General features: G+C 44.4%; 2 protein-coding genes across 9 annotated transcripts in view; one reads left to right on the top strand and one right to left on the bottom strand.

Moving 5' to 3' along the window:
• LOC139232481 (zinc finger protein 618-like) overlaps positions 1-5,706 on the top strand; it is a 121,115-nt gene extending 115,409 nt beyond the window's left edge. For all 3 annotated transcript variants that reach the window (XM_070862751.1, XM_070862750.1, XM_070862749.1), the window contains one exon: positions 1,648-5,706. In XM_070862751.1, coding sequence (XP_070718852.1) covers positions 1,648-3,164 — 1,517 coding nt within the window. In that variant the 3' untranslated portion in view covers positions 3,165-5,706. The remainder of the gene's footprint in view (positions 1-1,647) is intronic.
• A 22,807-nt stretch (positions 5,707-28,513) lies between these two features.
• LOC139232480 (zinc finger protein 436-like) lies at positions 28,514-139,804 on the bottom strand. Of its 6 annotated transcripts, none has more exons than XM_070862742.1 (25): positions 139,658-139,804; positions 131,339-131,673; positions 112,785-112,856; positions 101,783-101,872; positions 100,986-101,069; positions 100,791-100,874; positions 90,912-90,965; positions 84,875-84,931; positions 84,604-84,696; positions 82,119-82,208; positions 80,018-80,104; positions 77,673-77,759; positions 77,094-77,168; positions 75,205-75,294; positions 67,909-67,986; positions 63,553-63,726; positions 62,930-63,013; positions 62,741-62,812; positions 55,879-55,962; positions 55,049-55,141; positions 48,515-48,592; positions 46,006-46,179; positions 43,945-44,034; positions 38,853-38,945; positions 28,516-28,806 (listed from the first exon to the last, which is right to left on the bottom strand). In XM_070862742.1, exons 2-24 carry the CDS (start codon positions 131,535-131,537, stop codon positions 38,872-38,874), a joined length of 2,163 nt encoding a protein of 720 aa, XP_070718843.1. In that variant the 5' UTR covers positions 131,538-131,673; positions 139,658-139,804; the 3' UTR covers positions 28,516-28,806; positions 38,853-38,871. The 6 variants fall into 6 exon arrangements, with proteins under 6 accessions (XP_070718849.1, XP_070718843.1, XP_070718846.1 ...); XM_070862745.1 differs by having other exon boundaries at positions 82,131-82,208; XM_070862744.1 differs by lacking the exon at positions 139,658-139,804 and adding an exon at positions 139,354-139,401.
• Between the last annotated feature and the right edge of the window lie 4,375 nt (positions 139,805-144,179).

Genomic DNA, 144,179 nt, shown 5'->3' with positions numbered 1-144,179 from the left:
CGAGGCATTGTAGTGCCATGTATATTCATACAGGAGCTGTCCTACGTATAAGATGTGACCCTGGTCTGTACCATGTCCTCCACCTTCTATCAAAAAACCTAGGAAAAAAATCTATAGTCCATGTACAAGAGGTTTAACATCATGTGGCACTGAAACTTAAAATTCCATTCATGTCAAATTTTTCTGAGGCCGTTTTTCATCAACATGCTATGCAATGCAGCAGTTAAGTTGGTAAATCTAACGTTCAAGAGAATGTGTGTGGGCTGCACAAGTTATTGGATGCCTAGTACGGAGTGATCTGGCAAAGTGTTAGTCTAGTTTGCATGTTAATTTTTTTTAAATGCAGACCATCAATTAATTGTCAGTCTCTAACTTACTTCCCTGAATAAACAAGAATATGCAATAATAAAGCACGAAAGTTCATTCAGCTTTGCGAAAACTTCCGGAATCTAGATATTTCCAGCAGCAAACGTGATATTAAATGACTGGAAGGGAGACTGCCTGAAGTCAGCTTTGGGTTGGACTCCAAGGCTTGGGAATGTCCCCAGTGGCCATTGATTGTAGATATAAGTAAGGTGATGACACCCTGCTGGGGAGTGGTGAAATGGACTCTGCAGACTGACAGCGCCACCATGTTGCTCATTACTCCTGCTTCCAGTGAAAACTTCACATTTCTGTTCTCTAAGGTGAACAGCTTCCTAAGCTTTGTTGGCCAGTAAAATCTCCATGTCTTTAAAAAAAAATCTATTTGGATGCTTCAAACAGCCAGAATTCAAATTTCCGGTGGTTTGAGGGGCCACCTTGCTGATCTCAGTTGCTCTCTAGATCCCAGTAAGTTGAAACCTTTAATTTTAACGTGTGCATATGTACTGTGCTGCTAATATCTACTTAGTTTTAATAGAGTTCCACTCTCCACAAAGCCCTCTACCCCCCATTTAAATCTTTGAACAGGGACAGACATTTCTCAGCCTATTTGCAAGTATACATGATAACATTTCTATCAACCTGATGAAACATAGAAGGTAAATGATTAAACAGAGACACTGTCACATGTTAAAACTATAGGAGGCTCATGTAGCTATCAGGTCAATTTGAGTTGAAAAGGCATCTCGGTCAGCCGTGAGGTAGGGAGAACAAGACTGATCTGATCTGAAGCAAGGGTTATGCGTTATTTTCAAAACTATGAAAAGCTGAGAACTCAAAATAAATGACCGTTTACACGTACAACACTAACTATTACCCTTTATATTACATCAGTGTTGGGGCTATTTGGTATCCACTTCCTACTATTGTAACAGTCCTAATTATTGTTTCACCACTGTATAATTCTATGTATTGTTATATTGTCCTCTAATTAAATTGATTTTAAAAGTCTAAAATCTTGTAATTGTTAGAGACAGCCCTTTGGGCATACAGTAAAATACTCATGGAAAGTTCTGCCATGTCATCATTGTCTATTCAGTAGTGCATTCTTCAAAGAGCCTATTATCATTTAATAATGGAAACCTAGCTGGTTTCACCACATGAATTATTCATCATAGTGTTACTGCAGTAATTTCCAGATTGTAAAGTTGCCAATTTGTTGGGAAGAATCTTTATAACTATGAATTGCAGTTGTTTGCATAATGACTTGTTTTCACTTTCCAGTGACTAGCTCAGTCCTTGAAAAAGAACGGCAACATGTTGCTGAAAAGTTGCTCAGAGTGATGTGTGCTGATCTGAAAGCACTGACTGTGATAAATGGGAAAGACTTCATCAAACTTGCTCAGACGCTTGTTGATATTGGTGCACGTTATGGATCCTTTCCTGTAGGTGACGTCCTTGGGGATATGAATACACTTGCTCTGAAACATCTGCCCAGAATGTACAACCAGGTGAAGGTGAAAGTCACGTGTGCACTTGGAAGCAATGCGTGCTGGGGGATAGGTGTCACCTGTCATTGTCAAAATGTTGGCTCTGAGTCCTACTACATTCTAACAGCACATCAAGTAGAGGGATTGCAAATGAAGAGATATGTCCTAGGCATTAAAGAAGTAGATGGCAAAGAAACTGGTGAGCAGGTTCACCAGTGGGTATTGAATGTCCTTTCAGAATTTGTTATGTCAGAGATGCGAACAATTTACGTCACGGATAGCAAAGTCAGTTCAGCCGCTCTGTTGAAAGCTGGAATGTGTCTACGATGTTCAGCTTGTGCATTGAACTCAATGGTAAGGAGCGTACTTAACGAAAGGACATTGCAGGCACAAAACATGCCAGAAGTTACTGAACTTGTGAGTAACTGCATACAGTTAATGAGTTCTTTGGAACAAGGTACCGTCACTCCAGAGTTATCCAGCCTTCTTGAAGGGCAGCAGGTCCCCTGTTGCTGGAATTCTGTTGCAGACTCTCTCCTCCTTGTACACGAGAAGTATGAGCAGATACGAGAATTAATCAGTGGAAGAAAGGAACTCAAGCACCTTCAAAATTGCAATAAAACTTTGTTGAGCAACCTTACAGCCATTTTGGCTCCCGTAAAGCAGGCTGTAATGGAACTGAGTTGTGAAAATAAGCCAACGTTACAGCTTGTGCTCCCAACCTATGTAAAACTAGAGAAACTTTTCACTTCCAAAGCAAATGATGCTGGCACTGTAAGTAAACTCTGCCACCTTTTCCTGGAGTCTTTAAAGGAGAACTTCAAAGTGGAGGCTGCTCACAAAGTAGCAATGGTCCTTGACCCACACCTGAAGCATTTGCGGTCAGTGCCACACTACCATCAAGAGGAAGTGATCAATAGAGTTTGTGAAATGATTTCGGATATTGGGCAGTCTTGTGAAGATGTCGTCGAATTTGAACCTGCAAGAAAGAAAGTGTGTGGGATTAGTGAAAATCCGAAAACCTCATCAAACAAAGAGGTGAATCAGGATACGCGAAAAGATGAAGTATTTCAATATTTAAAGGAACCTGTGCCCAATAAAACCATAGATCTGTTCAGTTACTGGTCGAATGCCACTCAAAAGCATCCTAAGTTAGCCAAACTTGCCTTTTGGCTTTTGGCTGTGCCAGCTGTTGGTGCAAGAAGTGACTGTATGAATAATTTTGGTGAGACATTTTCAGGAAAGCAAAAAAGGCAGCTGACACCTGAGGTGGTGAACAAACTAATGTTTTTGAGATCAAACTTGCAGTAGCTGCTTCTCTGTCTGACACATTGGTGCTTTAAAGCAGAACTAAACCCAGGTGGTGAAGTCAGTTTTATTACATAACTTTTTCTTACTGTGATAATTTTCGTGTCTTATTTCTGTGGTCCGACCACGCTGTATTTGTTAAGACAATATGGATGAGCTGCCCCCAATGGCTTACTGAGTTTATCCAGTGAGTGGCTAGGCCAAACAGACCAGGAGTGCCCCAGATTTGATCCCTGGTCTGTGCTGAGGCAATAACAGGATGGACTGCAACTGCTTTTTGGGCCACGATGTTATTAACTAAATAAATAGTTAGAGAAAGTGTTTTCCTGGACTAATGACTTGAACACTTGGTTGCACAATTTGCAACAAATTGGCTAATTTTACATATTAATTGCAGTCATCATGTCAAGATTGGAGCATGCATTAGACTATGGGAAATATGTGGCTTGTCCATTTTGTGCTTCCAGCAACCAGCAGGGTCAAATCTGTGTGACCTCTGTCCTTGTTACTGTTGTCTCTGGCTATACCCTGTTTATATGTACCAAATGTGCAAAGAAGAAAATTGTTCCAATCTTAATTGTTAAAATGACGACTGTTAATAAGAGACGAGAAAATTGATTCCCAGCCAAAGTTTGAGCCCTTCACGGTTCTACACTCAGCCTGTGCTCTCCTGGCTTTATATTGATGGCCATCTTTAACATAGGCAGTTGTCTAAAATTGCAATGTATGCAGATGGTGCTGTTGTATATTACTTGTCAAAATCAATGGAGCTATTATCTTCTATATGAGATATGTCTACTATTTCAAAAGTGGTTATCTGACGGTCATTTATATAATTAAAATGTCATGTTCTCTGAATAGCGAGTTCCCAGACTATGAAATTTGATGTCCAAATTAGTGGATCTTTATTAGAATTTAATATTAAATATTTATCAGTTCAACTAGATGATCTAAATGTATTGAACAAAAAGATTGCACAAAAGTAGTTCCTTTTGAGACATATGAGGGACATTGGAAAATTTTGAACTCTTTGATTTTAACTGGTTTTATTGTAAACTAACAAAGCCATATACTAAAAAAAACCAAATACTAACATACAACAATCCAACAGTACATAATGAGACAGTACTGTAACAAAAGTGACTTAAAACCTTGAATACAAAACACAACCGACCAAAAGAATAAACCAGCAAAGGAGCAAATCCTCTCCCACTCGCCATGTTTGTGCAATGTACCTGACTCGTGAATCCACAAAGCTGCCAGTATCAAAACCAATAAAAACTAATGGATGACCAGCATGCATCCACCATATAAGATTATGAGGGTGCTTGACAAGGTGGATGCAGAGAGGATGTTTCCACTGATGGGGGAGACTAGAACTAGAGGGCATAATCTTAGAATAAGGGGCCGCCCATTTAAAACAGAGATGAGGAGAAATCTCTTCTGAGGGTTGTGGATCTGTAGAATTTGCTACCTCAGAGAGCTGGGACATTGAATAAATTTAAGACAGAAATAGACAGTTTCTTTAATGATAAGGGAATAAGGAGTTAGAGAGCGGGCAGGGAAGTGGACCTGAGTCCATGATCGGATCAGCCATGATCGTATTAAATGGTGGAGCAGGCTCGAGGGGCCATATGGCCTACTCCTGTTCCTATTTCTTATGTTCTTATATATTGGTTTATCTTCACTAAAGTTAGTAAAAAAAAAAATGACAACGGAGTTTCATAATTTACAGAATGGTTCTCTACCCCAGGAGCTACCTTTTGCAGGTCAGTGTTAGATAACAAGGCTATCTATTTTCTCACTGACACTGGGTTCTTCTCCCTTTAGTGCTGCATTACTATCCTTGCAAAGGTTTGTCCAGGCTGATGTTATCCTCCTTCAATAATATCAATGTTACCCAGCAGGACAGTGTCAGTGTACCTAGAAGTCTCCACTTGACAATGTCTGTATTATTCAATCGTACTTTCTAATAACTCTTTGAACCTCAGATATCAAAATATGGGAGAGTGCACCCATAGACTAATGACATCCACGACACAAATCTTTGGTCACCAACCCAGTTGTTCAAAGCCTGATTGGGGGCCAATAGATTCTATGGGTAAGTTTGAACTTGATTCATAATATTTGGATCTATCTAACACAAGAACATACTGTCCACCATTTATTGTATTCCTCAACTGAAATTTGTACCACAAAATCCTTTTTCAACATTGTCATATATGACCTCTTGCTGTTACACAGATTGGGTCAGACTTTTTCAAATAGCGATAAAGCACAGAGACACAATTATTTTATTATTTGACAAAAAGATTTCAAGCTAGAGGGTATGTAAAATTCTGTTAAATGCAAGAGCAATGTGGAGTCGCATTAGAACTCTATGAATAGGAAGTGATATTTAAGCTGGATTTGTTCAAAAGAGCACCAATTTCTTTGAATAAATTGTTAATAACCCTGTGCAACCCAATCTTTAAAACAGCCAGGCTTCTTGTTGACCTGTATATATGAATTAAACTAAAATGGTGACTTATTGGACTGAAGTGAATTGTCTTGTTTAAGCATTTTCACAAAATGAAATATTTCTCACATGGAACCAATTGAATCCAAAAATGTACTTGGGATTAAATACAGGATGCGGTTTCAAAGGGCTCAATTTTGGCCAGGAGTTGCTTTTTTTTTGGAGTAACCTGGTTTTTCTGGTGTAACTTAAAAATCCCCATTTTCTCCATTCAATTTGCACCAGCGTAACTCACTTAGTTGCAATTTTTTTAGGTTAGTTTTTTTTTCTCAAAAGGAGGCGTTACCAGCCACCTACACCAGTTCTGCCCATTTAGGCAACTTTGGCCAGCTAATAGTTACTCCATTTCTACTTAAGCCAGCGTATGTGGCCACTTCAGAAAACCCTTGCAGAGAGTTAAAGAAATCGGTGCAGGTAGGTACATTGGAGGCCATTCGGCCTGGGATAGGGGAAGGAAGCAGAGAGGATCTGGACCTAAACCAACCAAGCCTTCCCCTTAGCAATGTTTGCAAACAAAAACTGCTAACAACTCAAAGAAATTAAAAAATTGAAGTCCTACCTTCATCTTCAAACTTGGCCCGGGAAGGCGGGGGGGGGCCGGTGCAGGGGGCCACTCGGCCTGGGCTAGGGGCAGGACAACGCACCGGGAGGCCACTCGGCCTGGGCTAGGGGCAGGAGGGGCAGGACAACGCACCGGGAGGCCACTCGGCCTGGGCTAGGGGCAGGACAACGCACCGGGAGGCCACTCGGCCTGGGCTAGGGGCAGGACAACGCACCGGGAGGCCACTCGGCCTGGGCTAGGGGCAGGACAACGCACCGGGAGGCCACTCGGCCTGGGCTAGGGGCAGGACAACACACCAGGAGGCCACTCGGTCTGGGCTAGGGGCAGGACAACGCACCAGGAGGCCACTCGGCCTGGGCTAGGGGCAGGACAACGCACCAGGAGGCCACTCGGCCTGGGCTAGGGGAAGGACAACGCACCAGGAGGCCACTCGGCCTGGGCTAGAGGCAGGACAACGCACCAGGAGGCCACTCGGCCTGGGCTAGGGGCAGGACAACGCACCAGGAGGCCACTCGGCCTGGGCTAGGGGCAGGACAACGCACCAGGAGGCCACTCGGTCTGGGCTAGGGGCAGGACAACGCACCGGGAGGCCACTCGGCCTGGGCTAGGGGCAGGACAACGCACCAGGAGGCCACTCGGCCTGGGCTAGAGGCAGGACAACGCACCAGGAGGCCACTCGGCCTGGGCTAAGGGTGGGCATGGGAACTGATAGTGCTCCTGCCTGCCGGTGATTTCTATCAGTTCCCCTGCCCGCCCCTAGCCCAACAAAGGAGGCAGAATAAATGCAGAGAATTTTACCTAAAGGAGCCCGACAACATCGGGAGGAAGAATATCGCCACGCTCTGAAACTGACAGAGAGACCTACATCAATTGAGACTGTTGTTGCAGACTCGCAGCTCTACTGCGCATGCGCGGACATCACGAATTACCCCACTGCGCATGTGCAGACGTCCCGGCACATTTTCCAGCACAGAACGACTGGCCACATTGCGCGACTGCAGTGAAGCGGCCAGACAGCGGCCAAAGTTCCAACATTCTTTTTCTGCGCACCTGGTAACCTACATAAGCGGCACAATTCCTATAAGTGCGCCGAAAACCGGGCTCGGCCAAAATTGAGCCCAAAGTCTCCAGCTCGAACTCACATTAATTATGATTTTCTAGGGAAGTAATCAAAATGATAGTGGCTACTCCATTTGCGGGGAATAATATATTCGAAAGACCCAGCAACCTCCAATTACAAAGTCCTTTGGCAACACTGGTTTCATTATTGAGCAAGGTTGCACCTGCCTGCATATCAGTAGATTTTAAAAGGTTAGAAAGTGTGTAGTTAATGGTGTGAATCGACAAAGTGGATCAACTTTTGTAGCCTAAGTAGTTTGAATGCAGCCAATCCCACCTCTAACATACCAAAATTAATAAGCACGATGCACCTAAGATCCAGAGTAAATCTCCCAAATACAAGAAACCCTCGTTTTCTCAATCAATTGGTGTTTCTCTATTGTCTTTTTATGGTGCTGTTCAGAATCCAGGAAGAACCATTCCAACTGGGCTAATGTTTTTTATGTTATGAGAAGACCAATTTAAAAAAAAAAATGAAAATCTATTAATACAGTGATTTGCAGAGATATACCATTATAATTTGAGTTGAATAATTAACTCACATATATCATGAACATTACATAATCTTGCATTAATAAATGCCCTCTGACCATAAGTAGGGAATGGTCACAGAGCTTGGTCATGCAAGTGGTCATTTTTATTGTGGTGTGTGAATAATGTGCAAGCTGAAAGCTTTGGTTGACATTTTCTTATCTTGCCTTGGGTTGGTCTGGTTGGCCCTGTATCAGTGATGGATGGACCAACATGTGTTTGAGGTGTTGGATTGCTAGGATGGTGGCCCCACACAGCTTGGTCTTTTTTCAGCTCCAGCCCTAGACTGTGCAATAACTGCTTGAATGACCAAATGGCTTCGTTATTTCTCATTATTGCTGAGAAATTTCAAACATAAATACACATAGAAAAAAATCACTAGCCTCATTGCATGTTAGATGAGCTATCTGTGCTGCAAAATTATCCATATTTTATTGCCTCCGTCTGTTAGTGAAAAAGGTAGAATAATTCACTAGTTGCTCAACTAAAAACTGCCTCTTTTGTGGATAATAATTTTTTACAATTATAGCTCCAGGGCTTTTAATTCTCCAAAAGACCTCTTGAGAGCCAACAGTTCCAGTAAGTATACCACTGTATCCTATGTGAAGTTCTGCAGCTTGCAAGCAATTGTTTCTTGGGAATCATCACAGATTTTCAGCTGACATTGAGGTTGTGATGTTTACTTTCCAATTAGTCTCTCAGTACACCTTTCCTTCCAGGACTCCAGCATTTTCTATGTTCACAGCCTCTCTGCTCAATTACTTTCAACTCAAAGTCTATCAATTCCAATCTCAGCACTAAAATGTTATATTTAAGATGAACAGTAAATCAAGAGTGAGCTGGTTTCAGTTCATAGCACTCTCAGGTCAGAAGGTTATCAGCTCAGACTTCACATATTCCAGGCTGACACTTCAGTGTGGGGCTGAGATAATGCTGCATTATCAGAGGCGGCATCTTTCTGATGAGACATTAAAACTATGGCCCATCTGCCTTTTTTGGTGGATGTAAAAGACCCACTGGTAAGTCGGTGACAAGTGATCAGTTTCAAATGGTTGCTAAGGTAGTGAAGAGACAGTTTAGGAAACATGTCTGCACTTGGGAATTGTTTGAATTTAGATGGCTTTGCCACAGGGCAGTGGGATTCGTGGGACTAGCAAAAACATAATGGGCCAAATGGCCACCTGTGTTGTAAACCTTTATGGTTCTATTTTATAAACACAGCTCCAGCAGCAGCATCTATAGTTTTGAACTATTAGATTGCCAGGGACATACTATATCCAAAGTAGTCTGAGCCATTTCGAAATTAAATGTCTATATGGCATTTTCAGTATATTAAAAAAACACTAACCACTTAACCAGTACTATTGAGATTAAAAGCAATCATTGGAATAAATTATTTAACATAATACTGGGGATTTGGAGCTCACTGTTGAACAAGCATTTTGCACCACATTTTACACTCCATCTCGCTTCAAGAATGCTATGCTGCACCTGAGATGTTAGTATCAAGGAAGCCTATTCTGTGGTATATCTGCTTTTATTTTCACTGGCCCCCATTTCATCATTGTTCTGTTGTACAAAGCTTTGCACGCCTGTCATTTGGCAATATGATGCATGTTCTTAACTTATTTATGTTCTATATAAATGTACTTGTAACTTCACACCTAAATATTTTTCTAGCAACATTCTGAAACTAAGTAGTGAAATTGGTACTTCCAGTGGAGACTGATGCAGTTTAACCTGTTGTCAGACCTATAGCATTCACAGCTAGATTGCGACTTCTGCTCAGTTCAGCCAGTGTGTGCAATAAATGTAATATGAAATGAGTAGAATTATTCGGGCTCTTGAACATACATTGGACAAACTGTTTATAAAAATAATTGTTTTTTTTTCATTATTCGTATATGCATAAATGTCTGTTCTCCATTCATTTGTATATCGTTGTCTAAATTCCTAACTCTTCATAATCTTGCTGCAACCATTCCAAAATTAGTTCAGAACTAAGCTGCATGTCTGTGTGTATCCCTCTAAAATTATGTTGTGAATATCCCTGCTAAAAAAATTGAAGAAGACATTACAACATGTCAAAGATTCTATTTTAAAACAGATTAACTTTGCTACTTGGACATCTGTTCCATTTATCAAAAACCTTAGCTTAAATCTGTGTCTGATTCTACAAATAGGGGATGCCACAAATATTTTCAGTTAAATGAGTTATTTTGAGCAAATTAATATATTTTTGTGCTTTTAAAATGGTAGATTATCCACTAAAATTATAGTCATTCTTATTCTCTGAATCAGTCAACCTGTTTCATGTTGCAGCCAACACTCCAAATGGGAGAAGTAATGCACCTGCCCCAAAAGACAAGCACATGAAACAACTTCAGCATGGTGAGCTATGCTCGCTCCTTTACTTAAATATGAAGAGTTTGTATGCACTATCACTGGATAGAAATGATTTGTGCATTTTTGATATTTTTGGTCAATACAGAAATCAATGAATTATTCTCGTATTGGCATGATCAAGTATATTAATAGAAAGCTTTATGTAATAGTGGTCTACAAAACCAATTTAAATTCCTGCCCTTCCAACAACGGCTGAGAAATAACTATCCATTATGTGGAGAAGTTTATTAAATTTAGGATTTCCAACTCTCTGGTGAGTAACCTAACTTTCCTCTTCATTTTTGCTCCTTTGGATTATGGTGGCACAGTACTTGCTAAGAAATAGAAGAAAATTAGTGTCTGAACTCTCTGATTTGAGTACTGTTATTAAAGAAAAACTGTTCAGCCAAATCACAGATTTCCAGAGGAGAATTAGTCTAGTTAATACTTAGTAAATATATGAATAATCCTAGATATTTGGAACTAAGGATGATTGACCAACCATGATGTTTTCTTTTAAGACCAACACTACAAGTCTTGTCATATTTTGGTCATAGCTTGAATTAGGGATGCATGTTTTGAAGAATTAAATCAGGCACCCATTGAAGGGCAAATGTCTTGGGAGATCTCGTCTTCAATCTTTATTCATAAACCATGATCATATGGGGTGAACTTTCAGTTATTGTGCACTGAATACTGAAATAGCTATTTAACGGGCATTCAGAATCATTCAATCTAAAATTCCAGAGACTCCATGCATCATGCGATTATCTCCACAATTCTGTACGCTTCCCCCTTCCAACTTTTATAGACCAATCACGTTGAAGGTTTTATGCAGTCTAGAATAAGCTTTTAATCTTTCCTATCTATAGCCAGTCCCTGAATGCAGTTTAGGTACTGAACATTTTTTCCTCTGACAAAGGTTATGCCAGTTGAACCTGTTCCTTCACAGAAATTTTCTTCTTTCTCTTCTCAACATGAAGCAAGATGGCGGTGTCTTATCTTCAGTTACAGCGTGAATCTTCATTCGCATTCCCACATCTGCGAGAGTGTTTTTCTGAATTCCTGGTAGAGGCTTCATGTGTGTGGTTATACTATATATCTGTTTAATGACTTCATTACTGCATCCAACAGAATGTATCTCTGAATTCTTGGTAGAGACTATTGATGTATTATCCATCTGCTTAGATGACCTAATTCCATCTTGTCTGCCTTGTATTAGCATCAGTGCTACAACTGGCTAGTATTTTTGCACAATATTGGGATGTAAATCGACCTTTTTCATACAAGCACAACTGTCATGCCTTTGTGTGACATCTTGCTCTGAATGAATCATTCTGTTACTGCTTCATGTTCTGTCTAGATCAATCATAGCTCTTTTGTAGGATCGTAGAAATTTCAACACCGGTAGAGGTTATTTGGTCCATCGGGTGATGCAAGTTCCAGTAATATTTCCCTGCTCTATTCCTCATAACCTTTAATACTTTTTTTCTTCAGATTTATATAATTCCCACTTCAAAGTTATGATTGACTCATTTTTTGTGATGCGTACTATATGATCAGAATCAATTGCAGGAAAACATTCAATAACCTTCCCCTATAGAAGCTTGTATGTTAAACTGTCCGATGTAAAGTGTCTTGGGACATTTGTTATGTTAAAGAATCATAGGATTGTATGTTGTTGATGAGTCTTCAACCCATGTTTCCTAAATAAATCATTTAACACTTCAGTTCAAAATATTTCCCCAGTAAAAAGAAATGTAGCCGTGAAATCATCCATGCGAATAGAGCCACTATTATGATCCTATTTCTTAAGGTATTCGAAGTTCTGCTACCTGCGATTCGTTGTAGGGTGAAAGTCTCGTGATATTTTCGGGCTGATGGGAGTACCTGGAGCAACAATCCTGTTGATCTTTTTGGGGAGACTGGTTAGATGGCTGTTGGTTTTATAAACCATAGTTTAGTTGGTACCCTACTCTATGCAGGAACATTGCCCAGCCATGTTGAATATCACCCAGGGTTCAGGCAGGGTGTCCAAGTTTCCTGTAATGGCTAATGTCCAAGGATTGTGGGGTCCGAACGGCTCTCAACAAAGGACTGAAATTACATCCTTTGTGACTGTGACAAAGGCAAACTATCCCTCCTCGTCTTTCTTGACCTGTCTGCAGCCTTTGACACGGCTGACCACTCCATCCTCCTCCAACGCCTCTCCACCATCGTCCAGCTGGGTGGGACTGCACTCGCCTGGTTCCATTCTTATCTATCTAATCGTAGTCTGAGAATCACCTGCAACGACTTCTCTTCCCAGTCCCGCATCATTACCTCTGGTGTCCCCCAAGAATCTATCCTTGGCCCCCTCCTATTTCTCATCTACATGTTGCCCCTTGGTGATATCATCCGGAAACACAGCGTCAGTTTCCACATGTACGCTGATGACACCCAGCTCTACCTCACCCCCATTTCTCTCCACCCCTCCACGGTCTCTAAATTGTCAGACTGCTTGTCTGACATCCAGTTCTGGATGAGCAGAAATTTTCTCCAATTTAATATTGGGAAGACCAAAGCCATTGTTTGCGGTTCCGTTATCTAACCACTGACTGCATCCCTCTCCCCAATTTTGTCTGGGGCTGAACTACTCTGTTCGCAACCTTGGTGTTATTTTTGACCCTGAAATGAGCTTTTGACTACATATCTGTAGTATAACTAAGACTGCCTTTTTCCACCTCTGTAACATCGCACATCTTTGCCCCTTCCTCAGCTCATCTGCTGCTGAAACCCTCATCCATGCCTTTGTTACCTCTAAAGTTGACTATTCTAATGCACACCTGGCTGGCCTCCCACATTCTACCCTATGTAAGCTTGAGGTGATCCAAATCTTGGCCTCCCTTTTCCTAACTCGCACCAAGTCACGCTCACCCATCACTCCTGTTTAAACAACGCCTTGTTTTCAAAATTCTCATCCTTGCTTTCAAATCACTCCATGGCCTCACCCCTTCCTATCTCTGTAATCTCCTTTAGCCCCCCCTCGCCCCAAATATCTGCGCTCCTCCAATTCTGCCCTCGAGCATCCCTGATTATAATCACTCAACCATTGGTGGCTGTGCCTTCTGTTGCCTAGACCCTAAGCTGTGGAACTCCCTCCCTAAACCTCTCTGCCTCCCTTAAAACAATCCTTAAAACCTACTTCTTTGACCAAGCTTTTAGTCACCTGCCCTAATTTCTCCTTGTGTGTGGCTCTGTGTCAAATTTTGTGTCTCATGATACTCCTGTGTGGAGCACCTTGGGACGTTTTACTACATTAAAGGTGCTAAACAAGTTGTTGTCCACTTGGGGAAAGCTATGTAATCTGTCATGCTGTTGAGATTTGAGGTCACAGTTTCTTGCATTTGCAAAGTAGGATTGAAACGCGCCTATTTTCTCAAGGAATGATGGAAGGACCCTCAATATGATCTGGATGTATTTGCAAATATGAGTTGACTCTTGTGCCCATGCTTCTCTTAGAGGCCATGTGTATGGTTTTCCGCACAGCCTTGACATCGGTCGAAACAATGAGGCCCAACTGTGTTTTGCCCCTCATTGCAATACTTGAAAGTTTTGAAATGCGTCACAAAATAATACAGTTCAAAGTCATGCCTTTTAGCCAAGAAAGGCTTTGCTACAGCAGGCACAATTCTGAAATAGTTCGCAGACATTGAAGATTGACTTTTGGGAAACTTGGAACTGTGTGGTTTGTGAAAACTATTCATAAACGTCAATGTGCTGCTTTTGGAAGGTTACTCAGCATTTGCTTTGCAATTTAAAATGGACTGAGGCAAGGTGGTCGAATAAACCCTCAGTTTTGGAAATGCATCAAAGTAACAGTGGGAGAACAGAACTGAGCAGGTATGATGCTGATATCTATCTATATATATATATATATCTTGTATATCTATATATAATATATATCTATATCTTGTCTAAAAATCTATATCATCTATATATCTGTATCTTATCTATATATCTCTATCTATATCTCTATAAATATATATATATATATTATATCTCTTTATATCTATCTATCTATCTATCTATCTATCTATCTATCTATCTATCTATCTATCTATCTATCTATCTATCTATCTATCTATCTATCTATCTATCTATCTATTTATCTATTCACTGGAAGAGAAAATGATCAATTGGAAAAATATTTTGCAGTCATTCTAATTTAAATTCTTGAAGGCAGGCATGCAACTTGTCCCATTTTAGAGCTGAGCGAGTTATATTGGCAGAGACCTGAAATGGCAGTTGCATTATCACCAAAAGGCTTCCTGGTAATCAAATACACAAAAGCCTGCTGAGTTTTTTTAATGCACCAATGTACCGAGGATAGTAATCTTCAGTCCATACTTTCTGGATTTGCATATTTACTGTACCTGTTTCTTAAATTGTTTCCTCCATGTCCCTCTAACCTCAGCTCCCTTCACAGAAGCACTCTTGTTCTTTCCCCCGCGTCACCTTCAATTCTATTATTTAAAAACTGGTATCGCTGTACTATCTTTCCCATACCGACCGTTAACCACTTTTCATGTATTGTGTTAAATTTCACATTTGTAGACTGAACTCAAGACCTGACTCCTTTTATGTTTGTATCATTCAGTTAAAGATGCCATGTTTCCTGCACTTTCACAATGTTTATGAACATAGTATGTAATGCAATTTTAATGTAAAAATATATATTTAAACAATTGTTGCATGAGATATTATTTAAAACCTAGGCAAAAATTAAGTACACCTACGTGTAGCCATGGGACCTATTCTATAGATATAGTATGGTTATGGGGTCCTGATTTTGCTTTTTTTAACCAATACATTTCGTATAATCATCATCAAACATAAACACAAAACAGGGATGCGCTTCAAAGATAATACATTTTTTTAAATACTGGTCTTGAGCGTTAGTCATTAAATTGCACCGGTAAGAACTGGATTTGTAATGAAAAAGAACATATGGAAAAATCCATCAAACATTCAGTATCAAATATGAAAATCTAAAACAATACAAAGCACGGTTACTCCAGCAAAAATGGCATTTAATTTCTCTGTTAAAAATGGGAGCACTTTGTAGGGCTTAATGATCTTTCATCGGGCCTCGAGGTGTACATGTTTGCTTTTTCAAAGCCAGTAACAATCCTTTATTTTTTTTGCAACATGGTTATTTTATACACTGTTATCTAAACATTGTGTTCAAATGTTTAAAACACTAGTACACAGTACCTGTTGGGAGATTAAAGGGCAGCACGAGAGGTTTTCAAATATGTCATTTCCAGTATGTGGTGTTAAGTATTTTTTTGACCAAGCAGATTTTTGTTACTTTCCCAAATCTGTTTGTGCAATAAGACATCAACAGTTTTACAGGATTCTCTATCTTTGTTCGTTTCTGAAATGTCAGGTTTTATGCAATTATAAAAACGCTACCACATCTATAAACTGTTATCCATTTGACTGCTGTTTTCATTTATTGGTTTCCTTCATATTTTCTTAAATTAATGTTGTGCACTTAATAAAATTTCAGGTTTACCTTTTATTGAAGAACATTTTACTACTTGACTAGATTTAGATCTGGGTTTGAATACATGTTGGTTTATGGTGAAGTGACTAATTGTTGGACGTAACGTGTTTTCTCTATTAAAGGCATATACAGGTTTTTCAAATGAATTCAAAGATTGCTTTTTAAAAGCATTTGAAAGACTGAAAAATGAGTGTAATTTGTTGGTCAAAATTAGAAATGGGTACTGTTTTATATACATGCACAAAATATTGTCTTTCTGAATCCAGCCTTATAATGTATAGATTTTCATAGAATCATAAAAGTTTATGGCCGAGAAGGAGGCCTTTCAGCTCATCGTGTGTATGCCAGAAGAGTGGTTAATGATCAAATTGCTTGTCAGTATTTAATAATTGAACAGGCTGTATAATTAACTGCTGTATAATTTGGAAATTTCACCAAATGAATATGTATTGATTAACCTGCTTGATGCAGCTTGTCGGTGTACCAACACTGCCATTAAGTGGTAGAACATGAGATTCTCAACATGGTGAATTCCTGAGGTTGCATTCTGTCACAGCAAAGCACTAAATAGAGACTTGGCATTCCCTACAGATGTGGGTGGGGGGGGGGGGGGTGGGAGGCGGGGGCTGTGGCTGTTGCCAACAACAAGTTGTATTTATATAGCACCTTTAATGTAGTGATACGTCGCAAGGCGCTTCACAGGAGTATTATGAGACACAATATTTGACACCAAGCCACATGAGAAATTAAGGCAGATAACCAAAAGGTTGGTCAAAGAGGTAAGTTTTAAGGAGCGTCTTGAAGGAGGAAAGAGGTGGAGAGGTTTAGGGAGGGAATTCCAGAGCTTAGGGCCTAGGCAACAGAAGGCACGGCCACCAATAGTTGAGCGATTATAATCAGGGGTGCTCAAGAGGGCAGAATTAGAGGAGCGCAGATATCTTGGGTGGGGCTAAAGGAGATTCCAGAGATGTGCAAGGGGAGGGGGGGGCGGGGAAGGCCATGGAGGGATTTGAAAACAAGGATGAGAATTTTGAAATCAAGCCGTTGCTTAACCAGGAGCCAATGCAGGTCAGCGAGCACAGGGGGTGATGGATGAACGGGACTAGGTGCGAGTTGGGACACGGGCTGCCGAATTTTGGATGAGCTCTAGTTTTAATAGGTAGAATGAGGGACGCCAGCCAGGACTGCGTTAGAATAGTCCAGTCTAGAGGTAACCAGCATGGATGAGGGCTTCAGCAGCGAATGAGCTGAGGCAAGGGCAGAGATGGGTGATGTTATAGAGGTGGCTCTGTAAGACAAAGGTCCTCCACCAGTCTGTCCTCGCCGCACAGCACTGTCCCCCAGTCATCAAGATCCACGGCGCGGCCCTGGACAACGTGGACCATTTCCCATATCTCCGGAACCTCTTATCAACAAAAGCAGACATTGATGAGATTCAACACCACCTCCGCTGCGCCAGCTCAGCCTGAGGAAAAGTGTTTGAAGACCAGGCCCTCAAATCTACCACCAAGCTCATGGTCTATAGGGCTGTAGTAATATCCGCCCTCCTGTATGGCTCAGAGGCATGGACCATGTACAGTAGTCACCTTCAAGTTGCTGGAGAAATACCATCACCTACAAATCCTCTGGGAGGACAGACGCACTAACATTAGCGTCCTCGACCAGGCCAACATCCCCAGCGTTGAAGCACTGCCCACTCTTGATCAGCTCCACTGCGCAGGCCACATTGTCCGCATGCCAGACACGAGACTCCAAAAGCAAGCGTTCTACTCTGAACTCCTTCATGGCAAACGAGCCAAGGGTGCACAGAGGAAACGTTACAAGGGCACCTTCACAGTCTCCCTGATAAAGTGCGGCATCCCCACCGACACTTGGAAGTCCCTGGCCAAAGACCGCCCTGAGTGGAGGAAGTGCATCCGGGAGGAACTGAGCACCTCGAATCTTATCGCCAAGACCATGCAGAAAACAAGCACAGGCAGCGGAAGGAACGCGCGGCAAACCTGTCCCACCCTCCCCTATCGGGAAGTCATAACGGGGAACAAAGAAATGGCAGACCAATTGAACAAGTACTTTGGTTCGGTATTCACTAAGGAGGACACAAACAACCTTCCGGATATAAAAGGGGTCAGAGGGTCTAGTAAGAAAGAGGAACTGAGGGAAATCCTTATTAGTCGGGAAATTGTGTTAGGGAAATTGATGGGATTGAAGGCCGATAAATCCCCAGGGCCTGATGGACTGCATCCCAGAGTACTTAAATAGCGGATGCATTGACGGTCATTTCCCAACATTCCATAGACTCTGGATCAGTTCCTATGGAGTGGAGAGTAGCCAATGTAACCCCATTTTTTAAAAAAGGAGGGAGAGAGAAAACAGGGAATTATAGATCGGTCAGCCTGACCTCAGTAGTGGGTAAAATGATGGAATCAATTATTAAGGATGTCATAGCAGCGCATTTGGAAAGAGGTGACATGATAGGTCCAAGTCAGCATGGATTTGTGAAAGGGAAATCATGCTTGACAAATCTTCTGGAATTTTTTGGGGATGTTTCCAGTAGAGTGGACAAGGGAGAACCAGTTGATGTGGTGTATTTGGACTTTCAGAAGGCTTTCGACATGGTCCCACACGAGATTAATGTGCAAAGTTAAATCACATGGGATTGGGGCTAGTGTGCTGACGTGGATTGAGAACTGGTTGGCAGACAGGAAGCAAAGAGTAGGAGTAAATGGGTACTTTTCAGAATGGCAGGCAGTGACTAGTGGGGTACTGCAAGGTTCTGTGCTGGGGCCCCAGCTGTTTACATTGTACATTAATGATTTAGACGAGGGGATTAAATGTAGTATCTCCACATTTGCGGATGACATGAAGTTGGGTGGCGGTGTGAGCTGCGAGGAGGATGCTATGAGGCTGCAGAGTGACTTGGATAGGTTAGGTGAGTGGGCAAATGCATGGCAGATGAAGTATAATGTGGATAAATGTGAGGTTATCCACTTTGGTGGTAAAAACAGAGAGACAGACTATTATCTGAATGGTGACAGATTAGGAAAAGGGAAGGTGCAACGAGACCTGGGTGTCATGGTACATCAGTCATTGAAGGTTGGCATGCAGGTACAGCAGGTGGTTAAGAAAACAAATGGCATGTTGGCCTTCATAGCGAGGGGATTTGAGGGCAGGGAGGTGTTAGTACAGTTGTACAGGGCCTTGGTGAGGCCACACCTGGAGTATTGTGTACAGTTTTGGTCTCCTAACTTGAAGGACATTCTTGCTATTGAGGGAGTGCAGCGAAGGTTCACCAGACTGATTCCCGGGATGGTGGGACTGACATATCAAGGAAGACTGGATCAACTGGGCTTGTATTCACTGGAGTTCAGAAGAATGAGAGGGGACCTCATAGAAACGATTAAAATTCTGACGGGTTTAGACAGGTTAGATGCAGGAAGAATGTTCCCAATGTTGGGGAAGTCCAGAACCAGGGGTCACAATCTAAGGATAAGGGGTAAGCCATTTAGGATCGAGACGAGGAGAAACTACTTCACCCAGAGAGTGGTGAACCTGTGGAATTCTCTACCACAGGAAGTTGTTGAGGCCAATTCACTAAATATATTCAAAAAGGAGTTGGATGTAGTCCTTACTACTAGGGGGATCAAAGGGGTATGGCGAGAAAGCAGGAATGGGGTACTGAAGTTGCATGTCCAGCCATGAACTCATTGAATGGCGGTGCAGGCTAGAAGGGCTGAATGGCCTACTCCTGCACCTATTTTGTATGTTTCTATGTTTCTTACCCTCAACGACTGTCTGTCCCACCTGTGGCAGCGACTGTGGCTCTCGTCTTGGACTGTTCAGCCACCTAAGGACTAATTCTAAGAGTGGAAGCAAGTCTTTCTCGATTCCGAGGGACTGCCTATGATGATGATGATGATATATGTGGTCGAAAACTCATTTCAGGGACAAATATGACACCAAGGTTGTGAACTGTGTGGTTCAGCCTCAGACAGAAGTTGGGAGGGATGGAGTCAATGGCTAGGGAAGGGAGTTTGTGTCGGGGACTGAAAACAATGGCTTCCTTCGGTCTTTCCAATATTCAATTGGAGAAATTTCTGCTCATCCAGAACTGGATGTCGGACAAGCAGTTTGACAATTTAGAGACCGTGGAGGGGTTGAGAGAAGTGGTGGTGAGGTAGAGCTGGGTGTCGTCAGCGAACATGTGGAAACTGACGCTGTGTTTCCGGATGATGTCGTCAAGGGGCAACATGTAGATGAGAAAAAGGAGGGGGCCAAGGATAGATCTTTGGGGGACACCAGAGGTAACGATGCGGGGTTGGGAAGAGAAGCCATTCCAGGTGATTCTCTGGCTACGATTAGATAGATAAGAATGGAACCAGGCAAGTGCAGTCCCACCCAGCTGGACCATGGTGGAGAGGCGTTGGAGAAGGTTAGAGTGGTCAACCGTGTCAAAGGCTGCAGACAGGATGAGGAAGGGATAGTTTGCCTTTGTCACAGTCACAAAGGATGTCATTTGTGAGTTTGATGAGCCATTTCAGTACTGTGGCAGGTGCGGAAAGCGGATTGGAGGGATTCAAATATGGAGTTTGCGGGAAAGTTGGGCACTGATTTGGGAGGCAACAAACAGGTTCAAGGACTTTGGAGAGGAAAGGGAGGTTGGAGATGGGGCCGCAGTTTGCAAGGATGAAGGGGTCGAGGATTGATATTTTGAGGAGAGGGGTGATGACGGTAGATTTGAGGGAGAGGGGACAGTACCTGAGTGTGAACGGTTAACAATGTCAGCTAACCTGGGAGCCAAAAAAGGAAGTTGGGTGGTCAGTAATTTGGTGGTAATTGGGTCAAGGGAGCAGGAAGTGAGTCTAATGGACAGGATGAGCTCAAAGATCATGAAGGAAGCTCGGAGAGAGACTGGAGAAAGATGTGAGGTCAGGGCTAGGGCAGGGGGGATCCTTGGAGGCAGTTTGACCCAGTGGGCTAGGGGAAGGAAGAGAAAAGGCAGATGCGGCAGAACAGATTGTCTCTGTCTTGGAGACAAAGAAGTCCATGAGCTCCTCGCACTTATTGTCGGAGGTGAGGGTGGAGACTGGGGAGAGGGGTTTAAAAAGACAGTTAGCATGGAGAATAGAAGCCGGGGTTTATCTTTACATTCCAGAATGATTCTGGGATAGTGAGCAATTTCGGCAGGCCCCGTTAATGCTTTATGTGATCCAACCATATTTGCTGGTGAATGGCAAAACCAGTTGTCCGCCATATCTGTTGAAGTCTGTGTCCCTTGGACTTAAGGGAGTGAAGATCAGGGCCATACCAGGGGGAACGGCCAGGGTGAGAGAGAGTAATGGTTTTAACAGGGACTAGGGCATTAAAGGTGGTGATGAGGGTGTGATTGACAGATCAGTAGCTGCAGAAATGTCACAGAGAATGGATGGCCAAAGGCTGGACAGTTGGGTATTCCAGATTGCAGTTGGTATTTTTTCCAGGGGCGGACACAGAAGTGGGGGAGGGGGGCGGGAAACGGAGGAGCTGGAGAACGATACAAGGAATTGGTCAGATGGCATATCCACGATGCTAGCAAAGATCCAGGAGCAGGCTGTCTGCCACTTCACCAGCAAAGTCTGAGAACAGTGCTCAACCCAGGGAGACCCAAGAAGGAGATGGGTACGTTAATGTGCGTTTTCACGAGTGCATGTTTCGGGAAAACCTATCCAGGTGTTGCATTAAAGGGTAACTGAATAACCTACCTTTCAAAAGGCTGTTGTGCAGTATTTACTTGAGCAGTTTTTCAATACTCGTTAACCAACTGACTTCCAGTCATAACAATAAGAATACACAACTCTGTTTTCTACTTTATTAAAATGAGTGGTATACTGAACCAGGAAAATAACCCAATAGCAATGTATAAATTATTGTCACGTTACGATTCTGGTATTGTCATTTTATCTTTTACCAAACTAGGTGAAACTTCTATCTGTGGTAAATTTATGACTATCTTGTGTGAACTGTATCATACAAAAGTAATATATTATTTGTTACATGCACATTTGTGATTGAGAAAAAATTGTCCTTGCTGGAGGGCACTGCAACACAAAGACCTCAGTTTTAGTTTGCATTATGGACGATAACTCTGGCTCAACAGGCAGAAAACATTTTGCTTAGTACGGCTACACACTGTCTTAATGAAATGACAAGAGTTATTGCTGGTATTCCACAAAAATCCTGAGGTCTGCCTTGGGTTTACATACTTCCTGTGTCTCAACTTGACAAGTTGCAAGTCTGCAACATACAGGCTTCCTTCAATGTGCCCTGCAGCTATTATATAGTGCAGCTGTCATGACCTTGCATCTTTTACATCTGGAGATATGCAGCTTTATATTCGATGTGTGGCTCAGCATGTAACTAGTATAGTTTTTGTAATTTACTTTTAGGTTTGAAATGTATAAATGTAAATGGCAACATATTATGATTGTGCAGAAGTCACAAATATTTGTCATCTCCATGAAGCTGATTATTATCAAAACCAGTACACAGCTTCCAGGTGGGTTAAGTATACAGAATAAATGGCGCCCATTTAAAACGTAGATGAGAAATTTCTTCCGAGGGTCGTACATCTTTGGAATTCTCTACCCAGAGAGCTGTGGAGGCTGGGTCATTGAATATATTCAAGGTGGAGATAGACATTTTTGAACTACAGGGGAGTCGAAGGTTGTGGGGAACAGGCAGGTAAGTGGAGATAAGGCCATGATCTTATTGAATGGTGGTGCAGGCTCGAGGGGCCAAATGGCCGCCTCCTATGTCTTGCGTTCTTACAGTAGTGACACGGCTGGATAAGTGGAGGTGCTTTGGAGGGTGGCATGATTCTAGTTGTTTTGATTATACTCCATGTGTTACATTTAAAGGAGACCTAGACCCAGGAAAGTCAGCAATATCTGTCCATTTAAGAGGTTTTCATAAAGTTAGAATGTCACATTATCTAACGGGCCATTCTTCCCATGAAGTCTGCTCATGCTCTTCTCATAAACCACCTCGGCTCACTCCTGCTCAACTCCCATTCCTTTTTATTATTTCTTTTTTCAAGCAACAATCTAAAACTCTTCGAAAAGAATGAATAAACTCTGCTTCAACAACGGTTTTACATACAATCTACAGCATAGAAACAGATCATTCAGCCCAACTGGTCTATGCCAGTGTTTATACTTCTCACGTACCACCTCCCACTATAATTACCCCTCCCACTTTGCCCCCATATCTCTACTCCCTTTTCACTCTTGTATACATCAATGCTCTCTACTTCAGCAAGATCCACTTTCTATGTAAAGAAATTCCTCCTAAATTCTTTATTTGACATGTTAGTGGCTATTTTATATTTATGCTCCTCCCTCTGTCCTGGACTCACCCACAAGTGGAAACCGTTTCTCCACATCCACCATATCAAACCCCTTCATAATTTAAAAAACTTGTGTTTGTTTTCTCTTCCAGAGAAATGAGCAGCATCCTGTTTAATCTTCCACGATAGTGCTTCTGTAGCCTGGAATTTGCGGTCCTGATGATGGTAACCTGGCAATGTTTGCTGTCATTTTGCCTTTGAAACTGATCTCAACTCACATCTACATGATGTAGCGCATGCATGGCCAAACGTGGAAATCCTGAGATTGTGGTGTCATTCACTGCTGCTCCACAGGCCGTGCTGTGCACGCCTCCACCCCAAGTCGGCAATCGTGATCCAACAAAAACTTCCCCTTTTCCGAAGAAATATTGCCGTTGGAAACGCCATAAGAAGCTAGATCCATTCAAATAGGTGTAACGGGGCTTTTAACAGCAATCTGAGTAATAACTATAGATAAACAACCATTCTGGCCTGGAAAAACTCCTTTTATATTGGTGGAATGTCAAATTTCTCCATTAATTAGAAATAATTCGATTTTAAAAGGTTCATGATCTTTCAGCTTCTACCTTGACACAATGTGTATGTCCCAATCTTTATTTCGTGCTCTCTAATATTTTTTAAAGGTGTTTATTAGTGCTTTTTATTTCCTGGTCCCGTCTGTAAGAATTCTGCATTGCGATTGGCTGCGTAGACGGCTCGTTGACATCACAGCAGCTCGCCCTATAGGATTCCCACTAGACTATATTGATTGCAACTGCACGTTACAGAACCGACACCTGGGAGTCCCTGGCCAAAGACCACCCTAAGTGGAGGAAGTGCATCCGGGAGGGCGCTGAGCTCCTTGAGTCTCATCGTCGAGAGCGTGCAGAAACCAAGCGCAGACAGCGGAAGGAGCGTGCGGCAAACCAGACTCCCCATTCACCCTTTCCTTCAACCACTGTCTGTCCCACCTGTGACAGAGACTGTAATTCCCGTATTGGACTGCAGTCACCTGAGAACTCACTTTTAGAGTGGAAGCAAGTCTTCCTCGATTTCGAGGGACTGCCTATGGAGATGATGATGTTGTTGGAAAAGCTGAACTTCTCACCACAAAGATCACGATATTCTTTTTTGTAGTATGCAGACCAGAACTTCTCTCAGTACTCCCAAATGTGGTGTAATCAAGGTTCCAATATAAATTTAACAGTATCTTCCTGCTTTTTATTCTATTCATCTAGAAATGATCCCCAATATTTTATTTGCACTCTTTATAGCCTTACCTACTTGTGTGGCTTTTAGTGATTTATGTATCTGTATTCCTACATCTCTTTGCTCCTCTAACCTGTTTCGATCCAGGGAATAGGTTGCATTCTTAATCGTCCTACCAAAATGAACCACCTCTCGTTACGCTATATTGAATTTAATTTGCCATTATCCACTCACTCTGCAAGCCTGTATTTTTGTGCAGCACTCCTCCACATTGTTAGCTATCCCGCACAGTTTAGTTTTTCATCTGCAAATTGTGACATCATACCTCCGATTTCTGAGTTCAAATAATGTATGTATATGGTAAACAACAACAATCCCAGCACACATCCCTGCTGGAAAACACTTCTATTTTCCGCCAGTCCAAGAAACTTCTCTTAACTCCTACCCTCTGTTTTCTGTTGTAGTCATGCTTCGATCCATTCTGCTACCTGGCTTCTGACTCCACAAGGCATGAAGCTTGTCATGAGTCCCTTGTGTGGCATCTTATCAAAGTCCGTGAATACTACATCCATTGCATGGCCCATGTCTACCCTTTCTGTTGTTCAAAGAATTCAGCAAGGTTGGTTAAACATGGACATTCCTTTTAGGACTATTTTAATTATATTCTCTGTCCCAAGATGTTATATAATCTTTCAGCAAAGAATTCCATAATCTGACCACCCTCTCAAGATTTTTATAACCTAACCCCTTTAATTCTTTCGATGGTTGTCTTATATTTGTGCCCATCTTGTCACCATCTCGCCAAACAGTGGGAACAGTCTTCTCATTATTTACCCTATCAAACTGCTTCATAATTTAGATCACTCCTTAATCTTCTCCACTCTAGTGCAAGAAGCCCCAACAGCTGAAGTCTGTCTTCATAACTGCGATCTCTCATAATCTTTTAATGGTACCCGCATCATGCCTCAAAGTGTCAGCTATTTTGCGTTCAATATTATTTACAATAAACTGTTACAAATTTGGGATTTTAGTTTGCTATTGAGCTTTTTCGTAGTTTACCATTTTCTATTTACCCTTTTATATAAAAACAAACTACTTTTGTGTGGTTAGAACATTACTGTTTAATTCTGTTGATCTAAGGGATGTGCTTTTTCTTTCATTTTCCTGTGATTTTCCTCTGCTTTGCACCTGGGCACTAAGTGTTCAGAGGAACATTATCTCTAGATTTCTTGTTGAATTGCAGAGCGTTGGAAGTATTCTGTTCAGTTGACTTTAAATGGGATACAGCAAGCGGTTTATAAATTAATGAAGCCTGGTATTGTAATTTGTCAGCAGATATGTATGGCGATTAAGCGCAGTCACAAAGCAGCGATCACTTCAGTTACAGCAACACAGGTACTAGTCCATCTTGCTGAATATATGTGCATTTATGATTAGTGTATTACAGCACATACATCTTAATGCTCCAACATTGCGTTTAATCTCCAGCCATGTGTACAACCACGTAGAACATGGGAGATTGTTCCATCCAACACTCTGCACTTCACCTCTGCATCATTGATAAGATGGCAGTTTGTGTTTCAGTAACTATTTGTCATTGTGGTTCATTAACAGAGTGATATGGATTAACCCTTGTTTTGCTCCACCATCCCTTTCCCACCCCCCCCCTCCCGCCCAACAACCACTATGTATCTGTAAACTGTATTGCTAATTTCAATTCATATGGTCTTTTGTTGTCACTCGCACCTTATTTGCTGATGAATTAGAGGGAAAAAGTATGCAGACTTGTTCATTTCCAAAAATGCATGCTCTATTTATCTCGCTAGCCTTGCACCACATTATTCTGCTGCACAGCAGCAATGGGCTTTGGTATCGGGATCCTGTTGTATTGTTCGAATGTAATTGGACTATGTTTTGTGGTATAATTAATCATGAGGACTAAGTGAAGTTTCCTTTGATGTCGATTTTTCTTTAACAAAACACAAAGAAATAAAGATGTGCAGAGTCTAAAACCGTTCTATGTGCCAAAGCACTTGATGCCCTTGAAACATTAGTGGCTCTACAGAAGCTACAAACTTGCCATTACATTAATGTTGGTAGCATTCTGTGTTGTATCTCATTTACTGTGCATAAGGCATACTCCATTTTGCAACAAATTAAATGTAATCTTCCTCTATTCCCCAATTGTTCATAGGCTGTAAAATGTAAACCTACTGTTCAAACATATTGCACACCGCGAGTTGGTATTTTCTTTGAGGTTATTTTAGGAATTTCTGCACATCTAAATCTGATCTAAAAGTCGCATTAAGCTTTCTTGGCTACTGCAATAAACTGGAGATTTAAAACTTTAAAAAAATGTTTTGACCAAGTTAATGGGAGAAAAATGAGCTAGTCCTATTCCAGGATATATGATCAAATGCAAATCAGGGCTATTTCAGCTCCACACAAGAGCATTTTATATGAAAGTGTCTGCATATTCATTCGTTACTTTACAAGCCACGAGTCACTAAATCCAGCTGTGTTCATGTTACTTTATTTAGCTAGCATGTTTTTTTATTTACATGCCTGCTACTGTATATCCAAACTTGGATCAACAAAATTCTACTTTTAATGAAGCTAGATTTTCACTTAGTTTGATTTGAAATTGGCACTGGAAAATGTTTAATCTACAAATGAAAATTCACTTCACAACTATAAAGCCCGCAAGACTTTGTCTGGGTTGGTTGGCCAATCTAGTTTTCCGCTGTCAGTTTTTGTTTGTTCTGAGTGTTTGGTATCCAGTTGATGATTAAGTTGGGGCTGCGCCAATGCATTGGAAGATTGCACAAGCTGCAACACAAGTGGATAATCATACACAACTGTACACATTGAATCTGCTTGTCTTTGGCTCCCTCCTTAGTTTTGCTTAATTTTAAGGAACAGTTTTATGACATGAATGCAAAGAGATTTGTCGGAATAGTGTTTAACTGGTTTATTGGGAACTACGTTCCAGTTTGGTGAATGACATTTGAGTTTTGAACAACATGCAGTTTTTCAACTTAGCACTTTATAAAGTGGTTCCGAGTTTCTCAAATCCATTACAAATCCTTTGTTTCGTACAGAAATAGTTTTTTAAAAATTGTAACCTGTTAACAAGATGTTAGCACACTGTTCAAAGAAAACCAAATTGTTATACAACCCAAGGAGATAAAAGGTGCAGGGGACGATGCACACTGTGCACTGATTGTTGAACTGAATGAAGCCTGCCACAGTAATAATGAATTTAACACTAAACTTGTCACTGGTTACACTTGGCTTCAGATAAGTAAACAACTGTGTGACTGGATTCTGCCCTGCATTGTAAGCATGCAAGAAACCAAGCACAGGCAGCGGAAAGAGCGTGCGGCAAACTAGTCCCACCCACCCTTTCCCTCAACGACTATCTGTCCCACCTGTGACAGAGATGTGGCTCTCGTATTGGACTGTTCAGCCACCAAGAACTCGTGTTAAGAGTGGAAGCAAGGCTTCCTCGATTCCGAGGGACTGCCTATGATGATGATGATGCATTGTAACAGGGGCTACACTTCAAAAGTAATTCATGAAACACTTTGGGATGTCCTGAGGGCATGCAAGGTAAAATACAAGTTCTTTTAGTTTTTACTGAAGTAAAGCCTGAAACTAACGGACTACCTGTACAAACATTAAAATGTCATTTTTCATATATATATTTTTTTTAACTTGCAATTGCTGGAAATTTTAAATAGAAAATGGCAGAAATACACAACAGGTCCATCAGCTTCTGTAAAACAAAAGAATAGGTTAACATTTCAGGTGTAGATGTGTGCCAAAACACGGAAATGGAAAGTTTAAAAAAGAGCTTGAATTGATGTGAACAAAATAAAGGTGGCTGGACACAGACCCACGCGCAGTGCAATACCAGGAGTGCTGACCTCCTGTCACAGGTCGCAGTCAACAGGCAGGTTTTCCGTTTTTCCGTCTCATTTCACTTCAGGAACTACTAACAAAAGTATATTTATTTTCTACATCTGAACATGACGGCGAGAAACTCCATTTTATGGAAATGGACGCAGCAATCGCAGTAGTGCTAAATATATTTTAAAATGTTTTGCAAATCGCTACGCTGTATAAACACTAGTATCCAGGTACAAGAAAACAAGCAGCCTTTTGCTAATATTACACAACGTGCATCTTTATTTTTAAATGTCAAAACATTAAAATGTCTTTCAATTTAAAAAAAAAGTTCCATAAATGTTTCTCTGGCAGTTTCTAACCATCACAAAAGCTGATCCTTCGCATTTTGACCTGGTCTTCAGCTGTCTCTCTCTCTCCGTTAAGGTTAATAGTCTTCATAATCCAGGGATGCAGACTTTTGAAAAATTTGACTTGTTTCTCCTCTACATTTGCCATACCCTGCAATACGGATTGTCAGAAAAAAATTCAATATCTTTCTACAACTGCATTTTATAACTGCCCATCATTCCATTCTGGTCTGGTTCATATCTTATGAGCTTACATATTGAAAAGAATCACCAATGTTCTTACAGATTTATTGAAATGGTTGCATAATAGAACTCAGATATTGACATATACAGCATGAGCTTTAGGAACTGAATAATCCAGTTGGTATAGTAGAATACTATTCTGCACGGTTTTTAAAAAGACATTGGGGTATATTATCCACGATAAGGTAGATGCGAGTATAAATCTGATTCTCTAAACTAGGCAACCTTTTGCTAAAATTAGTACAGTGGAAAATATATTTCCTTGTTGCTTGATGAGGGAATCACCATTTTTGGGAGGGAATTTTTAATAACTTTTATAACCGCTAGTCTCTGATATTGTGCAGTTTTGTCCACGAGTAATTCAATGACATGTTTGCAATACAACAAATCATTACTGTTCTGTGTTCAGAATCAAAACCAAGCGAGCAACTTCAACAACAACCTATGTTTATACAGTGCCTTTAACGTAGTAAAATGTCGCAAGGCGCCTCACGAGCATTGCCGAGCCATACTAAGGAAAGTAAAGCTTGGTCAAAGAGGTAGGTTTTAAAGAGCATCTTAAAGGAGGGAAGAGAGGTAATGGCAGAGAGGTTTAGGGAAGGGATTCCAGAGCTTAGGGCCGAGGCTGCTGAATGCTTGTCGCCAATGGTGGAGCGATGAAAATCAGGGATGTGCAAGAGGCCGGAATTTGAGGAATGCTGAGATCTCAGTGGGTGTTTGATGTCCTGTTAATTAGTACAAAAACTATACAATGTAAGAATCTGAGAGCATAAGATATTTCCTCCTCCTCCAGACCAAGTACAACCTACCCTACCATAAACTTTACACCATGTATCTTATCTCCTAAGAGAATATTCTGCATAAAGTTTCCCCAATCGCTTAACGTAATCCAGCAAAGAGCCAGAATATTTATTAATCCTCATTCAACCTTGGGTGGTGACCTCTACAGATGTCTTTCCCCAACTACCTAACAGCAACTTAAATATCACTGAACTCTGTGCAGCCTTTGTCTATCTCGGTATGTACTATATCTTAAATCCTGTTCCTAACTCTGTGCGTATCCAGCTTTTTTTCCATAAGTTGCTTGACATGGCGTCCGTTGCTGTTTGCTGCAAGGTCTGTTTCATATATTGATCTCCAGCAACTGAAGCTTTTTAATTTTGCATTTTGTTCTTTAGCTCTGCACTTAGTCTATTTCAAATGGCTGTTTCCATCCACATAAATTACGTGCCCAAAATTGGTTGATGCATAAGGTGTGCCCGACGGTGCGTCATTTCAAACCGACGAGACCAAAGAGAACAAAATTGGTCAATGTTTTTGGCGGTATGCAGTGGGCGGTAGGTAACCTAGTAGTTGATCCAGATCGACTTTTTCTTTGGTGGACAGTGCGGCACTGAACTGCGCATGTGCAGTTTCCCCCCCCCCGTTTTTTTCATAGAAGCGTTTTACCCGCGATTTTGGGGGTCAGGGGTCACCTGCGCATGCGCAGTAACTTGAAGAGGAGGGAGAGAGGGTGAGAAGGAGCAGCAAGCTAGTCGACGGGCAGTTACATTGCAGAGTTAAAAAATATTCATAGCGACTAATAATTCTACCATTTGAAGAACAAGACATGTTACAAAGCAAAAATCATAACAGAAATATTATGGAAATGTTAAAAAAACATCAAGGCGCAGGAACATCGAGAAGGACGGGAAGTTGAGGGAGCCCGCATTCGACGAGACAGAGTTACCTACCCTTCTCGAGCAAATAACAGAGAGGTACTCCGAGCTAACGAAGGGTGGTCGTGGAAAGCCCCCCTCCCCCAAAGGAGTACAACAGGATATGGGATGAGATCGGGGAGGCTGTGTCCTCAAAGTACCATGGTACGCACTGGGGAAAGGTGCTGTAAGAGGTGGAACGACTTGGTGAGGGTTGTAAGAGTAAATAATGATTTTATTTGTGCACCCCCCATGGGCCGTGTACCGTGTAAATGTAGGTTCAATGCCACACGGATGATATTTATCTTAAGGTTACAGCGATGTATTCGTGCTTTCAGGCAATGACGAGGATCAACATGTTTTTTAGTATGTGACCCTGTGTGTCTGCGATGTTAAATGGATTGAAGATTTTTACTTTGATTTACTTCACTTTCTGCAGAGGAAGACATCTGCAATAGTAGCCAATCAGCAGTGTACGAGGGGGAAGGACCCACAAACCAGGAGCCCCTGGTGGACATTGAGATCCGTGTCGTGTCCCTGGTCGGGAATAGCAACCGTGCCACCACCGGCATTGGAGCTGACCCACTCAGCATCGGCAGTTGAATATAATCCAGTCTGTGTTGCGGTCCTCTCATGTCATGTAATCTCCCACCAAGCTCATGGTCTACAGGTAATACCGACCCTCCTGTATGGCTCCGAGACATGGACCATGTACAGTAGACACCAAGTCGCTGTAGAAATACCAACAATGTCTCCGCAAGATCTTGCAAATCCCCTGGGAGGACAGGCGCACCAACATCAGTGTCCTCATCCAGGCCAACATCCCCAGCATTGAAGCACTGACCACACTCGATCAGCTCCACTGGGCAGGCCACATAGTTCGCATGCCTGACACGAGACTCCCAAAGCAAGTGCTCTACTCTGAACTGAACACCTCGAGTCTCATCGCCGAGAGCATGCAGAAATCAAGCGCAGGCAGAAGGAGCGTGCGGCAAACCTGTCCCACCCACCCCTTCCCTCAACGACTATCTGTCCCACCTGTGACAGGGTCTGTGGTTCTTGTATTGGACTGTTCAGCCACCTAAGGACTCATTCTAAGAGTGGAAGCAAGTCTTCCTCGATTCCGAGGGACTGCCAATGAATGAATGTAACTGTAATGTTGGCCTGATGTAATGTCCATTTATTGCACTGTAATGTTGGCCTTGTGATGTACTGCAATGTTGGGGGCATGTAACGCAATGCATATATGTATTGTCTGTTGCGATATGTAATGCAGTACTGCAGCAGTGGTGGATATTCGGACTGCGCTAAGTCACCGTTATCCTCATGGAACCCTGACCCCCTCCCCTGATGCCAAGCTTTTTTAAATGTTGTTTTGTGCTTCCAGACTTGGACGATTCAGACCACACCGACACAGACGGCAGACCCACTGCCTCCACCTCTGGCGTCACCCAGCCCTCTCCTGACTCCACCACTGCTAGAGATGAGGAAGAGCCGCTGATCCTAGAGTCAGAGGGAGTGGGGGTGGAGATGGAGGAGGATGAGCCAGCTGGAACATCCTTCACCATGGAGTCTGTATTCAGGGGATTCCCCCACGGCTCCTCTGATTCTGTGGGACCGTGCAGTGTGCAGCAAGGCACCCCCAGTGTTGCATCACCTTTGCCGCAGCGATGGAGGTTGGTGCAGCAAAGGTCGGTTGCTGTAGGTGTGTACCGGGACAGAGTGTGTCTGTCACAGGCCAGCGTCGACATCGGTCGAGAGCTGCTCAAGGCCATGACTACGCTAGCCGCAAACATCGCAGCGCTATCAGAACGACAGTCGGAGGATATGTCACATCTGATCACCACGATGGAGCGGGTTGTCAAAGCCAAGTGGCAATCGACGGGATCGGGACATGGCACAGAATCTCCCCGTGCCATCGTCGTCGGGTCGACCGCACCTGAGGGTGGGGAGCTGACATTATCTTCCAGCCTTGAAGTTGTGCCTTCCACATCACGAGCTTCTCCTGAGGCCCCATTTATTGCGCCTGCAATGTCTGACCCCCAACGACAGTGTTATGTATATAATGACTCAAAAGACTTGTTACGGTAAACTCACTCGGGTGTAAACCTGGTCCACTTTATTCGCGCCCAAAGTGTCTGCAAGGCATGGTACCAGCATACTGGTACCAGCACACTTATACCAGGGCCCGCACACACGCGCGTACAGCCCGATGACCTCCGACAGTGGCGCCCCCCAGTGTCTACATTTGGCCTACTCCACCTATTTTCTATGTTTAGTGACCCCAAGCATCAATACATGACAACATCCCCCTTCAAAATCTCAGTATCAGTCTCTTTACAAATTAAGACGGTTTGGGGCTTTCCGCTCACGAGTTGATCGTCTCAGTTCAACTCCAGTTCTGGGCGAGCATTCTGAGTCCGTTGTTACTGGAGCCTGAGTAACCGATCTGATGGGAGTGGTGATGACCATGTCGGAGACTGAAGGTTAAGAGTCAGTAATGTCAGCAGAGTCCTCTGATGAGTGAACAATGGTTGGTTGGTCACTGACTGCATCTTCCTCACTCGGTTCCAGTTCATCCGTGTGCCGCAGTGTAACCTGGTCAAAATGTTTCCTGCATGTTTGCCCATTCTTGAGCACGACAATAAACACTCTGTTACCCTCCTTGGCTGTAACAGTGCCGGCGATCCACTTTGGACCTTGACCATAGTTCAGTACATAAATCGGATCGTTGACCGAGATGTCACATGACACAGCAGCACGATCATGGACACCATTGCTGACTTTGACGTCAGTTTTCAACACGATCATTCAAATCAAGATAGCTTGGTCTTGAGACTTCTATCAATAGTTCAGCAGGGGGGACCCCGGTAAGCATGTGGGGTCTTGTCCTGTAACTAAGCAATATGCATGACAAGCGAGTCTGCAGTGAACCCTGAGTTACACGTTTCATACTCTGCTTGATCATTTGAACAGCACGCTCTGCTTGACCATTCGAAGCAGGTTTGCATGGTGCTGACCTCACGTTTAATACCATTGAGTTTCATGAACTCTTGAAACTCCAGACTTGTGAAGCAAGATCCGTTGTCGCTCACAACAATGTCAGGCAAACCGTGAGTAGCAAACATGACACGAAGGCTCTCAACGGTAGCTGTGGATGTACTGGATGACACAATAATACTCTCTCCACTTTGAATATACATCCACCACAACAAAAAACATTTTTCCCAGGAAAGGGCCCACAAAATCAATGTGTATCCTCGACCATGGTTTAGATGGCTACGACCAAAGACTCAACGGAGATTCCGCTGGTACGTAGCTGCATGCAAGTATTGCACTGATGCACACATGATTCCAGATCAGAGTCAATTCCGGGTTTCATCATGACAATGCCAGGATGAGTGCTATGTAGTTCACGTACAAATTTTTCTCAGCCTTTCTTGGGCATAACAACACGATTTCCCCACAGTAGACGATCTGACTGAATGGACAGTTCATCTTTGCAGCGGTTGTAAGGTTTGGTCTCATCATACATTTCCACAGGTATTGCAGACCAATCGCCACTGAAGACACAACGTTTTACAACCAATTAAAATAGGGTCGTGGCTGGTCCAGATCCTAACGTTGAACAGTGACAGGGGGTACCTTCACTCTCAAAAGCCTCCATTACTAACAGTAGATCTGCAGGTTGCAGCATCTCCATATCTGGTGTGGACAAAGGCAGACGACTCAGTGCCCGGTCTGTGAGGAATAACATAATCATAGGCAGACAGTGTCAATGCCCACTTCTGAATGCGGGACGATGCATTGGTATTAATACCTTTGTTTTCCAAAAACAATGAAATGAGTGGCTTGTGATCCGTTTCAAGTTCAAAGCGAAGACCAAACAAGTACTGATACGTTTTTTTTTACCTCATACACACGGGCCAAAGCTTCTTTTTCTACCATGCTGTAAGCTCCTTCCGCTTTTGACAAAATTCTCGAAGCATACGCAACAAGTTGTAGTTTACCCGACTCATTTGCTTGTTGGAGTACACAGGCAACCCCATATGATGAAGCATCAGAGGCCAACACAAGACGCTTACACGGATCATAGTGAACCAGCAGCTTGTTTGAACAGAGCAGATTCTTAGCTTTCTCAACAGCTCTATCTTGAAATGCACCCAGACCCAGTTGTCGCCTTTTCTGAGCAGCATATGCAGTGGCTCTAGTAAAGTGCTCAATCTGGGTAAAAAATTACCGAAGTAGTTGAGTAGCCCAAGGAATTAATCCAGCTCTGTCATGTTCTGAGGCCTGGGTGCATTTTTGATGGTCTCGGTTTTCGAATCCGTAGGCCTGATGCCATCAGCAGCAATCTTCCTCCTCAGGAATTCAACTTCAGGTGTCATGAAGACACACTTTGAATGTTTCAGCCTAAGTCCCACTTTGTCCAGTTGATGTAGAACTTCCTCAAGGTTGTTCAGATGTTCAGCAGTGTCGCGACCGGTGACCAGAATGTCATCTTGATACACGACAGTTCTAGGGAAGGACTTTAGTAGACTTTCCATATTCCTCTGAAATATGGCTGCAGCCGAACAAATTCCAAAAGGACACCTGTTGTAGACAAACAGTCCTTCATGGATGTTGATGCAGGTAAGTTTCTTCAAAGTGTCGACAAGCTCCTGTGTCATATAGACCAACATCAGATCCAGTTTAGTGAACCACCAGCTAGCATGGCGAACAGGTCATCAGTTCTCAGTAATGGATACTGATCCTGTTTCGAAAATCGGTTAATCGTAACCTTGTAGTCTCCACAAATCCTGACAGTGCCATCACTCTTCAACATAGGAACAATAGGACTGGCCCACTCGTTAAACCCGATCGGTGATATGACCCCTTCACTTTGGGAGTCTGTCGAGCTCAATTTCAACCTTCTCCCTCATCATGTAAGGAACAGACTGAGCTTTGTGATAGACAGGCCTTGCATCAGAATCCAGATGCATCTGCACCTTGGCTCCAGTAAAATTACCAATGCCCAGTTCAAACAAAGAAGGAAACCTCCAACACTTGAGCACATAAACAACGCTTTGATATTGTTCCAATTCCACTTGATTTTCTCGAGCCAATTCCTGCCGAACAGCGTTTGACCATTGCCTGGGGCAATCCAGAACGGAAGATCATGAACCACACCTTGAATGACACCTTGACTACAGCACTGCCAATCACTGGTATGAGTTCCTTAGTGTAAGTACGTAACTTGGCATTGACTGGACTCAATTTAGGCTTCACCGCCTGTGTCCCACAGCTTGTCGAATGACCTTTGGCTCATTATCGACTGACTCGCACCCGTGTCCAGCTCCATCGATACCGGCACGCCATTCAGTTTCACATTAACCATTATCGGCTGGCTCTTTCCCAAGAACGAATAGAGACCATACACTTCCTCCTCGGGTTGTGCATCCGGGCCAGCACTAGACTGGTCATCACCAATGTGATGACCAGCAGCACGCTTGCTCAGTTGTGAGCACATTCTCTGAAGGTGCCCCACTTTGGAACTGCCGTTACAGATACACTGCCTAAACCGACACTGATGAGGCCGACGATTGCCCCCACAACGCCAACAGGGTGAAATCTGATTTGTATCAGTTGGCGGACTTTGAGCAGCTATAGGTTTCACGTAAGCGGTCGAGTAGGCCCTGCCATAGGCAGCTCTGCCAGACGACGACACAATCTTGTTTACAGTACTTGCCGTGGAGCTCCGACTTTTCGATGATATCTGCCCCAAATTATCATCACTCGTCATGCATGCCTGGGCAGTCGCGATGGCCTTTCTCAAATCCAGCGTCTCTGCAGTCAATAACTTCCGGAGAATCACATCATGGTTGATGCCTATCACGAAGAAATCTCGCAGCATGTCTTCCAACACGGTTCTGAACTTACATGGCTCAGCAAGACGTTGCAGGTCGGCAACGAATCCCGACACATCCTGGCCCTCAGCACAAACGTGTGTAGAAGCGATAGCGTGATGTGATGATCCCCTCGTTCAGCTTGAGATGGTCATGTACCAAAGCACACAAATCCTTGTATTCTTTGTTCATTGGGCGTGCAGGTGAGAGCAGATTCTTCATGAGGCCATATATTCTTGGGCCACAAACAGTGAGGAAAACCGCCCAGTGCTGAACTGCATCATCTCCCACCATGTTGGCCACAAAATACTAATCCAGGCGGTCGATTTGTAAAAGTATATTAAAGTTGTTATTAAAGTTGTTAAAGATTTGTTACAGTTGTTCAAAGTTATAGTTATAAGTTTAAAAATTTGTGATTTTTACATAAACGTTTGAATTGAATGTAAGCACTCTTGTAGTGTCAAACATTTGGTGTAACAGTCATCAGGGTCCCAAAACACAGCTCTCCACATTCAAGCAAAGCGTTCATTTATGAGCTGCTGACTTAACAATTTTGCAGTGGCATACGCTCCGTGTGCCCTCCGCTGTGGTGTTGGGGGGGTTCCATGGGTTCATCTGGAAGCTCCTCCTCATACTCCTCATCCTCACTTTCCTCCACCGTCTCCTGCACTCTCTCCTCAGGTGGTCCCACAGTCTCCTGTGGCAATTCCTGTCCCTGCATGATTGCTAAATTATGCAACATGCAGCACCCCCCTGTGAACTGAGCAACCTGCTCAGGGTGGTATTGCAGCCTGCCTCCCGAGTGCTGCTTCAGCACTCCAATTGTCTTTTCGATAATATTACATGTGGCTACATGGCTCTTATTATATCGTTGCTCGACTTCTATCTGAGGGTTCCGCAGGGGTGTCAAGAGCCAGGTGGCGAGGCCATACCCTTTGACCCTCAGCATCCAGCTTGACCTTGTGGCTCAGACTTGAACAGGTCAGACACTGCTCTCAGGAAGATGTGCGCATCATGGATGCTCCCTGGAAAGTTGCCATTCACTGCCATTATGCTGTGTGTGGTTGCAGACGAGTTGCACGTTGAGAAAGTGGAATCCCTTACGGTTTCGGTACACCTCCGCCTCCTGTAATGGTGCTCGCAGGGCAATATAGGTACAGTCAACAGCACCCTGCACCTTGGGGAAGCCGGCAATGCGTGCAAATCCCACAGCCCTCTCACTCTGTGCCTCCCTGGTTATTGGGAAGTTTATAAATTCCATCCGGTGTGCATACAGTGCTTCGGTTACCTGTCGAATGCAGCGATGAGTAGCGTGCTGAGAAACAGAGCATATGTCCCCAGCTGATGCCTGAAAAGAGCCGCATACATAAAAGGAAATGCCGCAGTCACCTTCATCTCCACAGCGAGTGCAGTAATGCTGGTGATACTGGGCTGCAGGGTCTGCCTTAATGAGCCGGCAAATCTCATTGATCACCCCTTTTTGGAAGTGCAGCCTTCGAACACACTGTGAATCGGTCAGGTCCAAGTATGAGCGCTTCTCCCTAAAAATCCTTTGTAGGTCAGGCCGCCTCCTCCTCCTCCTCCTCATCAGTCTGTGACCTCCTCCATTACCCTGATAATTCTGCTCAATAAACCTTCTCCCATCTGGATCCTCCATTAGACAGGTATTCAGCAATACACAGCCTGGGATAATACAGGCTCCATTCTTTTTCAATCTCCACAATATTTTTTGATGGAAAAAAAGTAACTGAAATGCCTTCTATCTTAATAATGTACTCAGTACCAATAAACATACCTTTCCCACTGTAAATCGCGCTGTAAATCGCATGGTAAAGTCACTGTCCACCTCAGAAATACAGAGGCGCTGCTTTAGCGGACTGTTCCCGATTTAAAAAATGGCGGCTCCAAGCACTCCGCCCATTCCCGCCCGCTTACCATCGCGTAAAACCACCTTTTCCGGCTCCGGTGGTATGTCGGTGGTAGGTAATGGAAATCGGACATTTTGGGCGGTATGCGGGCAGCCCTGCGCGGCGGACGGTGTGCATACCGCTTGGCGGTATATCAATGATGAATATTCCACCGAGCGGTATATCGGCGGAATGTAGGTGTTTTTTGACCAAAATTGCATTTTTGGGCGGTAGGGGGCAGTATGTCGACCAATTTCGGCCCCTATGTCCTTTATTTCAGTGATCTGTGTCATATCCCTTCATCCTCTTTTCTCCAAGAATAAACAGCTCTGACATCATCCTGTCACATTTCTCTGAACGCTCTCCATTACATAAATGTCCTTTTGAATGGATGCTTAAAATAATCCCAGTGATCTATCCATACATGGTCAACAGGTGACAATGCATAGTTCTTGGAATACTTACATTAATGAATCAAATTACTTCAATGTTTTCTTGCGTGTCTGTTAAATTGCAATTCATTTTCAAATATAGAACTGCACTGAGTGCAAGGGACTTCTGCGAAAAAATAGACAAGAACAAGTTTTTAGTTTTGAAAAACCATTATTACATTTCCCTTTTTTTAAAAAAAAAACCTAGCCCGAGAAACAAAAGTTGACGAGATTGAACCAAAACTGGAACTAAACGATCGAGCCAGGTACTCAATTGGGATAAAGCTCTCCAGTTAAGAAATGAATTGAAAACTAAAAAGGGAGCAATTCTATAAATACAAGCTAATGAGTGAATTATTATGTAAAACATTGCCCTGTATTCATTCTACATGGCTGTAATTGCCAATTCTGCAAAAAGAAGATACGGTTGTCTTGAGTGAAGAAGTTTCTCCTTTAGGACTGAGATGAGGAGAAACTTCTTCACTCAGAGTTGTTAAGCTGTGGAATTCCCTGCCGCAGAGAGTGGTTGATGCCTGTTCATTGGATATATTCAAGAGGGCTAAAGGGATCAAGGGGTATGGAGAAAAAGCAGGAAAGGGGTACTGAGGGAATGATCAGCCATGATCTTATTGAATGGTGGTGCAGACTCGAAGGGCCAAATGGCCTACTCCTGCACCTATTTTCTATGTTGGGGTTGATTGGTGAGCTGAGAACTGCTAACACTTGCCCAAAGTTATAAATCTATTGCATAAAATGTTAAATAAAACCATTAGTTGTCATGAGTTTTAAATGGAAAAAGTAAGCGTTTGTACCATTTTCCTTATCTCAACTTAGCATTTTTAATGAATAATTCTTGAATTCTGATAATATGAATACCTGCTTACTGCCCAAGTTACAAGCAGGTTGTGTCACGTCTGTTGGTCAAATGGCCTGAGATTAGTGAACGTTTGTGTATGCACACTTTTTCTTTTAAATAGAGAAAATAATGAGCATGAGAAAATGCTCCTTGCCACCAAACTTCTAAGGAGGTATGAGGAGGAATTTCTTCTCAGAGGGTTGTAAATCTGTGGAATTCTCTGCCCCAGGGAGCTGTGGGGGCTGGGTCATTACATATATTTAAGGTGGAGACAGACAGATATTTGAACGATAAGGAAGTGAAGGGTTATGGGGAAGGGCGGGGAAGTGGAGCTGAGGCCATGATCGTATTGAATGGTGGAGCAGGCTCGAGGGGCCGAATGGCCTACTCCTGCTCCTATTTCTTATGTTCCTATGAGAGAGCTGGCTGTCATGGAACCTCACAGTAAGAGGGAGGTGTAGCAATGGATTCAGCTAACATGCCACTTCGCACCTGGGAGGGCTTTATTTTTTTTAAATAGCTTTGCACAATTTCAATATAACATTTGTTAATTACATCTGGTTTCTGACTAAAGGTATGTCACGTACTACATGACCCTATTTTGGAAATAGACCTAAAGTTTGTTATTTCAATTACGAGGATAAAATTGAGCTCGTCTCTAATGCATGCAAGATTGGATAATTTTCTGAAATTCAGCACCAAGAATCCTACGTGAATCCTGGTCACTTGGGAAAGGAATGGTCACCCAGCAAGGCATTATCACCATAAGGAAATGGGGAGAAAAATAAAATAACTTGTATTTATATAGCGCCTTTAACGTAGTAAAACGCCCCAAAGTGCTTCATGCGAGCATTCTCAAAATGTATACTGTGCCACATAAGGTGATGTTGGGACAGATGACAAAGTTTGGTCAGAAGTAGGTTTAAAGGACCGTCTTAAAAGAGGATAGCGAGACGGAGAGGGTTAAGGAGGGAATTCCAGAGTTAGGGTCGTGGCGGCTGAAGGCACGGCTATCAACGGTGGAGCGATTAAAATCAGGGATGCTCGAGGCCAAAACTGGAGAAGCGCAGATATCTTGGAGAGTTGTAGGGCTGGAGGAGGTTGCAGAGATAGGGAGGGGGCTGGAGGGGGTTACGTAGATAGGGAGGGGTGTAGGGGCTGAAGGAGGTTGCAGAGATAGGGAGGGGTGTAGGGCTGGAGGAGGTTACAGAGATAGGGGGAGGGGTGTAGGGGCTGGAGGTTAGAGATAGGGAAGGGTGTAGGGGCTGGAGGACGTTACGGAGATAGGGAGAGGTGTAGGAGGTTAAGGAGATAGGGAGGGGTGTAGGGGCTGGAGGAGTTTGCAGAGATAGGGAAGGGTGTAGGGGCTGGAGGGGGTTACAGAGATAGGGCGGGGTGAAGGGGCTGGAAGAGGTCACAGAGATAGGGAGGGATATCGGGGGTTTCAGAGATAGGGAGGGGTGTACGAACTGGAGGCGGTTACAGAGATAGGGATGGGTGTAGGGCTGGAGGAGTTTAGAGATAGGGAAGCATGTAGGGGCTGGAGGGGGTTACAGAGATAGGGAGGGGTGTAGGGGCTGGAGGAGATTACAGAGATAGGGAGAGGAGAAAGCTCACAAAACGCCTATGGTCTGTAAGTAAACTGGGAATAAGCAATATTAAAAATCTTTCAACCCACACGAGCTGAAATTGTGGATAAAATTGATAGTAAGATGAATGCAATTGTCGTCACTATGGATGAGAGACTCGGCAGCAGCTTGATATCTGAAGACAGGCAAAGGAGAAATTTGGCAGGACAGAAGTATCAATGAAACAAACTCTAGTTGGATTAGGCATCACAGTGTACCGTCACCAAGGAGAAAGCCATCAACTGCTTACCACCGAGAGCTGTGCTGATGTAGAAGAGGTCGAAGTGACTCGAGATCTGCTGACATGACTAGCTTGATGTAAGAAAACTTTGAAGTATTGAATTCAGGAAAAAAGAATGTTTTACTTTCTTATTGTTGAACAATTAAAATAAAAAAATGTAAACCTCCCTTCCAATACGAGGAGGTTTTTACAAGGCCGTTCCTACAAGGCCGTTCCCAAACACTTGCTGGAAAAGGCAAACCATTTTGTTTGGGAGGAAGAACCGCATATCATTTTCATCACTGGCGATTTCCACAAGTAACGGGCTGGTGTATTTCAATCTGTTATTAATTTGTAGTTTTTCCTAGCTCTTTACAATATTTATTGTAAAGGTTATCAATTAACTAAAACCTGCACTGAAAAAGCACCAGAGTATCAATGAGAAGATAAATTGAGCTAGCCGCTGGTTATGCACAATTCCATGAAGCGTTGCTCAGTTTGAATGGTTCACTGCTAGCACCCTTCTCTCTGCAATCTGAGTCTAAGCCATCTCTTCGATTCCTGTTAGCTATAAGGGCCCCAGATAAAATTACTCCATTCCCCCTAACGTAGGACACTCTCATCAAAGTACCCACAGATTGGAAGAGCGTAGCCCTCAGCTGGCAATCCCACTTAGACCAGTTATAAGAATTGTTGATGTGGGAATGGGAACGAAAATGTCACTATGCAGCAGGAGTGGGTGCCTCTCGGAGGATGAGTTAAAAGCACGTACAATGGGAGAACAGGGGAACAATTATTCTGCATCTGTCCATGCTTCTCTTGCCCTGAAATTATTTCCTGACACTGCTTGGATGTGTAACGTAGAAAAATACTCCCTTCTCCAGCAGTGAGATTGCTGAACTAGAGCAGAAGATTTGGTATATATATATATATATATATAATGTGTGTGTGTGTGTGTATTTATAGACCCATAACTAATGGATTGTGTTTATATGAACCAGGACACCTTCAGTAAGCTGATCCTCAAATTAACAGGACCTTCTGGGATAAGTAGCCTGATGGTTCTCTGTATCTAAAGATGAGGACCAGAAATAAGTTACTTATTCCATCGCACTCCTGGCTGGCCTCCCACATTCTACACTATGTAAACTTGAGATCATCCAAAACACGGCAGCCCGTGTCCTAACTCGCACCAAGTTCCGCTCAGCCATCACCCCAGTGCTCGCTGACCTACATTGGCTCCCAGTTAAGCAATGCCTCGATTTCAAAATACTCATCCTAGTTTTCAAATCCTTCCATGGCCTCGCCCCTCCCTATCTCTCTAATCTCCTCTGGCCCCACAATCCCCCCGAGATATCTGCACTCCTCTAATTCTGCCCTCCTGAGCATCTATGATTATAATCGCTCAGTGATTATGTTGCTAGATTAGTAATCCAGAGGCCGAGACTAATGATCCGGAGATGTGAGTTCGAATCCCACCACGGCAGCTGGGGAATTTAAATTCAGTTAATTAAATAAATCTGGAATTAAAAAGCTAGTATCTGTAGTGGTGATCATGAAACTACCAGATTCTCATATAAAACCATCTGGTTCACTAATGCCCTTTTGAGAAGGAAATCTGCCGTCCTTACCCGGTCTGGCCTATATGTGACTCCAGACCCACAGCAATGTGGTTGACTCTTAACTACCCTTTGACATGGCCCAGCGAGACACTGTTATACCAAACCGTTACGACAAAGTCAGCACTGTGGGAGCACCTTCACCACACGGACTGCAGCGGTTCAAGAAGGCGGCTCACCACCACCTTCTCGAAGGCAATTATGGCTGGGCAATAAATACGATATCCAGATCCCATGAACTAATAAATAAAAAAACATTGGTGGCTGTGCCTTCTGTTGCCTCGGTCCTAAACTCTGGAATTCCCTGCCTAAACCTCTCCGCCTCTCTTTCCTCCTTTAAGACGCTCCTTAAAACCTACCTCTTTGGACAAGCTTTTGGTCACCTGGCCTAATTTCTCCCTATGTGGGTATGGCTCAGTGTCAAATGTTGTGTCCTATAATACTCCTGTAGAATGCCCTAGGATGTTTTACTACATTAAAGGTGCTATATAAATATAAGTTGTTGTCACTGTCTGATCACCTGGAAAATGTCTGCCTTTGGACACAATGTCTTGACCCTGTCCAGTCCGGGTCAGAAAAGTGCAAGTGCAGGTACAGGCTGATTCTGTGCTCGGATACAGCAGACTGTTGGCAAATTCGTCTTGTGAGCCACTTGTATTCAGGGAAATGTGGAAGTAAAACTAAATACATTTAAAATACACAGAGTAATGAATGGACAAGCCTATTAGAAGTTATCCAAATCAACAATGCTACTTTTTGAAAAGTCATTAACTTATTACTCTTGGGAAACAAAATTTACTTACTTGGGGAATGGAATTTTTTGACATGATTCTGCAGTTCTGAGGCTGACACTGTGCTTGTGTTACAAATTCGACAAATAAAGTTCTCCAAATCTGAAAAATAAAGAAGCACAGCATGAAGATGCTCCAGTAGTTGCTATGAATCATGACGTTGGCGCGTATGCAGAATCGAACACTTGGGTGGCAGACCAGCTTATCTTTAAAATCTGTTTCCTGGCTACACTCAAGTGTAAAGGACATGTGGCACCATTCTTCTGACCAATTGTCCGATGGCATTTTGACAGTGATCCATATTTTGACGGTTTTAATGTAGTGCACCGTCTGAACAGCTGAGATACACCGGGTGTGTTGCATAGAGTCGGGGAGACACTTCCCAAACAGCCTGAGTAAGAGAAATGCTAAGTATTGCCTCTTGCATTATGTTTTTTTAAATGTTTATACTTATTATGTACTTCTTTGCTTCCCAGTTTTGGCTCTTGTACTCTACTTGCACTGTGCATTTCCTCTGTTAAGGACTGGAGATTTACTTTACCAGAGTCATGAATCAGAAGCGTTTGTGTACCTTGCTTTCTTCAGGTGCTGTCCGCAATGGCAAAGTTCAGTACCCGGGGGTGGTACTGTCAATTGCTGGAAGCCTCTGCTAACACTGGGTGAGCAGTCAGTGTTGTTGAGACCCATACAGCCATTTCTCCAGAACACAGAGTGCCTGTGTTTTGTACAAAGACAAGGAAGTTTGCAGGAATACTCTGCTTTGTGAATTTCTGAAGCTTGGATTGTTGCCTTGATTTTTCTGTTCTAAACACTAACAGCTTGCTTGTGGGAATTACTGTACCTGAATAGTATAACAGTGCAGTGATTCCTTTGTTGTCTTTTTGATTGGATTGTCCGTGCCATATGTTCAGCTTTGTAAATAGCTGTCAAGTAGATTTTAGGGGCTATTTTACAAGGCTCGGTTCTTGGCTCGGGTGGGGTTAAGGTTTCAACATTGTAGGCCCAAATTTCCCACCCACATTCACTGAAAGTGAGAATCTGTGCAAAGTTGCCCCTTTGGCATATGTTGGTAGTGTGTTTTATGCACAGTGATGAACTGGAATGGACTGCTTGAAAGGGTGGTGGAGGCAGACTCGAGCGTGGCTTTTAAAAGGAAATTGGATAAGAACCTGAAGGGAAAGAGTTTGCAGGGCTCCGGGGAAAGGGCAGGGGAGTGGGACTGGCTGAGGTGCTGTTGCAGAGAGCCGGCACGGGCTCGACGGGCCGAATGGCCGCCCTCAATGCTGTTACCATCCTATGATTCTATGATGGTGAGCTCTGATTTCTGACCAGTACCTGGCTGCTTTTTTACCTGGGATACTGAAGTGCTTCTTATAACTTAAATTGTTGGCCATTTCAGTTTTGTGTTTGAGACCTTGTGCACAAATTGGCTGCTGTCTTGCCGACGTATCAACAGTGACTACTCTTCAAAAGTAATGTATTGGCTGTGAAGCATTTTGTGAGATCCTGAGAACATGCAGGTGCTATTTCAATTCAAATCTTTAACTTGGTTGACTTTATTTTGGGATGTGGATGGGCGGATGAGTCTTGGTTCTTCGAAAGCTCTTGCACTTCATCGATGTTCGCTTCAAGACTGTAGCTAGCACGTTTACATTTGTACAAGCCCCTCTCCCTGCAGTGGCCTGGGATTCCAGCACACCTTACAATCAGCATACATGTTGCTTCCTATCCTCTGAACAAAACAGCGAGGAGCAGGTACTGTGCTGAGCCTCTGCTGCCAAGGGTATACAGAAATAAATGTGTGCACAACTGAGTACATCATGCACTCCTTCACTCTAATTTTGCTGAGAAAAAGTGATTAAATGTTATGTTATACTAGTTTATATTATGGGGGATTTCAGTGTTATTCTGGATGAATGCACCAAGTTGGGCAGAATGACCTTATTATCTGTAATTCTCTTATGATCTTGTAAACATTTTCTAGCCCCAGGGATTGGAGAACATGCAGATTCCAATCGCACTGAAAATCTAAATTCTGAAGAAGCAAGTCTTGGCACATCACCGTAAACCTACCTGTATGCCTAATAATGATGTGCTTTTGAGCATCGATGGGTCGGTTGAAACCCTTTTCACAGTGTGGACACTTATACTTCAAGGCCTGATGATGTTCTGATTTGACGTGAATGTCCAAGTCCTTTGACCTGAAAAAGCCTGATCCACACAACAGACAGAACTGTTTCTTTTTTCCTGTAAGTAAAAACAAATTTCTCATAGTTGTATTCTTCATCACGGGCTGTCCATTCACGTTGGGTTGTAAACTTGTAAAGAAAGCTGAAGGATTCTAACATTACTATATACAAGTCTACTGCATATATACACACCTACTCATTTCAGCACTCCCTCTGGAAAAAACTAATAATATTTGCCGTCTTCATGAATGCTATGCAAGTGTTGCAAACAAAAAGAACTTTAATAAAAAATTATACTTATTAAAACTCTTTCTAATACAATTTCATATGAGACACAAAAGATTAACGCAATAAAAGAGACCAGCTTGACTATATTATTGGCCACTGTAGGTAAGGTCCATGTAAATTATGGATTGCTTCTCAAGCCAATTAGACAGGTTTTTGGCAGTTGTTACATTTTTTACTTTGCTGTCTGCTTCTCTCAGTTATACCCGTCCATGTTCGGCACTATGCCCTGAGCGTGAGGTGGCCCATTGGCACGCCCCTCCATGTTAGGCACTACTCCCTGAGCGTGAGGTGAATTGGCCCATTGGCATGCCCCTCCCAATGCTGTTTTCCTTCCAGCTGCTAAGTACAGAACAGCAGCATGGATTTCTTATAAGAGCACAAGAAATAGGAGCAGGTGTAGGCCATAGGGCTCTTTGTGCCTGCTCTGCCATTCAGCAAGATCATGGCTGATTTTCCACCTCAACTCCACTTTCCCGCCCAATCCCCGTATCTCTTGATTTCTCCTAGAGCCCAAAAATCAATTTATCTCGGCCTTGAATATACTCAATGATTCAACATGGAGTCTTTTTGAGTGGAGAATTCCAAAGATTCACAATGATCTGAGTGATGAAATTCCTCCTCATCTCAGTCTTAAATGGCCGACGCTTTATCTTGAGACTATGCCCCTAGTTCTAGACTCTCCAGCCAGGGGAAACAGCCCCTCGGAATCCTGTATGTTTCAATGAGATCACCGCTCATTCTTCTAAACTCCAGAGAGTATAGACCCAATCTACTCAATCTCAGCTCATTGGACAACCCTCTCATCCCAGGAATCAATCTAGTGAACCTTCGTTGCACCGCCTCCAAGGCAAGTATATCCTTCCTTAGATAAGGAGACCCAAACTGTGCACAGTACTCCAGGTGTGGTCTCACCAGGGCCCGGTACAACTGTAGCAAGACTTCCTTACTCTTATACTCCAACTCCCTTACAATAAAGGACAACATGCCATTTGCCTTCCTTATTGCTCGCTGTACCTGCATGCTCGCTTTTTGTGTTTCTTGCACAAGGACACCCAAATCTCTCTGAACACCAACATTTAATAGTTTCTCACCATTTAAAGAATATTCTGTTTTTCTATTCTTGCTACCAAAGTGAATAACTTCACATTTCCCCACATTATACTCTATCTGCCACCTCACTGCCCACTCACTTAACCTGTCTATAGCCCTTTGCAGGCACTTTGTGTCCTCCTCTCACTAATTTTCCTGCCCCCTTCTAAGAAAATGTAATTGAGCCAAGAAAGGCCTCGTGCAGAAACTCAGTCCACATTTGGGGATTGGCAATGGCAAATCATAGGAGACAACTTTCAACCCATCAGTTTGGGTGGCACCATATTCGTGAACTGACGTGAACTGACCTGGTCCCTTTGCTGGTCCCCTGCCCTTCAGAGTGTCAGCTGTAGCTCAATGGGCAGCACTCTCGCCTCAGAGTCAGAAGGTTGTGGGTTCAAGTCCCATTCCAGGGACCTGAGCACAAAAAATTTCTAGGCTGACACTCCCAGTGCAATGCTGAGGGGGCGCTGCACTGTCGGAGGTGCTGTCTTTCAGATGAGACATTAAACCGAGGCCCTGTCTGCTCTCGGTAAAAGATCCCATGGCACTATTTTGAAGAAGAGCAGGGGAGTTATTCCCGGTGTCCTGGCCAATATTTATCCCTCAATCAACATAACAAAAAACAGATTATTTGGTCATTATCACATTGCTGTGCGCAAATTGGCTGCCACGTTTTCTACATTACAACAGTGACTACACCACAAAAATGCTTCATTGGCTGTAAAGCACTTTGAGATGTCCAGTGATCGTGAAAGGCGCTATATAAATGCAAGTCTTTCTTTAAATAGTACAACAGAATTGGGAAAATGTGAAGATATATATTTTGGAAAATAACTGAGAAAAATTAGTACTTGCTAATTTTTTTTTATTCTAATGAACCAGGTAAAGAAACTAAATGCAATTAACAGCATTTGTACAAATTTGCAATTCATATTCGCCAAAATTAAATCTCCTAAGTTATCTCAAGAGTAGAAAGATTTGAAATTCGAATTCCGATTGCAAGGAAAGTGTACCTCCATGCATACGTTTGTGTTTCCAGAGAATGGAATAATGCAAGTACTTCTTTCCACAAAGACTGCAACTGCGCACTCCTGAAAATATAAAATGTTAGCATGAGACCATTAGGTTATAGATTCCAAAATTGACACTTAAAACACATTCTCATTGCATCACTGTATACTTAGGATGTTGTAATAATACTAAAACAATGCCTTGTCAGGAAATACAGATTTTAAAATCACAGTTTTGATTGATATGGGGAATCCCATAGAGAAAGGTTTGCCACTCTTAAGTAGTCTTGTCCAGGGAGGGGAGGAATAAGTGTTTGGAGAGGGTTCCTTGCTGCCGTGAAATGTGCCAACATGAAGGTATTTGAGGGTGTCTATTGGAGGTGCCTAGCTGAACAGACTGTGTGGGTCCTAGAGCCTGTTTTGGGTAGAAAAACTGAAGTGGAAAACTACTTGTGCAATGACGTTTATCACAGCATTTCAGAAATTCTAAATACAAGGAAGAATGTTCAGTAGAATCCTTGTAAGTGAGGCTTTGGGTCCTGTCTTGAGACAAGAGAAGCTTGAAGCAATGCACTGTAGCTGGACACCAGAATACGAACACACAGTGCCTTAGAATGAAGGGACGCAGGCCCAAGCTCCTTGCTCCTGTGAGTTCCCAATCACAGCCACACTGTGCAGAGGTATTGCAGGTAGAGGTCGGGTGGGTCTCCTGGGAGGAAGAAGTTTGGCAGAGTCTCGCTGCTGCACACCTCTTTAATGGCCCAGTCGGAGCAAAATCACATTGGCCTTGCAATCGATACAGAACAATGTTCGCATATCAGCTACCCCTTCTATTATGTGTACAAGAACTCCACGAGGCTGAGTACTGTGAGCTAAACTTAGTGTGACCTTAGTCTTTATTACAACTCCAGAGTGCCTAAACAACATGGCAGCCAACCTTTTATACTGGCCCTGCACGTGTGTGCAGGTGACCATTAGGACTCCAACAGTTGCGCTCTCTGGTGGCAAGTATTACATAGTTACATACATAACACCTTCCATCAGAGATTGAGCATTTATAGTTCAGAGGGATATTCAATTGTCCCATTGGTATATTAACACATTGCATCATAGCAGGACACAGCGTCTCCTTCACATCTCGTTTCCAGCCTCAACTGTGGAGGTGGCATTTAGGTGAAGCTTCCACAGAGGGAGAGAAACAAGGCAGTGACTTGAACTGCGCTATTCCTTTGCACCTTCCAGCAAGCACAAGAGCAGTAGTGGCAGAGGCCTGGGACAGTATTGGGAAATGGCCCACTGCACAGTGTATCTGAAGAGGAAGAGAAAATAACACCAATGGAAATATTAAAAGGAAAGATGGAGAAAGGAAAATCCAAAGATTGAAAAATTGCTCGATGCGATTCTGTTTTTAAGAGAGAAAATTCTTCCCTTAACTGGGTCACTTACTCCCCAAAGTCATTTCTAATATCCATAATCCAAAAATAGGTGAAGAGACTGAGCAGTGCACCAACTACTGCCCCTGGTTTGTTATATTCATTCTGAGCCCTCCGGGGGCTCGCCTGCCGCGACGTAGCTCTGAGTAGAGCGCTTGTTTTGGGAGTCTAGTATCGGGCATGTAGACACTGTGGCCCGTCCACCGGAGCTGATCGAGCGTGGTCAATGCCTCGATGCTGGGGATGTTGGCCTGAGAGAGAACGCTGACGTTGGTGTGCCTGTCCTGCCAATGAATTTGCAGGATCTTGTGGAGGCAGCGTTGGTGGTACCTCTCCCGTGCTTTGAGGATCAAACAGTAGAGGAGCAAGCTGTGTTGCTGAACTTCGAGCAAATGTGGCTTGTTTCTTTCTAAATACAATTTTTAATGTTCTGACTCAAAAGGGAAAATAAATGGTGTATACAGTGAAATAACAAACGAGCAGTGTCCAAAGCAGTAAAATTCACCATCGTGTCTGAAACTGGTTTAGCGCAGTACTGAAATAAAGTGCTGAAATAAAAGAACATAAGAACATAGAATTAGGAACAGGAGTAGGCCATCTAGCCCCTCGAGCCTGCTCCGCCATTCAACAAGATCATGGCTGATCTGGCCGTGGACTCAGCTCCACTTACCCGCCCGCTCCCCGTAACCCTTAATTCCCTTATTGGTTAAAAATCTATCTATCTGTGATTTGAATACATTCAATGAGCTAGCCTCAACTGCTTCCTTGGGCAGAGAATTCCACAGGTTCACAACCCTCTGGGAGAAGAAATTCCTTTTCAACTCGGTTTTAAATTGGCTCCCCCCCATTTTGAGGCTGTGCCCCCTAGTTCTAGTCTCCCCTACCAGTGGAAACAACCTCTCTGCCTCTATCTTGTCTATCCCTTTCATGATTTTAAATGTTTCTATAAGATCACCCCTCATCCTTCTGAACTCCAACGAGTAAAGACCCAGTCTACTCAATCTATCATCATAAGGTAACCCCCTCATCTCCGGAATCAGCCTGGTCAATCGTCTCTGTACCCCTCCAAAGCCAGTTTATCCTTCCCTAAGTAAGGTGACCAAATCTGCACGCAGTACTCCAGGTGCGGCCTTACCAATACCCTATACAGTTGCAGCAGGACCTCCCTGCTTTTGTACTCCATCCCTCTCGCAATGAAGGCCAACATTCCATTCGCCTTCCTGATTACCTGCTGCACCTGCAAACTAACTTTTTGGGATTCATGCACAAGGGCCCCCAGGTCCCTCTGCACCTCAACATGTTGTAATTTCTCCCCATTCAAATAATATTCCCTTTGACTGTTTTTTTTTCCCAAGGTGGATGACCTCACACTTTCCGATATTGTATTCCATCTGCCCAACCTTAGCCCATTCGCTTAACCTATCCAAATCTCTTTGAAGTCTCTCTGTGTCCTCTACACAACCCGCTTTCCCACTAACCTTAGTGTCATCTGCAAATTTTGTTACACTACACTCTGTCCCCTCTTCCAGGTCATCTATGTATATTGTAAACAGTTGTGGTCCCAGCACCGATCCCTGTGGCACACCACTAACCACCGATTTCCAGCCCGAAAACAACCCATTTATCCCGACTCATTGCTTTCTGTTCGCCAGCCAATTCTCTATCCATGCTAATACATTTCCTCTGATTCCGCGTACCTCTATCTTCTGCAGTAACCTTTTGTGTGGCACCTTATCGAATGCCTTTTGGAAATCTAAATACACCACATCCATCGGTACACCTCTATCCACCATGCTCGTTATATCCCCAAAGAATTCCAGTAAATTAGTTAAACATGATTTTCCCTTCATGAATCTATGCTGCGTCTGCTTGATTGCACTATTCCTATCTAGATGTCCCGCTATTTCTTCCTTAATGATAGTTTCAAGCATTTTCCCCACTACAGATGTTAAATTAACCGGCCTATAGTTACCTGCCTTTTGTCTGCCCCCTTTTTTAAACAGAGGCGTTACATTAGCTGCTTTCCAATCCGCTGGTACCTCCCCAGAGTCCAGAGAATTTTGGTAGATTATAACGAATGCATCTGCTATAACTTCCGCCATCTCTTTTAATACCCTGGGATGCATTTCATCAAGACCAGGGGACTTGTCTACCTTGAGTCCCATTAGCCTGTCCAGCACTAACGCCCTAGTGATAATGATTGTTTCAAGGTCCTCCCTTCCCACATTCCCGTGACCAGCAATTTTTGGCATGGTTTTTGTGTCTTCCACTGTGAAGACCAAAGCAAAATAATTGTTTAAGGTCTCAGCCATTTCCACATTTCCCATTATTAAATCCCCCTTCTCATCTTCTAAGGGACCAACATTTACTTTAGTCAGTCTTCTCCGTTTTATATATCTGTAAATGCTTTTACTAATCAGTCAGATGGCTCATTTTGCAGATTAATGTTTGAGCTGATGGCAACGGGCTAAAGGCAGGTCGCAGCGATGTAAATCATGACTCCAGGCGTCTAGGAGGCTGAATTTTATCTACTATGGTGAAAGGACAGACACACGTGAAGAATATTTTTGTGTGGTCAGTACTTTATCACAACAGAAGGCAGGAACCATTCCCTTAACAACAGAAATTATCCGTTTAAAATTAGAAATGTCTCTTAATTAGGAATAAAAACTTTGAGCAGAAAAATCGAAAGACATGGGCCAGCGTCCATTTTTAACTGATTATATTTCTGTGAAGTGCCTTGGAATGCTTTTCTATGTTAAAGGCGCCATCTAAATGCAAGTTGTCGCTGCTGCTTAAATAATGTAAGCACTGCATATTTTGTGAAACTCACAAAGTACATTTGGGTGATGCAGTGGGATAGACACTGGCATTTCACCTTTGAAACCTCGAGTTAAATCCAGTCCTTTATCTGCTGGCCTCGAGCGACGTGCATGAAACGGGTTTGGGTCGCCTCGGTCTAGTCATCAACGGGTTTCAGCCCAATTTGCAAAATTGCCCTTAATTTAGCACTAAACTAGAAATCTTAGTCAGACAGGCCACAGGATAGCTAGTGTGGGAAATGGAACAATATCACATTGGCGCATTGGGAATGCTTTCTGGGATAGTGCCTAGACAGAGTATGGGGGAGCGGGGGGGGAGACTTTAATCTGCATCTAACTGTGTTATGGATTACTTCAAAATGCTTGATACTAACACCAACTGCTTCATCATGATTAACGCAAAATGAAGAGAGTATTAACTGATCCGTGCAGCACTCTTCTGTCCTGTTATAAACGCACATCTGTTGCATCTGAAAAAATGTTGCTAATCAACAAATGTAGAATTGGGGAGGAATAGGAGCTCTCAGTTGGGAGGAGCAGCTGTGGGGCCAAGAATCAGGACCAGTTGTTCCTGTCAGCAGAGAAAAATAATACACGTGTTCTCGAAAATTTGGGGGAGAGAAAAAAATCGATAATCTTCTCTGCAGAAGCTGACGAAGCCCATGTTAGGTCAGTCAGACATGAATTTACCCAACTGCCAGGATATCCGTGTCCGGAGTAAGTGCAACCCTCGATGATCAATTAAATCTGGTTGTCAGGAATAGATTGTAGCAGCATAATGGGCTTAAAGGTTATCTTCCAAAAATAAAGAAGAACAGTACAATTTAAAATAAGCTTTTACTCTACAAGTTAAACTTGTGAATTGGTAAACTAGGAAATTCTAATGTTTTCACAGGGGAAAATAGCTACATGATTGATTATTAACAGAACAAGCTTTTCCTGTAATGATAAGGACCACTGATACAAATATTTTTAACAAGTGCATGTAGTATTTAAAAAAAAAACACCCAAATAAAAATCTGGGTTTAATGGAAATACAATTCTGTGTTCTTTACAACCTATATAACCGAACATGCATCTAAAAAGCAGAAATTGCAAAGTGCTTCTATCATCCTGGAGCCTTGCTAGACACGAGTGTGGCTCAGAAATTGGCCATAAAACATTGTAGTGATGATTATGCATACTGCTTCCATCAAACAACGTTTCCTGCCCACAATCAGGTTTCCTGCCCCACAGCGCAGCATCGTAATCTCTGTCCTCAGCCGTTCTCAGCGATATCTAATCTACATCAACTGGTTCCACAGACCTTCATGGCAAGATCATGAAGGACTACATTCTGCGATTGTATGGCTGGTGCCAAGCCTAATTATAATGGCCAAAAGTCAGACGTACTAATCTCAATGTCCGAACTCCCGTTACGCGTTCTCGTCTTGCGAAGCTCTGTGCTAGGGGTAACTAATCATAACATTTGCCCCTGCATTCCATAGATACTGAAATTCTAGGTAAATTGAACTGGAAATCTAGTTAGAAATTGCTGGAGATTCAAATGTTTCTCATCATTCCCACCCATGAAACCACTACCTATACAAAATGTATTGGATGAAACTGTACTGTGGGATATTAAAAAATACGTTTATCAGTGTCTGTGTGAAATTCCTTTGTCCACTATATTAAAGAAGGCATCTGCCCATTTAAAGTGAACTATTTAGTGCCCTGTTTAAGTAGCAGGCAAAGGAATATTATCTGAATGCTTGTGTGTACAAAATTGCATTATGTGCTAATATTGCATTGTGCAATTTCATCCTAATAATTTATAAAGCCAGTAGCTATAATTGAAGGGTATAATGTAAATGTATAGAAGTGACTACCAGTGTGCTATCTTGCTTGTAGCTGACTTCAGTAACCATTTATTAGTGGGTTAACATTTTTCAGATATTTTGCCTCTTTGGAAAGACAACGTTAAACATTAGTGGGCTAATTAGCATTGGCCCCTGGGCCCTGATACAACAAAGGGCAAAATGAGTTATAGTCTCTGTTCCTCCTCACAATCCAATGACTCTTACTGGGAAGTGTGCCACTGTAGACATTGATAAGGATATTGATTGCCTTTCTGTGATTCCCTCAATAATTGAATAGTCTGCTGACATTCATTGGGTTCTTGCACAAAGAATTGCCACTTCAGTAAAGTGCTGCCAGAGCCTTTCGAATCTTGCCCGGGCAGGAGTCAAAACTTGCAAGAGAGAGTAGGAATGGAAAAAAAAAGTTGTGTAAAATGAACTTACTCGAGGGCTTTTTGAGTGTCTTTTTGTTTTTCGCAGATGTTATTCTCCCAGTTTCAGTCTGATTGGCAGAGCCTTGGACAAGTTTCACTTCACCTGCAGGACAGGAAAATATACAAAGTAAAAACACACAGGCCCAAACTTGGTCAAAGCTAAGGCCCGCCCAAAGGACCGGCGAGGGACCTGGCAGTACTTTAGCCGGGAGGTTCCTCAAAAAGATCGGCAAAGACTGCCCGGCAGCAAAAAGACAAATGTGGGCGGCAGCGGGCGGGAGTTCCCAATCTCGGCGGCAAATGCAATCCTCGCCAAAGTGCCACCAAGGAGTGAGTCAGGACGGGGGGGGGGTGGGGAAACACCTAAAAATAAAAATTTACACAAAAAGAAAGACCACTGGAAAACCTTCAGGGGACCCCATTCACCTGAATCGCTGTTAAAAATAAATAAATAAATAAATAAAAGAAGTTTACTAACCTTTTTTTTGCAGGTTTCTTACTTACCACTGGGGTTAGACCTGCCTCCACGCAGCGGCCCTTCCCCCTGCTGCCGCCGACTCCCGCCCGGAGCAATCTGGCAACTCGGTGGGCGGGAGGACACTCGCGTGCTAGCAGCCGTCAGCGGGCGGTTCCCAGCGGTCTTCCTTCCTCGCCGGCGGGAGGCTGAGAGGAAACTGGCACCGAGGGGAGACCGCCCAAAAAAACTCGCCGGTAGCCGGCAGTGAGTGCACCGAGTTCAGGGCCACAATCCTTTAAAAAGCTGAAGGGAAAGCCTTTCACTGTTTCCCCCGTTCTTGCAAAGTACCCTGGGCCTTTAAACAAAGCCGACTAAAAACGCACCTGATGACTTCTTGTCATCATTTTCAACAATGTAATATTTGATTAAAGATGTAACGTTACTGATCTGAATCTTGGGTAAGTGATCTGTAAGACAGAAAGCCACACACTATTATTGCCCGATCTGAAGTTTAAACACACTAAAATAATACCAACAATACTTGAATGTGTTAAGATAACCGAATGTAATGCAAGTATTTTATTAGAAATAATATAAAACGATATACAAAAGAGTAATTTTGTATAGATACAACAAAAATTGACAGAGCTATGGAGAAAGAGCGGGGGAGTGGGATTAATTGGATCGTTCTTTCAAAGAACTGGGACAGGCACGATGGGTAGAAAGGCCTCCGTCTGTGCTGTATAAGAAATAGGTGCAGGAGTCGGCTATTTGGCCCCTCGAGCCTGCTCCGCCATTCAATAAGATCTTGGCCAACTGATCATGGACTCAGCTCCACTTCCCCGCCCCCTCCCCATAACCCCTTATCGCTCATGATTCTATGCTAGCAACTTGCATTTAGATAATGTCTTTAATGTAGAAAAACATCACAAGACGTTTCACACAATCATAAACAGACAAAAATAGACACCGAGATAAAGGAGATATTAGGAGGGGCTTGGTCAAAGTGGTGGGTTTTAGACAGCTCAGGATCAGTGAAGCCCGGCCACCAATGGTGGGTGAAAGGAGGTGGAAATAGCCAAAGTCAAAGGAAACCAAGCTGGAACGTTGGCCTGCTGGTTGACAAATGTTTCTAGTTGTGTTTAGTGAATAAAATTGCAAACACATTCAATCTGTGAAGGTTCAGGAGTATTGACCGATGTTGGCAGGCAATGAAATATATTATTAGATGGTTAAACTTTATTTTTCCCCTGAAGGGCAAACACTACAGGTAAGTAATTTGTATTTTTAAATGGGCACAAACTGACTGTGTGAAACATAGAAAATAGGTGCAGGAACAGGCCATTCGGCCCTTCGAGCCTGCAACACCATTCAATATGATCATGGCTGATCATGCAACTTCAGTACCCCTTTCCTGCTTTCTCTCCATACCCCTTGATCCCTTTAGCCGTAAGGGCCACATCTAACTCCCTTTTGAATATATCTAACGAATTGGCCTCAACAACTTTCTGTGGTAGAGAATTCCACAGGTTCACAATTCACTGAGTGAAGAAGTTTCTCCTCATCTCGGTCCTCAATGGCTTACCCTTTATCCTTAGACTGTGACCCCTGGTTCTGGACTTCCCCAACATCGGGAACATTCTTCCTCCATCTAATCTGTCTAATCCCGTCAGAATTTTATATGTTTCTATGAGATCTCCTCTCATTCTTCTAAATTCCAGTGAATATAAGCCTAGTCGATCCAATCTTTCTTCATATGTCAGTCCTGCCATCCTGGGAATCAATCTGGTGAACCTTCGCTGCACTCCCTCAATAGCAAGAATGACTTTCCTCAGATTAGGAGACCAAAACTGTACACAATATACACCAAGGCCCTGTACAACTACAGTAAGACCACCCTTGCTCCTATACTCAAATCGTCTCGCTATGAAGACCAACATGCCATTTGCCGCCTTCACCGCCTGCTGTACCTGCATGCCCACTTTCAATGACTGATGTACCATGACACCCAGGTCTCGTTGCACCTCCCCTTTTCCTAATCTGTCACCATTCAGATAATATTCTGCCTTCATGTTGTTGCCACCAAAGTGAATAACCTCACATTGTATCTACATTATACTGCATCTGCCATACATTTGCCCACTCACCTAACCTGTCCAAGTCACCCTGCAGCCTCTTAGCACCCCACTCACAGCTCACATTGCCACCCAGTTTAGAGTCATCTGCAAACTTGGAGATATTACATTCAATTCCTTTGTCTAAATCATTAATGTATATTGTAAATAGCTGGGGTTCCAGCACTGAACCTTGCGGTACTGCACTAGTCACTGCCTGCCATTCTGAAAAGGACCCGTTTATTCCTACTCTTTGCTTCCTGTCTGCCAACCAGTTCTCTATCCACGTCGATACATTACCCCCAATACCATGTGCTTTAATTTTGCACACTAATCTCTTGTGTGGAACCTTGTCAAAAGCCTTTTGAAAGTCCAAATACACCACATGCACTGGTTCTCCCTTGTCCACGCTACTAGTTACATCCTTAAAAAATTCTAGAAGATTTGTCAAGCATGATTTCTCTGTCATAAATCCATGCTGACTTGGACTGATTCTGTCACTGCTTTCCAAATGCACTGCTATTACATCTTTAATAATTGATTCCAAGATTTTCCCCACTACCGATGTCAGGCTAACCAGTCTATAATTACCCGTTTTCTCTCTCCCTCCTTTTTTAAAAAAGTGGGGTTACATTAGCTACCCTCCAATCCATAGGAACTAATCCAGAGTCGATAGACTGTTGGAAAATGACCACCAATGCATCCACTATTTCTAGGGCCACTTCCTTAAGTATTCTGGGATGCAGACTAACAGGCCCCGGGGATTTATCGGCCTTCAATCCCATCAATTTCCCTAACACAATTTCATGACTAATAAGGATTTCCTTCAGTTCCTCCTTCTCGCTAGACTCTCAGTCCCCTAGTATTTCCAGAAAATTATTTGTGTCTTCCTTCGTGAAGACCAATTTGTTCAATTGGTCTGCCATTTCTTTGTTCCCCATTATAAATTCACCTGATTCTGACTGCAAGAGACCTACATTTGTCTTCACTAATCTTTTTCTCTTCACATAGCTATAGAAGCTTTTGCAGTCAGTTTTTATGTTCCCTGTAAGCTTACTCTCATACTCTATTATCCCCCTCCTAATTAAACCTTTTGTCCTCCTCTGCTGAATTCTAAATTTCTCCCAGTCCTCAGGTTTGCTGGTGAAAATAAGAGGCAAAGTCTGAGAATAGATTGACAGCTCACATAAAAGGGAATCCAAAGGCCTTCGCCTGGTATATTCACAGTGAAGGAGTTGTAAGTGCGTCTGATTAGGGACCAATGTGGAGATGTATTGACGGAGGCAGAAGGAATGACAGAAATACTAAATGAACACTTTGCAGCGGTGTTTACCAAGGAAACGGGCGTTTGCCAAAGTTACAGTAAACTAGGACCGAGATGAGGAGAAATGTTTTCACTCAGAGGGTGATGAACCTGCGGAATTCTCTACCACAGAAGGCTGTGGAGGCCAAGTCACTGAATATATTTAAGAGGGAGATAGATAGATTTCTAGAAACAAAAGGCATCAAGGGGTATGGGGAGAAAGCAGGAATATGGGGCCCAAGTTTCCACATGATTTGCGCCTGATTTTTAGGAGCAACTGGTGGAGAACGGACTATCTTAGAAATCGCAATTCTCCACATTTTTTTTTCTGCAGTTCTAGTCAGGTAGAACAGTTTCACTTTGGAACAGAATGTTTTCTTCAAAAGGGGGCGTGTCCGGCCACTGACGCCTGGTTTCAAAGTTTCCACAGTGAAAACGTATCCAAACTAACTTAGAATGGAGCAAGTGAAGATTTTTGTAGAACTGAAAAAACCTGCTCTACACATTAAAAAATCAGGCGCAGGTTGCAAATTAGGCGTCCAGAACGAGGTGGGGGAGGGGGAAGGGAAGTCATTAAATTCTACAATCAATCCTTATTTATACTTCTACAAATATTATACAAATAAATCCAACCTGAATAAAAATTTATAAGCAAAGAAAAGATTAAATAAACCATCTTCCTACCTGTGTGAAAGTGCTTCAGCCAGCCTCACAAGTTCGTTCATTCCCGACGGCAGGGGGGGGGAGGGGAGGAAGCCGTTCCCGACGGCGGGAGGGAGGGAGTGCGGGCCCGCCCGACCGCAGCGGGGGGGGGGGGGAGGAAGCCGTTCCAGACGGCGGGCGGGAAGGAGACAGTCAGAAGGCTGCAGGAAGCCTCAGAAGTTGAGCAGTCATGCCTGACGGCATGGGGCCGTCGGGAAACGGCTGCCTCAACTTCTGAGGCTTCCTGCAGCCTTCTCACTGCTGCAAGAAGCCTCAGTGCTGATGTGCTGATGGCAATGTGCTTTTATTAAAAAATGTTCAAAAATTAAACAGCTACAAAGAACTACAAAAATGGCCGCGTGCCAATGTTTCCTTCACACTGCGCGTGCGCGAACGCTCCAACGCGCACGCGCAGGGTTGCCGGCAGGAAAAAAACTAATTTAAATGGTACCCGCCCCCTCCCACTTACAAAATCGGCGCGAGTGGTAGGCTCCGCCCCCTGTATGCCGCGCCAGGCAGACATGGAGCTGCAAGGCGCTTGAGAATAGCACGTTTTTTTTTAGGCGCGAAAAACGGGCGCCCAGCTCGGAGGAGCGCCCGTTTTTTATCGTGTGGAAACTTGGGCCCATGGTGTTGAGATAGAGGATCAGCCATGGTCATATTGAATGACGGTGCAAGCTCGATGGGCCGAATGGCCGACTCATGCTCCTATTTTCTATGTAACACCTAAAGCTCTGATTGGGTCCGCTTGATCACATGATGATTGGTCCCTTTGGAGGATAAGACATGCCCAGTTTCTCTGGAATGTGTAATTACAACAGTCCAGCCTACGTAATCAGTGACATTGCAAAGTGTAATTCGAGCCATTCTGACTGCCGACTCCAGACAGAATGGAGCTCACTTGGAACAGACCGGGTTCACTCTCACGGGTTAAGACACTCTTCCCCCCCCCAAAACAAGTTACTGCCCCACCCCCACCGCCCAAGTGCCTGACACCTATCCCTACCCTCCTCAGCCCAAGTTCCTGACATTACCCCACCATCCCCACCATAGATGGGGCATTGTGTGTGGTTAACAGAGAGAGAAGTCAGAGGTTTACTGGGTTCAGGAAATGAAATCAAGCAAGTGTAGGGGGAGGAGAGGGAGCGCGTGGAGCGGGTGTAAAGGGGGTGGGGTTGGAAGAACGTGATCTGTCTTACCCCCCCGGATCACATTTTCACTAAAGTCCCCCAGTTAGACCTGGATCACGTTCTACCCTATCTCCACTGTGCTCTCCGTGCTCATTACCGCCCCCCATCGATTTCCTCACCTCCTCTCCCCGAGTTCCCTCTCTCTCTCTGCCTTCCCTCTCTCTCTTCCTCCTCGAAGTCTCTCTCTGCCACTCTCTCTCTCTCTCTCTCTCTCTCTCTCTCTGCGCCACTCTCTCTTTCAGATCAGACATTAAACTGAGGCCCCGTTTGCTCTCTCAAGTGGACGTAAAAGATCTCAAGGCACTATTTTGAAGAAGAGCAGGGGAGTTATCCCCGGTGTTCTAGCCAATATTTATCCCTCAATCAACAAAACAAAAGCAGATTATCTGGTCGTTATCACATTGCTGTGTGTGGGAGCTTGCTGTGCACAAATTGGCTGCTGCATTTCCTACATTACAACAGTGACTCCAAAAGTACTTCATTGGCTGTAAAGAGCTTTGAGACGTCCGATGGTTGTGAAAAGCGCTATATAAATGCAAGTCTTTTATTTTCCTCTCTCTGTCCCCACTCCCTTCCTCCCACCACCCACCACCCCAAGTCTCTCTCTCTCTCTCTCTCTCTCTCTCTCTCTCCACCGACCCAGTCTCTCTCTTCCCCCCCGTCTCTCTCTCCACCGCCCCCCCCCCCAGTCTCTCTCTCCACCGCCCCCCAGTCTCTCTCTCCACCCCACCCCCCAGTCTCTCTCTCCACCCCCCCCCAGTCTCTCTCTCCACCCCCCAGTCTCTCTCTCCACCCCCCCCAGTCTCTCTCCACCGCCCCCCAGTCTCTCTCTCCACCCCACCCCCCAGTCTCTCTCTCCACCCCACCCCCCAGTCTCTCTCTCCACCCCCCCCCAGTCTCTCTCTCCACCCCCCCCCCCAGTCTCTCTCTCCACCCCCCCCCCAGTCTCTCTCTCCACCCCCCAGTCTCTCTCTCCACCCCCCCCCAGTCTCTCTCCACCGCCCCCCAGCCTCTCTCTTTCTCCCTCCCCACTCTCTCTTTCACCTCCAACTTCTTCTCTCTCTCAGAAGGCTGCGAAAATGTTTGTGTAGATAATTACAGCACTATCTTTGGCAAATGTGCTGGGGGCTCCTTTAGTACAGTCTTTGATTTGCGAAAGATAAAAAGCCCAAGGAGTGTGCTCAGGCGGCAGATCCAGGCTCAGCAACATGGTTCAAAACCACTTCTGGCTCCCCTGAACATCGCACTGCACTGGCGCGACCGCACCAGGCAGAGGCCACAGCCCCCATACGCAGAAGACACACAATCCCTCCCCATTATTAACTTGTTTCTTGGTGGAGATCAGCATTAAGTAAAAAAAAATGACATCCCACATGACTATAGAATGAGGGGCTAGTGACACGTGACAAGGTGGCAAGACGCCTAGTGATGTGATTACAAATACATCGCACCTCTCATGGCCTTCGGACATCGCTATGCACCACAGTTCATGAGTTACTTTTGAAGTGCAGTCATTGTTGCAATGGTGGCAAATGTGGCAGCCATTTTGGCACAGCAAGGTCCCACAAAAAGCAGAGAGATAATTGTCTAAATAATCTGTTTTTGTGATGTTGATTGAGGGATAAATATTGCCCAGGATACTGGGAGATCGACCCTGCTCTATTTCGAATAGTGCCATGGGATCTTTTACATCCAGCTGACTGAGCAGTAGGGGTCTCGGTTTAATGTCTCATCCACAAGACGGCCCTTACGATGATGCAACACCCCCTCGGTATGGCACTGAAGTCTCACTTGGATTATGTGCTGAAGTCTCTGGAGTGGGGCTGGAGCGCTCGACCTTGTGACTCAGTGACAAGAGTGCTCCCAGTGAGCCGAGACTGACACCTAATGGCTAACATTATTGTCTAAAGATAGAAAACAAAAAAATCAAACTGGCCTTGAGACGAGACTCTCACAGGCGTGTCTCCGGCAGTCTCTTTCACGTGGGTTGCTCTTGTCTGAGGTGCTGCTGTGGGACAGGAAAAGCCACAAAGGGAAAAGTTAACATCCAGCAAGGTGCGGAAGAAAATACTCCGTCAGGGTAATTCTGCTTGTACCTTTTAAACAAGGCAGCTTGTAAACATACCTGGCAATTTTAACAGCCTATTTTCAACAGTGCGGGCTTTTTCCAGAGATGTAACATCGCGAACCTGGATGTCAGACACACAATCTGTAAACCAGAAACGATGCACAGTTATGCTCGGAGGAGGAACAGTTGACCACACTACAGATATAAACCAACAACTTTACAATGTCTCAAAATAATGGCCTAACTGAATTTCAAATGAATATTAAATACCTCATACTGTAATAAGAATCTAAAAACTAACCAAATTTGACTTGATGGCGTTTCAACAAAGATGGTAATTTTTGAAATCTAAAGGCATAAATCTGAGACATTCAGTGATATGATCTGCAAGGGCTTTTCAGCTCTGATCAACAAATTCATTTCCAAACGATAAAACTTGAATGAAATTATTGGTTCTGAATAGAAAGGCACTTGATGATTATTTTAGCTCAGGAAAGCTATGCAAATTACTGGTTCAAAAGTTAATCAATTTATAAACAACACTATCTCTGGGTGTTTTGCTGAAGGAAATGCTGGAGGTGTTCAGCAGCTTTCCAAGCGTTCACATTATGTGTAGACAGAGCACAAATAGTTGGGAGGAAAGGTTCCAGCTGAATCCCTGTGTTGTCGAGGACACTCACTGTCATGACACCGCTGGACGTGTCTCTTGAGTTCTGACGGTCGACGGAACTTCTGATCGCACAGCGTGCAGACATGGGGCCGGTATCTCTGATGCACAAACTGAATGTGGTCCACCAAGCCACTCTTTCGTGAGAAGCTTGCTCCACACAACTGGCAGGTGTTACTTAACTGTCCTGTAAGGAAAGAAAATAACACGTGCAGCGGGCTCAGAATATAGAATGCACTCTGGTACACAATTCACACAATAAAACAGCACGGGAAATAGAAACAGAAATTACTGCAGACTGAAAATGATAGGTTAGCATGTCAGGTATATCCTTTCATCAGGACAGGATAGGTTGGTTCTGTATCATGGCCTCTCCCTGTTCCCCAAAAATCCTGTATTTATATCAGCCATCTGCTGAATGTTTCCTGCATTTTCTGTAGCAAATTTCCAGCAATTGCAGTATTGCTGGAACACAGATTGTCCGTCGAATAGATTAGAGGAAAGTGTACTAGATATAAAACTCTAACTAGCAACAGATTCACAAAATCGATTCCCATCAGAAAAGTATTTAATATGTGTTGCTTGCTTCTCTTAACAGAACAATGGCACCAAATGCCGAGGCTTCAATAAATGGCAGGGGGTTATTCTCTCCCTTAGCACAGCGGATGAAGACAGGGGCAGCTCAGTTATGAAGTGATAGACTTCAAGAGGACATAGACAGGCTGGTGGGACGGGCAGACACATGACAGATGGAATTCAACGCAGAAAAGTGTGAAGTGATACATTTTGGTAGCACGAGTAAGAAACTCTTACACGCTAAATGGTGCAATTTTAAAAGCGGGTGCAAGGAGAGAGACATCTGGGGGTGTTTGTGCACAAATCTTTGAAGGTGGCAGAACAGGTTAACAAAGCAGTTAATAAAGTGTGTGGGATCGTGATCTTTATACATAGAGAACAAGGATGTTGTGCTAAACCTATATATAGAACACTAGTTCGGTCGCAGCTGGAGTATTATGAACACTACACTGTGGGAATGTGTATAAGGTGGCCAAGGTTAGTGGGAAAATAGAAGATTGGGAAAATTTTAAACGACAGCAAAGAAAGCAATAAAGGAAAGATAGATTACGAAGGTAAACTTGCGCAAAACATAAAAACGGATAGTAAAAGCTTTTACAGATATATAAAACGTAAAAGAGTGACTAAAGTAAATGTTGGTCCCTTAGAAGATGAGAAGGGGGATTTAATAATGGGAAATGTGGAAATGGCTGAGACCTTAAACAATTATTTTGCTTCGGTCTTCACAGTGGAAGACACAGAAACCATGCCAGAAATTGCTGGTCACAGGAATGTGGGAAGGGAGGACCTGGAGACAATCACTATCACTAGGGGGGTAGTGCTGGACAGGCTAATGGGACTCAAGGTAGACAAGTCCCCTGGTCCTGATGAAATGCATCCCAGGGTATTAAAAGAGATGGCGGAAGTTATAGCAGATGCATTCTTAATAATCTACCAAAATTCTCTGGACTGGGGAGGTACCAGCGGATTGGAAAGCAGCTAATGTAACACCTCTGTTTAAAAAGGGGGGCAGACAAAAGGCAGGTAACTATAGGCCGGTTAGTTTAACATCTGTAGTGGGGAAAATGCTTGAAACTATCATTAAGGAAGAAATAGCGGGACATCTCGATAGGAATAGTGCAATCAAGTAGACGTAGCATGGATTCATGAAGGGGAAATCATGTTTAACTAATTTACTGCAATCTTTGAGGGAATAACGAGCATGGTGGTTAGAGGTGTACCGATGGATGTGGTGTATTTAGATTTTCAAAAGGCATTCGATAAGGTACCACACAAAAGGTTACTGCAGAAGATAAAGGTACGCGGGGTCAGTGGAACTGTATTAGCATGGATAGAGAATTGGCTGGCTAACAGAAAGCAGAGAGTCGGGATAAATGGGTCCTTTTCGGGTTGGAAATGGGTGGTTAGTAGTGTGCCACAGGGATCGGTGCTGGGACCACAATTGTTTACAATATACATAGATGACCTGGAAGAGGGGACAGAGTGTAGTGTAACAAAATTTGCAGATGACACAAAGATTAGTGGGAAAGCGGATTGTATAGAGAGGCTGCAAAGAGATTTGGATAGGTTAAGCGAATGGGCTAAGGTTTGGCAGATGGAATACAACGTCAGAAAGTGTGAGGTCATCCACCTTGGAAAAAAAAACAGTAAAAGGGAATATTATTTGAATGGGGAGAAATTACAACATGCTGCGGTGCAGAGAGACCTGGGGGTCCTTGTGCATGAATCCCAAAAAGTTAGTTTGCAGGTGCAGCAGGTCATCAGGAAGGCGAATGGAATGTTGGCTTCATTGCGAGAGGGATGGAGTACAAAAGCCGGGAGGTCCTTCTGCAACTGTATAGGTTATTGGTGAGGCCGCACCTGGAGTACTGCATGCAGTTTTGGTCGCCTTACTTAAGGAAGGATATACTAGCTTTGGAGGGGGTACAGAGACGATTCACTAGGCTGATTCCGGAGATGAGGGGGTTACCTTATGATGATAGATTGAGTAGACTGGGTCTTTACTCATTGAAGTTCAGAAGGATGAGGGGTGATCTTATAGAAACATTTAAAATAATGAAAGGGGTAGACAAGATAGAGGCAGAGAGGTTGTTTCCACTGGTCGGGGAGACTAGAACTAGGGGGCACAGCCTCAAAATACGGGGGAGCCAATTTAAAACCGAGTTGAGAAGGAATTTCTTCTCCCAGAGGGTTGTGAATCTGTGGAATTCTCTGCCCAAGGAAGCAGTTGAGGCTAGCTCATTAAATGTATTCAAATCACAGATAGATAGATTTTTAACCAATAAGGGAATTAAGGGTTACGGGGAGCGGGCGGGTAAGTGGAGCTGAGTCCACGGCCAGATCAGCCATGATCTTTTTGAATGGCGGCGCAGGCTCGAGGGGCTAGATGGCCTACTCCTGCTCCTAATTCTTCTGTTCTTATGTTCTTATGGAAGGATGTGAAGGCTTTGGAGCGGGTACATAGGATGAGGGAATAGAGTTAGGTGAAGCTGGGGTTGTTAGAGCAGAGAATGTTAAGAGGAGATTTGAAAGAGGTGTTTAAAATGATGAAAGGTTCAGATAAAGTAAATAACGAGAAACTGTTTCTCGGCGGAAGGGCCGAGAACCAAAGGGCACAGATTTAAGATGATTGGCAAAAGAACCAAAGACGACATGAGGAAAAACGTTTTTAGTGGTTAGGATCTGGAATGCACTGTCTGGTAGGGTAGTGGTTACTTATTCAATAGAAGCCTTCTAAAGGGAATTAAATAAATACTTGAAGGAGAACAAATAGCAGTGATATAGGACAGAGCGGGGGAGTGGGACCAGCTGGTTTGCTCTGCGAAAGAGCTGTACTATACCTTTCACCAATCAGCAATTGATAACACTCACTGTCTGGGCTTGTACATCAACCATGGATAGCAGAGAGTTGCTGGTTGCCTGAAGATCGACACCCCAGCAACAATTTGCCATTTCGAGGGAAGGCGGCAAACGGAAGCCCTGCTCCTTATGGAAGAGGGCTGCAAGTTTTGTTTTAATGCGAGAAATAATTTACATTTAATCTTGGCTTGAATTCCTTATTTTATGTGAAACTTTGGAGAAATGTCGTTCTGACTTTAGTCTAGTTTTGTTTAGCAAAGTTTTGGTCAAATTGTAGTTGTTCTTGAAAAATAAATTCTGTCAGAAAATTAATTTTTTCTCATTTTTGTTTTAAGTCTTTTAAGGAATCTTTTCAAAACTTACGTTTCGACAAAATGTCAGCATTCTTGTTTCACTCCCTAGAGTTTTATAAGGTCATAGAAATTGTTCAGAAACAATAGTCTGGCATTTGAAAGACAACTAAAGTGTTATTTTATTTGTCAACAGTGGTTCCAAAAGTTGAGGCCAAATGACCAAAATAGTTGGTCCTGGAAATAATTAAAATTTTAACTTTAATCTTCTGTATCTAAAATTGTAGTCTTACTTTAGTTATATTCTCTTAACATTGCATCATCAGATGAGGACGGGGCCCCAAATTACAGGGTCCCCGAATTTGCAATTTTACAAACCAATCCCCCACTTGCATTTCAGTGTGTTTACACTAAATGGCGATTTGCTGGCTTTTGACATGGACTGCAATCATGCCTTGCTCCTTTTTCTGAGTGTAAACATGTATGGCACACACGCAGAGAGTCAGTGGGTACCACCTTTACCTGGCATGAGTTAAATAAAACAGTGAGCGATGGTCATCATCACACATTAATATCAGTCAATAAAAAATCCTTAAAATGCTGTAAAGAAAATGTTCAAAAGCAGTGAAGAAACTCAGCCTTACCGATGGAAAAGTCTGAGTTACGAATGGGATCATTGTAAAGGCTGTGCTTCTGATCAAAATCAAGAGTCCGCTGTCCTTCTGCAATGAAGAAAAAGTAATGAAAAGAAAGAACTTGCATATATCTGAGCTCCAAATATTATTTCATAAATCCTACGTTGTTGATTTGTGTGCAAGGTAGTAAGATTATCGGCCTCATAGGATGACATCATTGAGCAGGTTTCTTGACAAACTGCAGGAACTTTGGTTCTGAGGAAACCACACGGCAAGTATGTCCATGAAAATTTACAGCTTGCTAACATTCTGGGTGGCAACACGTGACCTGCCCCTCCCACATACAAAGCCTCAGGGCTTCCGTCAGACACCGCTTTAATTTTTGACCTGAAGCTAATTTCTACTGACCTTAAAATTCCTCACCACTCTCAAAAGAAAGCCCAGGGGGGGCCTGAAGAGACGGTCAGGAGGGATAGTGATGTATGAAGAATGCTGGAATTCACAAACTCAGATATGGTAATTAGTCTTCAAAGGAGCTACACATTGGTCAGAACAATTTGCAAGGGTCTGGTATTTTCAAACCCTGCTGCTCCAACAACTGGTGAAAATATTAACTTGGGTGCTGGCCAAATTTAAACAGTAATGGCAGGTAAATGTGTGTGAGGTACTCCATGTGGCAAATGGCATGTTGGCCTTCATAGCGAAAGGATTTGATTATAGAAGCAGGAGGTCTTACTACAGTTGTACAGGGCCTTGGTGAGGCCTCACCTGGAATATTGTGTACAGTTTTGGTCCCCTAATCTGAGGAAGGACATTCTTGCTATTGAGGGAGTGCAGCGAAGGTTCACCAGACTGATTCCCGGGATGGCAGGACTGACATATGAAGAAAGACTGGATCGACTAGGCTTATATTCACTGGAATTTAGACGAATGAGAGGGGATCTCATAGAAACATATAAAATTCTGTTGTGAGTTTGGTAAGTGAGTGAGTTCGGGCAAGTGGGGGTGGCAGGTGCTGTTTTGTCTTGTTTTTCCTACCAGTGCTGACACTAGAGCAGCTAATAAGGAGTGTGAGAGTAGGAGACGGAGGCCCAGAGACCAGCCCAACCAGCTGCAGACAAAGATAGAGGAGTGCGAAATCGAGAGATGGCGTCACAGCCAAGCTGGTAAGTAGTTGGCTGTTCGACTGGTAAGTATAACTCTCTTTTATACTGACTTTTAGATTGGTTTAATTGGCAGCGAACTACTAAGTAGCTGTTTGGTGCCTAAGTAAATTTTAGTAAGTAAATTAATTTAAGGATTAAGTCATGAAAAACTCGGACCCGGGTCATGCTCCTCCTGTGCTATGTGAGTGTCCCTGACTATTATGTGTGCGGGAAGCGTGTCCAGCTGCAGCTCCTGACAGACCACATGACTGCACTGGAGCTGCGGATGGACTCACGCTGGAGCATGCGCGATGCTGAGAATGTTGTGGATAGCACATTTAGTGAGTTGGTCACACCGCAGGTAAGGGTTAGGAGAGTTAGTGAATGGGTGACCAGGAGACAAGGCAAGAGCAGGAAGGTAGTGCAGGAGTCCCCTGCGGTCATCTCCCTCCAAAACAGATATACCGTTTTGAATACTGTTGGGGGAGATGACTTACCAGGGGAAGGCACCAGCAGCCAGGTTCATGGCACCATGGGTGGCTCTGCTGCACAGAAGGGTGGGAAAAAGAGTGGGAGAGCTATAGTGATAGGGGATTCTATTGTAAGGGGAATAGATAGGAGTTTTTGCGGCCGCAAGCGAGACTCCAGGATGGTATGTTGCCTCCCTGGTGCAAGGGTCAAGGATGTCTCGGAGCGGCTGCAGAGCATTCTGGAGAGGGAGGGTGAACAGCCAGTTGTCGTGGTACATGTAGGTACCAATGATATAGGTAAGAAGCGGGAAGAGGTCCGACAAGCTGAATTTAGGGAGCTAGGAGTTAAATTAAAAAAATAGGACCTCAAAGGTAGTAATCTCTGGATTGCTACCAGTGCCACGTGCTAATCAGAGCAGAGGGAGCAGAATAGTTAGAATAAATACGTGGCTTGAGCAGTGGTGCAAGAGGGAGGGATTCAAATTCCTGGGACATTGGAACCAGTTCTGGGGGAAGTGGGACCTGTACAAAAGGGACGGTCTACATTTGGGCAGGGCTGGAACTGATGTCCTGGGGTAACATTTGCTAATGCAGTTCGGGAGTGTTTAAACTAATATGGCAGGGGGATGGGAACCTATGCAGCGAGACAGGGCGAAGTAATATGGAGTCAGAAACAGATGGTAGAAAGGTAAAAAGCAATAGTGGAAAGCCGAGTAAACAAAGGCAAGAAACAAAAAGGGCCACACTACATCATAATTCTAAAAGGACAAAGGGTGTTAAAAAAACAAGCCTGAAGGCTTTGTGTCTGAATGCAGGCGTATCCGTAATAAGGTGGATGAATTAACTGTGCAAATAGATGTTAACAGATATGATGTGATTGGGATTACAGAGACGTGGCTCCAGGATGATCAGGGCTGGGAACTCAACATCCAAGGGTATTCAACATTCAGGAAGGATCGAATAAAAGGAAAAGGAGGTGGGGTAGCATTGCTGGTTAAAGAGGAGATTAATGCAATAGTTAGAAAGGACATTAGCTTGGATGATGTGGAATCTATATGGGTAGAGCTGCAGAACACCAAAGGGCAAAAAACATTAGTGGGAGTTGTGTACAGACCTCCAAACATTAGTAGTGATGTTGGGGAGGGCATCAAACAGGAAATTAGGGGTGCATGCAATAAAGGTGCAGCAGTTATCATGGGTGACTTTAATATGCATATAGATTGGGCTAACCAAACTGGAAGCAATACGATGGAGGAGGATTTCCTGGAGTGCATAAGGGATGGTTTTCTAGACCAATATGTCGAGGAACCAACTAGGGGGGAGGCCATCTTAGACTGGGTGTTGTGTAATGAGAGAGGATTAATTAGCAATCTCGTTGTGCGAAGCCCCTTGGGGAAGAGTGACCATAATATGGGGGAATTCTACATTAGGATGGAGAATGAAACAGTTAATTCAGAGACCATGGTCCAGAACTTAAAGAAGGCTAACTTTGAAGGTATGAGGCGTGAATTGGCTGGGATAGATTGGCGAATGATACTTAAGGGGTTAGAAACATAGAAACATAGAAACATAGAAAATAGGTGCAGGAGTAGGCCATTCGGCCCTTCTAGCCTGCACCGCCATTCAATGAGTTCATGGCTGAACATGCAACTTCAGTACCCCATTCCTGCTTTCTCACCATACCCCTTGATTCCCCTAGTAGTAAGGACTTCATCTAACTCCTTTTTGAATATATTTAGTGAATTGGCCTCAACAACTTTCTGTGGTAGAGAATTCCACAGGTTCACCACTCTCTGGGTGAAGAAATTCCTCCTCATCTCGGTCCTAAATGGCTTCCCCCTTATCCTTAGACTGTGTCCCCTGGTTCTGGACTTCCCCAACATTGGGAACATTCTTCCTGCATCTAACCTGTCTAACCCCGTCAGAATTTTAAACGTTTCTATGAGGTCCCCTCTCATTCTTCTGAACTCCAGTGAATACAAGCCCAGTTGATCCAGCCTTTCTTGATAGGTCAGTCCCGCCATCCCGGGAATCAGTCTGGTGAACCTTCGCTGCACTCCCTCAATAGCAAGAATGTCCTTCCTCAGGTTAGGAGACCAAAACTGTACACAATACTCCAGGTGTGGCCTCACCAAGGCCCTGTACAATTGTAGCAACACCTCCCTGCCCTTGTACTCAAATCCCCTCGCTATGAAGGCCAACATGCCATTTGCTTTCTTAACCGCCTGCTGTACCTGCATGCCAACCTTCAATGACTGATGTACCATGACACCCAGGTCTCTTTGCACCTGCCCTTTTCCTAATCTGTCACCATTCAGATAATAGTCTGTCTCTCTGTTTTTACCACCAAAGTGGATAACCTCACATTTATCCACATTATACTTCATCTGCCATGCATTTGCCCACTCACCTAACCTATCCAAGTCGCTCTGCAGCCTCATAGAATCCTCCTTGCAGCTCACACTGCCACCCAACTTAGTGTCATCCGCAAATTTGGAGATACTACATTTAATCCCCTCGTCTAAATCATTAATGTACAGTGTAAACAGCTGGGGCCCCAGCACAGAACCTTGCGGTACCCCACTAGTCACTGCCTGCCATTCTGAAAAGTACCCATTTACTCCTACTCATTGCTTCCTGTCTGACAACCAGTTCTCAATCCATGTCAGAACCGTGGCTATCAAGGGAAATCAAGGGATAGTATTAAAGCCAAGGAAGTGGCATACAAATTGGCAAGAAATAGCAGCGAACCCGGAGACTGGGAGAAATTTAGAACTCAGCAGAGGAGGACAAAGGGTTTGATTAGGGCAGGGAAAATAGAGTACGAGAGGAAGCTTGCAGGGAACATTAAAACGGACTGCAAAAGCTTCTATAGATATGTAAAGAGAAAAAGGTTAGTAAAGACAAACGTTGGTCCCCTGCAGTCAAAATCAGGGCAAGTCATAACGGGGAACAAAGAACTGGCAGACCAATTCAACAAGTACTTTGGTTCAGTATTCAGTAAGGAGGACACAAACAACCTTCCGGATATAAAAGCGATCAGAGGGTCTAGTAAGAAGGAGGATCTGAGGGAAATCCTTATTAGTCGGGAAATTCTGTTGGGGAAATTGATGGGATTGAAGGCCGATAAATCCCCAGGGCCAGAGTACTTAAGGAGGTGGCCTTGGAAATAGCGGATGCATTGACAGTCCTTTTCCAACATTCCATAGACTCTGGATCAGTTCCTATGGAGTGGTGGGTAACCAATGTAACCCCACTTTTTTAAAAAGGAGGGAGAGAAAACGGAATTATAGACCGGTCAGCCTGACATCGGTAGTGGGTAAAATAATGGAATCAATTATTAAGGATGTCATAGCAGTGCAGTTGGAAAGAGGTGACATGATAGGTCCAAGTCAGCATAGATTTGTGAAAGGGAAATCATGCTTGACAAATCTTCTGGAATTTTTTGAGGATGTTTCCAGTAGAGTGGACAAGGGAGAACCAGTTGATGTGGTGTATTTGGACTTTCAGAAGGCTTTCGACAAGGTCCCACACAAGAGATTAATGTGCAAAGTTAAAGCACATGGGATTGGGGGTAGTGTGCTGGCGTGGATTGAGAACTGGTTGGCAGACAAGAAGCAAAGAGTAGAAGTAAATGGGTACTTTTCAGAATGGCAGGCAGTGACTAGTGGGGTATCGCAAGGTTCTGTGCTGGGGCCCCAGCTGTTTACACTGTACATTAATGATTTAGACGAGGGGATTAAATGTAGTAACTCCAAATTTGCGGATGACACTAAGTTGGGTGGCAGTGTGAGCTGCGAGGAGGATGCTATGGGATTACTGAGTGACTTGGATAGGTTAGGTGAGTGGGCAAATGCATGGCAGATGAAGTATAGTGAGGTTATCCACTTTGGTGGTAAAAACAGAGAGACAGAATATTATCTTAATGGTGACAGATTAGGAAAAGGGGAGGTGCAACGAGACCTGGGTGTCATGGTACATCAGTCATTGAAGGTTGGCATGCAGGTACAGCAGGTGGTTAAGAAAGCAAATGGCATGTCGGCCTTCATAGCGAGGGGATTTGAGTACAGGGGCAGGGAGGTGTTACTACAGTTGTACAGGGCCTTGGTGAGGCCACACCTGGAGTATTGTGTACAGTTTTGGTCTCCTAACTTGAGGAAGGACATTCTTGCTATTGAGGGAGTGCAGCGAAGGTTCACCAGACTGATTCCTGGGATGGCGGGACTGACATATCAAGAAAGACTGGATCAACTGGGCTTGTATTCACTGGAGTTCAGAATAATGAGAGGGGATCTCATAGAAACGTTTAAAATTCTGACGAGTTTAGACAGGTTAGATGCAGGAAGAATGTTCCCAATGTTGGGGAAGTCCAGAACCAGGGGTCACAGTTTGAGGATAAGGGGTAAGCCATTTAGGACCAAGATGAGGAAAAACTTCTTCACCCAGAGAGTGGTGAACCTGTGGAATTCTCTACCACAGAAAGTTGTCGAGGCCAATTCACTAAATATATTCAAAAAGGAGTTAGATGTAATCCTTACTACTAGGGGGATCAAGGGGTATGGCGAGAAAGCAGGAATGGGGTACTGAAGTTGCATGTTCAGCCCTGAACTCATTGAATGGCGGTGCAGGCTCGAAGGGCCGAATGGCCTACTCATGCACCTATTTTCTATGTTTCTATGTACAGATACAGTCAATGGAAACCTAGTTCAGGGAAGCTCTGGAACCAATGACAGCACATGTAGACTAGACTACTGCCACCTTTTCTGGCTCAATGCTAACAATGGAGAACTAAAAGGCACCAAAGCTCCACTTATCATTCTTTAAAGATGCTCAAACCTGCAGGGGTTTGTGACCTGAATGTTGATTCTTTTTTAAATCTGAACTCCTACCCGAGATTTGCCTCAATGCTAAATGTACAGAACACCTGAGCATTACTGGGAGGCTCGCAATGTGGTGGTGCCCCACTGTGTATAGGGAGAAATGAATGGAGTTTGTTTGTACCCATGGATTGCTATATGTTGAATCCCCGTGAGATGGCATATCGGGAGATGGTGTGAAATGGAGACAGAGCACTTCACCACAGAGGACCATTGGGAAACGATTAACAATCAGAAGGGTGCGTGTCATCCTGATCACTCTCACAAATTCTAGCAACGAGTTCAAAGGCAGAATCAGCCGATGTATGAGAACAGATCGTCTGCGTACACTTCTACAGGTAAAGTGGGACCAGGCTCTACTCGGAACTCCTTCACGGCAAGCGAGCCAAAGGTGGGCAGCGGAAACATTACAAGGACACCCTCAAAGCCTCCTTGATAAAGTGCGACATCCCCACTGACACCTGGGAGTCCCTGGTCAAAGACCGCCCTAAGTGGAGGAAGTGCATCCGAGAGGGCGCTGAGCAGCTCGAGTCCCGTCACCGAGAGCATGCAAAAAAAAAAGCGCAGGCAGCGGAAGGAGCGTGCAGCAAACCAGTCCCACCCACCCTTTCCTTCAACCACTATCTGTCCCACTTGTGACAGGGACTGTGGTTCTCATATTGGACTGTTCAGCCACGTAAGAACTCATGTTAAGAGTGGAAGCAAGTCTTCCTCGATTTTGAGGAACTGCCTATGATGGTGATGGGACCAGACAAAAGGGAAGAAAACATGCTTTAAACAAAGAGGGTGAAGACAATCATCTCTGTGACTTACTGTTTGCAGTATGCACCTGCAGTTTGGCATCTCTGATGGGCAGCAAATTAAGATGTTGGACTTCCATTCGAACTTTTCTAACTGACTCTTCTACAGATAGTGAACACAGTACGTGTTATTACATCATCCACAGGTCCCACTGTCATCATTAAAAAAAGTTGCAGAACATAAAGCTACTGAAGCAATAATTCAGTGGCAGCAAACACTTGAGTTAACAGCAAATGATTTTCTGAAGTTTAGCAGTGATGAGAGGAAATTATTCCGTTTCTTCAAAGTGTGACTGTGCCGTTGTGCGTGAAGTAACTTCAGTGTTTGCAGAAATACAGAGGTGTGTCCAGGTTCTGGAATCCAAGTATCGCGATGGACTCAATTTTCTGACAAGTGGCAGTCCCCAAATAGCTCTATTGAGCTAATAAACTGGTGATCATGGGCAGTATGTTTGGAAATATGGCGACAGTTCCCAACAAACGCAACTTGTAGGAACAAAGAGGTTGGCCGAAAGATTATTCATTCAAGGACCCCCCACCCCCACCACCTCAAAATAAAGGTGTGAAGGACAAGGCAAATGTGTAACCACCTACACAATGTTTATAAATGCACAAATAGGAACCACATGCACTTCAAAGTGTAGTCCTCATCAAAACAAATGAAGTCTGAGCAGAGGAGTGCTCAGAAGCTGAAATTAGTCACTGTGGAACAAGTTAGTGTTCATCAAGCAGATAGGAAAACAGCATACACTCCCTTACTAGTCGTTGTGGGCCGCCCCGACCTGTGTGAGGCCACCGCAGGTCGGGGCTATATATAGAGCTGGAGAGCCGGGCCCTGAAACATCGTGGCAGAGGTGCGGCGAATGAGGGTACGGGGCCCAGAAGAGCCGAGGGCCCAGGGGCAGCATGGGCCAGCCCACACTGTGATATGTGCGCGCACTAGGTCCGTGCAGCAGAGCAGGTCTCCAGTCGTCCTGGCTAACCCTTGCCACTGGACCAAGACCTAGCTCTGTCGAACCCGTGTGGTGGCTGGTGTGCAACGGTCACCACACGTTAAAAAAATCCACGCACAGGCATCTTCCACCCCCTCAACTGGAATTCAGGACTGGAACATCAGGTCCTGCATTGAAACATCTGTGAACTTGTGTGGAAGCAAGTCATCCTCGTTCGAGGGGCCGCCTATGATGATGATGACTCCCTTACTTCTAGTGAAATAGGATTCACTAGAAAACCTCGTCTATGGAACTGTACAAAAATCACATCTCGCTCCCATCATTTATTACCATTTGACCTACACAGCAAAAACAATTCTCTCAACAGATATTCTCCCCATTAGAGAAGATTGTAAGATAATAAGAATCTGAGTAATAAAAGCCCATTAATTGTCTTCAGCTCACTTTATAGTCTAAATGTCAATTGAATATCAGTCATGAGTCTTCCAGCGCATTGAGTTATTTGTTGGTACACCTCAATACTAATTGGCGGCCGGGGCAGGGGGAGAGATTCCACGGTGCAGCCAGCGTCAGAGCACTGAATAACTGACCGCAACTTCAGGATTTCCACGTTTAGATGCACATGCGCTAAATCCTAAAGTTGCGGTCAGCTTCAGAGGGGAAATAAAAACGCTGTCATTACCCACCGCAAAATCCAATGGAAACATTTACAGTAATACAGCCAAGCCTATCTTTCTGAGGTTTGAGCAGAGTAAAGTGAAGTCTATTCTGCATCTAGCTATCGGGGTGTGCTAAACCTGGCCTCAGCGTGCTTGATGCTGACACAAGTTGGTGAAAATGGAAACTTGCTTTTGCCACTGGCGTTAGCAACCTTTACCTTCAGCACAAGGAACCTGTACACCAATCGGGTAATTAAAATTAAGTTCAAGTACAATTGTAGTGGACTCACTATAAGCTGGTTTTTCAGTCAGCTGTGATGCGGCTATTCGATTCCAGCCTTGATCTGAAGCTGTACTGTCCACAACTGGAAAAAGAAAACATCTGTATCGACATGGCTTATCAAACTGGGCCAAAAATAGAACAACATGGCATATAATGTTAAACAAATGTTCAATCTGCTTTTTCAATCAGCAATTAAAACATTTAATGTGGATTTTTTTGTGGAATCGCAGATGAAGGCAGAATTAGGAGTAATTCCAATAAGGAGCAAGCGAGTGTAAATACTGCCTCATGGACAAACAAAATTAAACTCCCAACCTGAGAATATTCATTTCAACATACTCACACATCCAAAATGTTAGTTTATTTTTCAGTTAAATAATCTAAAAATCTGTTTGGAAAGAAGTAACTTTCCAAATGCCAGAAAATAATTTCATAAAAGTTCATCTGGCCAGACGTAAAGTTCAAAAATGATTACATTATACTGTATCTCTTGCATCCCTCAGTTCTTTCAGCAAAATATTATCCAGCTCCTTCATGAACATGCCAACACTCTGCCTCCTTCACATTCCCAGTGTGCCGCACTAACCGTAGTTTTTATGGTCTTCAATGTGTTTCCAGAAACTGGACTTGTACTTGTATTTCTTCCCACAAATCTCACACGAGAAAAAGTCATCTGAGAATAGAAGAGTGGAATATTTTAGGGCCATTAATATATAAAGACAGGTTGCTATTAATTACTTGAATCTGAATACGGGGAGCTTCACAGATCTCACAAAACATTAAGATTTTCCATGTCAGCTTCTAACCTAAATAAAGCACCGAGACACTTTGGCCGGGATTTTGCTCACCGTGGCGGTGGGCCATGTCGGGGGCAGGTCGCCGCCCTGCTGCTGGCTCCATCCCGCAGCCTAAAATGAACTTACCTCAATGGGGCTTGTTAAGCCCACCCAGCGCATTTCCCAAGACAATTAGAGGAAGTGGGCCTGGTGACGTCATTCATGACACGTCATGAGCCAGTTTCCTTAAAGGGACCATAGCCAACTTTGTTTTGGCATTTGTGCCGTCAGTGTTTTACGCATTGAGGTGTTGTTAAACAATGACTAACACTGCACAGAGGTGTACGGCTGCACCCAAGTTCTATCATCACTCCCTCTAGATGCTTATAGAGGGAGTCACAGCACAGAGGGAGGTCCTCCTCCCTTCCCATGGGTGGACAAGACCTCCACAGGAGACCAACACAGCCTGGTTGCACATTGCACAGGAGGGCACAAGCAGGGATGTGGTCAGGAGGACCTGGGTGTAAAGGTACAAACCCTTCAATGGTCTCAGTAAATCACAAACCGTTAGTACAAAGCCACACTCAACCTCATCCTGCTGTGCCTCTCAGCACATCCCCATCACTCTGCCTTCCCTACCCTACTCCTGCACATCCTTACTCACACCAACTTACCTTGCACCTCCACCCATCCCTCTCTATCTATCTACATTATCATATTCCCATCTCACTAGCCACCCCTCACATTCACCCTCATCCTTGTGCAATCATACCAACTAACAACACACAAGGGTAGACACTTGGGTCTTTTATCCAATTTTCATGTAAAATTTCTGTTTAATGTGTTGTCAAACATTGAAACCTTTATTTTCAACACTTTCCGTTCTTGCACAGATCTGTGTGCACCTTTGGAAGTGGCTTAGTGAGTTGTAGTGAATGGTGAGACATAACGTTACCCTCCATGTGAGTGTGAAAGGAATGATTTGGGCATTGCAGGGATGCTTAATGGTGTTGGAATGGGGTGGTGCCAACCTGGCGCATCATGTAGAAGCCAGGGCGTACAGCATCAAGTGAAGTAAATCTGGCCATGGTGAGGCCATCCCTGGCCTCCCAGGCAGAAATGTGGTCGGGTGCTGATGCCCTGTGTCCTGTGCAGCATCAGGTGATTGCGGAGAAGGTTGGTGTTGTTGTTGATGCTGCTGGTGTTGGGATTCTAAGGAGCAAGGTGAGACAGTAAAGGGCACCCATGTTGATGGAATAGATGGCAGGTGAAGTACAGATGACAGAAGTGGTGAGAGAGTTCTTCCAATGAGGGAAGAGTGGATGGAGAGTGGAGAGCCTGCAGAATCTGTGCTGGAAATGGACTGAGAAACAGCTCGTGTCTGAGCAAAGGGATGATCTGTCAGGTGGGAGCTTTTACTGTACATTTGAAGCTGTCAAGTAATCAGCTGGAGCAATGGCCATTCAACTCCCGCCTCAGGTTCACAGCCACGGTACCAGAGCAGTGTGGACCCCATGGGCGAGCAACTAAAGTGAAAAGATAAGGTTACAAGGATTATTAAGGGTCTCAATAATCCAATAATTGGTTTAATTGGATCGCCCGCCTCTGTGGGTTGGGTTGGATCGGAGATCACACATGCACATGTGGAAAAGGCACGTTGTCAGCGGGGTACCGACCCGCTGTGAAAAGAAAATCGAATTTCCCACCCGGTTATTGGGGAAGTTCAGAACCAGGGGACACAGTCTAAGGATAAGGGGTAGGCCATTTAGGACCGAGATGAGGAGAAACTTCTTCACCCAGAGTTGTTAACCTGTGGAATTCTCTACCGCAGAGAGTTGTTGATGGCAGTTTATTGGATATATTCAAGAGGGAGTTAGATATGGCCCTTATGGCTAAAGGGATCAAGGGGTATGGAGAGAAAGCAGGAAAGGGGTACTGAGGGAATGATCAGCCATGATCTTATTGAATGGTGGTTCAGGCTCGAAGGGCCGAATGGCCTACTCCTGCACCTATTTTCTATGTTTCTATGACCAGCCACCGATCCCACCCGCTGCCCCCCCCCCTCCACCAGAAAATTCCCCCCTTTGAGTGTGTTATTGTGCATGTGCACATTATATACAAAAACAGCAGAATGGGGACTATAATCAAATGTTACCTGGAAGTGGTCCTGATCGTGCTGCCGGGGAGAGATCGCTCAAGGCAACATTGTAAATTGAAGGAAGACTCACTTTTCCTGCTGCACCTGGATTGATATAAATTTTAGTTACCAAACTGCACAGATTTTTTTTTTGTCTCCAACATATTAGTGATGGCATCTCGTGTAGCAGTGTTCACAGTGAATCAGAGGCTGCGTTGGTCTATAAACCAGGCCCGCTTTTCTCCGCTGGCAGCCATCCATCCTGCTCCCAACAAAACACGAGATGCTCCCACCCCAGCAATAGGGGTTTCACCTCCTCCGCTTCCCAGTCGGCTCACTCTCCCATTCCCACTCTTTATCCTCTCTTCCCCTCTCTCCAAAGGATCGCTGTCTATCCACCTGCACAACAAGAAACGGCTTCCTCTTTTTGACCACTTTCAACAGGGTCTGCCTCCCCCTTCCATCCCAAACAGTCTGTCTCTATTCCTCTTCAGCCCAACTGGATTTTCCTCTCTTCCCATTCCTTCAAACAGGAAGACTGAAGGAGGATTGGCTCATGAAAAAGCAGAGAGAGTTGAGGAGGGTGCAGGTTTGGGGAAAACATTGAGGCAATAGAAACAACTGATGGAAGACAGTGCTTTTTGTGCTAGTATTAGAGTACACTATAGGAAACAAATGAATAGCAAGTTTTAGGATGCAAGTGATAAGCATTTCCTTTATGATCCAGAAGCAAATAACTTATGTTTTGGTGGAGATATTCCTGTTTACATTCAGATTGCCAACAATATGAGCATCGCTGAAAAGTCCTTCAGAAATATTCCACAGTAAATGGTTACAATCATTACTATTTATCTGACACCACTGTGCATTGCTCTATTGCTCTCAGCCTTGCATTTACACTTTTTTCGTTCTTCCATGCACTATGTTTGAAAGCAGGCATTTCTATCATTCTGGTTGAATGTTTATGTATTTTTTTGACTGTAATTTCTGTCCTTGGAAAAAGCAGAGAGATTTTTCTCATTTATTGGACAGCTGCTAAAGGCACTTTCTAATAACAAATGGCATCTTTCCCCCTGACCTAAAGAAGCCTTGTGCAACTCCTCCTCTGAGAACTGCTTTCCCTACAATTTTAGGAAACAGCCAGGTAAAAACATCCAATTTGAGATTTATTCTGGATCATGAATTCTCATTATTGCAGCCAACGATCACTTTGGCAACCATGATTGTGCAGCCAGCCGGTTCTGGTTTCAATCAGTCTGTTCGAGCTCATGTCCGGCAGCTTCAGGTGCTGTTGGGACTGCTGGCAACTCATGCTGATCTGCAGCGCAAAACTTTCTGCTTTCATTCTGAGAAGCTACAAAATTGGCCAGTATCGGATAATGGAAAAACCATTTTGATATTGCACAAGAGTGTCTCATTCTGAGCTTGGGCTAAGGAACATTGTTGGAATAAAGTACAAGAGTGAATCACTGTATCTAATCCATGCTATCCTGTGAGTGCTGGGAGCTGATTGTTAAAATTGGAGAAGCTTCTATACTCCTACAACCCTCACTTTAATAAGTACAAAATTGCATTACCTTTAACAAAAACTCTTGGGTACTATGCACAACTTCAAACAACACATCTGTACCATGTACTTTATAAGGATGTTGCTTTGTGCAAACCTTAAGGATGTTGACTTGTGCATACCAATCACTCCAGTCTCCTGTGAAGGTTTAGCTGGGTACTGGTGCACAGAAGCCCTTCTGACCACCTGCCTTGTGTAAGGAGAATGGCTACAATGGGCAGCCATAGTCACTGAGGGAAGTCGGAGCCTCGAAGTGCTGCTGTACGGGACGTGACCGAAGAAAGGCAACTCTGATCTGGCACCCTGGGGTAGGTGTGACATCTTACTGTTAACCTGTTGGCGTGTTTACATTATAAGCTGTGGGACAAGTTTTCTGAGAACCGGAGATCTTCAGAACCAAAGGTACAGCGTAAGATGATTCATCAATTACTTTACACGGTACTTGAATTTGTGCTGTTTGACTAGCCCGAGGGAAGACTTTTGACATACATTTTTTTTTAATCAATGCTAACTGCCACTGAGGAGAAATGGAATGTGTTTTATTGAGCTCACAGTAGGGAGCACCTTCTGCCTTTATAACCGAGAGCCTGGATTCTGCCACTGAACCGCATCCTTTGTCATGAAATTTCCCTTGCGATGAATCTGAAAGAGATTTATTTTTGTATGAACAGAAAGCAAGATGCCGCAGTTGCTGAAAATCTGAAACACAGCCTGGACATACTCAGGCGATGCAGCATCTGTGCTGAGAACACATACATTAACGTTTTATAAAAACCTAGAAATTTACAGCGCAGAAGGAGGCCATTTCGGCCCATTGTGTCTGCGCCGGCCGACAAAGAGCCACATGGCCCTCGGTCAGCAGCCCAGTTTCGGGTATGAACCTTTCATGGAAATATTGGCTCTTTACAGGTCGTTTGTTTTTTCCCTATGTGTTTTGTTTCTCCCTTTCACTTGTTCTATTCATGCTCAGAATGCACTTCATCCTTTTGTATTCCCAGTTCTAATAAAAGCCCCATGCCTGAAACGTTCACTTATCTGTTCTCTCCACAGATGCTACCTAACCTGAGTGTTTCCAGATTTTCTCTGGTACTGAAATATCAACTGGCTTAATCGTACAAATGTTTAATAAAACTTTGTAAATTGCTGCAAGTTGGCCTTAAATGAAAATTCCAAATGTATTTTTTGAAACAATTTCCAAATTCATCATCTATCAGCTTTAAAAATAAATTATTTTTGGAACAATGACAACTTGTATTTTACTCTGCCTTTCATGTAGAAAAAACTCCTTGGAAGCTGCAGAGGTGTAATCAGTCACATGGACGCTGAGCCAAAATAAACAGATATTTGAAGTGGTGACTAAAAACTTGTCGGTGTGTTTTGAGGGGGGTTCTAGAGGAGCTCGAAAGGGAATTCCAGAATGTGGGGCCTAGACGATTGAAGGCATTGTTCCCATGGTGAAGCTTTAGGGGCGGGGTGCACAAGAGACTAGAGTCGGAAGAATGCAAAATTGAGGGAGTGAAGCCATGAAAAGATTTAAACATGAGGATCAGAATTTAAAATTGGAGGAATTTGGGGGCAAGAGTGGAAGTAATGCGTGAACAGGACTTGGTGCAGGACAGGTCAGGGCAGCAGGTGGATGAGCTGAAGTTTATGGCAGATGGGACAACATTGGATTAGTAAAGTTGTACATTGACAAAGGTATGGATGAGAATTTCAGCAGGTGCTAGACGGAGGCAGGGCTGAAGGTGGGCTATATTACACAGAAAGAGGTATGGCAAAGGTATGGGCGTGTAGCTCGGTTTGATGTCGAATAAGACCATGAGGGCACAAATGGTCTGGCTCAAGAGGCTGGGGAAGAGGGATGGAATTGGTGGGGAGATGATAACTTTGGCCTTCCCAATGATTAACTGGAGGAAACTCGAGGTCATCCATTGCTGGACAAGCAATCTGACAAAACAAAGACTGTGAGAAGGTGGAGCTGGCGGTTTCAGCATACATCATCATCATAGGTAGTCCCTCGGAATCGAGGAAGACTTGCTTCCACTCTAAAAGTGAGTTCTCAGGTGGCTGTACAGTCTAATGTGGGAATTACAATCCCTGTCACAGGTGGGACAGACAGTGGTTGAAGGAAAGAGTGGATGGGCTGTCTGTGCTTGATTTCTGCACGCTCTCGGCGACGAGACTCGAGGTACTCAGCATCCTCCCGGATGCACTTCCTCCACCTAGGGCGGTCTTTGGCCAGGGACTCCCAGGTGTCAGTGGGGATGTTGCATTTTATCAAGGAGCCTTTGAGGGTGTCCTTGAAACTTTTCCTTTGCCCACCTGGGGATCGGCTGCCGTGTAGGAGTTCCGAGTAGAGCGCTTGCTTTGGGAGCCTCGTGTCGGGCATGTGGACAATGTGGCCCGCCCAACGGAGCTGGTCGAGTGTGGTCAGTGCTTCGATGTTGGGGATGTTGGCCTGAGCGAGAACACTGACGTTGGTGCGTCTATCCTCCAGTGGATTTGCAGGATCTTGCGGAGCCAGTGCTGGTGGTACTTCTCCAGCGCTTTGAGTTGTCTGCTGTATATGGTCCACGTCTCTGAGCCATATAGGAGGGCGGAGCATACATGTCGGAGCTGACCACATGTCTTCGGATTTCACCAAGGGAAAGCTTGTAGATGAGGAAGGGGGGAGCTAAAGACCGATCTGTGGGGGACTGGAGCTAATGGTGCGGGGACTGAAAAAGAAGCTGTTTCGAGAGATTGTCTGGCTACAATTCGATATGTGATGAGGGTAGAGTCAGTGAGCTGGACAACGGAGGGCAGGTGTTGAAGGATGATATGGTCAACTGTATCAAAGGAGCACAGCTTTGATCAATCTTTTGATGGCAAACTTATTTCAGAAATGTTATGGTTCAGGGACACTTGGTCGTGTTCCAAGCTGTCAGAAAGATAGTAAAGATTTGAGAGGCATCTATGTAGATAATGTAAAATGTTCACATGATTTACATCCAAACACTCGCTTCACTGAAATGCAGTTTCAGTTTATGAGGCTTACTCGAGGGACTTGATTTTTCCATCTTCACCATAATTGGCCTGGACTCTGACACCAGATTAACTTCTTTCCTCGGACACAATTTTCCGGATCTATCTAAAACAAATACACACGAAAAGCGGTTTAAAGAGGTGGCAAACCAAATGGTCACACCCGAGCTTACATTTGTTGCATTAACTGAGCATTGCCACCAAATGAAATTTAACATTCCCGCTATTTTTGCATATTCTGGTGAAGATTAGCAGAAAGAAAAATAAAATAGCCAAGAACTTACCAGAGAGTTTTTGCGAAATCAAAGCTTTTATACCGGCAGCAGAAGGCAGCACCATTCCTATTGATTGACAAGTAAATACAAACAGTTAATTTTCACGGCTTTATGCAGTTTTATTTAAAATACAATTGCAAAATGTGATAACTACATGGGCCAGTCAATCACAACTTATGATTTTGAGTGTGGCATCATTCTTAATACAAGTTAATTTATTATAAAACATCTGATTATCAAAATTAAGAATGGAATGCATCCAAATGGTATTTTCTAATGTAGAGGGGCAAATGACAAAGAGTATTTATTCTAGTACTGAACTATTTCATACTAAATTACACAGCTGTTCCAATAGCTACTTTTGGATTTCTGATAATAAGCCTTTTCTCCAACTCATTTGCATATTGATGCCACATCATCATCATCATCATAGGCAGTCCCCCGGAATCGAGGAAGACTTGCTTCCACCCTTAAAATTTGCCTTTAGGTGGCTGAACAGTCCAATATGAGAACCACAGTCCCTGTCACAGGTGGGACAGATAGTCGTTGAGGGAAGGGGTAGGTGGGACTGGTTTGCCGCACGCTCTTTCCGCTGCCTGCGTTTGGTTTCTGCATGTTCTCGGCGTTGAGACTCGAGGTGCTCAGCGCCCTCCCGGATGCACTTCCTCCACTTAGGGCGGTCTTTGGCCAGGGACTCCCAGGTGTCAGTGGGGATGGTACACTTCATCAGGGAGGTTTTGAGGGTGTCCTTGAAATGTTTCCTCTACCCACCTTTGGCTCGTTTGCCGCGAAGGTGATCCAGGTAGAGCACTTGCTTTGGGAGCCTCGTGTCTAGCATACGGATGATGTGGCCTGCCCAGCAGAGCTGATCAAGTGTGGTCAGTGCTGGGGATGTTGGCCTGGTCGAGGACACCTAACGTTGATGTGTCTGTCCTCCCAGGGGATTTGTAGGATCTTGCGGAGATGTCGTTGGTATTTCTCCAGCGACTTGAGGTGTCTACTGTATATGGTCCATGTCTCTGAGCCATACAGGAGGGTGGGTATTACTACAGCCCTGTAGACCATGAGCTTGTTGGCAGATTTGAGAGCCTGGTCTTCAAACACTCTTTTCCTCAGGTGGCCGAAGGCTGCACTGGCGCACTGGAGGCGGTGTTGGATCTTGTCGTCGATGTCTGTTCTTGTTGCTTAGAGGCTCCCGAGGTATGGGAAATGGTCCACATTGTCCACGGCCGCGCCGTGGATCTTGATGACTGGGGGGCAGTGTTGTGCGGCGAGGACAAGCTGGTGGAGGACCTTTGTCTTATGGATGTTTAGCGTAAGGCCCATGCTTTCGTACGCCTCAGTAAATACGTTGACTATGATTATGCCGTATACACATTTGTGGTAGTGTATACACTACGTACATAATGAGGTCGATCCTCTTTGTTCCGCTGCGCCCCCCCACTCTCAACAACCAGGCCAAATTCAGGCGGGGGGGCAGTTAAAATGAAGCGGGAACTTGCCCGCTCTTTTCCTGCCCCGATCTAGTTGACTGCAATTTTAAATTGACACAATTGTCTATATCATCCTTTAACAACTCTCCTCTGTTGTCCAGCTCTGTGGGTCTACCTTCATTTCATTTTGCTCTTTCCTATCCAGGAAGGGAAGGACACCCGCCTCAAGCAAGCGGGGTCCTTTTTAAATATGCAGATCAAGCTCCGATCTCTGAACTCCCTTATCTTGCTGTCACCAGTTGGGAGGTGATGGGGGGAGGGGCAAGGAAAAATGAAGATTTTACTGATAATTATCAACACAGATATGTTTGTATAAAACTAAAAAGTAACCACATTCTCTGAGGAAAAGCATATTGATGAAGGTATGTGACTGATCTTAATGCAATTAAAAAATGTGTTAGAAGCTGCATGTTATACAGAACAGATTTATATCTCTTATCTTTCAAGTCTGTTTCAGTTCAATCAATTAGTAACAATTTATTGTGTTGCCTTACTAAGAAGCTAAGTCTGTGTTTCATATTTTATACTTGTTATTTGGAGAAAAGTGAATAAATAAACACAGCCCGAGGATATTTCAGTTTTTGAAGGACACACAGGTATTTAATTTCCACCCCCCCCCCCCCCATTGCAGGCAGCAACACCTTACTGCAGTGCAGTTCCGTGCTTTTCAGGAGCTCTCTTACTTTGTTCTTTCGGATGAGACGTTAAACCGAGGCCCCATCTGCTCTCTCAGGTGGACGTAAAAAATCCCATGGCACTATTTTGAAGCAGAGCAGCGGAGTTATCCCTGGTGTCCTGGCCAATATTTATCCCTCAATCAACATAACACAAACACATTATCTGGTCATTATCACATTGCTGTGTGTGGGAGCTTGCTGTGCACAAATTGGCTGCCGCATTTCCTACTTTACAACAGTGACTACACTCCAAAAGTATTTCATTAGCTGTAAGGCGCTTTGAGACGTCCGGTGGTCGTGAAAGGCGCTATATAATTCCAAGTCTGTCTGTCTGTCTTTCAAATGACCAATATTCATGAGTGAGCCTTTACTGAGGGAATTGGCAGGTTGTTCAACCATGGGAGGTGTTAGGTATGGAAGAACTCCAAAAGACTGAATAATGTGAGCTAAAACTGATGTGACCTTAGTCTCTTTAATACAACTCCAGAGTGCCCAAGCAGCCTGGCAGGCAACTTTTTATACTCCCTTGCACGAGATGTGCAGCTGACCCTTGGGCCTCCAACAGTTGCGCCCTCTGGTGGCAAGTCTTACACAGTTACAATGTTTACATACATTACAGGAGACATGATCGCTGAGCCTGATCTTGTCCTCATTCAGCACCCACACACCAGGACTTCCACCATGGATTATGAAATAGCAGTCCAGAGCTCGAATCCTGGTCGCTTTTCTTCCTTCCCTGACCCAGTGGTGTTGAGGTCAGAAAGTAGCATCCCTCCTGCCAGTTGGGTGAGAACCGGGTCTTTCTGGTCTGTCGGGGTCATCGGATTAACTTGCTGAGCTACAAAGGCGCGTGGTTTCTGAATTTTCTTTCCCAAAAATTAAGAAATAAGGAGGCCAGATTGTGGCAAATAATTATTATAGCAGTTTGAGTCTTCAATTAATCTTTAGTAGTCACATATGTATGTGCAGGCATACAATTTATTACAATTGGAAATCGCTTATCAGGATTAATGAAATGTTTATGAGCTACTGGGGCGATGCACTTCTGGTTTTCCATATGTCCACTGGCAAAATGGTAAAATAAGTTAATGAGAAAAAATTTACATGTTGAAATTGGTGAAAATGTAATTTTAAAAATTAGTTTATTGGGTTGCTAAACGATTCATTCCCAACATACATATTTTTGAAAATATGCCAATATCTTATAACAGTTTAGTTTGAAACTTATTGCGGTCAGGTACGGAACAGGAGCTGTATCGTTACTTTGTATTCAGTGATTCACTGCCATCGATATCTTGGATTTTATGGGCGCTTTTTGTGTGTGTGTGTGTTCATCGTCCAGTTAAAGGATGTTCCGACTGAGTAATGGAGCTGTTCCCATTTCCAGCACCCAGTGTTATGTCCAAACATCCTCAGGCCAGGTATGGCTAAATTTAGAGTAAAGCTCCCTGTACTCTGCTCCATCATAATGCCTCAGCCCCAACTTCAAAACAGCACATGTCCCAACCCAGCCAAATAAAGAACTTGCATTTATATAGTGCCATTCATGAACACAGGATGTTCCAAAGCGCTTTACGGCCAATGAAGTACTTTTGGAGTGTAGTCACTGTTGTAATATAGCAAACATGGCAGCAAATTTGTGCACAGCAAGCTCCCACAAATAGCAGTGTGATGATGACCAGATAATCTGTTTTAATGATGTTGGTAGAGGATAAATATTAGCCAGGACACCGGGGGAGAACTCCCTGCTCTTCGAATAGTGCCATGGGATCTTTTACGTCCACCAGACAGGGCCTCGGTTTAACGTCTCATTCGAAAGATGGCACCTCTGACAGTGCAGCACTCCCTCTGCCCCTCCGACAGTGCGGTGCTCCCTCGGCACCGCCCCTCTGACAGCGCGGCGCTCCCTCGGCACCGCCCCTCCGACAGTGCGGTGCTCCCTCGGCACCGCCCCTCTGACAGTGCGCCGCTCCCTCGGCACCGCCCCTCCGAGAGTGCGCCGATCCCTCGGCACCGCCCCTCCGAGAGTGCGGCGCTCCCTCGGCACCGCCCCTCCGAGAGTGCGGCGCTCCCTCGGCACTGCACCAGAATGTCAGCCTGCATTGTGTGCTCTAGTCTCTGAGGCACTTGAACCCATGACCTTCTAACTCGGAGGTGAGAATGCTACCCACTAAGCCACGCTGACACGTATTCGGGATCATTGTGTGGTGTAGGCCCATGCCCAGTAGGAATTGGATTGAGATCGCCCTTGTTTTGCATAGTTTGTTTGCAGCTAGGGAGATGCAGTGGACTTTCAGCCCATCAGTCTGGGCTGGATTTGATCAGCGGGGCACAAGGGGACTGCAAGTATAGGAAATCTAGGAAACAAAAATATAAAATGCTGCAAACACACAGGATAACAGGCAGTATTTGTAATGAGAAAGGCTTGGGGTGTAACCCTTCAGAACTGGAAGATAAATAAGCATATTATGTGTGGTTGCAAAGTAGAAGAGGCCGAAACAATAGACAATGCAGTCACAGAGAAGAAGTTAATGGGTTGGATGATCTGCAAACTGCTTAATAGAAAACCGGGGCACTGTGAGATGATATTTTATATCATGTCAGTGAAACAATGAAAAGACAAAAGAGCATTCAAATAGCTAAAATGGTAAAAAGACATGGGTGAGTGCATAATTATAAATTGTATAATTCTACCTAATTATATCTATCAATTAAAATGTGAATGCATTCGTGTGTAACTAAAAGACTGGGAAACTTGATTAAATTTCCTACATGTATACCTTACCTCTGAGTTCTGGTGGCCGCATATACTGAACAACTTTATCCGTGGAATCTCTGAGCAGTTTGGAGTGGGTACTCTAGTTGACTTGGGATTCTGGAATGAGATTTTCAATGGAGCAGCAACTCCACAGGGCCGTCTGCAACTTCTAATTTTGCCGCAAATGTCTTTCTCGGACTGAGGCTATTTTTAGTCCGAGAGCTGCAGAAATTTCTGGGGCACAGGGAAATATCACACTGGCCTCTTCTCCACCGGCTTGGGCTGTTTTCAGAGTGACTATTTTCTTTTAGCAAACGATTACTTTATTTGAGAATGATGGTCATATCTTAACATTGAAATTATTTGCAAGGAGCAAATTATAAGCTAGCAATTAAGAAATGTTATTCAAAATTTGCATAGATACAAATGGACCTTTTCTATCAGTTAGAAATATAGGCAGTGGATAATGAAATGCATCTGTTGAGTGGAACTTAATTAATTTTGTATTCCAGCAAAAATATGCTTGTTTTGCATTCCACGACTAAAATCTAGGGACCTTCCCTTGTTCTGCATTTCTGTTGAGTGCAAAGGGATGAAGTAGCCTGGAGATACTGCCAATAATACTTTAAATGTCTTTATGCTGCCAGAACCATCTTACATAAGATAGCTTTCAGAAGTGGGATGTTCCTTGTACATCATATTTTGATTTTTTTAAAATCAAGACGGTCTTGTGCCCAAAGAGCATTTTTCTTGTTGAAAATTTTGCTCTTTGCCTTCAGATGAGATGCCCGGCAACTTCAGACCCACCGTCCCAAGCAATTTTCTCAGTGATTTGCCTGTGAAATCTCAGTGCCTTGATGTAAAATTGTACAAGACATATATTTAAATAGAGTCATTACTAGTTATTCGCAACGGAAAGATGGCGAAACCAATTTGGATGAGATTTTTCGGTTCCAAACAAAAGTTCTATCCTTTTAGTGATTGGGGGTTTTTTTCTATCACATCGTCCTATATAAAAGTCAGGGTTCTTTTGAAGCTCCGGTGCTAAAATGTACAGGTTTAGCATTGTAGTTAGAGTACTATCGCTGTGCTGAAACTGCAAACCACTAACGTCTTACCTGTAGTATTTTTAGCAGCATCAGGTCTAGAGAGGAAAGCAGTGAAAAATTCTCCTGTTTAAAAAAAAAAAGGAGAAACTTTCATAAAAGCAAACCCAGCTGTTAAATTTGCCCAGATTATTTTAATTATATACTAGATTGACGTACTTCGAAATAATACATGTATGTGTACGTATGTATGTATGCGTGTGATAAAATATACACACACTGTAATACACTGGGCTGAATTTACGATGTCTTCAGCGTACACTCGTAAGCTTTCTGAATGGCACCGCGTGCTGGGAAACCCGGAATTTGCGATCTGTCAAGGTACAATCATACGAACCAACTAGAAAATCACTTTCACTGGCACAGAGTTTGCCGTACAATTACCCACGAAACTCTTACAGCTGGTTAAAAATAGGCTTTATCACCAGCTTAAGGGTTATTATAAATCTTAAATTTTAAAATAAAAAATGATGCACAAACACTTAAAATTAGTTAAGCAAATATTGGCCCGGATTAAAATGCTTAAACTTATTTTCTTAATTTTTTTATTGTATTTGCTGTAATGAATGGAGTTTTATTTAAATTTCAAAATCAGAACATTTATTTTTATTGCAATTGTCTAAATTGTTTAAACATTTCGGGATTCCATTTGAGTTTAGAGAGGATTCCGTTCGCAAATGGAATCTTCCTTTCTCATTGGAGGACCTGGCCCACGTGATCCCAGGGACGTTTCCAAACCGCCTGCGTCTCTGGAATCCGTGGGTGTTTACGCAGGCGTATGCCTAGAGGTCCTGGATCCGAACTTGCTATAATTTTGGAGCCAGGAGGTAAGTTCGTAGATGTTTCGCGGGTGGGAGACGTACTCCCGGAGGTACGCCTCCAACCACAAATTCAGGGCAATTAGGCCGTTCTAAGAACAGGTTGAACCTCTCTGGTCCGGCACCCTCGGGACCTGACTGGTGCCGGAGCAGAGAATTTTCTGAACCACGGGAGGTCAGTATATGACTGCACCGATATACCCTACATAAGCATACGCCTCGCCTAGCCTAGGCTTACTGGTACCTGTAAAGTGCTGCTCACCGCTCTCCTGGGCTATCTACCTCAGCATGCCTTTGATTTTCGGGAAGCGCGAGAAACCAGGACGTCACCCACGCAAAACGGCAATTCCGCAATCTATTGCCGAACCACGGATGTTTCCGGACCAGAGAGTCCCGGATCAGAGAGGTTCAACCTGTACTGCACATCTACCTAATTTTTAAAAATTTACCTATTTACTAACCATGCTAGCAACAGGTGCACCGTATAATCAGAACTGAGCAGTCTCTTAGTGACATTCAGGCAAGGTGAACATTTCTGCTGTTTTGCTATTCATGGAGAAAATACAATCTTTCAATAACAAACATTGGAAATATTATCCGTTTTGAAGTCAATAGTTGAAAATGTATTCAGAATTTCTGCCTAACATGAACCAATGGATTTGAAGGGATTCTAACCTCTTGGAGTCTGCGAATTTTGCAGAATATTTTTAGTGCATACAACATAATTTGTCAGCTCTACTTTAGTGAGCAGATAAGTGGAACACGTTTTATAGCACATAACTTTTGTTTCTTTAAATAGCTTTCCTTTTCTTGTTAAATATAGTTGCTAGGTTGATGCAGCATGAAATAGCAGAAGGGTACAACTGCACACTGGGGTCTCACTTGTTGGTATAATGCCAACACTAGGGAAAACAAGAATTTCACCCCAGTCAATATGATACTGATTATGGTATTATCGGAATGTGAACCAATCAGTATAGATTATATGAACGTACCTGTGACATGAATATTGTTTTATAAAGAGCAATTTATAGAAGTGGAACTGACTATTGATATTAATGATATCCATTGTTTCTTTAAATGATTTAATCAATTCCAATATTAATTTCAATAAATTAAAAATGAAAACTAGAAATGTATAGTCTTAAAATGCCCAAAGCCATTATTAGACAGAATCTGTGGGAACAATTTTACCACTTTGTTGCAAAAGTCATTAAACTAAACTATCCAAAAACACCAGTAATAGCCATCCAGTAATGTTTCATCAATTATATTTTAAAAGGCAAGTCACCTTCTGTATCCACCCTCTCTCGCGCTCTCTCGCTCTCTATCTCACTCGCTCTTTCCCTCTGTTCCACCATCAGTGGCAGTGTATTCAACTGTCTGCCTGAACCCCTCTGAACTTCATTCTCTTGCCACAGCTTCAAAAGCCTCTACAATCACTGGACTTCCTCCTCTAGCTCACTTCACATTGTTTATAGCCAGTTCTCCTCTGTGAGGCACCTTTCTTTTTCTTCGCAGGATGTGAGCCACACCAGCAAGGCTATATTTAATATCTAGCCTAGATGATGCAAGAAGCTGGTGGCGGGCTTTCTCCTTGAACCAGTGCCGTCACTATATGGTTACGGTTCCGCAGTGGTGTTGGGCAGGGAATTCCAGTGACGATGACGATGGCAATTTATGTCCAAGTCAGGATGGTGTGCAGCTTGGAGATGATGAGGGGAATAGATAGGCGTTTCTGCAGCCGCAACCGAGACTCCAGGATGGTATGTTGCCTCCCTGGTGCAAGGGTCAAGGATGTCTCGGAGCGGGTGCAGGACATTCTGAAATGGGAGGGAGAACAGCCAGTTGTCGTGGTGCACATTGGTACCAACGACATAGGTAAAAAAAGGGATGAGGTCCTACGAAACGAATTTAAGGAGCTAGGAGCTAAATTAAAAAGTAGGACCTCAAAAGTAGTAATCTCGGGATTGCTACCAGTGCCACGTGCTAGTCAGAGTAGGAATCGCAGGATAGCACAGATGAATACGTGGCTTGAGCAGTGGTGTAGCAGGGAGGGATTCAAATTCCTGGGGCATTGGAACCGGTTCTGGGGGAGGTGGGACCAGTACAAACCGGACGGTCTGCATCTGGGCAGGACCGGAACCAATGTCCTAGGGGGAGTGTTTGCTAGTGCTGTTGGGAAGGAGTTAAACTAATATGGCAGGGGGATGGGAACCAATGCAGGGAGACAGAGGGAGACAAAAAGGAGGCAAAAGCAAAAGACAGAAAGGAGATGAGGAAAAGTGGAGGGCAGAGAAACCCAAGGCAAAGAACAAAAAGGGCCACTGTACAGCAAAATTCTAAAAGGACAAAGGATGTTAAAAAAACAAGCCTGAAGGCTTTGTGTCTTAATGCAAGGAGTATCCATAATAAGGTGGATGAATTAACTGTGCAAATAGATGTTAACAAATATGATGTGATTGGGATTATGGAGACGTGGCTCCAGGATGATCAGGGCTGGGAACTCAACATCCAGGGGTATTCAACATTCAGGAAGGATAGAATAAAAGGAAAAGGAGGTGGGGTAGCATTGCTGGTTAAAGAGGAGATTAATGCAATAGTTAGGAAGGACATTAGCTTGGATGATGTGGAATCTATATGGGTAGAGCTGCAGAACACCAAAGGGCAAAAAACGTTAGTGGGAGTTGTGTACAGACCTCCAAACAGTAGTAGTGATGTTGGGGAGGGCATCAAACAGGAAATTAGGGGTGCATGCAATAAAGGTGCAGCAGTTATAATGGGTGACTTTAATATGCACATAGATTGGGCTAGCCAAACTGGAAGCAATACGGTGGAGGAGGATTTCCTGGAGTGCATAAGAGATGGTTTTCTAGACCAATATGTCGAGGAACCAACTAGGGGGGAGGCCATCTTAGACTGGGTGTTGTGTAATGAGAGAGGATTAATTAGCAATCTCATTGTGCGAGGCCCCTTGGGGAAGAGTGACCATAATATGGTGGAATTCTGCATTAGGATGGAGAATGAAACAGTTAATTCAGAGACCATGGTCCAGAACTTAAAGAAGGGTAACTTTGAAGGTATGAGGCGTGAATTGGCTAGGATAGATTGGCGAATGATACTTAAGGGGTTGACTGTGGATGGGCAATGGCAGACATTTAGAGACCACATGGATGAATTACAACAATTGTACATTCCTGTCTGGCGTAAAAATAAAAAAGGGAAGGTGGCTCAACCGTGGCTATCTAGGGAAATCAGGGATAGTATTAAAGCCAAGAAAGTGGCATACAAATTGGCCAGAAATAGCAGCGAACCCGGGGACTGGGAGAAATTTAGAACTCAGCAGAGGAGGACAAATGGTTTGATTAGGGCAGGGAAAATGGAGTACGAGAAGAAGCTTGCAGGGAACATTAAGGCGGATTGCAAAAGTTTCTATAGGTATGTCAAGAGAAAAAGGTTAGTAAAGACAAACGTAGGTCCCCTGCAGTCAGAATCAGGGGAAGTCATAACGCGGAACAAAGAAATGGCAGACCAATTGAACAAGTACTTTGGTTCGGTATTCACTGAGGAGGACACAAACAACCTTCCGGATATAAAAGGGGTCAGAGGGTCTCGTAAGGAGGAGGAACTGAGGGAAATCTTTATTAGTCGGGAAATTGTGTTGGGGAAATTGATGGGATTGAAGGCCGATAAATCCCCAGGGCCTGATGGACTGCATCCCAGAGTACTTAAGGAGGTGGCCTTGGAAATAGCGGATGCATTGACAGTCATTTTCCAACATTCCATTGACTCTGGATCAGTTCCTATTGAGTGGAGGGTAGCCAATGTAACCCCACTTTTTAAAAAAGGGAGAGAAAACAGGGAATTATAGACCGGTCAGCCTGACCTCAGTAGTGGGTAAAATGATGGAATCAATTATTAAGGATGTCATAGCAGCGCATTTGGAAAATGGTGACATGATAGGTCCAAGTCAGCATGGATTTGTGAAAGGGAAATCATGCTTGACAAATCTTCTGGAATTTTTTGAGGATGTTTCCAGTAAAGTGGACAAAGGAGAACCAGTTGATGTGGTATATTTGGACTTTCAGAAGGCTTTCGACAAGGTCCCACACAAGAGATTAATGTGCAAAGTTAAAGCACATGGGATTGGGGGTAGTGTGCTGACGTGGATTGAGAACTGGTTGTCAGACAGGAAGCAAAGAGTAGGAGTAAATGGGTACTTTTCAGAATGGCAGGCAGTGACTAGTGGGGTACCGCAAGGTTCTGTGCTGGGGCCCCAGCTGTTTACATTGTACATTAATGATTTAGACGAGGGGATTAAATGTAGTATCTCCAAATTTGCGGATGACAATAAGTTGGGTGGCAGTGTGAGCTGCGAGGAGGATGCTATGAGGCTGCAGAGTGACTTGGATAGGTTAGGTGAGTGGGCAAATGCATGGCAGATGAAGTATAATGTGGATAAATGTGAGGTTATCCACTTTGGTGGTAAAAACAGAGAGACAGACTATTATCTGAATGGTGACAGATTAGGAAAAGGGAAGGTGCAACGAGACCTGGGTGTCATGGTACATCAGTCATTGAAGGTTGGCATGCAGGTACAGCAGGCGGTTAAGAAAGAAAATGGCATGTTGGCCTTCATAGCGAGGGGATTTGAGTACAGGGGCAGGGAGGTGTTGCTACAGTTGTACAGGGCTTTGGTGAGGCCACATCTGGAGTATTGTGTACAGTTTTGGTCTCCTAACTTGAGGAAGGACATTCTTGCTATTGAGGGAGTGCAGCGAAGATTCACCAGACTGATTCCCGGGATGGTGGGACTGACCTATCAAGAAAGACTGGATCAACCGGGCTTGTATTCACTGGAGTTCAGAAGAATGAGAGGGGACCTCATAGAAACGTTTAAAATTCTGACGGGTTTAGACAGGTTAGATGCAGGAAGAATGTTCCCAATGTTGGGGAAGTCCAGAACCAGGGGTCACAGTCTAAGGATAAGGGGTAAGCCATTTAGGACCGAGATGAGGAGAAACTTCTTCACCCAGAGAGTGGTGAACCTGTGGAATTCTCTACCACAGAAAGTAGTTGAGGCCAATTCACTAAATATATTCAAAAGGGAGTTAGATGAAGTCCTTGCTACTCGGGGGATCAAGGGGTATGGCGAGAAAGCAGGAAGGGGGTACTGAAGTTTCATGTTCAGCCATGAACTCATTGAATGGCGGTGCAGGCTAGAAGGGCTGAATGGCCTGCTCCTGCACCTATTTTCTATGTTTCTATGTTTCTATGATGGTGAACCCACAGCACTGTCCTTCTGTATGCTAGTGGTTGCAGGGGAGGGAAGTCTTGTTGAAAAAACCTTCGGGACTTGGTGCAGTGCAATGTGTCGATAGTGCGTGTACTGGTCGGTGGTGCAGGGGTGGTGTGGATAGTGAGCATGGGTGCTGATCAAGCAAACATCTCTGTCCTGGATGGTGGTGTAAGCAGGTAAGATTTTGGTAATTGGACAAGTGCGCTGTTTTTCTGTGCTACACACCTGCTCAAAAGGAAGGCCAGTGAACTTCTGAAATAAAAACGACCTTTAATAAAACTAGCAGGCACTAACATTCTCAGTGGGGTTGTGCTTGTGTGAGCCAACTACCGAGCTCCGTATATTTCTTAATTGTGCAGGCCACCAGCATTCTTAATTGGGTTGTTTCTGTCTAAACTAATTGCCATAGCTCAAATATACTTTGTGTCGGCACCAGCATTCTTAATTAGGTTGTTTCTGTGTAAACTAATTGCCTATCTCAGGTTTGCCTGAATTGTGTAGAGAGAGGTGTTCTCTGTGGGGAAAATTGTAGCCGAGTTTTGTGATAACATTGAAATGGATATAAACAGATGTTCTTTGTTGAAGAAAACGGTAGCTGTGTTTTGAGAAAAGAGGAATGATTCTAGGGTATCCTTGACCAAAGGTAACTATTAATGAAATTAGCAGGCGTTAAGCATAAATATAGCTGAACTAGCTGCAGTATTTCGAGAGGATGGAGGGTAAGAGGTGCTCCACCAACAACATACGTTCTCTAGGTCAGGCTTTAGTCGTTTTGTTCTTGATCTCTACAGTGCTGTAAATAAATTCTGTTGACTTCAACTTCTCCTCAGCGTATTTATTTCTCGTATTGGAAGTGACCTTACACAACCAAGAACTAATGTAACCAATCACGTTGAGCCTCTCGAGTGCAGTAATGGCTGCACCCAGGCGAGGGGTGAGTATTCCATCACAACAACTTGCCTTTATATACCTCGCCTGAGCCTTGGAGAGTGTGCAAAGGCATTGAGGGGTCATTAGGTTCATGCACTCAATGCACAGTGCCCATCTTCTGCCCTGATCTTGTTGCCATGGCTGGTCCAATTCATCTTCTGATCATTTGTTACCCCCATGTGGTTGGTGGGGGAAAGGGAAATGACTGGGCTTTTTCTTGGCTGAGATGGTCATTGCTTGGCACTTGCATGGCACAATTGTTACCTGTTTCGTGTCAACCCAAGCCTGGATTATATGCAGACCCTGCGTAGCATTTGGCTACTTCATTATTCCTACTAGGCTTATATTCACTGGAATTTAGAAAAATGAGAGGGGATCTCATAGCAACATATAAAATTCTGACGGGACTGGACAGGTTAGATGCAGGAACAATGTTCCCGATGTTGGGGAAGTCCAGAACCAGGGGTCACAGTCTAACGATAAGGGGTAAGCCATTTAGGACGGAGATGAGGAGAAACTTCTTCACTCAGAGAATTGTGAACCTGTGGAATTCTCCACCACAGAAAGTTGTTGAGGCAAGTTCGTTGGATATATTCAAAAGGGAGTTAGATGTGGCCCTTACGGCTAAAGGGATCAAGGGGTATGGAGAGAAAGCAGGAATGGGGTACTGAAGTTGCATGATCAGCCATGATCTTATTGAATGGTGGTGCAGGCTCGAAGCGCTGAATGGCCTACTCCTGCACCTACTTTCTATGTTTCTATGTCTATGTTTCTATGTTTACCCGAGGGAGCTGTGACTGTTGCTCAACACCGTGGAATTGTCAGCAAACAGCCTCACTCCTGACCTTGAGAGAGAGGAAAGGTCGGGCTGAAATTTGCTGGAGGAGGTGGACCAGCGGAGTACACGTCCGGCCTGAAAGTACCTACTGGCTCCCGGGCTTCGGAGCCTAAAGGCCCACGGATTCCAGCTACACAACTGGTTCGGAAGCGTCCCTGGGATCACGTAGGCCAGGTCAACCAATTAGAAAGGAGGAATCCTCATAAGCTTACAGGGATTCCATTTACAAACAGAATCCCCATAGGTTTATGAGAAATCCCCAAATAAATAAATAATTAACACAACTCTAATAACTATTCCCATGTTCAAAATTAATTAAAAGTCCCTTTAATTAAGCATTTATAATAAGAATTAAATTTTATTGAAAAATAATTTTGAACATTTTAATCCAGGCCAAAATTTGCATAAACGAATTTTAAATGTTTTTGTTTAATCACGGCTGGGCAATCGGCAACTCCGCGATTGCGATTTGGGGCGCATGTGGACGATCTGTCAAGGCGAACCTTGACAGATCGCAAGTTCTGGGTTTTCACGCATGCACAGCATACACCGTCATTGGCCCCGCAAATTCTGAGTCCCGATTGATGAAGATGGTTGGTTCGAGGACATTTCCCCGAGGAACTCCAGCACCGGGGCTGTGATGTCTGTCCTCTTGATCAGAACCATCTCCCTTTGCATTGGGTATGACTCCAGCCACTGCGTTTTCCCTCTGATCGCCCTCGTTGACTTGGGTTCGTTGGTGCCAAATTCTGCCTTAATATCAAGGCAGCTGATTTCACCTCTCCTCTGGCATTTAACTCGTGCCCATGTCTGGGTCAAGGCTGTGATCAGGTCTGGATACAAGTGGTTCCTTGGGATGTTTACTATATTGGAGGCGCTATATAAATTCTAGTTGTTGCTGTAAACTCTATTAACTATTCACATTACTGATCAAATCATCTACAGATTACAATGCTTCCCATTATTACTGAGACCATGGAAATGTTATCTTTTTGAAAAGAAATAAAAACCGAAAATGCAGGAAAATACTTCTTGTTTAAAAACTGTTAATCTCAACATCATCCAGTTGTGATGAAAGGTCATCGACCTGAAAGGTTAACCGTTTCTCTGTCTCAGCATTTTGTTTTATTTCTTATTTCCAGCATCCGCAGTATTTTGCTTTGGAGGAAATTGATCAGGGCTGAATAATATCGAATTGAATCTTTAGACTGAGATTCTGACCATCCCTCCGCACAATTCATGCCTTCACGATCCCTTCATCTCCTCTGACATGCCACTTCCCCTTCCTATTGTAGAAAGCCCTTTCCTGGATGAGTGAAGCTCCAACAACACTCAAGAAGCTCGACACCATCCAGGACAAAGCAGCCCGCTTGATCGGCACGCTACCCACCACCTTCAACACTCACTCCCTCCACCACCGCGCACCGTGGCTGCAGTGTGTACCATCTACAAGATGCACTGCAGCAACTCGCCAAGGCTTCTTCGGCAACACCTCCCAAACCCACGACCTCTACCACCTAGAAGGACAGGGGCAGCAGGCGCATGGGAACACCACCCCCTCCACCTTCCTCTCCAAGTCACACACCATCCTGACTTGGAAATATATCGGCCGTTCCTTCCTTGTCGCTGGGTCACAATCCTGGAACTCCCTCCCTAACAGCGCTGTGGGAACACCTTCACCACACGGCCTGCAGCGGTTCAAGGCGGAGGCTCACCACCACCTTCTCAAGGGGCAATTAGGGATGGGCAATACATGGCAGCTTTGCCAGCGACGCCCTCAGCCTAGGAATGAATTAAAAAAGAATCCCACTCCACCGCCCGCGCCCCCCACCCCGCCCTGGCCCCTCCCAGGAAACTTTCTGAGCACCAGTGAAAATGATCTATCCCGGCCAGTGCCAATGAAGGTGCTGAGAGGACCCCACCCCAGAGTGAATGAGTGAGTCCAACAGGAAATGTCGCACACCATCAGGTGGTGATGCGAAGACTCTGTATTTTACTGTGCTCACCTTTTGCTTCATGGTCCCGCCGGTGCTTCCAGAAGCTGGACATGTACTTGTACCTCTTGCCACAAATGTTACAAACCATGTCATCTAGAAAGGAAACAGTTTGCTGAGAATTACTGAGGCTGTAATTTAACAAAGTGGGAAACATTTTACATCTAGCAAGTGTTAGCAATTCACAATCGGAAGCTCATTTTTAACCTGAGTGATTTTGAATTGGACCATCCTGTTTCGGGGAATCGCGTGATGCGGTATAATGGTAAGCAGCAGGCAATTTGCAATCACCTGGAATAAGACAATATGCGTGAATACTCAAAAATAAATCATTGCAATTCATTTAGAACATTATCTCAACAACAAAGTCCATCACTATGAAATATATTTATTCCTAATCTGTAATACATTTTCCTCCTTGGGTAGTTTGAAAACAGGCATTCTGCACGTTACATTTTTGACGGTAGATTAAATTGATTGCGACGAACAGGATACTGCACTACAGAGCTGTGGAATGTGTCGCCCAGGCCTGGTTTCTTTTTTCAATCGAAGTTAGGCTCCAGACTAGGCTTAAGCCATGTCGAGCATTCTCGATACAGGATGTTTGGGCAGTCAGCCTGGGGTACTTTGCTGCCATCTCCTAGCAGTCTGTAACCGATGGGCACTGATTGAGGCCTGGAGGAGGATCATTTGGTTGCCCTCTAAATCGGGGAATGGTCACGGAGCAAGCATAAAAAGAGAAAAGTGGTCATTACCGAGCGAGCAGCCATGGTAAAACAGCGCAGAGTGCAAATGGAGAGCAGAACATCAATATCCAGTAGTGGAGAGGAAAATACTCTGGTCCCAGGAAAGGAAATGATTATCCAATCAAATAAAGTGGCCCTCATTTAAAGTGAAGATAAACGTGCGAAGCTATCAGAAATGCAGGCACAGATCTGTTCCAAAGACAGAGTGGAACTATTTTCCAGTACTGATTCAACTGTTTTACCAGCTTCTCACTCTACCTGACCACAGGGCTAGAACAGATTCCTTCACCGGCATCTTTCCATTAACTGCGGCACAGGGCAGGGCCAGCTGGTCTCCATTCAAATTGTCTGCAAAAGGAAAATAGAATTACGGATATGGAATTACAAGTGATGCTGCCCAGAGCCATAAGCACTGTCTGAACCCATACAACCCTTAACTTGGTTCTGCAGCGACTTGGCAGACCAGTCATGAACCGGTCTATTTTACTAACCTGTTATTTGGCTGTGTTTATTGTTTTCCTCAAATCAGCTTTCGGTCGGGGCTCAGTGGGCAGCACACTCTCCTCTGAGTCAGAAGATTGTGGGTTCAAGTCCCACTCCAGGGACATGAGCACAAAAAAATCTAGGCTGACACTCCAGTGCAGTACTGAGGGAGTGCCACATTGTCAGAGTGGGGTAGTACTGAGGGAGCGCTGCGCTGTCGGAGGGGCAGTACAGAGGGAGCGCCACACTGTCGGAGGGGCAGTACAGAGGGAGTGCCACACTGTCGGAGGAACAGTACAGAGGGAGCGCCGCACTGTCGGAGGGGCAGTACAGAGGGAGCGCCGCACTGTCGGAGGGGCAGTACAGAGGGAGCGCCGCACTGTCGGAGTTGCTATCTTTCAGATGAGACTGCGGCCCTGTCTGCTCCCACAGGTGGATGTAAAAGATCCCACGACACTATTTTGAAGAAGAGCAGAGGAGTTATCCCCGGTGTCCTGGGGCCAATATCTATCCCTCGATCAACATAACAAATACAGATTATCTGGTCATTATCACATTGTTTGTGGGAGCTTGCTGTGCGCAAATTGGCTGCCGCGTTTCCCACATTACAACAGCAGTTGTACCCCAAAAGTACTTCATTGGCTGTAAAGCGCTTTGGGACGTCTGGTGGTCGTGAAAGGCGCTATATAAATGCAAGTCTGTCTTTCAACTAAAGTTAATTTGTTATTGAGTTGTGCCGGAAGATACACACTTTCTCAGATAATGACAGAGTGCTGTGCTGGTTGCACTGACTCTGCAGATACATGCACCGAAGGTCCTGTATGGTGAGACAAACTACCTTTTTGTTTTTATTTTATCTCGCACAACTAGAAAGTAAAATAACAATACCCTAAAATGACACATATTTCCAATTGAAAGACTTGGATTTATATAGCGCTTTTCATGACCACCAGAGCTTTACAGTCAATGAAGTACTTTTTGAAGTGTAGTCGCTGTTGCAATGTGGGAAATGTGGCAGCCAATTTACGCACAGCAAGCTCCCACAAACAGCAATGTGATAATAACCAGATAAACTGTTTTTAGATGTTGATTGAGGGAAAAATATTGGCCCCAGGACACCGGGAATAACTCCCCTGCTCTCCTTCAAAATATTGCCGTGGGAACTTTTTCAATATTATATTAATTTATAAGTATCACCCACACACACTACAGGTGGTATACATTTCTCTTTCCCCCCCCCCCCCCCCCCCCGCCCCCGGCACCTCCCATCTCTCCCTTCCTATCCTGAGGTGCTGCCTCATTGAGCCTATGTGGGGCTAGATGAGGTGTGTTGAACCCTGATGGGCATTATCACTGAAACTGATCTTGTCCTTGCCCGGTTTCCACACACTGTCCAACAGTAGTTGCTAGACTGTAGTCAGCAGTGAGGATCCTGACTGTTTTGCATTTTGTTCTTGTTTTCACATTCCCTGGCCCAGGAGGACGGAGACGCTGATATTTCTGTAATAACTATAGAACGCTCCCCCCCTCAGTGGGTAAATGTATTACGTGTTGTGCTCCTGGGCTGCATGATCAGATTGGGACCCTGTGGTTTGTAGAGCTCAGTGCCACAACACACTGGGCTGGAATGTCCAGTGCTGTCTGCCTCTGTTTTCGCCCCAGAGGGGTGGCAATGGCAGCGGTGAGGTGTTCTGGGCAAGCGGTAAGCTTCCAGCATCCCGTGGGGGTTTTCGGGGCCGGTTTTGAGGGGGGGGGCACGGAGCGTTACCGCCCGGAAGAGTTGAGCCGGTGTGCAACGCCACTGGTTGTGACACCGGCTCGCCCTTGGACTCCCGGCCACCCCGCAGCGCCCCCTGCTGGGACGGGTCGGGCGGGAGTCCAAGGGCGAGTCCAGGGGCGGTCCGACCTATGCGGTCCGACCTATACCGGCCGTAGTGAGGTCAGTAATGCCGACCTTGGGTAAGTGTGATTGTTCTTTTATTTGTGATTTATATTGTGGTGGGGTGAGCTGTGTGTTGGGAATGTTTCTGGAGGGTTTTTTCAGGTTTTTCTTTTCCCCCCCCAGGCGCCTCTGATCGCTCCGAGGCCGACTGTTTAGCTCGAGATTTTCGCTTGCTCAGCCGGCCCAACGCCCCGAGAGAGGTGTGTAACGCCTCTCTTAGCGCTCCGCCCCACACTCAGGGCCCAGCTGACCAACGTTACTGACTGAAGCGCAAACTGTTCCCGGGCGCTAACTTTACTGCCCCGCCGCCATTACCGCCCCGAAATCAGCAAAGCCGAAAATCCAGTCAAAGTACCTTCACCCACTGAGGGAGAGCTTTTCAACAGTTATTTTAATAGAATAGTTGCCCTGAATAGCTCCAAACTTCTCATTGGGGACGTAAGATTGGCACATGCTCAACGCTGGTCTGTCCTTGCTCATATTGCAAGTTAATCCTGAAGTGAACAATTCTCATCCTCACAGGAAACGAAACCTCTATCTTCACTCCCCTGCCACACGTACATAACTGGCCAGATACAAGTTCAGTGCTCAGCAAGAAGAAAGTAGTGAGTGAAACTTTCTGTCATTTCCATCCTATGTAAGGTGCTCAACAGTGTTTAGATTTTCAAAACCACTCTTCTGAGGGATTACCGTGCCAACACACGGTAAAAAGACATGGACTCAGATCCAGCCCACATCGACACAGTTCCTGATCTCGGGCAGGTGCCACAGGGAGGTACAGATGAAGACCAGACACCTCCGCACCCAGAGAGAGGGACAGTCATGAACTTGCGCAAAACATAAAAACAGATAGTAAAAGCTTTTACAGATATATAAAATGGAAAAGAGTGACTAAAGTAAATGTTGGTCCCTTAGAAGATGAGAAGGGGGATTTAATAATGGGAAATGTGGAAATGGCTGAGACCTTAAACAATTATTTTGCTTCGGTCTTCACAGTGGAAGACACAAAAACCATGCCAAAAATTGCTGGTCACAGGAATGTGGGAAGGGAGGACCTTGAGACAATCACTATCACTAGGGGGGGTAGTGCTGGACAGGCTAATGGGACTCAAGGTAGACAAGTCCCCTGGTCCTGATGAAATGTATCCCAGGGTATTAAAAGAGATGGCGGAAGTTATAGCAGATGCATTCGTTATAATCTACCAAAATTCTCTGGACTCTGGGGAGGTACCATCGGATTGGAAAGCAGCTAATGTAACGCCTCTGTTTAAAAAAGGGGGCAGACAAAAGGCAGGTAACTATAGACCGGTTAGTTTAACATCTGTAGTGGGGAAAATGCTTGAAGCTATCATTAAAGAAGAAATAGCGGGACATCTAGATAGGAATAGTGCAATCAAGCAGACGCAACATGGATTCATGAAGGGGAAATCATGTTTAACTAATTTACTGGAATTCTTTGAGGATATAACGAGCATTGTGGATAGAGGTGTACCGATGGATATGGTGTATTTAGATTTCCAAAAGGCATTCGATAAGGTGCTACACAAAAGGTTACTGCAGAAGATAAAGGTATGCGGAGTCAGAGGAAATGTATTAGCATGGATAGAGAATTGGTTGGCTAACAGAAAGCAGAGAGTTGGGATAAATGGGTCCTTTTCGGGTTGGAAATCGGTGGTTAGTGGTGTGTCACAGGGATCAGTGCTGGGACCACAACTGTTTACAATATACATAGATGACCTGGAAGAGGGGACAGAGTGTAGTGTAACAAAATTTGCAGATGACACAAAGATTAGTGGGAAAGCGGGTTGTGTAGTGGACACAGAGAGGCTGCAAAGAGATTTGGATAGGTTAAGCGAATGGGCTAAGGTTTGGCAGATGGAATACAATGTCGGAAAATGTGAGGTCATCCACCTTGGAAAAAAAACCAGTAAAAAGGGAATATTATTTGAATGGGGAGAAATTACAACATGCTGCGGTGCAGAGGGACCTGGGGATCCTTGTGCATGAATCCCAAAAAGTTAGTTTGCAGGTGCAGCAGGTAATCAGGAAGGCGAATGGAATGTTGGCCTTCATTGCGAGAGGGATGGAGTACAAAAGCAGGGAGGTCCTATTGGTGAGGCTGCACCTGGAGTACTGCGTGCAGTTTTGGTTACCTTACTTAAGGAAGGATCTACTAGCTTTGGAGGGGGTACAGAGACAATTCACTAGGCTGATTCCGGAGATGAGGGGGTTACCTTATGATGATAGATTGAGTAGACTGGGTCTTTACTCATTGGAGTTCAGAAGGATGAGGGGTGATCTTATAGAAACATTTAAAATAATGAAAGGGATAGACAAGATAGAGGCAGAGAGGTTGTTTCCACTGGTCGGGGAGACTAGAACTAGGGGGCACAGCCTCAAAATACGGGGGAGCCAATTTAAAACCGAGTTGAGAAGGAATTTCTTCTCCCAGAGGGTTGTGAATCTGTGGAATTCTCTGCCCAAGGAAGTAGTTGAGGCTAGCTCATTGAATGTATTCAAATCACAGATAGATAGATTTTTAACCAATAAGGGAATTAAGGGTTATGGGGAGCGGGTGGGTAAGTGGAGCTGAGTCCACGGCCAGATCAGCCATGATCTTGTTGAATGGCGGAGCAGGCTCGAGGGGCTAGATGGTCTATTCCTGTTCCTAATTCTTATGTTCTTATGTTCTTACTCTGGCAACATCCGAGCAGGCAGTCAGTTTCAGAGTATCATTCGGGTGTCTGTCCATTAACCTCACTGGAACGATTACAGATAGTTCAGAGAAGGTTCATGAGGTTGATTCCTGAGATAAAGAGATTGTCATATGAAGAACGGTTGAGCAGGTTGGGCCTATACTCTTTGGAGTTGAGAAGAATGAGAGCTGATCTTATTGAGCCATATAAGATTCTGAGGGGGCTTGACAGGGTAGATGCAGAGAGGATGTTTCCCCTCATGGGGGAATCTAGAACTAGGGGGCATACTTTCAGAATAAGGGGATCACCCATTTTAAACAGAAATGAGGAGAAATTTCTTCTCTGTGGAGGCTGGGTCACTGAATATATTTAAGGTGGAGATAGACAGATTTTTGAAGAATAAGGGAGTAAAGGATTTATGGGGAAGGGCGGGGAAGTGGAGCTGAGCGCAAGATCAGATCAGCCATGATCGTATTGAATGGCGGAGCAGGCTCGAGGGGCCGAATGGCCCACTCCTGCTCCCATTTCCTATGTTCTTATGTAGACTGCAAGACTGTAGAATTGGAGATGGTGAGAACAAAAATGACAACACAAAGGGTTGCCGCCCAAAAAAACGCTACGGCTGGGAAGATAATCGCCGGCGAAAACTTCCCCATCAAAAATTTTTTAATCCGCCCAGCGAAAAATATGGGCGGAAAAGTGAAATTTTGTCTAGATTGGGCGGTGCCTAAAGAAAATGGGCAAAAAAAATGTTTTAATCTATAAAATTTAACCCCAGGCTGCGGGTTGGGCCTAACACCTTAAAAAACAATAAAAATAATTTCTCAAAAAACCTAACTAAAAAATCCTAAAAACATTCCCAAGACATTTTTAAATTAAATCACCCCAACAGATTTTGTAAATATATAGTGAAAAACCAATCGTTTACCTTTTCCTTGCAGTCACACCGCCTAGCTCCGCTGTCCTCGTGGGCGTCCTTAAAAAAAATTTTTATACTTACCTACGGGTCGCCGCCCAGCCAAAGGTGGCGTCGGGGCGATCTGTGTACGGTGCACGCTGGCAGCATGCTCCCCAGCGGGACTTCGAAACTGCCGGCGTGCCTCAGCTGCGGAATTTTCCGCCGACCCAGTTCTCGCCCAAAACAGCCAGTATCACCGAGAAACCGGGTGGTGAACCAGTGCAAATTCTAGCCCGAAGAAACAGTGGTCCATAAGCCAAGGATGGGATTTGTGTTTGTGCTTGGGATGCCGTATTTTCATCAGACCAAAACCAGGGCAGGCCTGGGAACAAACTAATGGGGAGTTTGACCCGTGTCTGACCTAGAACATTCAGTAACACTGAGCTGCTAAAGTATTGGGCTCAAATTTGGCCCACCCCTTTTTCCGACGCACTTACCGGAGATGCACCGCTTTTCTCCGTTGATAAGTACGTCAAAAAAAAAAAATCGCTCCCCCGCTTTGGCCGTTGTCCGGCCTCTCCTCGGTCGTCGCGCAGCGTGGCCAGTCGAGTCGGGGGCGGAGCCAGCGTCCTGCGCCGAAAAGTGCTGGGACGTCTGCACATGCGCAGTGGAGTGTCCGCGCATGCGCAGTAGCTCCTCATCCCCAGCCTCTCTGTGTGCGTGCTGCAGTCGCTGTGTGTGTGGGGGACCCCGATGCCCGCCCCCTATCCCTGGCCGAATGGCCTCCCGGTGCGATTGACCTCAAGTTTGAAATTTTATGCACTGCAGCTATTTTTGAACTTCCTTAATGGCTTGTTGTTTTTCAGGACTTCTGGCTATTTTGAAAAAATTATGTAAATATGTTTTGTCTCTTGTGAATAATGGTGACCATTTGTCAAGCCTATTCACCTGGTGCTATTGTGAAAGAAGAACATAAGTGACGGAGGAACACTGAGAGAATATCTTATTTATTGAAGTAGACTTTATTTAGATAATATGGGCTCAATTTTGGCCCAGTAAAGTCATTGCAAACAAATAGTTGCTTAAATTAGTTGAGATTAGGGCAATTTAATTCAACTACCTTTTACTTTTTATTTTTGTACTTTAAGCCTCCATGAATGCTTTTGTTGTATAGTAAATTAACTTTGCGAAGTTTGTCATATGATGTCCTGTATAGCTATTTGATCCTATTCACATTCTTTAGCCAAGTCATTAAGTGCTGCTGGCATCCCGCCCCATCCCAGGGCGAATCGCCTCTGATGTACCTGCCTGCGCTGATTTCTTAACTCTCCGCAAGAGTTTTCTGAAGTGGTCACATATGCTGGCTTAAGTAGATTTGGAGCAACTATTAGCTGGCCTAAGTAGATTTGGAGCAACTATTCGCTGACCTAAGTAGATTTGGAGCAACTATTCGCTGGCCAAAGTGGCAAAAACTGGGGTAGGTGGCTGGTAACGCCCCCTTTTGAGGAAAAAAAAACAAAACTAAAAAAATCGTAACTAATTCATACACTGGCACAAATTGAATGTGCAAAATGGGGATTTTTAAGATACTCCAGAAAAATCAAGTTTCTCCAAAAGAAACGGAGCAACTGCTGGCCTATTTATCTTTTTCTAAATTGCTGCTCTACCTAATAACTTAGTTGTGCCAAACCTGTAGAACCTGTTCATTCAACTCCGTGTTGAAGGCTGTAGGTTATAAATATTTCAGCAAAGAATGCTGCAAGCTGCATTGTTCCACAATTAATGGCACCATCTTGGCCAGCAGGTCCCTTTTCCTTTGAAAGGCACATTTTAATTCGAACTGTAATTACCAGAATAAATCATACCAACAAGAAAGACTGCATTAAACTTGCATTAGTTACGGCCAACTCTTTCCCTTTAATGAAGTGTAAAATCTCCTTCAACTTCGGAAGCCTCCCAGCTTTTTGAAATGACTTGTTTCCAGTTGCTTGCAGCTGGCACTGACACACATTATTCTAAAAGAATTACTTGCTCAGGACAGCTTCAGTTCTTTGTTAATATTAATCATAAAAACATTTCTGCCTAATCTCATACATCATATGGCATTGGACAAATACAAAAGTCAATGGGAAGGTCTGATATTATGGTATTTTACTATAGTTATGAGCATTTTGGGTGCCAAAAATTAAAAGCCATCAAATAAATTATTGCAGAAATTAACTTGCTGCTGTTTAAACAAATCTTTTAATTTATTTGTGATTTCTTAAATTTAGTAAGACTTGGATTTATATAGCACCTTTCACGGCCACTGTCTCGAAGCGCTTTACCGCCAACGACGTACTTTTGGAGTGTGGTCACTGTTGTAATTTGGGAAATGTATTCATTTAGGAAGATTTTTTTGTCAATCAATTGTGCTCCTCTGCCAAGCCGCCTTTTATTTGCTTTCCATCACACCACAAATGCATTTCCTCCATATTTCACACACATTTGCAGCACTCAAATATAGCCCCAGATTTCCCTCTCCCATTTTCACTGCGGTATGCCATAAAAGACAGAATGGAGCCAGCTGTTTACTGAGAATCGACCAGCACCATGATACAGATTATCAGAAGTAACCCAGGGCACTGAGGCCGATTGTGGGTATTCCTACCACGATTAAACCCCAGCAGGCTTTGCTTTCTGGCGCTCTGTTTGCCGTCAACATTCAGACTGTCGTTGGGTACCTGCAGACTTGTGGAGTAGCGCCCCGAGTACAGCAGGAAATAGGAACCCCCAGTGTTTGCACCAGCCAAACAGATGGAAAATCAACTGTTCCGTGAGTCTTCACGGACCGGACCTGAAATTGTACCAATGCACCATTCCCGGATGGATTGGTTCCCCCTGATATTCTATCAGCAATTCCGGTGTGGAATTTATACAAACACTGCCATATATTCAAAAATAAATTGGTGTCTCAATACCGGAGTAGAGCACCAACCTGACCCTGCTGAAATAATCCTGATTGCGTTGTCTCTTTGTGTGGTAGAGCTTCATGGGTGCCCTCTGTACCTTAGCCAAGTGGCCACTGGTCACGTCTCGGGCTGGACTGGGCTCGGCCGAGATGTGACCAGTGGCCACTTGGCTAAGGTACAGAGGGCACCCATGAAGTTGGCAACAACAACAACTTATATTTATATAGCGCCCTTAACATAGTAAAATGTCCCAAGGTGCTTCACAGGGAGTGTTTTAAGACAAAACAAATAAATTTGACACTGAACCACAGAAAGAAGAAATTAGGACAGATGACCAAAAGCTTGGTCAAAGAGGTAGGTTTTAAGGAGTGTCTTAAAAGTAGAAAGAGAGGTAAAAAGGCGGAGAGGTTTAGGCAGGGAGTTCCAGAGCTTGGGGCCTAGGCAATATAAGGCACGGCCACCGATGGTTGAGCAGTTACAATCAGGGATGCTCAAGAGGGCAGAATTTGAGGAGCGCAGACATCTCGAGGATGGGGGTTGTGAGGCTGAAGGAGAGTACAGAGATAGGGAGGGGCGAGGCCATGGAGGGATTTGTAAACTAGGTCAACCAGGGAAGCAGCATGGTCACGCCCAAACCTGTTGTCGTTCAACATCCACGCACTTGCCTTCCAGCAAAGAATCACTGGATAGCGATCGGCAGTGGGAACACTGGCTGGAAAATCCTGAGACACTGCATCCAACCACATCTCCCTACTACCTTGGCTGAGATCTTCTATCTCAGCACAAACCAAGGGTTGGAAAGTAGACCTTGCTGGTCTGCGCAGCTCAATGTGGCACCTGGTGATGGATTTCTCCATTAAGCCATCTTAAGATTTTTACTTTTTAAGATATGTATATTACATTTCCAGCTGGAGAAACTGATTTTTTTTTAAACTGAATCACAAGACCAGTGACCTGAATCGAACGTTCCAGGCCGTCACGTTAGACAATGTTATATTGTACCTCTGTTGCAAACTGCAGCACAGACCTCCTGCAGCCAGCAGTCACATCAAGGTAAATCTGGCACAGTATTTTTTCAATGATCAATGAAGACCCAATTTTCATGGAATCTTTCCAGCAGGATATTTTGGTGGGGATGTCATTGTGAACAAACGTATTCATACTGCTGTTGCATCTTTTCATATTATCATGGCCAGCCAGCGCATGCACAGGGAGAGAACAACCGCGCCATTTAAGAGTACATTTGGGGAGCACGGCCTTGGGTCAGAGAAGCAGAACTGAATTTCCTGCTTTTGAACACAAAGAGCTTTGAGTAAAAACAGAGCATCCAATGTGAGTAACATACAAAGGCATACTAACGTTGTAACAGGTCAGTACTCTCACTCTCAGAAGGGTGAACGTTTGGGCAACATGCTGTGTACGAGTTTGTGAGAAAATTTAACAGCAATGCTGATTTGCATGTGAACAGGAATATCTGAGGTGCTGATATGCAAACTATGCCGCTGCAATAACTGGAGGCTCCTCTGGCAAATACAAATCAGGTCTGACTAGATCCACTTGTTCTCGAGTGGTCCTTTTCAGTTCAAGTAATAAACTCTGTAAACATGATGAAAATGATTTAATTATGAGTTATTAACTCGCTCCATTTGATTGCATGCCAATAATCTCAAAGTGCTGGTAAGAATTTTCCAATATTTTCACCTTGCTATAATTAGAAAGCTTCCTACTGGTTCACACTCCCGACTTCCCTCTATCTGTCTTGGGAAATATTTCCAAACCTCCTTTATAGGCAGTAGTGAACGTTTTATTGTAACGTTCTTGGGAATATACCAATGAAATTGTACAGAATCACTACCACACTATCTCTCCGCATCATTTTCAGTCAAGTTTATGCTGAACAAAGGAATATTTTAAATGTCAGGACGGAAATATTTGTTCAACTTGTGCACTGTCAAGGACTATTAAAATGGGTGCATTGTCTGCAGAGCAAAAACAGAACATGAAAAAATATGCTGACTGAAATATACGGGCAAGATGGTAACATCGTTTAAAATGGGCAATTTTTACACATCAAAGTCTCTGGTCTTTTTTTCCATTTTACTTAAAGCCACAGAATTTTGAGATTTTAATTACTTGAGTTCATTGGAAATCGTTTCCCACATTACAACAGTGACTGCACTTCAAAAGTACTTCATTGGCTGTAACGCGCTTTGGGATAGCCTGAGGACGTGAAAGGCGCTATATAAATGCAATTTCTTTTCTTTAAATAATTCTTAAGGCATGTATTTACCTGAGGTCTGCTGCAAAACTCTGTTCTCATTGTGAGGCTGAAACGAGCTGGTTGATGTAAAGATGCGAGACTCTGTAAAATAAACCGTTTTGCTTCATCATCAGTTTCTATTTAAATGAGAGTACACATTGGTTTCATACCTTTTAACGATTTCTTCAACTGAAGACAAAATAACTAGCACTTTGCTCCTGATGCTCCAGTGCCAATACTTTATGCTCTTATGATTCTTCCCGATTGTTGCAGGTTCAAATGGAGAGTTTGCAACTGCAAGTGTAGTCTCGATTGCTACAATCTAGATTGTTCATGATCGAGACTGTTCATCCTAATATATGTGAGTAAATTAATGTACATCAGGTACATGATTTCTTTTGGTACATCTTTACAGATGCTCTGTGTGGGACCAAAGTCAAGGAACAGCAGGTTGTTAGGAAACACTTGGCATATATCCACTATGTATAAGTGTTACGTCCAGAATAAAGTAATGTGATTGAGTACTGTAGACGTGTGACCTTGGTCTCTTTATTCTAACTCCAGAGTCCTGGTACAGCATGGGAGGCCTGCTTTATATACAGTGCTCCCAAGGGTTGCTGGGATCCCTTGGGACTCCAACAGGTGCACCCTCTGGTGGCGGTAGAATGCTGGTTACATACATAACAATAAGTAGGTATGCGAAATGCTGGGTGGCTTTACTGTGGCAACTTTTCTCAGGCTGGCAAACGTGTTTCTCAGCTACACTTTGACGCCACCTCCTCCCAGACAGTGCTATCCTGTGGGGAGAGTGGCTTTGTACACTGCAATTCAAACCCTCTTTTCAGTTTTGGTCTCCTTATTTAAGGAGGGATATACTTGCATTGGAGGCAGTTCAGTGAAGGCTCATTTCTGAGGTGAGGGGGTTTTCTTATGAGGGAAGGTTGGGCCTGTACTCATTGGAGTTTAGAAGAATGAGAGGTTATCTTATTGAAACATAAGATTCTGAGGGGGTTTGACAGGGTTGATGCTGAGAGGATATTTCCCCTCGCGGGGGACTCTAGAACTAAGGGGTATAGTTTCAGAATAAGACGGAGATGAGGAGGAATTTCTTCAGAGGGTCGTGAATCTTTGGAATTCTCTACCCCAAAGAGCTGCGGAGGCTGGGTCATTGAATATATTCAAGGCAGAGATAGACAGATTCTTGAACTACAGGGGAGTCAAGGGTTATGGGGAACAGGCAGGAAAGTGGAGTTGAGGCCAAGATCAGCCATGATCTTATTGAATGGCGGAGCAGGCTCGAGGGGCCTGATGGCCGACTCCTGCTCCTATTTCTTATGTTCACTCCTTTCCAGAAGCAGCAGCATCTGCAAAGCGCAAGGTTCTTTGCTCCATTGTTTGACTATTTCTAGGCTTGTAAAACTTTAACCTGACACCAATGCATATCTGCAACGCAAGACCAAGTGTAGTCTCCAGGTGAAGTGGGGTCAGAGGGCGGGAGGTCATTGGACCAGAGCATGCAGATATCATTCAGTCCCCATTGTAAAGCCACACTTTTTTCCAATTCCATTCTAAATTCCTGCGTTCACATTCATACGTAAACATCTCCGGATATCATGAGACCCTGCTGCAAATGCTGGCGTTGCAGCTCCGCAGCTGGCTGAATGGTATCGACGCATCTTTGGAATTCAGGTCCGCAGCACATGCTCAGATTGCACATTCCAAAGAGAGCTCAAATATTGGGACTGGGCAGAAATATTGCCTCCAAGCACAGGCCTTTGGGCGAGGCTAAAGCTTTCGAGTAAATCTTTAATCCAGGCATAACGGACAATTCAATGGATAATGTTATGAAATATCGAAACATTTTTGCTGTTTATTCTTTATTTTGGACACAATTTCAATTCTGGGGGGGATATTCTGACCAATTTGCGGTGGTCAGATTGTGCAATCCAAAGTGATGAGTTTGCATGGGCAAAACCCATTCATTGTGGACACAGGAACTTATAATTGGGAGATTGTTGACGGGAAATGTATGCAGACATAAGATTTTTAATATAACATATAGATGTGAACCTTGACACACGTTTATGGCTCTGAGTGTTCACCTATAATTATAGCGGAGAGAATTGGAGCTCGTGTTTCTAACTGCACTGCAACATTTTATTCACTGAAAAATGACCAGGGAAGTAATTTACAAATACATTCCAGCAGGTTTACTGTAAACACTTGCAAACATACTGATTTAACACAATATGCTACTGATTCTTCATACTCAGTCACGTACAACCTGCCTGCTACCGATTACAACACCAACACTGCGCCTCACCTGGGTTTTTTTAGAATTATGGGCTGGATTTTCCCATTTCCCACCCGCCCGGAGCAGGGGGGGACTGGTAGACCATGGGAAACCAGGAGTTCTGAATTCGTCTGCATGCTGTGCAGTTTTAACTCCATAGCGTGCGACATAATGGGCACAGTCCCCACCCGGAAGCCAACCTGGTTAGTGAGCTGGCTTCCAGGGGTGTGGGAAATGTTGGCTAGGGATGCCACGGGTTCGGGGTGGGAGGGGGGGGGGGTTCTGATCTACGGGGCTGAGTTCGATCCCGGGGTGGGGGGGGGGGTCCGATCCCGGAGCCCAGATGAAGGGGTTCGGATCCTCGACCCCGGAAATGGACGGGCTGCTGGTGGGAAGCATGGGGGAGCGAGAGGAAACAAGGATTGCTCCCCAAGGCTGCCGTTTCCCCCTTGCAGCCACCTGGAATGCCGAGCCTCGGGATCCCCAGCTGCCTGCAGTTAAAGGCCCACCCTCCCGACTGAGTACAGCGGTGAAAGTAGAGGGGCTGAGGTCAGGTTTTAGATGTTTTTAAACTTTAACTTCACCCCCGCCTCCAACCCGCTCGATTTTTCCTGTGAAAATTCCACCCTAATGTGTCTGTTCAATAGGGACGGTCGATAAAAACTTTCCTTGCACCATTTACACTCGTATGGTCCAACTATTGATGTGCATACTGTCTGTGCTCCACCAGGGCACATCCACGAGTAAAGGTAGCACCACACACAATGCAAACATTTCCAGTTCCGATATAATAGACAAGAAATTAGAAAAGGGTTAAAACCCTTCATTGGTCGCACGTCATCTACAGATCCAGATTTTTAAAAGTCCATGAACAGAATAAATTGAGTGCAAGTAGTTCAGTTAAGTGTTTTGCAGGTTTGTACATTTGTACACACAATAAATTATATACCGTGGGGGGATTTCTGTCCTGGGATCATAAACACTTTTAGCTTGTGTTTACAATTTCTCCACAAAAAGCTTTTGTCTTCATCAGAAATAGAAGTCAACCAATACCGAATACTGAATATTGCTAAGTTGCCACATAATGCATTTGAAAAAGAAATGCACGGAATTTAAGAGACATTTTTTCGCAGTCCATTAAAATATTAAACTGATGTCATGGCAAGTATGGATACAATAGATAAACACACAACATTTTTTTGCATGACTGTTTAAAAAGAAATGATTTTGATGGAGGACACGTATTACTTTTGCAAGAGTACAATGAAGTGTATAAAAAGGTGACCGTTCGAAATTTGTGCAGAGAACCAAAAATGTTCCCTCTTTACCACCCAGTTTTCATGAGGAGTATTGTCAGCTCTGTGTGAGAGAGTTTACAAGGAGAAGTAAGCAGAGCAGGATTTCCCGTGCGCAGCTGGGGCCTGGAGAGGGGGAAGAGCCGTCTGTGGAGAGCAGGATGCCAGGATTTAATCGTAGAAATGGGTAAAGTGAGAGTATTTGGCGGATTTTCTCTGGTCATTGGTGATTACTGATAGAAAATTTAGCCCGCTCCCCACTCGCGAGAATCGCGTCCATGACGGGATAGGTTGTATGGGATGTGCCCGATGGCAAAATGTTCCGTTCTCATTCCGTGCTATTTTATGTAAGATTCCTTATCAATATTTCTGTCTGCAAAGTGTGTTGGATGAAGAAACACTCGTGGGAACACTGCTGGATACGCTAACAGTTCCCGGCACACCCATTCTCTAAACGTCTGGCGAGCGGCGTGTTTGTGAAAGATTTATTGTTTCAGGAGCATCCAGTGACTCGCATTGCCTCCATCTCGTGAGCCGCAGACCTCTTCCCCGCTAAATTGGTTATCGTCGCGCCCATTTTACGCCCGAAACACGGCCGCAACAATGTTGCATTTGTGCCCCAGCATCTTGACATTTAGGTTGGACTTCGTCTCCAAACTCAACGGTTGGAAGGGTCCAAAGAATAGGTCGTTAATTTCTCCCGTCATCAACCAGCAGCGACAGGAATGCAAAAGCGTGTTCTATGTGGCAGCAGATTTCCCTCCTGTCCTGTGAGCAATCGGCTGTTTTTGAAGGGTTGGGGACAGTGCCAGGAAGGTATCTGTTCGCAGCACTTGTTATTGGCAAGATATCTGCCCATGATCCATCGGACAACAACATTATTAGTCTTGAGATTACTGATGGTATTATCGGCAGAGAAACACTTGACTCGTGTGTAGAACATGTCTCTCTCTGCTATTAAAACCCATTTAAAATAAACAAGTTAACCCTTCTGGCAAAATATCAGCCAACGGAATGAAATATGAGTTAATTTAAGTATTTCAGCTGAAATTGCCGACAGTAATTGCCAGATTATAATCTGTCATGTGTTTCTGCCGAGATCTTCTGTTATTCAACACTGATATTCCTCTGTGTCTTGACTTTCCTTGGACATCTAGCTCATCTCTGCAAATTCTCTCAGCAGGATTTCACTTTGGTGAATAGAGAGGCCTGTCTGACCACCTGCGCCTTTATTTTGATGCAAGAGATTTCTTGCAAGATTTGCTGTAGTCACCGGAACACTCTCATATGTTCATTTATACCCATTAAAGTGGCAGCGGCCCAGAGGAAATGGTTGGTTGCAAACGTTTTTTCCATATTACAACAGTGGCTAGAGTTCAAAAGTACTTTGTTGTCCTTTCTTTCTTTCTTTCTTTCTTTACGTTTGCCATGTGAGCCCAATCTCCCAAGCTATTCGGACAGTCCTCAGTTGGTGGCTTGCTCCCGTTAAAAGGCGGCCTACCCTCCTCTCCTAGTTTGGTATCATTTACAAAGCTTTGCTTCTTTTCTCACTCTGTCTTCACCGGTCTGAACGAATTCAGTCTCCTCAATGGCCACTGGCCCGCGGGCGGATGCCACTGACCTGCAAAAAATCTACGAATTTACCTGGCGGTCCGGGAGGTATGGACATTCGTGGTCCTGGGCCTCTCCAGGTACCCGCGAGTAGAGGCCCAGGTATCCCGGGGTGCACGTGGTTCGCAAGCTCCCCCGGGATCACGTGGACCAGCCCAACCAATGACAGAAGGGAATCCCCATTCATACTTATGGGAGTTCCACTTGTACGGAACGCCGCATAAGTATGAATGGGGAATCACTTAAATACATGAACACATGAAATAAATAAATATAAAATCATATTTAAAATGCCATTTAATTAAATATTTTAAACAAAAATTAAATGTTTTTGGAAGAATAAAATTGTTTTAATGGGGCTAAAAATAAACTTGCCTTAATGGACAGGCGTGAGAATTTCACGGGCATTTGCTTGTCAGAAGTTGGACAAATAGCCCAGCTCTCCGCCCGCGGAGGCCCTTTTCTTTCGGATGCGTGCAATCTGTTAAAAGGATTATTGACCCACAAGTTCTGGGTTTCAACACAAGCATAGCGCATTCCTAAACCTGGAACATGCAGGGCCCCTACAGGCACGTGTGCAACTCGTACGCATCCATAGGGGCCGCAAATTCACCCCCATTATTTCCTCCAAGCCATAACTTCAAGCTCGAATACTGGCATCGCCAAGATTTACAGATCAGATCAGGCACTTTCTCAAATTCAATGTCTCCTCTCCTGCAGTATGTTATATGTCTTTTCTTCTCGAGAATAAAATTGGATGCATTGTGCGCAAATCCTCCAGAGGGCACTTTTAGGATACTCTGTTTTTATTGCCGTTATTCTATCACAACTAGAACTCCACTGAACCCACCTCCCTTCGCTTCAGCTGCCACAATAATCCAGCCACTGTGGCGATCGCCGTCCTGTGCTGCCCGTGAAACTGGGTCAGGCTACAGATGGGTAGCAAAAAACAGTGACCGTCTGTTCATCCCACGTACACCAAACATGGAAGTTGCAGCAGTGAAGCAGGAATGTTGCTCTACTACTTTTTTATTTTAAAATTATTAATTTTAGTGCATCAAATAATACCGATTACAAAGTTCCTCCTCCCCTAAAAAGATAATCTCGTTTACTATTTTAGAAACCGAGCTTGCTGTATTAAAAACATGCTATATACCGAGGTCCAGTCGTTTTCTTGCACCTTCTAGATTTTTTTTTCTGCCATTAACTCCACCCAGCCTCCCTTTTAAGGTGCCTCATACTTTTGGGAACTAGATCCATAGTTGGCATTCAATGGGTGTCAAGTGGCCCCTTGTATTTGTCTCCGTTTCTGCTCTGTAAACATACAATAAAGCAAGGTCATCTATGGCTGAGTGCAGATACAGTTTCGTCCCCAGAATGGCTTGTTTCGTTTGGCTACATAACAATCAGAAGTGATTGAAGTAAAGTGACTCGAGGTTTTGATGTGCTGAGGACAATGTAAGAACAAAATCTAGCAGCCAGAGTGTTCCTGTGCAGAAAGCACAAAGCACTCTGCAGTTCTTGCTTCTTACACAACTCTGCTCAGTAAACGTACAGCTTCCAAAGGGGATTTTCTGCTGATCAGAACCACAAACCTTCCTGAATCTCAAATCGTTCAACAACGTGTATTTATATAGCGCCTTTAACATCGTAAAACGTCGCAAGGCGCTTCACAGAAGTGTTATCAGACCAAAAAATATATATTTTGACACCGAGCCACATAAGAAATTACGTCAGAGGTAGGTTTTAAGGAGCATCTTAAAGGAGGAAAGAGAGGTAGAGAGGCAGAAAGGTTTAGGGAGGGAGTTGCAGACCGTAGGGCCCAGGCAGCTGAAGGCAAGTCCAATAGTTGAGGACAAAGAATTCATGGCTTTTTCTAACATTTGTATGTTATGTTGGTTCTTTGGTGGTTTTTTAATGTTTGGTCTGCTGTGTTCTGTTGAATGGTTCTGAACCACATCAGGCCTTTGGTGTCTAAGCCAGTTTATCGGTGTACTCATACTTGCGGCAATTTACAGAATTCTTTGGCTTTCTCATAGCGAGGACCTCCAAGAGATCCTTTGCGACTCAAGTCACAGTATCACTTTAAGTAACAGTGACAGATATTTTCAGAATTATTCGTTTAGTGTCACCTAAATTCATTCACTTCAATTAGGCCTTGAGGGAACTGAAGCTTTAAATTGAGAGTTCTGGCTGTACTGTTGCAGTTCTATTACTAACAATCTGCCAAATTAAAAACGTTTAATTAACCTGCCATTTAGAAAAAAACTAGCCATTGTCCTCAGTCCCTGTCGGGTCCAGTACTTTGAGTGGTGGGGGGCTGACAAATCTCTCGACTGTATGATGCTGCTGCACTTCAGTGTCGCCAGAAGCTGCAGAGATGCTACGGCCTCAGTCACGCAACACAACCCAGAGACGAGGTGGAGGCAGGTAGAACCAAATGTGCTGACAGGAAACAGCGCTTTCAAATGAAGTTAAGTCATTGAAACAGTATCTTCCGTGCCCCACATGACTTAAAGGGGTGGATTTTCATCCGTGCGGACTTCGGGCGGCCCAGCAGCCAGCGGAGCGCTGCCATTGGCTGCTCAAGAGGCCCTGCACTTGTTGAGGGCTGGGTCTCGTTAGCATTCGGCCGGTGGGCTGCAGTCAGAACTAGAGAGCCCACCAGCCACAATATCGGACAGCCCAGCTGGCATCCGGGCTGGAAGGTGGTAAGTCCGTGCAACGGGGTTTGAAGAGGGGGGGGGGAGTGGGGAGGAGAGGGGTGATCTGACCCCGTAGAGAGGGGGTGGTCTGCTGTGGTCTCGGCAGCAGCCCAGGCTGGTCTTGTGGAGCCCACTCTCTCAAAAATACAGTGAAACCTGTCCATCGGCTCCTCTTTGGCTATACCACCAGCTGACACTGGGCCGGGCGTGTTCTGGGAGTAAGTATTAGGCCCTCTATTTGCAGATTGAATGGGCCCACTGATGCAGGCATGCTCTCTGGCCGCCTGGGGGTACGACCAGGAAGACTGCAGTTGCTGCAGCAATGGCGGGAATGGGGGAGGAGGTCGTTAAATCTTTTCCCAGCTGACAAGGTGTGACTTGTTTCCACCAGACGGAAGTGGCCTAAAACTCTCCCCAACATATCCTTTTTTAAACGATGATATAGAGATTCTTTTACTATTTACTTTGAAGTTAAATTTAAATACTTTCAGATTATATTTTTAACACATTACACATGAAACATTTTTTTACAGTCAATTTGTTTTAAAGGAATTCTTAATTCTTTTTATATATAAAGAGTTTTCAAGTCTCTTTTGGTAAGGAATGCCACTCATCCCTGGTGTTGTCTCAATGAATCTCTTCTGAACCATCTCGCATGAATTCAGTAACTGTATATTTTGCACACGGTATATTTAGAGTAACTGTGTGTAACAGTATCATTCTTTAAAAAAAAATTGCATTTATATAGCGTCTTTCACGTCCACGTCAAGTGCTTTACAGCCAATAAAGTCCTTTTGAAATGTAGAGATGTCAGAGGGAAGTAAAATGGGGGCAGAAGCAAAAGATAGAAAGAAAAATAGTAAAAGTGGAGAGCAGTAAGGCAAAAAGCAAAAAGGACCACATTACACCAAAATTATAAAGGGGCAAAGTGTGTTAGAAAGACAAGCCTGAAGGCTTTGTGCCTCAATGCGAGGAGTATTCGGAATAAGGTTGACGAATTAACTGCGCAGATAGCGGTTAACGGGTATGATGTAATTGGCATCACGGAGACATGGCTCCAGGGTGACCAAGGCTGGGAACTCAACATCCAGGGGTATTCAACATTTAGGAAGGATAGACAGAAAAGAAAAGGAGGCGGGGTGGTATTGCTGGTTAAAGAGGAAATTAATGCAATAGTAAGAAAGGACATTAGCTTGGATGATGTGGAATAGGTATGGGTGGAGCTACGGAATACCAAGGGGCAGAAAATGCTAGTGGGAGTTGTGTACAGACCACCAAACAGTAGTACTAAGGTTGGGGACAGCATCAAACAAGAAATTAGGGATGCATGCAATAAAGGTCACCAGCTATCATGGGTGACTTCAATCTACATATTGATTGGGCTAACCAAACTGGTAGCAATACAGTGGAGGAGGGTTTCCTGGAGTGTATTAGGGATGGTTTTCTAGACCAATATGTCGAGGAACCAACTAGGGAGCTGGCCATCCTAGACTGGGGTTGTGTAATGTGATAGGACTAATTAGCAATCTTGTTGTGCGAGGCCCCTTGGGGAAGAGTGACCATAACGTGGTAGAATTCTTTATTAAGATGGAGAGAGACACAGTTAATTCAGAAACTAGGGTCCTGAACTTAAGGAAAGGTAACATCGATGGTTTGAGGTGTGAATTGGCTAGAATAGACTGGCAAATGATACTTAAAGGATTGACGGTGGATAGGCAATGGCAAACATTTAAAGATCACATGGATAAACTTCAGCAATTGTACATCCCTGTCTGGAGTAAAAATAAAACAGGAAAGGTGGCTCAACCGTGGCTAACAAGGGAAATTAAGGATAGTGTTAAATCCAAGGAAGAGGCATATAAATTGGCCAGAAAAAGCAACAAACCTTAGGACTGGGAGAAATTTAGAATTCAGCAGAGGAGGACAAAGGGTTTAATTAAGAGGGGGAAAATAGAGTACGAGAAGAAGCTTGCCAGGAACATAAAAACTGACTGCAAAAGCTTTTATAGATATGTGAATAGAAAAAGATTAGTGAAGACAAACGTAGGTCCCTTGCAGGATTCAGGTGAATTTATAATGGGGAACAAAGAAATGGCAGACCAATTGAACAAATACTTCAGTTCTGTCTTCACGAAGGAAGACACCAATAGCCTTCCGCAAGTACTAGAGGACCGAGGGTCTAGTGAGAAGCGGGAAATTGATGGGACTGAAACTCGATACATCCCCGGGGCTTGATAGTCTGCATCCCAGAGTACTTAATCTGGGATGCGGACAATAATCAAGGGAATAATGGAGGCATGTGAAAAAGGAACGGCAGTAATCATGGGGGATTTTAACCTACATATCGATTGGTCAAATCAAATCGCACGGGATAGCCATGAGGAGGAATTCATAGAATGCATACGGGATTGTTTCTTAGAACAGTATGTTACAGAACCTACAAGGGAGCAAGCTATCTTTGATCTGGTCCTGTGTAAAGAGACAGGAATAATAAACGATCTCCGAGTAAAAGATCCTCTCGGAATGAGTGATCACAGTATGGTTGAATTTGTAATACAGATTGAGGGTGAGGAAGTAGTGTCTCAAACGAGCGTACTGTGCTTAAACAAAGGGGACTACAGTGGGATTAGGGCAGAGTTGGCTTAAGTAGACTGGGAACACAGACTAAACGGTGGCACAATTGAGGAACAGTGGAGGACTTTTAAGGAGCTCTTTCATAGTGCTCAACAAAAATATATTCCAGTGAAAAAGAAGGGTGGTAAGAGAAGGGATAACCAGCCATGGATCAGCAAGGAAATAAAGGAGAGTATCAAATTAAAAACCAATGCGTATAAGGTGGCCAAGGTTAGTGGGAAACTAGAAGATTGGGAAAATTTTAAACAACAGCAAAGAATGACTAAGAAAGCAATAAAGAAAGGAAAGATAGATTACGAAAGTAAACTTGCGCAAAACATAAAAACAGATAGTAAAAGCTTTTACCGATATATAAAACGGAAAAGAGTGACTAAAGTAAATGTTTGCCCCTTAGAAGATGAGAAGGGGGATTTAATAATGGGAAATGTGGAAATGGCTGAGACCTTAAACAATTATTTTGCTTCCGTCTTCACAGTGGAAGACACAAAAACCATGCCAAAAATTGCTGGTCATGGAAGTAAGAGCAGATGCATTCGTTATAATCGACCAAAATTCTCTGGACTCTGGGGAGGTTGCAGCGAATTAGAAAGCAGCTAATGTAACGCCTCTGTTTAAAAAAGGGGGCAGACAAAAGGCAGGTAACTATAGGCCGGTTAGTTTAACATCTGTAGTGGGGAAAATGCTTGAAGCTATCATTAAGGACGAAATAGCGGGACATCTAGATAGGAATAGTGCAATCAAGCAGACGCAACATGGATTCATGAAGGGGAAATCATGTTTAACTAATTTACTGGAATTCTTTGAGGATATAACGAGCATGGTGGATAGAGGTGTACCGATGGATGTGGTGTATTTAGATTCCCAAAAGGCATTCGATAAGGTGCCACACAAAAGGTTACTGCAGAAGATAAAGGTAAGCGGAGTCAGAGGCAATGTATTAGCATGGATAGAGAATTGGCTGACTAACAGAAAGCAGAAAGAATTTTGGTAGATTATAACGAATGCATCTGCTCTTACTTCTGCCATCTCTTTTAATACCCTGGGATGCATTTCATCAGGACCAGGGGACTTGTCTACCTTGAGATCCATTAGCCTGTCCAGCACTAGCCCCCCCTAGTGATAGTGATTGTCTCAAGATCCTCCCTTCCCACATTCCCGTGACCAGCAATTTTTGGCATGGTTTTTGGCATGGGTCTTTTTCGGGTTGGAAATTAGTGGTTAGTGGTGTGCCACAGGGATCGGTGCTGGGACCACAACTGTTTACAATATACATAGATGACCTGGAAGAGGGGACAGAGTGTAGTGTAACAAAATTTGCAGATGACACAAAGATTAGTGGGAAAGCGGGTTGTGTAGAGGACACAGAGAGGCTGCAAAGAGATTTAGATAGGTTAAGCGAATAGGCTAAGGTTTGGCAGATGGAATACAATGTCGGAAAATGTGAGGTCATCCACCTTGGAAAAAAAAACAGTAAAAGGGAATATTATTTGAATGGGGAGAAATTACAACATGCTGCGGTGCAGAGGGACCTGGGGGTCCTTGTGCATGAATCCCAAAAAGTTAGTTTGCAGGTGCAGCAGGTAATCAGGAAGGCAAATGGAATGTTGGCCTTCATTGCGAGAGGGATGGAGTACAAAAGCAGGGAGATCCTGCTGCAACAGTACAGGGTATTGGTGAGGCCGCACCTGGAGTACTGCGTGCAGTTTTGGTCACCTTACTTAAGGAAGGATTATACTAGCTTTGGAGGGAGTAAAGAGACGATTCACTAGGCTGATTGCGGAGATGAGGGGGTTACCTTATGATGCTAGATTGAGTAGACTGGGTCTTTACTCGTTGGAGTTCAGAAGGATGAGGGGTGATCTTATAGAAACATTTAAAATCATGAAAGGGATAGACAAGATAGAGGCAGAGAGGTTGTTTCCATTGGTCGGGGAGACTAGAACTAGGGGGCACACCTTCAAAATACGGGGGTGCCAATTTAAAACCGAGTTGAGAAGGAATTTCTTCTCCCAGAGGGTTGTGAATCTGTGGAATTCTCTGCCCAGGGAAGCAGTTGAGGCTAGCTCATTGAATGTATTTAAATTACAGATAGATAAAAAATTTTAACCAATGAGGGAATTAACGGTTATGGGGAGCGGGCGGGTAAGTGGAGCTGAGTCCACGGCCAGATCAGCCATGATCTTGTTGAATGTCGGAGCAGGCTCGAGGGGCTAGATGGCCTACTCCTGTTCCTAATTCTTATGTTCTTATGTTCTTATGTTCTTATGTTCTTATGTTCTTATATGTTCTTAAGGAAGTGGCCCTAGAAATAGTGGATGCAGTGATGATCATTTACCAACAGTCTATCGACTCGGGATCAGTTCCTATGGACTGGAGGGTAGCTAATGTAACACCACTTTTTAAAAAGGGAGGGAGAGAGAAAGCGGGTAATTATAGACCAGTTAGCCTGACATCAGTAGTGGGAAAATGTTGGAATCAATTATTAAGGATGAAATAGCAGCGCATTTGGAAAGCAGTGACAGGATCGGTCCAAGTCAGCATAGATTTATGAAGGGGAAATCATGCTTGACAAATCTGGAATTTTTTGAGGATGTAACGAGTAGAGTGGACAAGGGAGAACCAATGGATGTGGTGTATTTGGACTTTCAAAAGGCTTTTGATATGGTCCCACACAAGAGATTGGTGTGCAAAATCAAAGCACATGGTATTGGGGGTAATGTACTGACGTCGCTAGAGAACTGGTTGGCAGACAGGAAGCAGAGAGTCGGGATAAACGGGTCCTTTTCAGAATGGCAGGCAGTGATTAGTGGAGTGCCGCAGGGCTCAGTGCTGGGACCCCAGCTCTTTACAATATACATCAATGATTTGGATGATGGAATTGAGTGTAATATCTCCAAGTTTGCAGATGACACTAAACTGGGTGGCGGTTTGAGCTGTGAGGGGGACGCTAGGAGGCTGCAGGGTGACTTGGACAGGTTAGGTGAGTGGGCAAATGCATGGCAGATGCAGTATAATGTGGATAAATGTGAGGTTATCCACTTTGGGGGCAAAAACGCGAAGACAGATTATTATCTGAATGGCGGCAGATTAGGAAAAGGGGAGGTGCAACGAGACCTGGGTATCATGGTTCATCAGTCATTGAAAGTTGGCATACAGGTAAAGCAGGCTGTGAAGGCGGCAAATGGTATGTTGGCCTTCATAGCTATGGGATTTGAGTATAGGAGCAGGGAGGTCTTACTGCTATTGTACAGGGCCTTGGTGAGGCCTCACCTGGAATATTGTGTTCAGTTTTGATCTCCTAATCTGAGGAAGGATGTTCTTACTATTGAGGGAGTGCAGCGAAGGTTCACCAGACTGATTCCCGGGATGACAGGACTGACATATGAGGAGAGACTGGATCAACTGGCCCTTTATACACTGGAGTTTAGAAGGATGAGAGGGGATCTCACAGAAACGTATAAGATTCTGATGGGATTGGACAGGTTAGATGCAGGAAGAATGTTCCCGATGTTGGGGAAGTCCAGAACCAGGGGACACAGTCTTAGGATAAGGGGTTGGCCATATAGGACTGAGATGAGGAGAAACTTCTTCACTCACAGAGTTGTTAACCTGTGGAATTCCTGCCGCAGAGAGTTGTTGATGCCAGTTCATTGGATATATTCAAGAACGAGTTAGATATGGCCCTTACGGTTAAAGGGATCAAGGGGTATGGAGAGAAAGCAGGAAAGGGGTGCTGAGGGAATGATCAGCCATGATCTTATTGAATGGTGGTGCAGGCTCAAAGGGCCGAATGGCTGACTCCTGCACATATTTTCTATGTTTCTATGTTTCTATGTATCAACATCAACATCATCATCATCATAGGCAGTCCCTCGAAACAAGGATGACTTGCTTCCACGTCGAAAAGGGATGAGTTCACAGGTGTTTCAATGAAAGAACTAATATTCCAGATCCCGAACTACATTCTGAAGGGTGGAAGATGCCTGTGCGTGGATTTTATTAACTTGTGGTGGCCGTTGCACACCAGCCACCACACGGGCTTGACAGAGCTAGGTCTTGGTCCAGTGGCAAGGGTTAACCAAGACGACTGGAGACTAGCTCTGCAGCACCGACCTAGTGCGCACACATATCGCAGTGTGGGCTGGCTCGTGCTGCCCCTGGGCCCCCGCCTCTGCTGGGCCCCAGACTCACGCCTCTCCTAGGCCCCTGGATATTTACATGATGTTGTGTATCTGTAAAGCATGCACTCCCATGTTCCGCCACCAGGGAGCGCATCCCCTGAAGTCCCAAGGGATCCCAGCATCCCTTGGGAGCACTGTATATTAGCCGGCCCCTAAGGCCTGTTCCTCACCCTGGAGTGTCTTAATAAAGACTGAGGTCACTGTTACTCTAATCTCCCTGTGTGCAGTATCATCTGTGTTTGGAACACAACAACTGGCGACGAGTATACGAATCCAATGCAAAGATGCAGCAAACTGTGGGCATCCTGGAGAACTTCTCGGAGGGTGGGGACTGGGAAGCCTATGTCGAACGGCTAGACCAAGTACTTTGTAGCCAACGAGCTGGACGGAGAAGGAAGCGCTGCAAAAAGGATCGCGGTCCTCCTCACGGTCTGCGGGGCACCGACCTACAGCCTGATGAAGAATCTTCTGGCTCCGGTGAAACCCATAGATAAGTCGTATGAGGAGCTGCGTACACTGGTTCGGGGGCATCTTAACCCGAGGGAGTGCATGCTGATGGCGACGTATCGGTTCTACACGTGCCAGCGATCTGAAGGTCAGGAAGTGGCGAGCTTTGTCGCCGAGCTAAGGCGACTTGCAGGACAATGTGAGTTTGATGGCTACCTGGAGCAGATGCTCAGAGACTTTTTTGTACTGGGCATTGGCCACGAGACCATCCTATGAAAACGTTAGACTGTAGAGACACCGACCCTCAGTAAGGCCACTGCGATAGCACAGGCATTTATGTCCACCAGTGATAACACCAAACAAATTTCTCAGCACACAAGTGCTAGCAATGTTCATATTAACTGGAACTGTGTATGTGAGCAGAAATGTACAGGGCAGAAACCACGAGTCTGCAACTGCCAGCAGGCCTCGGGTGACCCAGATGACTGAGTCCGCAACAAGGATGAATGCAAGGTAATTCACACCTTGTTGGCGTTGTGGAGGCTTCCATTCAGCCTATTCATGCCGCTTCAAAGGGTAAGTTTGCAAGAGTTGCGGAACAATGGGGAACCTCCAACGAGCTTGCAGATGAGCTGCAAGCTCTGGAAAACCTGCTAACCACCACGTGGCAGAGGAAGATCGGTCCATGGTGGATCAAAGCAATTTCGAGCCTCAGAGAGGAGGCAGATGCTGAAGTACACGGGATGCACACATTTTCGACGAAATGTCCACCTATAATGCTAAATGTAAAATTGAATGGCTTACTCGTAGCCATGGAAATGGAGACTGGCGCTAGCCAATCCATCATGAGTAAAAAGATGTTTGAGAGACTGTGGTGCAACAAGGCACTCAGACCAGCCCTGAGCCCCATCCACACGAAACTGAGAACGTACACCAAAGAGCTCATCGCTGTCCTGGGCAGTGTCATGGTTAAGGTCACCTACGAGGGCACGATGCACGAACTGCCACTCTGGATTGTCCCGGGTGATGGCCCCACTCTGCTTGGAAGGAGCTGGCTGGGCAAAATCCGCTGGGACTGGGATGACATCCGAGCGCTATCACATGTCGATGAGGCCTCATGTACCCAGGTTCTTAACAAATTTATTTCCCTTTTTGAGCCAGGCATTGGAAATTTTTCCGGGGCGAAGGTGAGGATCCACTTGGTCCCAGAGGCACGACCCATTCACCACAAGGCGCGAGTGGTACCTCACATGATGAGGGAGAGTGTGGAAATCGAGCTGGACAGGCTGCAATGCAAGGGCATCATCTCCCCAGTGGAATTCGGCGAGTGGGCCAGCCCGATTGTTCCAGTCCTCAAAAGTGATGACACAGTCAGGATTTGCAGCGATTATAAAGTAACTATTAATCGTTTCTCGCTACAGAATCAATACCCACTACCTAAGGCAGACGACCTATTTGCGACGCTGGCAGGAGGCAAGACGTTCACCAAGCTCGACCTGACTTCGGCCTACATGATGCAGGAGCTGGAGGAGTCTTCGAAGGGCCTCACCTGCATCAACACACACAAGGGACTGTTCATCTCCAACAGATGCCCGTTTAGAATTCGGTCGGCTGCAGCGATCTTTCAGAGAAATATGGAGAGCCTACACAAGTCGGTACCACGCACGGTGGTTTTTCAGGACGACATATTGGTCACAGGTTGGGACACCGTCGAGCACCTACAAAACCTGCATCATAATGGAAAATATTGAAAATTTCAGGGGCTGAAATTGCCCCTTTGCACAGGACCATTTCGCGCCCCCCCTGGAATTGCCCTCGGGGCTCGGAGTGCGCTATGGGCTGAGCGCCGTGCCGCGCGATCAGTGCAGCGGCGTGGCGCACGCTCGCGATGACATCATCGCCCCCACGGTTACCGCAACAAAGCACAGTTACCGCAACAACGCACGGTTACCGCAACAACGCACGGTTACTGCAAGCAGCATTTTTTTTTCTTTAAATAGGTCAATTCTGCGCCGGCAGCAAAAACCCATCGATGTCGATTTGACCCAAACCCAGCGCGGGGCAATTTCAGCCCCTAGCTGTTTAAAAGTGCATTACCGGCACTGACTTCATCTGGAATGTGCAAATCCACTTCATCATTTTCTGAACCTTTTGATCACAAATATTGGACAATTGCTATAATGCAAAAAAGCATGTTCAGCTCAGAATGGAATTTCTGCAGCAACACTGAGATTTAAATGTTTAGAATCACTCTGTGCTATCTTTTAAAGCTGCATACGATTCTGCTGTAATACTGGACTGGCCAATGCGGTGCAGCTGGCATTTGAGTATCCGGGGCAGGAAGGGGTGAGGGATGGTATAGCTCTCTCTCAGCATGTTCTAACACTTGGAGTGTTGAGGACCACAATTCCTCTTTGCGTTATTTGTAACGAACTGCTTAATAGGTTTGTCAACTTTCCGTGTCCCTTTAAAGTAAATGGTGAACAACACTGTTAAAATATCACCTTCAGAAATTTGACGCAAATGTGTTGGCCAATGCGCTAAAAATAGTGCTCCGAGGAATTTCAGAGCAGAATGCCAGTCCGGGGCCTCTTTCCCTGCTGTCGAGATTGCTCCCGATCACGCAACAGCTGCTGTGCACAATAGAGAGTGTCCTCTGTATTGTCAGTCTTCAAACGGAATCTGGGTGTCTGTGAAGGAATATCGCAGCCCATCCCTCCCCCCTGTACACTGGTATATGTAAAGGAAAAATGTGCATCGAGAAGGTATTGCATCAGTATGAACAGGCACTAAATCTCAGTGTAAATGAAATGTGGAACTGGTGAGTGAAAGATCACTGCAGAGTCACCTAGTGGTGCAAGTGATTTCTTTCACAGGATGTGGGTGTCGCTGGCAAGGGCAGCATTTATTGCCCGTCCCTAATTGCCCACAAGGAGGTGGCAAGTTGCCATTCCAGAGGGCAGTCAAGAGTCAACCACATTGTGGCTCTGGAGTCACATATCGGCCAGACAAGGACGGCAGATTTCATGAGTGAACCAGATGTGTTTTTACAACAATCCAATAGTTTCACTTTTTTTAATCACAGATTTATTTAGTAACTGAATTTAAATTCCCCAGCTGCCGTGGTGGGATTGGAACTCGTGTCTCTGTTATCATCAGTCCAGACCTCGGGATTACTAGCCCAGTGACATAACCACGATGCTATTGTACCTGATTACTAATACAATCATGAGGGAGTTAAGGACCTTCACCAGTGAAATACAAGTTCACAATAACCCACTGCATCTTCCTGATTTTTGTCAGCCCAGGTTCAGATAAGCTTTTGCCACCACACCACAACCAATAACACGAAAGAATGCCAAATTGGGTGCCCTGGTTATGGACACCAATTTCTAGTGCAGGTTTTGTTTGTACGCACCATCTCTATTACTTTGCATCCCATTGTGCTGCAAAGGGCTGCTCACGGGCTGCCGAACTTCGCGGGTTTCCTCCTGAAGAGAATGCAGTTGTCCATCTTCCCCCACCAGAAAAGCAATCTCATTACTTTCATCAGAATCTTCCGCGGGGCTGGGAGGAGGATCGGGGCTCCTCACTCTGTGCTTCTCTCGAGAATCCATTTCTTCAAATTCAGCCTCGGCACAGTTACAGGACCGCGCGTCAAAACACGAGCAGCAATCTGGGCTGTGGAACTGTCTCTTTTAGAATGTTTCCTCTTTGGTCTTTTTCGAGGGTATTATTTGACTTCCACGGCACCTATAAATAAAATAAATCTGTTGATGATTGCAGGCTTGAATGAATATTCGGTTTAGACACTCCAAACTTACCAGGTCCCATAGTAAGAACAATTCAAAACAAACATGAACATGTGGGTGCAGCCAATTCTGGTTACCACCAGCGGGATTTTTGCTCAAATCTGTGAAAACTAAATAATTTTCAGATGACGCCTCCGGTCGGTATTTGTCCCTAGTATTTTCAATAATATTTCCATTTAGTACAAAGCAGGAGTTTTACTGCAAACACACACATGACAAATACCTCCAAAAAACAACACCTTCATACAACATGACATTTATACACCGTATCCCAACTGCATTTTGGCATCTTCAACTTTGATGTCTGACAGCTGTTGATGTGAGGAGAAACGCGGAGACTGATAACGACGTTCCTTAACTCTGCCGGATTCAGAGAGGAAAAACACAACCAGCGTTTCTCACGTTCCTCAGCCATCCCTTGAGCATTTCTTTAAAAAAACAGATTGGCCCCAAACATCCAAGTCCCCTCATTAACACCAACTGGATTTTGTATTTGGACACCCTGAACACCCAGCAACACACAAAGGAAAGTTCAGGTCCAAATCCTAACCAGAATTGTTCTTAATTATGCACAGATTATCCGGAATGTTATGTATGCAGACTATAGATATACTCTCTGTGTAGTCACTGTATAGTTGCATAAGATGGAGACTTGTTTACCTGATGTACTGTCAATAAGGTTTACACTGTGTATATACTATGCTGGCATCACTGGAGGGTGCAACTGGTGGAGACCGGGGTTTCCTGCCCTGGTGGCAGGGGCTGTATAAAAGGGGAGCCACCATGCGGCTGCCTCACTCTGGAGTTACGAATAAAGGACCAAGGTCACTACAGTTTGAGTACAACACATTACCTCGTGGAGTCATTGATAAGTACACTACAGACACAACACGTAACATTACCCGTCTACGCCCGTCTCAGCTCATCTGCTGCTGAAACCCTCATCCATGCCTTTGTTACCTCTAGCCTTGACTACGCCAACGCACTTCTGGCTGGCCTCCCACATTCTACCCTACGTAAATTTGAGGTCATCCAAAACTCGGGCTGCCTGTGTCCTAACTCGCACCAAGTCCCACTCACCCATCACCCCCTGTGCTCGCTGACCTACATTGGCTCCCGGTTGGGCAACGCCTCAATTTCAAAATTCCCATCATTGTTTACAAATCCCTCCATGGCCCTCGCCCCTCCCTATCTCGAATCTCCTTCAGCCTCATAACCCCCCGAGATATCTGCGCTCCTCAATTTCTGCCCTCTTGAGCATCCCTGATTATAATCGCTCAACCATTGGTGACCGTGCTTTCAGCTGCCTGGGCCTCAAGCTCTGGAACTCCCTCCTTAAACCTCTCCGCCTCTCTACCTCTCTTTCCTCCTTTTAAGAAGCTCCTTAAAACCTACTTCTTTGACTAAGCTTTTGGTCACCTGCCGTAATTTCTTATGTGGCTCGGCATCAAATTTATTTTTTGTCTTATAACACTGCTGTGAAGCACCTTGGGACGTTTTACTATGTTAAAGGCGCTATATAAATACAATTTTCTGTTGATTAGATGGAATTTCAGAAACTTTAATTTGCTGATAGCGCTATTAAGATGTTCATTTGTACAGCATGTTTAACAATACGTTGTGCAACATCCTTTTATTGACACTAAATCTCATGTTGCAAATATGCAACGGAAGCACAGAAGTTTACAGTACAGGAGACCACTCGGCCTATCGTGTCCAAGCTAGACCAATACAAAAGTAATCCCTCTGCCTTGCTGTCTCCCCATCGCCCTGTAACTCGGTCCACTTCAGAGTTCTGTCTACTCGTTCCTTGGATGTAAGGTCTCTGCCTCAACCGCATTCCATTTGCAACAATTCTTTCTGACAGCAAAAAGATAAGAGCCACAACCCCACCCCGAAAATGTCAGCACGGCAGGACGTATTGCAGAATGTGAGGGAGCACGAGTCTGAATTAGTGAAGACTGAGATTGAAAGCTGTAACCACCGCTATAGGCCAAAGCTATCAACAACTCTTCAAAGTGCATAGAAGTGACGTTTGTGAAAGCTCGTTTTCAGTGAGACAGAATGAAACTTTCTGGAAGGCTTTCACAGCTTTCTACACTGATTATAAAATCCAGAAAAAACTGTTTTTGCACTAATCCCCTCAAAATGGTAACTCTTTATCTAACTGGCTTTTTCCAGCCATGGAAATTTTAAGTTTATTTTATACAGGCGTTGCAGTCTATGACAAAAGGGATATGGTCCTTTTTTAAAATCTTTTCACGGACATTCAGTCCACATAGAGTTAAGCATGGATATTCTGATCGCACTCAAAACTGTCAAACTCACCCTGAAATTAAGAATTTGTTTGCTTTCCGCTGGGGAACATCCGTTCTCAAACAAGAAATGGAGAAATGGATTTCTCATTGAGATTTTCTTGACGCCAGTCATTGGATAAATCTGAAATAGCTGTAGGTTCACAAAAGCGGTATTCAAGCAAAGGATTTCAGCTTGTTACCGGTCTGTTTGTCGAGCTCCTATATTTACCATTTTATTTAATTTAAAACATTTTGGCCATGGCTATACGTTGCTGCACATGAAAATAATTGAGCAGGGCACGTGCAAGTAGCCATTTTTAGTCAGGAACATAAGAACATACGAAATAGGAGCAAGAGTAGGCCATATGGCCCCTCGAGCCTGCTCCGCCATTTAATACGATCATGGCTGAGCTGATCATGGACTCAGGTCCACTTCCCTGCCCGCTCCCCATAATCCCTTATCCCCTTATCGTTTAACAAACTGTCTATCTCTGTCTTAAATTTATTCAATGTCCCATTGATGACAATCTGTTCTTAGGCAGATTTTGGGGGGGAAAGTAAGAGAATTGTACAAATCCAACCCAGGTGAATGGGACCAAGTTCTGTTCTCTTTGAAAACAGTTAACATTTTTAAGAGACTTTGAGGCCAATTTTAACCTGACCCCTCTGTCAGGAAGCTGATGGAATCGGGTGCAACGCTGGTTCTACACCCCGCCCGATTTTACTCTCTGTTGAAGTCAATGGAGAGTGATACAGGGTGGGGCGTAAAACAGGCGTTCCACCCGGACTGGTGGGTTTCCCACTCAGCAAGTTAGGCCAAAATTGGTATATATGAATAAAGAGTCTGACTGGATACTCTGAGCTCAAAGTAAAGTGTGACCTTAGTCTTTTATTGCAGGTCACCAGAGTGCCTCTCCAGCCTGTGAGGCCTCTGTAAGTACCTGTGCTCCCAAGGGATTGTGGGATCCCTTGTGACTCCACGGGATGAGCCCTCTGGTGGCTGTACAAGGTATATACAAGTTTACATACACAACAAGAATGACCCCCTTTATTTCACACAGTTAGAATCTAGTTCTCAGTATGTTCTCGTGGAACGTGACCAATGTTGCTGAGCAAAAGATACTAACAGCAGAGCTGAGTTGGTTCAGAGAAAAACTCGCCGAATATCCAGGATACAAAGAATCGAGAATAAGGACACAGCTCGGACAAGCTTTGGAGGCAGTTCAGAGAAGGTTCACTCGGTTGATTCCGGGGATGAGGGGGTTGACTTATGAGGAAAGGTTGAGGAGGTTGGGCCTCTACTCATTGGAATTCAGAAGAATGAGAAGTGATCTTATCAAAACATATAAGATATGAGGGGGCTTGACAAGGTGGATGCAGAGAGGATGTTTCCACTGATGGGGGAGACTAGAACTAGAGGGCATGATCTTAGAATAAGGGGCTGCCCAATTAAAACAGAGATGAGGAGGAATTTCTTCTCTGACGGTTGTAAATCTGTGGAATTCACTGTTTCAGAGAGCAGTGGAAGCTGGAACCTTGAAAAAATTTAAGACAAAAATAGACAGTTTCTTAAACGATAAGGGGTTATGGGCAGCGGGCGGGGAAGTGGATCTGAGTCCATGATCGGATCAGCCATGATCTAATTGAATGGCGGTGCAGGCTCGAGGGGCCGTATGGCTTACTCCTGTTCCTATTTCTTATGTTATGTAAGAATCGAGACTTGTACGAGGGATATGAGAAAGGCGACTGCAATGGTTTGAGTATGCTTCAAGAATGGGAAGTGCTCGGATACCTTGCGTAGCCCTGCACACAAACAGGCACGTGGAACAAGCAATGAAGACCAAAGTAGTGCTGGATCGACAATGTCGAGAGTGACCTCTCGGAGAAAAGGATTCAGATGACTGAAGCAGCCAGGCTCGTTCAGAACCAACAACAATGGAGGGAATTAATTTGGCCTCATCGTCACTGCTGAGCTGACAGACGGGAATTTAGTGGTAATAGCAATGGGATGAGCTTAATTACAGAGTAGTAATCAATCAAAGGGTGCCGTATAGTCAGTAGAACTGAGATTGAGGTGACTTCAAATCACGGTTAAACTTTTTTAATAAACACAGTTTTAATTTGTTCAGTTGCTTTCAGTCATCTCTTATTGACTGTATTCTCCGTTGGACTGCCTTTATCCCAGCACCTGTTCTGCAGGTTCAGTTTTCTGCTCATCCACTGAGACCTTTTGCTCTACACTGAGCTAGCTCTGATGTGTTCCTGCTCATCGTTCTCTGGATTCTGCTTCCTTGTCACTGAAGATATTTTGCTGCTTCCCGCTTACTTCTCGTGGCCGCTGACTGCACTAATCCTTCAGAACTCCTCCATCATGCTTTACTGGACTGGGTCAGACCGACTTCCCCCAGCTCCCGATCTTGTGTGACTGCTCGCCTCCCTACATCTGTCCTTCGAACCACCTCCCTTGTCTGCACAAATCCTGTGGATTCACCTTTCAACCTCGCCTGGCTGCCTGGACTTCACTGCTCTTGGTGTTTCAATCTCTCTCCCACTGCACCTTGCTCCTCTGCCGGTGTCCCAGACTGTCCACTCCTCCTTGGCCCTCTGCTTCCACTGGCCAACCTCAACCAGTGTGCCCACCAATAATCTGCCCCCTCAAACAGCTTCCTGACCGACTCCCTCACCATAACTTTCTCCAAACCTGGACAGTGGTTCATCAATGCTCCAAGCTGACTGTGCCCTGTCTACAAGTCACTTCATCTCACCAGAGAGTCGTCGTCATCATCATAGGCAGTCCCTCGGAATCGAGGAAGACTTGCTTCCACTCCTGAAGTGAGTTCTTTGGTGGCTGAACAGTCCAATACGAGAGCCACAGACTCTGTCACAGGTGGGACAGATAGTCGCTGAGTGAAAGGGGTGCATGGGACTGGTTTGCCGGGCGCTCTTTCCGCTGCCTACGCTTGATTTCTGCACGCACTTAGCGATGGGACACGAAGTGCTCAGCGCCCTCCCGGATGCACTTCCTCCACTTAGGGCGGTCTTTGGCCAGGGACTCCCAGGTGTCAATGGGGATGTTGCACTTTATCAGGGAGGCTTTGAGGGTGCCCTTGTAACGTTTACGCTGCCCACATTTGGCTCGTTTGCCGTGAAGGAGCTCCGCATAAAGCACTTGCTTTGGGAATCTCGTGTCTGGCATGCGGACAATGTGGCCTGCCCAGCGGAGCTGATCGAGTGCGGTCAGTGCTTCTATGCTGGGGATGTTGGCCTGGCCGAGGACGCTAATGTTGGTGCGCCTGTCCTCCCAGGAGATTTGTAGGATCTTGCGGAGACATCGTTGCGGAGACATCGCAAGATCCTACCAAAGAGTATCTCAAACTCACTCGTATCGTCGTCTCTTTGTCCTCTATTTACGACCAGGACAGCCAAACCTTTGCTTCTCGTATCCTGTCCCACTCGCCTATCATCCCAGTGCTCGCTGGCATACACTGGCTCCCCTTCCCCACATCTCCAATTTAAAATTCTCATCCTTGTATTTAAATCCCTTCATGGCCTTGCCCCTCCCTAAATTCCCACATTGCTGTTATTTCCCTTGAGTAATTCAAGTTACTGGATAATTTTTTTCAGAATTTGACTGAATTATGATAAGGGGACGGTCGACACTTTTCCCATCCCAAGCCATTGAGGCAAACATTTGGATACATCAGCCACTATATCAACATACAGAGGTTACTGTAGAGATTACTATAATTGTATGCGCTAGATATGTCGATTGGAAATAATGATTAACAAAAAACAGAGAATGCTGGAAATGCACAGCGGGTCAGTCTGTAAGGAGAATAGGCAGATTAATTGTTTCAGGTATACCCTTCCTGACCCCAACAAGTGAACCTTACTTTGCATTTTGTGGATCCTGACTGACCCATTGTATTTTCGTTTTTTGGTTTAATATTATTTCCCAGCATCTGCAGTTGTCTTCCGTGCTACAATTAATGTTCACTGACTTTAGTGCGAAAGACATTGACACGAACCTGCAAACACCTGAGCAGTCAGAAGATTTTCTTCTCCTCGTCAATTTATTCACTGCATGCAAATAGATTATTTCAGCTTTGAGCAATATTTCACTTCTAACTGCTGCGGCCTGTAATTGTGGTGGAAGCAACAGCAGAAGCAAAAATGCCATGCACGGACTGCAATTATGTGTGTTTTTAATGTGTTGTAAAGACTGACTTTAATTTGAATCACCTCCACCACCACACGTAGAGATAAAGTAGCAGGGATTTCACAATACAAAGATAAAGGCTACGATGAACAACCAGCATGTTTATCACACAGAGAAAAAACAGAGTCCACAACAAAGACTGGTTGAAGACATGTGCAGCTCGACCATGAAGAAAATATTAACTGGTGACTCTTGCTGTGCTTTTACTATTGTCTTGCAGCACCAACTCACTGAGAACAGGCAGCGCGAGAAACCAATATCTCAGACCATCTATTTTTCATATTTTGAACATCTGCAAACGCACAATCCCATCGAGTGTCGATCAGGAAAACATCAATTGTCAGTCGACGTGAAGTATTTCCCCAAAGCGAATCTTTGAGACAAACCAGTGGCAGCAAGCAGACTTGCTCATTGAGGTTTGGAGTTCCAGGGTCGTGAAATTCTAACCATTGGAGGATGAGAAACTCTGCAAATTTGAGTCCTTTCATCGCGATTCTTACAAATTTCTTTCAAGAAGTTTATCTGTCACTATTTATTCTGTGTTTGGGTGTCGGATTCGTTCAGTATTACATGCACTGCTGAATCCATGTACTATTAAATAGTATTAAAGAAGCTTTGTCACAACAACCTATAAACTTCCAATCTGTGACAAATTGCTTACTAAGTTTTTCACACAAATCAATTTTTTTTAACAAACTGAGTGTTGGCGAACCTGGGCAACATGAAGTTTAAGATCTGATTGCAGTAATTAGTTAAAAGTGTAAAAATTGTTATGCAAACTTCAATGTCGCGGAAGACTAGGCGTCTAAAACATCTTCTGGCAGACAATTATTCATTTCCTTATTAATGCAGCATGCTCTAAATAAATGCAAGTATAACATACTAGCCATTGCCCTACTTACAACATTTCATTCAAAAATGACTTTCAATTGAATACTTAAAACTCATGTAAAATTATTATAACTGGTAAAGTTATTTATTAAATAATCACTGTGAAAGAATGCATTTAAACACAAGATTGATTTTGATTTAAGAGAAAAAAACCTCACTGGAAAGTGCCCAATCCCTCCCATTGATAGTTCAGCTGAGATTCCCAATTCCTGACCTTGCTCCACATTTAATCCAACTATTTCTGGATGAGTAATGGATTTTCTGCTTTATACTCCTTCAAATAACTTTAATGCAAATGACCCAGTTGCGACCCGCAGGTAGGAAGCGCTGTTTGCAGTTTTTTTTTGGGGGGGGGGAAATGCAATTTTTTTTTAGCTCTAGTTTCCTGCAAACCACAAACAATAACAAAACAACAAGAGGGAAGAAATTCCCAGCGCTAAATGCACAGTCACTCTCTCAAACTATTGCTGCAAAAAGACATTTTCTCCACATCGCGAAAACTTCACCCTTGCACTGACCTTTGCCGATCTCTGGGTGTTTCCACCACGTTGAGCCGAACTACTTTACGATATATACCGCCTGTAAATTATTGTTTTAAATAAATTCTTGCTCTTTTTGCCGGGCTGCAAATGTCTTTTTTGGAGCAGACGTAAAAGGACGTGGTCTCGCGAGAGAGGCGCCGGGCGCTGATTGACAGGCGAGCCCGGAGCCCGGAGCCTGCCAGGGTCTGGGTAGTGGGCAACTGGGCAATGGGTATTGGGCTAGTGGGCATTGGGCTAGTGGGCAATGGGTATTGGGCTAATGGGCATTGGGCCAGTGGGCAATGGGCTAGTAGGCAACTGGGCAATAGACAACTGGGCATTGGGCTAGTCGGCAACTGGGCAGTGGGCAATTGGGCAGTGGGTAACTGGGCTAGTGGGCAACTGGGCAGTGGGCAACTGGACTAGTGGGCCAGTGGGCAACTGGGCTAGTGGGCAACTGGGCAGTGGGCAACTGGGCAATGGGCACTGGGCAACTTAGGCTAGTGGGCACTGGGCTAGTGGGCAACTGGGCAGTGGGCAACTGGGCTAATGGGCACTGAGCTATGGGCACTGGGCTAGTGGGCAATGGGCATTGGGCTAGTAGGCAACTGGGCATGGGCAACTCGGCTAGTGGGCAATGGGCAACTGGGCAATGGGCTACTGGGCAACGGGCTCATGGGCAACTGGGCTAGTGGGCAATGGGCAACAGGGCAATGGGCAACAGGACAGTGGGCTAGTGGGCAACGGGGCTAGTGGGCAACAGGGCACTGGGCTAGTGGGCAATGGCTAGTGGGCAATGGGGCTAGTGGGCAATGGGTGAGTGGGCAATAGGCAACGGGGCACTGGGCTAGTGGGCAATGGCTAGTGGGCAACGGGGCTAGTGGGCAATGGGTGAGTGGGCAATAGGCAACGGGGCACTGGGCTAGTGGGCAATGGCTAGTGGGCAACAGGGCTAGTGGGCAATGGGTAGTGGGCTAGTGAGCAACAGGCTAGTGGGCAATTGGGCTAGTGGGCAATGGGCAACTGGTTAATGGACTAATGGGCAGTGGGCAACTGGGCTAGTGGGCAATGGGCAACTGGGCAATGGACCAATGGGCAGTGGGCAACTGGCCTAGTGGGCAAATGGGCTAGTGGGCACTGGGCTAGTGAGCAACTGGACACTGGGCAACGGGGCTAGTGGGCAATGGGCTAGTGGGCAACGGGGCTAGCGGGCAACAGGGCTAATGGGCTAGTGGGCAATGGTCTAGTGGGCATTGGGCTTGTGGGCAACGGGCAACGGGGCTAGCAGGCAACTGGGCAGTGGGCAACGGGCTAGTGGGCAACGGGGCACTGGGCTAGTGGACTAGTGGAAAATGGGCTTGTGGGCAATGGGTAGTGCGCTAGTGGGCACTGGGCTAGTGGGCAATGGGCTAGGGAAACGGGGCTAGTGGGCAATGGGCTAGTGGGAAATGGGCATTGTAGCTTTGTCTGTCTGCCTTGCACTGTTTATACTATTTATGGCTCTCTGCATTATCTGAAAAAAATCAAGCTGGTGGCATTGCTACATGTAACTGAAATATGAAATGTCTGTGTGTAAAAAGAAAGTCTTGCATTTATATAGCACCTTTCACGACCACCGGATCTGTCAAAGTTGTAAATAGATTTTTAAATAATATATATATTTTTTATATACATTATAACAGCGACTACACTCCGAAAGTACTTCATTGGCTATAAAGCGCTTTGAGACATCTGGTGGTGGTGGTGAAGGGTCCTATATAAATGTAAGTCTTTATGTATATACATATATACATACAATCTAGGCTAACACCCTATATATATATATATCTCGTGGGCTGCCCTAACCTGTGTGAGAACACCACCACAGGTCGGGGCTATAAATAGAGCTGGAACGCCAGGCCCTGGAACATCCTGGGCGGAGGTGTGGCGAGAGATCATGGCGGAGTAGTGGCGAATGAGGGTACGGGGCCCAGAGGAGGCCTGTAAAGGCCCAGCTTGTGCAGCTACAGGGAGAAGGCAAAAAGAAATAGAAAGAAATAGAAAGGTGACGTCACAGCCAAGGGGGTAAGTGATTGGCTGGTGATTGGTGAGTAGTTTTTCTTTTTTCTCTTCTATATCAGTGAGTAACTTTGAGCATTGTTGTTGCCAATTTTAAGTTAATCTAAGGGTTAAGTCATGACAGGAGAGCTCGGACACGTGTTATGCTCCTCCTGTACTATGTGGGAAATCAGGGACGCCTCCGGTGTCCCTGACGACTATGTGTGCGGGAAGTGTATCCGCCTCCAGCTCCTGACGGACCGCGTTGCGGAATTGGAACTGAAGGTGGATTCACTCTGGAGTATCCACGATGCTGAGAATGACGTGAATAGCACGTTTAGCGAGTTGATCTTACCGCAGGTAAAGGGTCCACAGCCAGATAGGGAATGGAAGACCAACAGGAAGAGCAGCACAAGGAAGGTAGTGCAGGGATCCCCTGCGGTCATCCCCCTGCAAAACAGATACACCGCTTTGAATATTGTTGAGGGGGATGACTCATCAGGGGAAAGCAGCAGCAGCCAAGTTCATGGCACCATGGCTGGCTCTGCTGCACAGGAGGGCAGGAAAAAGAGTGGGAGAGCGATAGTGAGAGGGGATTCAATTGTAAGGGGAATAGATAGGCGTTTCTGCGGCCGCAACCGAGACTCCAGGATGGTATGTTGCCTCCCTGGTGCAAGGGTCAAGGATGTCTCAGAGCGGGTGAGGACATTCTGAAAAGGGACGGTGAACAGCCAGTTGTCGTGGTGCACATTGGTACCAACGACATAGGTAAAAAAAGGGATGAGGTCCTACGAGGCGAATTTACGGAGCTAGGAGCTAAATTAAAAAGTAGGACCTCAAAAGTAGTAATCTCAGGATTGCTACCAGTGCCACATGCTAGTCAGAGTAGGAATCGCAGGATAGCTCAGATGAATACGTGGCTTGAGCAGTGGTGCAGAAGGGAGCGATTCAAATTCCTGGGACATTGGAACCGGTTCTGGGGGAGGTGGGACTAGTACAAACTGGACGGTCTGCACCTGGGCAGGACCGGAACCAATATCCTAGGGGAAGTGTTTGCTAGTGCTGTTGGGGAGGAGTTAAACTAATATGGCAGGGGGATGAGAACCTATGCAGGGAGACAGAGGGAAATAAAAAGGGAGGCAGAAGCAAAATATAGAAAGGAGAATAGTAAAAGTGGAGGGCAGAGAAACCCAAGGCAAAAAACAAAAAGGGCCACATTACAGCAAAATTCTAAAGGGGCAAAGTGTGTTTAAAAAAAACAAGCCTGAAGGCTCTGTGCTTCAATGCGAGGAGTATTCGGAATAAGGTGGATGAATTAACTGCGCAGATAGCAGTTAACAGATACGATGTGATTGGCATCATGGAGACATGGCTCCAGGGAGACCAAGGCTGGGAACTCAACATCCAAGGGTATTCAGCATTTAGGAAGGACAGATAGAAAGGAAAGGAAGCAGGGTGGCGTTGCTGGTTAAAGATGAAATCAATGCAATTGTAAGGAAGGACATTAGCCTGGATGATGTGGAATCGGTATGGGTAGAGCTGTGGAATACCAAAGGGCTGAAGACGCTAGTGGGTGTTGTGTATAGACCACCAAACAGTAGTAGTGAGGTTGGGGACAGCATCAAGCAAGAAATAAGGGATGTGTGCAATAAAGGTACAGCAGTAATCATGGGCGACTTTAATCTACACATTGATTGGGCTAACCTAACTAGTAGCAATGCGGTGGAGGAGGATTTCCTGGAGTGTATTAGGGATGGTTTTCTAGACCAATATGTCGAGGAACCAACTAGGTTGCTGGCCATCCTAGACTGGATGTTGTGTAATGAGAAGGGACTAATTAGCAATCTTGTTGTGCGAGGCCCCTTGGGGAAAAGTGACCATAATATGGTAGAATTCTTTATTAAGATGGAGAGTGACAAAGTTAATTCGGAAACGAGGGTCCTGAACTTAAGGAAAGGTAACTTCGACGTTATGAGGCGTGAATTGGCTAGAATAGACTGGCAAACGATACTAAAAGGGTTGACGGTAGATAAGCAATGGCAAACATTTAAAGATCACATGGATGAACTTCAGCAAATGTACATCCCTGTCTGGAGTAAAAATAAAACTGGCAAAGTGGCTCAACCATGGCTAACAAGGGAAATTAAGGATCGTGTTAAAGCCAAGGAAGAAGCATATAAATTGGCTAGAAAAAGCAACAAACCTGAGGACTGGGAGAAATTTAGAACTCAACAAAGGAGGACTAAGGGTTTAATTAAGAGGGGGAAAATAGAGTACGAGCGGAAGCTTGCAGGGAATATAAAAAGTGACTGCAAAAGCTTCTATAATATGTGAAGAGAAAAAGATTAGTAAAGACAAACGTAGGTCCCTTGCAGTCGGCTTCAGGTGAATTTACAATGGGGAACAAAGAAATAGCAGACCAATTGAACCAATACTTCAGTTCTGTCTTCACGAAGGAAGATACAAATAACCTTCCGAAGGT

Source organism: Pristiophorus japonicus, chromosome 20 (assembly GCF_044704955.1).
Source record: "Pristiophorus japonicus isolate sPriJap1 chromosome 20, sPriJap1.hap1, whole genome shotgun sequence".
NCBI classification, from domain to species: domain Eukaryota; kingdom Metazoa; phylum Chordata; class Chondrichthyes; family Pristiophoridae; genus Pristiophorus; species Pristiophorus japonicus.
The sequence above is the reverse complement of the archived record's forward strand: the minus strand, read 5'-3'. Positions and strand labels throughout refer to the sequence as shown.

Excerpts from the sequence above, each read along its gene's own strand:
- LOC139232480 (XM_070862742.1), bottom strand. The coding sequence starts at position 131,537 with ATGGATTCTCGAGAGAAGCACAGAGTGAGGAGCCCCGATCCTCCTCCC. Across the intron at positions 67,987-75,204 it reads GCAGGTGCATACTGCAAACA|AAGGACAGCGGACTCTTGAT; the intron begins GTAAGTCACAGA and ends TCTTCATTGCAG. Across the intron at positions 46,180-48,514 it reads ACACAAACGTATGCATGGAG|GAAAAAAGAAACAGTTCTGT; the intron begins GTACACTTTCCT and ends TTTTACTTACAG.